The 106,404-nt window shown below is 46.2% G+C and overlaps 6 protein-coding genes across 6 annotated transcripts in view; 1 reads left to right on the forward strand and 5 right to left on the reverse strand.

Moving 5' to 3' along the window:
• Positions 1 to 3,479: 3,479 nt before the first annotated feature.
• apc (APC regulator of WNT signaling pathway) lies at positions 3,480 to 30,600 on the reverse strand. Its single transcript, XM_079756060.1, is given in 18 exon segments — positions 3,480 to 6,086; positions 6,088 to 10,450; positions 10,740 to 10,957; positions 11,606 to 11,722; positions 12,205 to 12,282; positions 12,377 to 12,516; positions 13,062 to 13,157; positions 13,701 to 13,901; positions 14,703 to 14,880; positions 15,415 to 15,501; positions 15,599 to 15,652; positions 17,244 to 17,321; positions 17,943 to 18,056; positions 18,435 to 18,543; positions 18,675 to 18,897; positions 19,208 to 19,292; positions 22,592 to 22,852; positions 30,478 to 30,600. Coding segments are annotated over 17 exon segments (7,884 nt in total). The 5' UTR covers positions 22,814 to 22,852; positions 30,478 to 30,600; the 3' UTR covers positions 3,480 to 4,565.
• A 939-nt stretch (positions 30,601 to 31,539) lies between these two features.
• On the reverse strand, positions 31,540 to 44,829 carry fktn (fukutin). Its single transcript, XM_079755544.1, has 10 exons — positions 44,475 to 44,829; positions 43,847 to 43,885; positions 43,466 to 43,654; positions 42,795 to 42,950; positions 41,591 to 41,721; positions 39,471 to 39,603; positions 34,354 to 34,483; positions 33,849 to 33,982; positions 32,712 to 32,854; positions 31,540 to 32,623 (listed from the first exon to the last, which is right to left on the reverse strand). Exons 1-10 carry the CDS (start codon positions 44,568 to 44,570, stop codon positions 32,407 to 32,409), a joined length of 1,368 nt encoding a protein of 455 aa, XP_079611670.1. The 5' UTR covers positions 44,571 to 44,829; the 3' UTR covers positions 31,540 to 32,406.
• Positions 44,830 to 45,603: 774 nt separating this feature from the next.
• ccdc82 (coiled-coil domain containing 82) lies at positions 45,604 to 47,568 on the forward strand. Its single transcript, XM_079755765.1, has 2 exons — positions 45,604 to 46,485; positions 46,606 to 47,568. The coding sequence occupies exons 1-2, from the start codon at positions 45,916 to 45,918 to the stop codon at positions 46,690 to 46,692; spliced, it is 657 nt and encodes a 218-aa protein (XP_079611891.1). The 5' UTR covers positions 45,604 to 45,915; the 3' UTR covers positions 46,693 to 47,568.
• A 324-nt stretch (positions 47,569 to 47,892) lies between these two features.
• On the reverse strand, positions 47,893 to 59,332 carry wdr91 (WD repeat domain 91). Its single transcript, XM_079755504.1, has 18 exons — positions 59,297 to 59,332; positions 58,544 to 58,748; positions 57,951 to 58,130; positions 57,394 to 57,601; positions 56,951 to 57,033; positions 56,306 to 56,430; positions 55,713 to 55,929; positions 54,215 to 54,391; positions 52,591 to 52,775; positions 52,287 to 52,341; positions 51,634 to 51,729; positions 51,419 to 51,513; positions 51,069 to 51,225; positions 50,569 to 50,671; positions 49,145 to 49,257; positions 48,906 to 49,013; positions 48,523 to 48,612; positions 47,893 to 48,298 (listed from the first exon to the last, which is right to left on the reverse strand). Exons 2-18 carry the CDS (start codon positions 58,664 to 58,666, stop codon positions 48,116 to 48,118), a joined length of 2,298 nt encoding a protein of 765 aa, XP_079611630.1. The 5' UTR covers positions 58,667 to 58,748; positions 59,297 to 59,332; the 3' UTR covers positions 47,893 to 48,115.
• Positions 59,333 to 59,927: 595 nt separating this feature from the next.
• Positions 59,928 to 63,370, reverse strand: cUnh18orf54 (chromosome Un C18orf54 homolog; the record flags this gene model as incomplete). The annotated part of the gene is made up of 8 exons (XM_079755896.1): positions 63,322 to 63,370; positions 62,719 to 62,830; positions 61,909 to 62,086; positions 61,446 to 61,616; positions 61,019 to 61,151; positions 60,842 to 60,911; positions 60,448 to 60,736; positions 59,928 to 60,313 (listed from the first exon to the last, which is right to left on the reverse strand). The coding sequence occupies exons 2-8, from the start codon at positions 62,827 to 62,829 to the stop codon at positions 59,928 to 59,930; spliced, it is 1,338 nt and encodes a 445-aa protein (XP_079612022.1). The 5' UTR covers position 62,830; positions 63,322 to 63,370.
• A 24,084-nt stretch (positions 63,371 to 87,454) lies between these two features.
• Positions 87,455 to 106,404, reverse strand: part of dcc (DCC netrin 1 receptor) — a gene marked incomplete at both ends in the record, with an annotated part of 55,128 nt that continues 36,178 nt past the window's right edge. The window contains 18 exon segments of the mRNA XM_079755476.1: positions 87,455 to 87,544; positions 87,876 to 88,024; positions 88,157 to 88,489; positions 88,689 to 88,811; positions 88,957 to 89,070; positions 89,806 to 90,068; positions 90,662 to 90,827; positions 92,524 to 92,589; positions 92,920 to 92,952; positions 94,871 to 95,065; positions 95,675 to 95,782; positions 96,175 to 96,313; positions 97,603 to 97,865; positions 98,892 to 98,987; positions 103,088 to 103,282; positions 104,887 to 104,997; positions 105,485 to 105,626; positions 106,400 to 106,404. The exon segment at positions 106,400 to 106,404 is cut by the window's right edge and continues 45 nt beyond it. Coding sequence (XP_079611602.1) covers positions 87,455 to 87,544; positions 87,876 to 88,024; positions 88,157 to 88,489; positions 88,689 to 88,811; positions 88,957 to 89,070; positions 89,806 to 90,068; positions 90,662 to 90,827; positions 92,524 to 92,589; positions 92,920 to 92,952; positions 94,871 to 95,065; positions 95,675 to 95,782; positions 96,175 to 96,313; positions 97,603 to 97,865; positions 98,892 to 98,987; positions 103,088 to 103,282; positions 104,887 to 104,997; positions 105,485 to 105,626; positions 106,400 to 106,404 — 2,591 coding nt within the window.

Below are 106,404 nucleotides of genomic sequence, written 5' to 3' on the forward strand. Positions count from 1 at the left end.
CTTTGTTGATTCTGTGGCTGAAGTCTCCCAGAGTTTCCAAGTAGACCAGAGCAGAATGGAGCCAGCCACCATAGTAGAACCTGCCTTTAGCCTAACTAACATCACTGAGTCACAGGTCATCAAAACCATCAGGTCACTCAAACCTTCTAAGGCAAAATATGTGTTTGGGATGGATTTGACTATGCTTAAAGACCTAGGCTCAGTTCTGGCTTATCCTATTACATTTATTATTAATCAGTTAATATCAATTGGACAGTTTCCAAATGCATGGAAATCAGGTATTGTCACTCCAATCTTCAAATTTGGAGATATAAAATCCCTAAGTAATTATAGGCCAGTCAGTATTCTCCCGACAGCATCCAAAATTGCTGAAAAATGGGTAGCTGAGCAGATTATTTTCCATCTTGACAACAGCTCAACCTTTCTCCACCCCATGCAGTTTGGCTTTAGGACAAAACATTCAACAGAGACAGCTACATGTCTTTTGTTAGAGAAATTCTCTCTTGATTTGGGTGCTGTTGTAGGTGCAGTATTTCTTGATCTTAGGAAGGCCTTTGATACGGTCAATCAATAAAGTACTCCTTACCAAGATGTCAAAATTTAATTTCTGTAATGGTGCAATGAAATGGGTGGAAACAGTCTCAAACATTCAGCATGTTTTTTTTGTAAAACGAATATACCCACTAGTGACCATCACATAATTGTAGCGGGAGAAAAATTACAGGTTGTGAGTGAATTTAAATATCTTGGGGTGTTAATTGACACACATGTAAAAAAAAACCCTGCAATACTACTAAATTCAATATCGCAAATTTTCTTTCCATCAGAATTTCTTTGTCTACAGAGGCTGCCAAAATGTTTCTTCACTCTATGATTTTTAGTCATCTAAATTATTGTCTGACAAGCTGGTCGCAGGCCATTTTGAGCACATTAAAGCTACTTGAATCACTATACAAGCAAGCAATAAAAATTCTAGACAAAAAATCCAAACTCTTCCAACCACTGTTCGATTCTAAAAAAGTACCAGCTTTTAAGCTGGGAAGACCTCCAAAAATATTTCAATGTGTGCTTGGTTTTTAAGGTCACTCACAATCGAGCTCCACTACCACTTGCTGCGTACATCAATAGAAGAACAGGTACTGATCGTGTCACAAGGGGATCGTCGAGGGGTGATTGTGTTATTACGTTGCGAAAAAGCACTTTTAGTCCGTCAGCCTGGTCCGTCAAAAGTGCAAAGGAATGGAATTCAATCCCACAACATGTCATGAAACTAAACACATACAAATTGTTTACCAAGCAGTTAAGACAATGGATCATCAATACATATACATGTCAGCACCAAAATCATTTGTTGTGAATGTGGTCAACACACTATGTATTTATTTTTTTCACGGGTGCTTTATATTTTGTGTTGTGTTGTTTAACCTTACGTCAGTTCTGTTGGTTCTGGGATGCCCTGTTTTGTGCTGTGGGGTTCCGTCCTGTTCTTTTTTTTTATGTTGTTTAATTGTATTTCAATTAACATCGATGGCAGGGGACTACAGATGAAAAATAGCCTTTTGGCTAATTCTGGCATTTTTAACCCATGTATGATCATGTGTTTTATTAATTTGCACTGTCCCCTTCTTAAATAAACTGAATTGAATCAATAAGGTCGACACTGCTTGGCACTGGGCTTTGTGTGTTGAAGCAGTTGATGGTTTCCACGGATCCCATTATCCTTAAAGTACCATTCCTCTGACCTGACCTTACGTCTGATGGCATGTGTCCTGTCTCGATGTTGCATGTGCTTAATTAGCTGACACAATGCAATCCTACCAATCAACAGGCCAAGGCACTCCTAATTCAGAGATGATTTGGCCCTCAGGCGTTTCCGGACCCTGGGGTGCCCAGGCAACACTTGAATTGGAAGACGGTCATTTTGAACCGGCATAATTACGGAAATGTAAACACAAACTTCACACACAAAGTGAGTATTGGCTTAGCTTGTGCAAACATGTAAACGTAATATGTTGCATCTTTTACGAGCCCCACCCTGCCATAACTACAGGCTCCCTGAACGCAATGGACCGAGGAGGCCTGGACCGAGGAGGCCCCAAGGGGGGAGACCTGGAGGGAGGAGGCTTGGACCGGGGAGTCTGGACCAAATCCTCCTAAAAGGGCAGTCGAAACAGAAGCGGCGATTGTAGCCAGCAACAGGGCTTTCACTTCGGTTATTTCTTACAAAACGTTAGAGATCCAATATCATGCTTTTTTAGGGTTAATAATTGCATTTTGGGGTACTACTAGAATAGTATAACATGCCATCTAGAAATATCTTACTATTCTCACACTGGTCATTTCTGTAAAACCAATTTCAGCGTCTTTCAAAAAACTATGATTTGTATCATGTCGCTTTAAATTTGTGTCACGTTGTTGGATGTTGTCACTTCTGTTGGTATTTGAAGCGAGATCCCAAACAAACAGAGCCAGCTCGCCCCTCCCTTCCATGTTTCGTGCATCAAGTAAAAAGTATCATGAAGGCAGCGCAAAACCCCACAACACCCACCCTTTGTCGGTGATTGGTTGGAATACTATTTATTTTGGTTTTGAGTGGTTGGTAGTCCCAATTTATTTTAGTGTACGATCCCAGATCATATGCTGCCTACAGAGACGCATTTATTTGAGGGCCAGCTAGCGGATCGTGAGGCAAGATCCGATGAATGTGATAATTTGTTTCGGCCTAGAATCGCTGACACAACCTTTAGGCCTCCCAAATTCATACCCTCGAGAAGTTGTAATCATTAGAGGTAGCCAGGAGGCGCGAGTTCTACACTTCAGCACCGCCCACTGCACAGTCTTACGTCACACTGTTACGGAAGTAACGTTTGAGTTCAAACAAGCTTTTTCACACATTTATTGAGGGGCGTTCTCGGTGGGCGCGAATACTCCCCCTGACTCTGATTTTTCTAGATTAGCAGACGTAAAACCTGCATACATACGTCATATAACTGTCTAAAGCAAAGGGAGTAGTCGAAAAAGCATGATATCACCCCTTTAAGTTGGGAGCATCTGGAGGTTTTCGGACAGGCATGGATCACCTGCTCCCCCGGAGCTAAGAATCTACATCCCGGGATGGCTGAGCTTGTGCGCCCCTGAAGGGCTTCCTTCAGGGGCAATCTCCTTTCCTAAGGAGAATGTTAGACATCTTTTGCAGTGAATGAGGACACACATTTCTAATTTATAACCTTTACTAGATTCACTGGCTGGGTTCTCTTCAACACTATCTACTACACCTACGGCCACTCACAACAGCCTCCCTGAGTAAGAAGAGGTCAACATCCCCCCCCCCTCCCCTGAGCTCCATCCCTTCCCCACCATGAGCTGTGGCATCATGAAGAAGAGGATGAACAGCTGATAGTTGACTTTATTTTTTCTATATCTTACACATTTTCCAACACAGGAAAATACAGAATTAATAATTTAAGTGATTAGTGACATCATTTTGCCAGTCAATTGTATTCTTTATTTTTAAGCAAGGGGTTATTAACTGGGTTCTTCTTACACTTGAAACAATCTCAAAAAACGTGTGTGGGCTTTACATCTTAAACAGGAACATAAAAATATGAACAGCTCTGTCACGGTTAGAATCACTTCTTGACCTGTTGGGGGAAGCAGTCCATTCCCACGTGTTTATATATTAATACAAGTGCAGGGACCACCCTGCCCACACAGCCAACATTCAGAGCACAAGGCCAGAAAACATAGTAATGTACACTTTAAGGAACGCAAAGATATTAGTTGAATCTTTAATATAATTTCTCAGAAATAAATTAACAAAATATAAAAAAAGGGTCCAAAAGACAGTTTTAGAGGGAAAAGAAATAAAACGTAGGTTTTTGCACGATGGTACATACAAGTTAAAGTATTACACTAGTATTTTACTGACGTTTTTCAGGGCAGACGAGGGATTATTTAACGTACTTGAATGTGCAACAAAAATAACATACCTCTCGGTTGCTATTTTCATTGTACAATATATTCAAATTCAACAGTGTTGCCGCGGCAATGGTAGTGTGTGTGTGTGTGTTATAGCATGCTGATGCAGTAAGTTATTTCTACGCGTCTATCTAACGTATAAATATAAGCTTGATGGGGAGTGATGCCCTTATTCAACCTTTCAAGTAATTTTCTTTTTGGAAAAAGTTGAACATGTTTAGCGCATAAAAGTGTTGTGTTGTGTTTGGCCAGAACTTCCTGGTTTCAACCAAGAATGCAATCAGCAGCAAGACTCCGCCCCCCTCTGGATACCATCCCCCCACCCCACACATTAGCACATCAGAAAAACACTCGGCCAATAGGTTCATGCTGTCTGTCTTTGAGTGTTTTTCCCCAGGTTGTCTTTAGTGTTGACATTTCATTTTGAAAGTCTCGTTGTAGAATAGTTTTGTTTTTGTAAATTCAGTTCTCCATTTGAACGGTACTAGAGGAAGGGGCGTGTCCTACAGGGAAAGGGGAGGTCCTAGAGGGAGGGGCGTGTCTTACAGGGAAAGGACATAACTTAGACGGGAGGGGGTGGAAAGGGGTCAAACGGAGGTGACTATATAAGAGCCTCTCTCGGAGCCGTCTCCCTTGGAGGGGGAGGGAGAGGGAGGGGTCTGCTGGGGTCTCTTCTTCCCCCCCCCGGCGGTGCTGACCGCCACGGGGGAAGGGATGAGTGAGGGTCTGGCGCTGGAGGGGGAGGGCGCGTGGCTGGAGGTGGGGGTGCTCGTGTCAGCGCTGCTCTTGCGGGGGCTGGGTACGTAGTTGAAGGGCGAGACCCGGGCGGCCACCGTCCCACCTCCACCACCGCCGCCGCCGCCGCCGCCGCCGCCGCCGCCCACCGGGCCGTTCAAGTAGCCCTTCCCCGGCCCCGCCCTCTCAAAGGGCCCGGCGCGCCCGGGGGGGGCCGCGGGGGGCGGGGCCTCCAGACTGTCGCGGCTTCGGCTGCGGAGGTTCAGGTTGGTGTTGGGGGAGGGGCGGCCGGCGGTCGTCGTGGTGACGCCCGTCTTGGGCGGCGAGGGGGCGCCGATGACGGGCGGCGCGTTGGAGGAGGACGAGGACGAGGACGAGGGCCGGGGGCTGTTGATGGGACAGTCCTCCATGCGGACCCACACCTCCTCCTCCTCCTGCCGCTGCTCCTTGGCCTTGCGCCAGGTGCCCCCCGCCCGCGGCTCCTCCTGGTCGCCCCGGGAGGAGGAGGAGGAGGAGGCGGAGAGCAGGGAGGAGGAGCTGCCCGCCCGCTTCCAGGTGCCGACGCGAGGGAGGGAGGAGCCGTGCTGCCCGCCCTCCCCCTGGCCCCCCCCCCTCCTCCCGCCCCCCTCCCTCTTCCAGGTGCCCGTGCGGCTGAGGCGGGGGGAGGGGGAGGGGCTCTCCGAGTGGCAGCGGTTGGGGTTCTGGTGGTTGTTGTTCAGGGAGGAGGAGGAGGAGGAGGAGGAGGAGACGGTGGAGCGGCTCGAGGGGCCAGGGCGCGTGGAGGAACTGGAAGAGCTCGCGGGGTCAGACGCCGGGGGCGGGGCTTCCTCTGACCTCTTCCTCCCGGGGGCGGAGCTCGGAGCCTCCTTGATGAAGGTGGACTGGCGGACGAGGGCAGGACGCTCCGCGGCCTCGCCGCCGCCCGGCGAGGCCGCACCCCCGCCCACGGCGGCCCGCCCGCCGCTGCTGGACTTCTTGATGGGCGGAGCAGGGGGCGGGGCCTGCTTGGCCGGCCGCCCCGGTGACGGACAGGAGAGGCGGGACGTCGGGGGCGCGGCCCCGGGGGACTTGGTGGACGAGGCGGAGGACGAGGAAGAGGAGGTGAGGGCGACGGGACGCCTGGAGGGGGTGGAGTCTCGAGAGCCGGAGCGGGAGGACGACGCCCCCCGGCCCCGCCCCCCCTCCCCGGGCTCCGCCCTCCTGCCGGGAGGGGTCTTGGTGCTGAGGCGAGGCGGGGGGAGGCCGGCGCCGGGGGCTTTGAGGGCGCGGCCTCTCGGGGAGGGCGTGGCCATGGCCGAGGGGGGCGTGTCTGACGCGGGGCGTGGCCGAGCGGCCGCGTCCGTCTGGGGGCGGGGTCGGGGGGCAGGGGGGGGGCGTGTCTGACTGGGGGCGAGGGCGGGGGGCCGGTGGGGTGGCGTCCGTCGGGGGGCGCGGCCGGCCCGTCAGCAGGCTCCTGTACACCTTCTTCCCGCCTTTCAGAGCCGTGCTGCGCTCCTCCTCCTCCCGCCTCCTCTTCTCCTCCAGGGTGCTGCGCTCCCCCGGCCGCAGCACACGAGCCCCGCCCCTCGGGCAGGCGGCCGCCGGTCCTGTTGGCTCCCGGGGGGCGGGGGGCTCCTCCGGACCCTCCTCCTCCTCCTCCTCCGCTTCTTCCTCCACTGCCTCCTCCTGCTCCTGCTCCTCCTCCTCCTCCTCCAGCTCCTCCTCGCCGGCCCCGCCTCCTCGGCCTTCCACCAGCGGCCCCTCCTCCGGCAGCGGGGCCTTGGCGGCGGGCCGCGGCGTGCGGTGGAAGGGCGACCCCAGGGAGAGGGAGAGGCCGGAGCGCAGCGACAGGACCGAGTCAGAGTCCTCGTCGGACGAGTCCTGGGGCGGCTCCGCCACGGCCGCCTGGTTCAGGCTGCTGACCACCGAGTTGGCCCCCTCCTGGATCGCCTTCCAGTCGAACGCCTCCTCCTCCTCCTCCTCCTCCCTCGCGCCGCCCTCCGCCTCCTCCTCCTCCTGCTGCTGCTGCTCCTGGCGGGGGGGCGGCGTGGAGGGCAGCGGCTGGGCGGGCTGCGGGCCCGCCGGGTGCTTCCTCTTGGGCATGGCGGAGCTGATGCACTCCAGCAGGAGGTCGTCCTCCGAGTCGATGCTGAGCGAGCTGAGCGAGGAGTTGCGGGAGAAGCACACGGGCGTGTCCTCCACGTTGAAGGCCCGGGGGGCGTAGCCCGCCCGGCCCGGCGGCACCGGCTGGCCGCTAGGAGGCGGGGCTTGGGCCTGCCCCCGAGCGGCGGCGGCGACGGCGGGGGCCTGCGGCGGGCCCTGGGGGACGGGCTCCGCCGGGGGCTCTTGGGGCGGCGGCGGCGAGGGCGGGCCGGCGACATTGTTGTTCTCCTGGTCCATGATGTCACCCAGGGAGCTCAGGGAGGAGTTCCGCGAGAAGCAGACGGGCGTGTCCTCCACGGCGAACCGCAGCTGGCGCCCGTCGTCCGGCGCCGGCCCCGACGGCGGCGGCGGGGGCTCCGCCCCTTCCTTGCTGCGGGGCGGCACGGCGGCGGCGGGCGGCGCCGGCTTCTGCCGCGGGGCGGGCTTGAGCTGCCGCGCCTCCGGCACGGACGGGCGCTCGGCCGGCCGCCTCCGGTCCCCCTCGGGCCCCTCCTCCTCCTCGTCAAAGTCCAGCGAGCTGAGGGAGTCGTTGCGGGAGAAGCAGCAGGGCGTGCCCTCGATGGGCGTGTAGTGGTGCGGCGAGTCGTAGGCGAAGCGCCGCCGCTGGCCGCCGCCCCCTTGCAGGGGAGGGGGCGGGGCCGGCCGCTGCACCACCATGGGCTTGACGGGGGAGGTGGGCTTGGGGCGGAGGTCCGAGTCGCGCTGCGCCAGGCTGCAGAGGGCCGTGTTGGTGGCGCTGGGAGCGTCGCCGTCGGTGGGCGGGGCGTGGCGTTGGGGCGGAGGGAGGTTGCGTTGGGGGCGGGGCTTGGGCATGGCAGCACTGATGCACTCGGCCAGGATGTCCTCGCTCTCCTCGTCGTCCGGCACCTCCCTGCCCTGCCTTTTCTCTTCCTGCTCCTCCTCCCTGGTCATGGCGGCGCCCGGGGCGTGGCGCCGCCCCTTGTGGTTTCCGGTCGCAACCTCAGTGGGCGGAGAGTCTATGGTGAGGTCGCTCAGCGAGGTGGCGGTGGAGAAGTTCAGGGGCGTGTCTTCCACGCAGTACACAAGGGGGGTCTCCTCCTCCAGGGGGCGGGGCCTGTGCTGCTGGGGGTGGAGCTTGTACACGGGCAGGAGGCTGGGCTTACGGCTCGCGGCGGCCATGGCAGACACGGGGCCGCCGGCCGTCTGCCCCTCGGCGCCGCGGGGGGCCGGGGGAGGGGCCGGGCCGCCGTCCGTAGCCGCGGCCACGGCCTTCTTCGGTCGGCGTGACGACCGCGTGGGCATGGCCAAGTGGATGCACGCCTCCAGGATGGAGATGTCGTCGTCGTCGTCGTCCCCGACGACCGTGTCCATGTCGTCGCCGCCGGACGCGCCCTGCGGGCCTCGGGCCGGGGCCGAGGTCGCCACGGCGACGGGGGCCGAGTGGCCCTGCCCGAGGCTCGGGGCCTCCGGCTGGCGGGGGATGAAGGGCTCGTCCACGCTGAGCGCGCTCAGGCTGGAGGCGCGCGAGAAGCCGTGCGGCGTGCTCTCGGTGGCGAAGTGCAGCAGGAAGTCCTCCTCCTCCTCCTCCCGGTTGCCGCCGCTCGCCGGGCCGCGGGCGTTGCCGTGGCCCCGCTGGGCCCTCGCCAGGCAGGAGGCGGAGGCCTGCAGGTCGGAGGCGGGGGGCTCCAGGGAGGCGGGCTGTGGAGGGGGGGTCTTGTTGCGGGAGGGGGGCATGGTCTGGCCGGGGCTGTCGGGCAGGTCGCTGGGGCTCACCACGCCGCTGGCCGCGCCGCTGCCGGGCTCGCTGGGGTGCGAGGAGTTGATGGAGGGCGAGCCGAAGCTGTCCAGGGAGCTGAGGGAGGTGCAGCGGGAGAACATCAGGGGGGTCTCCAGCGCCGACGCCAGCGCCGACGACGGCGCCGACGACGGGGCCACTGGGGGAGGGGTCTTGGGCGCCGGCTGGGCCTGCGGCTGCTGCTGCTGCTGGTGGTGGTGGTGGTGGTGGTGGCTACCGTGGGGATGGTGCGTCTGCTGGTTGCCGTGGTGATGCTGTTGGTACCCGGTGGGCGCGCGCCGGGACAGCTGGCGTTGTCCCGGGGCGTCGGGGGACAGGCCGTCCGAGGGGCCGGCGGCCATGCTCATGGCCTGGGGGTCGTCCCGCTCCCCCTTCTGTCCCGCGGGGAGCGTGGGGTAGTGGCCCTGGCCCCGCCCCCCCGCCCGGCGCCGCCCGCTGCGCCCGTCGTCCTCGTCGCCCGACGACAGCGAGGACAGCGAGCTGCCCCGCGAGAAGCAGATGGGCGTGTCCTCGACGCAGTAGGTCAGGGGCATGTCCTGGTTGACCCCGCCCCCGGGGGCCTTGGTGGGGAGGGGCTTCTGGCCGCCGGCGTTGCTTTTACAGGAAGAGGAGGCGGCGGCGGGGGAGGAGGAGGAGGAGGCGCAGCCAGGGGAGGCGTGGCCTCCGTACTTGATGCTGTAGTCGATGGGCTCCTGCTCGTGGCGGCGCTCGCCCTCGCCGAAGTCGTCTCCGTCGCTGCGGCGCGGCGGGCGGGGGTGCTGGCCGTCGGCGCGGCTACCGGCCCGGTAGGCCGCCGAGTACGGCCGCCGGCGGTCCTCCCGCCGCGCCGCCCCCTCCTCCGCCTCCTGCTCCTCCTCCTCGTCCTTCTCCCGCTCCCTGCCGCGTGACTGGCCGGGGGCGGGGGCGGGGCTCTGGCGCCCGGAGTGCAGCTGCTCGTCGGAGTACTTGAGGCTGTAGTTGATGGGCGTGTCCAGCTCGGCGTCGGCGGCGTCCGCCATGCTGTTGGCGCTGTGAATCTTGTGGGCCAGGTCGGCCGGGTAGCGCCGGTACGCCGCGCCCTCCTCCTCCTCCTCCTCCTCCTCCTCCTCCTCCTCTTCCTCCTCCTCCTCCGCCTCCTGGCGGCCGGCCAGGAGGCGCTCCTCCTCCAGGAGCCGCTCCTCCTCCGTGGCGCCGTAGCCATCGGCGCTGCCCACGCTGTGCAGGCTGTCGCTGGAGGCCGCCGGCCACGCCAGGGCCGGGGGGCGGGCCGGGGCGCGGGGCGACGACAGGACAGGCGTGTTGGCGTAGGGCGAGCGCGCCCCGCCGCCCTCCTCCTCGCCCTTGTGGCGCCGGGCCCCCGGCCCGCCGCGGCCCGGCGCCTGCTGCTGCAGGTGGAGGTGCTGCGCGGCCGACGGCGAGGGCTGGCGGTGGCGGCGGTGGTGGTGGGCGGCGCCCAGGTTCTCCAGCCCGTCGAAGGTCTCCGAGAGCTGCTGCCGCTGCGCGTCCAGCTCCTCGATCAGCGCCTTGTGCTTGCGGGCGTGCAGCGAGGGCGTGGCCGTGAGGTCGCCGCCGGGCCCCGCCCCGCCCACGGCGGCGGCGGCCGAGGCGTACTTGGCGGGCCGGTTGGCCAGCAGGTTGCGCAGGGCGGCGGCGCTGCCCATGGCGATCATCTTGTGGCGGGAGTGCACCAGGTTGCGCAGCATGGCCACGGCGCCCATCTCCCACAATGCCTCCTGGTCGCGGGGGTCGCGGGCCGACAGGTTCCAGAGGGTCCCGCAGGCGTTGGACACCACCGTCAGGCTGGGGGAGCGCAGGTGCTGCAGCAGGGTCGCCAGGCAACCGTTGTCACGGAGCACTTGTCTACAGGAGATGGGGCAGGAGTGTTATTATTAGGGCTGTTCAAATTGGCGCGGTGATAACGCGTTAACGCAATCCTATTTTAATTTGATTAAAACAAATGTACCAAATGGTGTTCCGTAGGTTTAACGTTCAACCCACACTGAGTGAGTCCATTAAATTGGAATGGATTTAAAATATCATTTAAAAATGTAATTAATCACGAGTCAACCCACCAAATTATGCGATTAATCGCGATTACAAAATGTAATCGTTTGACAGCCCTAATTATTATGCAGTTATTAGTGCTGACCTGTAGGCCTGGTTGGTGGCCACCAGGCTGGAAACGTTGCGCAGGATACCGCCGGCGCTCTCCACCACGGCTAACGCGGCGCTCGCTGGTCCCCGCTGAGCTAGCGCCCGGGCTAAGAAGCCTAGCGCGCCGCCGACGGCACAGAGCTCGGCCTTGTTGTCGCTGCAGTGAGCGGAGAGGTTCCAGAGCGCGCTCAGTACAGACTTCAGAGTGGACTCCTGGAGGCACACAGAGCCGTGACATCATTACATTATTCATAAACAACATTGTTATTATTTGCATCATCTATCTCTTATGGTTTGCACTAAACTTTTCTAACAACTCCTATATACTTTGTTCTAGAACAACAATTCAAACTTGATATAATAATGCTCCTGTCAACTATCGCTGACTTTATGCACACAAAGAAGTCTGTAGGAAACGAGATAAGGAGTGAGCCTACTCTTCTAGATGAAGACTGTGTTTGGGCTTTTCTGGTTTAGTGAACTCTCATTGATTCTATTCAGGAGACCTCATCCCGGGAAGAGCCTGCCAAATGTTTTGCTGCAGAGAGAGGGCGGGGGGCTTGGTCTATCTGGCTGTCAGTCTGTGTGTGTATGGTATATAGGAGTATTCAGTAGTTGTATATAGTGTACTATGTATGTGGTATATGTGGTATTCAGTAGACCTTATATAGTATCAATCAGTATTGTATAATGATAATATGTGTTATATAGTAGCAATCAGCAGTTATATATAGATTATAGTATGAGGTATATAGTAGTATTCAGTATTGTACATTGATTATCATATGTGTTATGCAGTAGTATTCAGTAGTAGTATATATATATATATGACTACAATATGTATATAGTAGCATTCGGTACCTTCTGTACATGCAGTCCGCAGGACATGAGTGCGGCCACGCTGCCAACCTCACGTAGCGTCTTCTTGCTGCTAGCGTCCGCGCGCCACGACAGGTTGCGCAGTACGCTAGCCACCACCTAGCACCAGGAGGCAATACGCTTCTATGAGCATGCGTACATAATCGCCATACTGCACATGTTGCATTAACTCATCTAAAGATTGGGTTTAAAGAGGAACACAACCATGTCATTTAAGTAATTCCAGGCTTATCGCTTAACATCAAGCTAAGCTACACATTAAGCTAAGCTAAACATCTAGCTAGGCTAATCACCAAGCTAGGCTAAGCATCAATCAAGGCTTACATTAAGGTAGTCAAAGCATCAAGTTCCGCTAAAAGTCAGTGAAATGCTAAGCTTTAGAGAAAGAATACAGCCGAAAACACTTTGATATCATTATAAAAAGTATTTTGGGGATGTATAATGTACCCCATGTTACATTTAGCGTTTCATACCAATGTCAAAGAGTTTTATTCCTTCAAGCTTGGCTCTGCATCAAGCGAGGCTAAATGCTCAGACAAACTGCACATTAGGTTAGGTTAAACATTCAGCTCGGCCCATACCTGCTGCAGGTCTTCGCTGTCAGACTTGAGCTGGGCCACCATCGCTCTCATGCAGCCTTTCATGGAGCACAGCGTGGCCTTATGGGTAAAAAAAACACATCAGAATTATTTGACAAAACCATACACAAACACAAAAACAGCATCCAAAAAAAACGGCCACAAAGTGCTCCACCTTGTTGCCGACGTCCCCGAAGGTGAGGTTGGTGAGTGCCATGCCGGCGTAGCGCCGCAGCGTGATGCTCTGGTGGTCGGCGGTCAGACCGTACAGCTCACAGTCAGCCTGCAGCAGCTCCGCTATGGCCTGCAGACCGCCTGGGGGGGCAGGGAGGAACACAGACAGGACGGTAAGCTCACAGTCTGCCTGCTGCGCCTCTACCACCGCCTGTAGACAACCTGGTGGGGTTTATATACTGACATTTCTTTCAACTTTTATGGGACTTTTATAGGACCCATCACCCACAACAATAGTTTACTTTTACGGGCAGAGGTCCAAAATGGGCCCAAACGAGCAATGCACAAGTTCAAGCCAGCCATGTCGTCTAAAGCCCCTGCCCACTAGGCCCCTATCCGCTGGCAGGAAACACAGCGATAACAAGTCTTCAGACTCAGTCGGGGTGAGGGGGGGCAATACAGTTGAAACAGAAACCTTTGCAGTGACGGCTGCAGTGATAAACTAGATTGGGATGTTTACTTGATTTTCTTTTCATTGACTGTCAATCAACGCCACTCAGATGATTATTAAGCCTCAACAAAAGCACAAACACACACATGAAGTTAGACAGACATCACACAAGAAATCACACAGACAGTCAGTAAGAAAGAGAATAAGACAAATACAGACAGGAAGTCCGTCTCACCCAGTTCGTTCATGGCGTGTCGGTGCTCCTCGTCGAACGAGAGCTTCATGAGAACGCAGACTGCCGGGCAGATCTGGTGGTCCCCTGGCGACGGGACTGGTACCACCGGAAGAGAAATCATCAATATACCGGAGGATACATCCTATTTATATACATGTATTAAGACAAATCCTATCTATCACCACAAGAAGTGACATCAACTATATCCACATTTTACAATTATAGACATGTTATAACTATGATGATGACAATTATTGTTTCTGTTATTATAACGATTCCTTATTATGCCGAGCAGAGCACCAAGCTATCGGACAACAGCTAGCAGTTCAAACTCAGGAATTATCAGATTGCAGTAAGCCTTGAAAAGCTATAAAATAGCAGGCTAGCAACTCAATTGGAGAGAATCTACAGATTCTGTCTGAGCTAGTATAGGTGCTAACCTTTCAGGGAAAAGCTACAGATGCTATCGATAAGCTACCCTACACGGGGTAAGCTACAGATACTATCTGAGCTATCGATAAGCTACAGATGCCATCTGAGCTATCGATAAGCTATCCTACACGGGGTAAGCTACAGATGCTATCTGAGCTATCGATAAGCTATCCTACACGGGGTAAGCTACAGATGCCATCTACGCACCGGGGTTCTTGTCGGGCTGGGTCCCCGCCTGGTTCTCCTCCTGCCAGGCCCAGCAGGCCTCGCAGTAGACCCGGACCTGCTCCAGGAGGTGCAGCACGCGGGCCTCTCTGCGGGCCCGCTTGTCGTCCGGCCGGCTGTGGACGATGTTGTGGAGTGCGGCGCTGGCCCGGGCCCTGGCCTCCTTACTGCCCCGGGAGTTCCCTGCTCACAGGACACACGTCGCACCGTTAGGACCACTCTATGTAGCGGATTTACAGCCAGCGGCGACTTAAGACGACGGAGGGTTATTAGAGAAGCAAGAAATTTCATTAGAAATCTCCAATGACCAGGAGCTGATGGAGAGGGTTCGATGCAGTAGCAGGGACCTATTTTAACTTGTTGTAGGGCTGTACAGTTACAGTCTGTGTCCGACCACGCCGCCGCGCTGCAGCTGGTAATTGCATGTTTTTATGCAAAAGTGCATTTCAAGTCCACCAGTCCACTGCCTGTTGGGCCATTCTTAACTGTTCTTGTTTGCAATGACGTTGGACTGTTAGCATGGTCTTGTGCTGGTTGTACAGCTCTATTGATTTTCGGATCACAACGTCAATCTATTTGCCTTATCTCTTCCTCTGATCCTCCATAATGTCGCCGCAAATGAATAGCGCTTGGCTACAAATTATCAAGAGAGCGGGAGATTGTTAACAGTGCATATTAGCAACACATAGCTAGGCAAAAGCCATGGTGCGCAGGCATTCACATGAACGTGGATCGCAAAGACCTGGTGTTATTAAGTTTATTCAAAAGACTGTTCTTAACAAAAACAGATTTAGCTGTTATGACTAGGCTAAGTAAAGACCAATTTAGGCAACCCACTTCAGCACCTCATGAGAGCGTAACAAAACTTAACTAAGACCTCAAACAGAACTTCAAGGAGTCCTGGTGAGACCCAAAAGGAAATGTGCTTAACCTTTGGATGAACATAAGGAAAGGGCTGTAACCCATGATCACCAGCTCCCTCACCTAGCAGCAGGGAGTCCTTGTCGCTGCCGTGCAGCAGCTGGATGAGGAGGGGCAGGCAGCCCGACTGGCGCATGGCGATGCACGAGTCCTGGGAGCTGGACATGGCCAGCAGGGTGCGGGACATGTCGTCCTTGTCATGCGTTCCTAGCATGGACAGCAGGCTGTACACCATCTCCACCTGTCCGACAGCTAGCAGTTAGCACTGAGCACTACCAGACAACATCTAGACGCTAGCATTGGAAAAGCTGTCGGACAACGGCTAGCAGTTCAAACTGAGAGGCTATCAGACAACAGCTAAAAGTAAGCAGTAGAAAGCTATCAGACAACAGCTGGCTAGCAATTAGAGAGAGGCCACAGATTCTGTCTGAGCTAGTACAGGTACTAACCTTTCAGGGTTAAGCTACAGATGCTATTTGAGCTATCGATGAGCTACCCAACACGGGATAAGCTACAGAGGTTATCTGACCTGGTAGAGAAGCTAGCCTACACAGGGATAAGTTACAGATCCTGTCTGAGTTAGTGGATGGGCTAACTCTACAGAGGATAAGCTACAGGTGATATCTAAGCACTTAGAGAAGCTTAGTTTACATAACCTACTGATACTATAGTACAGACGCTAACCCTATAGTAATGAGCTACAGTTATAAGATACAGACGCTATCTGAGCTGTATTAGAAGCTAACCCTAGGGGATAAGCTACAGAGGAGCTCACCTTGGTCCCCAGGTGACTCGTGAGCCTGCGAGGGATGGAGTATCCTCCAGTGGAGGACGCCTCACTGGTCGAGTCCTGCTCGCACACCTGGCACACACACAGATGGGGTGAGGAGGGTGAGTGGGTGAGTGAGTGCGAGTGAGTGAGGGAACGACTAAGCAAGCGAGTGAGGGTGTGTGTGTACCTGTGTATTATTGGCAGCGTTGCTGCTGTCTGCACACACCTGGACGCCCTCAGCCTGGTGAAGGGACAGAGTGAGAGAGTTAATGAATCTGGTCATTATAGATATATAAAAAACACCTCCCTTTCAGCGAGGAGATATATAGATATAGATATAAAATATCTGTGTTCCCGTTTTATACATTTTGCAGCGGCAGCCAGGCGCAAAGGATGAGCAACTACAGAAGCAACAGGACGTCATTCACTCAACGTCATGACGACCAAATAAACAACAGCATGGGTACAGAACTGTCTCCTCAAGCAGAGGCACCAACGGGGCAGACAGGAATGAGTGGCCGGAGGAAAACAAGAAGGTCGACCTAAGATATGGATGGGTTTGGGTATGCGATAATTTGATGCGACAAGCGTTAAACGGCTGTGGTATTGCGGTGATGCCGTTATCTCCAACTTCATTGTGCCTGCTACACTTTAACTTCGCCATATTGCGGCCAGCGGGTCTTTAACGTCTGATCGCATTATTGCAAGAATCTAATTATTTTACATGTTTAGTTTTCGTTGCAAAAAAAACCCCACAGTGTATGCGGAAACGACTCCATTCAGGCAGTGCAATGTTATTGGAGGAAGTACTGAGTGAGTTGACAAACGAGTCGACCAGCTTTTTCGGTCAGGTTATGGTCAAGTCAGCTTTACTTTAGTATAGGTTTACTATCGTTTTTACTTTTCATGTCCACGCTTATTTAATTCATTCTGTGTTCTTGCTATAGTGACATTGCTCTGCGTTCAGGCACCGCTAGTGATTTTACACACATGCAGCAACGCTCTAGAACATCTAGAACACATTCTTCTCCAAGCAATGTTACTGCGGTCATTCACAACACGCAATACCGGCTGTGACCCGGGGATGCTCCAGAGCGGGTAAATTGCCAGAACATTGATCTCTGTTACCATTCCGTATGACTCCATGCAGGAATTGTTCCAGAATAACGCAGGGGAAGACAGAATGAGTGAAACGGCCGAGCTCAGGCAGTGTTGACTAAATCAAAATAAAAATTATGCAAAACATAGTCCTAATAAATAACTGGTTTGAAACAGCCTTCAAATATTAGGTCTACCCCCCCCATCAAACCATTAGCATCGCCACCAGGCTGGGTGTGGGTTTTCATGCATGTGGAGCTGTCCATAATGTTGCATTGATGCCATCTTCTGGTTGAATTCGTCACTTGGCCCATTTTTTCCCCAAATTCTATTTAATAGGCCTAAACGTATGTACGTGTGTACGTGTGTGTGTGTGTGTGTGTGTGTGTGTGTGTGTGTGTGTGTGTGTGTGTGTGTGTGTGTGTGTGTGTGTGTGTGTGTGTGATGCTGTGTGGATAATGCACACCTTGCCTTCAGAGTGGGGATATTTATAAATCTATAGTGATTATAAATACAATAAAGTGTATATATGTATCTATACATCAGAGGTACGTATGCATGTTGATTTTCTCAGATTCATCTGATGGACTTGGCGCGTGGGTTGCTGAGGACCGAAGGAGGAGCCATGGGGATTATGAAGCAGTTTGATGATGCAAGTAGCCGTACGGCCTGTACCGAATAGGCCCTTTTAAAACCAGCAAGGCACCAGTGTATATAATAGAGATCATGTGTACCTTGTCTTCAGTATGCAGCAGTCTCTGTCCTCCTCTCAGGAGGTCCTTCTCAATGCCCTGGATACGAGATAGCCGGGCCTGCACGCGCGCACACACGCGCGCACACACACACACACACACACACACACACACACACACACACACACACACACACGTGTTACCAGTGCTCGTCGCCCCATGCCTTGGCAGGAGGCCAGCTGCTACTCCATGCTCCATGTGTATATAATAGTGTATATAACATAAATAATAGTGTGTGTATATATATATAGTATACCAGTGCTCGTCGCTCCATGTCCTATGTGTGATTCAGATTGGGAGACGGGTGTGCATTAACCCCTGATATACGGACACCTGCTAAGTAGTTCCAGTCAATTTGTCTGTTCAGCCTTCAAAACGAGAGCTGGTAAATTGTGAAAAATGCATTAAACGTAATCAGAAAACGCGGTTATATGCTATAGACCCTAAAGTATCTGTGGTATAAAGGCTGGGACGAATTTCGAATCATAAATATGTACAATGCATAGCGTTAGCTCTCCGGCTCATAGCTGAGCGGACTAGAATACCTCCCGCTGCCAAGTCGTAGCTACGGTCCGTCCTAATTACTGGAGGAGTGAACAACGTTTCCGTTGCATAAGAACCTTACAGGAGGGTAATGTATATATATGATGGTGTATATAATAGTGTATATATATAGTATACCAGTGCTCGTCGCTCCATGTCCTGGCAGGAGCCCAGCTGCTCCTCCATGGCTCCTCTCAGCTGTCGGGCCTCAAACTCCAGCTGACGTCTCGTCATGTCTGTCTGCAGAGAAAACTACACACACAGGTAGAGAGACAGGCAGGGAGGTTAGAGGCAGACAGGTAGAGAGACAGGCAGGGTGGTTAGAGGCAGACAGGTAGAGAGACAGGCAGGGAGGTTAGAGGCAGACAGGTAGAGAGGCAGACAGGTAGAGAGACAGGCAGGGAGGTTAGAGGCAGACAGGTAGAGAGACAGGCAGGGAGGTTAGAGACAGACAGGTAAAGATTGACAGACATGCAGGTTAGAGATAAACGGGTAGTTAAGACACAGACAGGACAGCTGCTTGAACAGGTTAAGATTGACAGACAGTATTCTCTCAGACTTCGCTCTCCGACGTACCAAAATTAATGTTGTCAGAGAGAGACAGACTGTTGATGAGTTAATCATATTTACGTTGTCTGAGAGAGGGAGGCTGTCAATGCGCTTGGTCAGGTTCTGGAGCTGGCCATAGTACCACTCCTTCTCCTTCTCCTCCTTGTCTAGCTCAGCCAATAGGAGGGACCTAGGGGGGCGACCACGAGATGCAGAGTGGTTAATGATCGGTTAATGCTAATGTTACAACTAAGCAAACCAACCTCGTCGTCTTTAAAGTCAAAGGTTACATTTACATATATCCCGTGTCTGAGTCTGTACCTCTCATGCTTTAGCTGCTCCAGGTAGCCGGCAGGGGTCTGGTTAGCATCGCCGGGAGGGGAGAGCGTGGCGGGGGCCGGGGGCGGAGGGGCCCCTCTCTTGGGGTAGGAGGAGCCGTGGGGCCCCTGGCTGAGCGGGGACTGGGTGGCGGCAGCCGGGGACGCTGCAGGCTTGTTAGCACGTAGCTTCACAGGCGCTAGGCTAGCGGGCTCGATGCTCATCTCTAGGGAGGGGCAGAACAGCAGAGTTATGAACACATGAATAGTGGTGGTGGATACATGAACACATGACTAGAGGTGGAGGAGACATGAACACATGACCAGAGGTGGTGGATACATAAACACATGACTAGAGGTGGTGGATACATGAACACATGACTAGTGGATACATGAAAACATGAATAGAGGTGGTGGATACAAGAACACATGAGTAGAGGTGAAGTATGTGATTATGTTCTTTTCAGGAATACAGTAATATGACTATGATGCGTGTGTCATGCATGCAAACTGCATGCATGTGTCAGCTTGGGTCACCTTTCATTCGTTCCATAAAGTCCAGCTGGGCGGGGATGTCACTGCTCTCTTCTTCTATGGTGCCCTGGAGCTGTTTGAGGACCTCCTATGAGACACACACATTAGAGTTCAATAGGGCCCCAAGACTACCATCCTGTACCTCGGATTTAGCTGACTGATCGGAACCAACAATATGATCCCTGCTGTGGTCCCAGTCATGGGGTCTAGGGATCTCCCCTGTGTTTTTAACATTGTGTCCCAGCGATCCCACCCACTAGTGCAATGCATTCCCACCCACCTCGCGAGGGGCAAATATAGCAATAAGCTACTAATAATAACAAGCAATTAGATAAGACTCCAGGAACAAGGTTGATCTGTTTCCATATTCTGGAGAGACGTCATCCAGAATAGTGCAAGGGTTGTGCTCGGAGCTGGACACAGCTTCACTAGCCCCACGATACAGCCTCACTAGCCCACCATACAGCCTCACTAGCCCACCATACAGCCTCACTAGCCCACCATACAGCCTCAATAGCCTCACTAGCACCACCATACAGCCTCACTAGCCCACCATACAGCCTCACTAGCCCACCATACAGCCTCACTAGCCCACCATACAGCCTCACTAGCCTCACTAGCACCACCATACAGCCTCACTAGCCCACCATACAGCCTCACTAGCCTCACTAGCACCACCATACAGCCTCACTAGCCCACCATACAGCCTCACTAGCCCCACCATACAGCCTCACTAGCCCCACCATACAGCCTCACTAGCACCACCATACAGCCTCACTAGCCCACCATACAGCCGCACTAGCCCCACCATACAGCCTCACTAGCACCACCATACAGCCTCACTAGCACCACCATACAGCCTCACTAGCCCACCATACAGCCTCACTAGCCCACCATACAGCCTCACTAGCCCACCATACAGCCTCACTAGCCCCACCATACAGCCTCACTAGCACCACCATACAGCCTCACTAGCCCACCATACAGCCTCACTAGCCCCACCATACAGCCTCACTAGCCCACCATACAGCCTCACTAGCCTCACTAGCCCACCATACAGCCTCACTAGCCTCACTAGCCCACCATACAGCCTCACTAGCCTCACTAGCCCACCATACAGCCTCACTAGCCCCACCACATAGCCGCACTACCACCGCCACATATCCAGTGAATATGAATGAATGAGGTGGCGTGTTAAGACCCACTGCAAGGTTGCAATACGTTTTTATTACCAGCGTTATAATGCGTTATAATGGGCGATGGTATATGTATAAAACGGCCACACACTGTGGCGTTATACCATGTGTCCGGTAAGCCTAAACCTTATTGAAGGTACAAACCCTTAATGAAGATAGTGTGATGTCAGATTTGGCTGAGAAAACTACTTCAGATGCGTGTACGAGCCACAGAGCTTTAAATGATAGAAGGACACTGGAAGGACTGATGACAATGGATCCAATCCAAAAGCCAAACAGCAGTCCTTTGTGATCTGTGATTCTCCAGCAGTGGTCTGGCTCTGATAAGACAGAAAGATACGCAGGGAACCTTTACAGTTTTTCCCCAAATATTTGTTCGGAAGACCAACTCCTATTCGAAGCTTGAGATATTGGATAAGAGCAAGCTCTTATATATATATGTATGATCTCTCTCTCTCTCTCTCTCTCTCTCTCTCTCTCTCTCTCTCTCTCTCTCTCTCTCTCTCTCTCTCTCTCTCTCTCTCTCTCTCTCTCTCTCTCTCTCTCTCTCTCTCTCTCTCTCTCTCTCTCTCTCTCTCTCTCTCTATATATATTTAAAATCTATATATAATTATGTAAAACAAAACACAAATTGTACACTTGTTTTGATGTATTCAAAGTATCCTTAGCAGGGCAACACACACACACACACGTGATGATTACATTACGAATAATAAAGTGTAAGAATTATCTTAAATGACCAGAGGTGAGCCAACAAACCAAGGTAACTCACCACGATGAAGAAACATCGCCGATACATCCACATGTCTGACACCATTCTCCACACACCAACGCTCAACACAAACTAGCACAACAACGCTCAACTCACACTGTTGTCGTCACTACAGGAAGAGAGGGACGGCCACTTCCTGTTTTTGTCCATTGGTCCATTTCCTCTACTCTAGAGTTTCAAGAATGTTGTGACTACATTTCCCCTCCTATGTTTTATAGAAATTAATGAATAAACGTATACATGTAATGTTTACATGTAAAAAATAAAGGGCTTACCTCAAACATTTCAATGATCGAGGTAACATTCATTAGTTTTGTATTTGATCATAAAAACACTACTCTAACCATTTGGGTTATAGTTCAACAGCATGGCATTTAAGATTGGGGTTAGCTTTAATCAGCAAGGTTTTCACTGGTGACTTCCTCTTCAGGTTCTGTGGTTATTACTTCCATGCTTTGAGCAAGTAACAGCTTGGGCCTTTTTCTTTCAATTCAGGTTTTTTCCCTCCTTGAGAGAAAACATTTTCTCTCGAGGAGTAACTGGTTCAAACCACTTTGAGAACAGGAAAGACCAACAGAGCTGTCAAGATGGGTTATCACTGGGGGTAATTTAAACTAACCGATGACCGGTTGGATCAATCCGATTACGTTACTTCGTAATAATATATTTTATTTAATAATGCTGAGGACACATGCTCACATAGTCTCTGAAATGGCTATGTGATGACTTTAGGTCTTGTTCTGTTTAAAATAATGAGTGGTAATGTGATGACTTTAGGTCTTGTTCTGTTTAATATAATGAGCAGTAATGGCTCTGTGATGACTTTAGGTCTTGTTCTGCGTTTAATATAAGGAGTGGAAATCACTCTGCGATGCACGCCAGGATTTTGAGAAGTTATAGTGCGGCTGTAATGGAGGTGCCGGTGTTGTGCTCCTATTGGAAACACGACCCACGCAGGCTCCAATGAAGACACAATGATTGGTACATTGTTCAAAGTGTCAATTAAATCGCACCACAGAACCAGCACTATTCAAGAGCATTTGAGGAAATGCAGTATTGTAGCGAATGAACGGCCAGATAAGAAGAATAAACGCCAACTGGAGTATATCATCTTAGTTATACCGCCCTGTGTCTACCGGTCTGTTTGTGCGTCTAGCTGTGTATGCGTCCGTCTAACCTTCATGTGTGTGCATCTAGCTGTGTATGTGTCCGTCTAACCATCATGTGTGTGCGTCTACCTGTGTATGTCTGTCTCACCTTCATGTGTGTGCACCTAGCTGTGTATGTGTCCGTCTAACCATCATGTGTGTGCGTCTACCTGTGTATGTCTGTCTCACCTTCATGTGGGAGCGTCTACCCGTGTATGTGTCTGTCTAACCTTCATGTTCGTGCGTCCACCTTTGGGTCTGTCTGTCTCACCTTCATGTTGGAGGCTTCGCTCTCCAGCTTGCAGAGGTGGGAGGAGTTGTGCTGTAGCTCCTGCCTTAGGGTGGAGTTCTCCATCTTCAGCAGCTCCACCTGCCACAGCAGCTGATCGTAGGAGGCGCCTGGGACTGTTGCCGTGGGAACACCGCTACCGCCGGCACTATGGCTGCTGCCGGTTGCCCGGGACGACGAAGAGGAGGAAGAGGATGAAGACATGGAGACGTCTGGCGGCAGCGGCGGGCTGGCAGGGCACACCTGGAGAGTGAGAGAGAGAGTGAGTGAGTGAGTGAGTGAGTGAGTGAGTGAGTGAGTGAGTGAGTGAGTGAGTGAGTGAGACATAAGCCCCTTTCATAGTTCCCAGTAAATTATGGTAAATGGACTGCATTTCGCTTTTCTAACCAGTGGCCACTCAAAGCTTTACAATATTGCCTAACATTCACCCATTCATGCAAACATTCAAACGCCAAAGGCGGAGACAAACAAGCAAGGCAAGGGGCAGCTCTGCAGGAGCAGTAGGGGTGAGGTGTCTTGCTGAAGGACACGAGCCACTCAACCTTCCGGTTACCAGCCGACGGGCTCTACCTCCTGAGCCACACGCCGCCCCAAATAACAAGGTTAACCGCTCAGGCGGCGCTGGTACTTTGACCTATTCACACATGCCCCGTTTTAAAGATTCGCTTCTTATTCCGTTCTACTCCAACATGGAGTAGCAATCCTGGAATAGACGGCCACGGCACAGTCCAGCAGAATACGCTAATGCAACACTTGTGTACTGAGAGGAGCCTGCTCATTACATTTACGGCCATTTTCAGACGCTTTTATCCAAAGCGACTTGCAATAAGTACAGGCTCATTTTGAAACCTTTCCAGAAATGAGTGAAAAAAGGATCTTCTTTGCAGACAAAATTAGCCGCATTGATAATGTTATCAGATCAGCCAAAAGCACTGGTTCATAAAGATGATCCGTTGCGGATTCAAAAACATCCCCAGCGTCTTGTCTTGTGATGGGTATACTCACTCGAAAGAAAAGCTTGTCCTACGTCAGACCTTGGGAGATGTTGCTCATTCAAAACACAGCCATGCAGGCCACAATCCAGAAATGTTGCCCTGTCTGGAGCAGGCAAATTACCCCATGCAGGAAATCTCCGAACATTACAGGGAAAGACGGCATTTGTGAAAGGGGAAATAGAGTGAGGTAGAGAGACAGGAAGAGACGGAGAATGAGAGGTAGAGTGACAGACTGAGGGTTATAGAGCGAAGAGGCATGGAGAGTGAGGTAGAGACAGAGAGAGAGATATTGAAAGGGAGAGACAGAGAGAGGTCGATAGCCATGGAGCGACAGAGAGAGAGACTGAGGTAGAAGAGATCATTTCATTATGCAATACTGAATATTCAGCGTTACGTTACGTATCCAACTGCAGGTTAGTTTGCTGGTTTATCCATTAGCTAGTTTAGCAGGATAACTGATTGGTTGATCAATTACCTAGTAAGTCTGTTTGACAGGCTAACTGCCTGACTGACTGGTTAAACGGTTTTAACAGGCTAACTGATTAACTGGTTTATCAGTTAGCTGTTTAACAGGCTGACCAACTGCATGACTGTTAATCCATGAGCTAGTTCAGCTGGTTTATCAGGCTAATTGACTGACTAGTTTATCGTTAGCTAGTTGAGCAGGATAACTAACTGCTTGGTTTATCAATTAGCTAGTTTAGCTGGTTTAGACAGCCAAACTGATTAACTGGTTCATCAGTTAGCTGTTTAACAGGCTGACTGACTGACTAGTTAATCCGTACACTAGTAGTTCAGCTGGTTTATCAGGCTAACTGACTAGAATGTTTTCCGTTAGCTAGTTTAGCAGGTTTAAAGGCTAAATGACTGTTTTTGTTAAACAGTTGTAAGGCAGACAACCACCATCTATCAGCATGCATCCATCTTAGCAACCACCCATCCATCGACCTATCTATTCATCCATCCAGCCATCATCTTACATCTCTAGCCCAACAACCCAACCTCTGTTACAATACTGATAATCCCTCTATCCCTCCCTCCATTTCTGAAGGACATAATTCCAGGGACACTCCCTCCCTCCCCATAGCTTTCTCCATCCATCTGCCCTTAGGATTTATTTTCCTAAATTCAAGCCACCATTTCAAAAATTTTTAACAAAATGGAGACATAATAACAGACCAAAGCCTACGCCCTTATCCTCCTTCTCCTCCCCTCTCCTCTCCTCTCCTCTCCTCCGTCCCCATCCCCCCCTCCCCCGGCCCTATCTCTCACACACACACACACACACACACACACACACAGCCCTTTTGTCTGCACATCAGCCATCCTGTTATCGTCTCTCCCTCCCTCCCTCTTTCTCTCATCATCTGATGGAGGTAGGAAGTCAACGACGAGATGGATGGAAAGAAAAGGAATATATAGAAATATAGATGTAAAAAAAGATAAGACAGAAGACCGTCAGACTCACCCCATCGTTGAAGTGGCCGCCATTATCACCTCTCTCCCTCTGTCTCTATCTAGCTCTCTCTCTCTCCCACCGTCTCTCCAAGTAGCTCTCTCTCTCTATGCATCTCTCTTGTTCTCCATCTCTCCGTCTCTCTCTCTGCCTGTCTCTCCGTAGGCCACAGTCAGGTGGTTGAGCAACAGCCAATCAGATTACTGCTCCTCATCTCTGCTGCTCACCCCTCCCTCTCTGATCCTCTCCCATCCCCCACAATGCATCACAGGGGGCTGATGCTCTCTCTCTCTCTGGTAGAGTCAGTATCGTTTTTTAAAAAACTGCCTCTCTCTTCCTCTGGTTGTCAGTATAGGTTTGACTAACAGCCTCTCTATGGTAGAGTCAGTATAGGTTTGACTAACAGCCTCTCTATGGTAGAGTCAGTATAGGTTTGACTAACAGCCTCTCTCTCTGGTAGTCAGTATAGATTTGAATAACAGCATCTCTCTGGAAGAGTCAGTATGGGTTTGACTAACAGCCTTTCTCTGGTAGAGTCAGTATAGGTTTGACTAACAGCCTCTCTCAGAGTCAGTATAGGTTTGAATAACAGCCTCTCTCTGGTATAGTCAGTATAGGTTTGAATAACAGCCTCTCTCTGGTATAGTCAGTATAGGTTTGACTAACAGCCTCTCTCTGGTAGAGTCAGTATGGGTTTGAATAACAGCCTCTCTCTGGTAGAGTGAGTATGGGTTTGAATAACAGCCTCTCTGGTAGAGTGAGTATGGGTTTGAATAACAGCCTCTCTCTGGTAGAGTCAGTATTGGTTTCTTTGAATAACAGCTTCATTCTCTACCGTAGTATATTACTGAGTTGTTGGGTCACAAGATGAGCTATTATCGTAGCTTATTATTGACTGCTGGGTCATATGATGAGAAGAATTAGTCGAAAGAACGATTAGTCGATAAATCGATTTCGAATTATTTGAATCAAAGTTTGATAATTGATTAATCGTTTTACTTTAATTCAAGTGAAAATAAACGTTGCTTCTTAACGCTGCAGTCCTCTATGAAGCCCTCTCGTTCTCTCTCCCTGTCTCTCACAGTCAAAAGGGTACCATCAACCCATCAGATCACTGATCCTCGTCTCTGTGCTCACCCCCCCCCATCTCTCAACCCCACAATGCAACACGGGGCTGATTCTCTCTCTCTGGTAGAGTAAGTATAGCTTTAAGCATAAGTTAGCAAGGGCCTACCCATAAATATCATAACTCGGGTATTAGGCTATTTTTTTCAATTTACATTTAGGTGATTTGGCTGATGCTTTTATCCAAAGCGACCTATAACCATTCATTCAGATTCACACACAGACAGCGGAGTCAACCACGCAGGGGGACAGCCAGATGCAGTGACATTTTACATGACAGAAGACATGGCCCCCCTTTAAACAATAGAAAGAGTTAAGATGCTGCCAACGAGGGACCATACATGTTGGTGCTTTTAGTTTATATGAGAAAGGAAAAAATATCGAGGTTATAATAAAAAAAATTGCCCATTCGTTTGAAGGAATAAACATTTACAAAGTATATGGTGGCATTTGGTCATTTTCTATCAGAGGCCTTTCTACAAAGCAACAGTGAATCCAGAAGCAGGTCGACATGGAGAAGGTAGAGGCTATGGGTCATCTGGCTGCAGGATGCCTGGTGTTAAGACTGTGGACCTCGGGAATCTAACCCAGAACCTTTCGTCTGGGAGTGGAACGCCCATAACCACTAGAATGTCGAGCTTCTAGCTAAAGAGCTCCTTTAGCAGTGAGCAGCAGGCTGACCACATGCCCAGCCCAAGGCTCCTGGCCCCTGTAGCAGCGGCACTCAGAGTAATGCACTGCTGTGGATGAACATGTTGTTGGCGCTACGGTCCACCTGATAGATGAACTGGGGCATCCGTCCCCCAGCTGTCATGCTTGGCATCTTGGTTTCCCATTGATGTATTAGACTCTGGGGGACCACCAGTCTAATTTCTACCACACTGACTAAAGACTAAGGACCAAACCTCAACTAAAGACACAAAGCGCATCCATTCTTTTTTAGAAAAAAATACACCGTTGCACAATAGATTAAAGTATACGGTTCAAATACTAACAGAAGAATGCCAATTAGTAATAAGACAAGTAATAAAAATGCAACCAAATAAAAGTAGGTAGGCTGTTGCATGTCCTAATTATTTATCTCAACAAAAAAAAATAATAAAAAGAACTATCTGCTGCAGCAAAAACAAAGAAATAACCCTTTTGGAAAAACACGTTATTGAAGTACATGGTGGCTTGGGATGCGATACTTTGTGAACAAACTGTAATCGAGACCGCAATAGCTCAATCGATATTCACCAACCCAACAGGAAGCCCCCAAGACAACCCTTCTTATTAATAACCCTCGACATCCCCGGCATTTTGGCAACTTGTACGGTAATATATATTTATTACATTTATTTTTATAACTTCTTAAAGTAGATATCAGATGAAAAATGGTTAGAGAACTCTAGTTGCTTAAATAATTTGTTTTTTCCTGGAGGGTTTAGGGACCACCACAGTCCCTCAATATTCAGTGAGAAAAACTCCTTTGACCTTTAGGGGCAGTAAATCCAATATAGCAATGTTAATGGCACTGTATCCCCTTTACACATGTAACGTTCTTTGCATAGGTTAGCATAGAAGGGCATTTTAATAAACTCTTCGAGTAGGCTTTGCGTAGCGTAGCACAAGCACCCCCAGAGTAGCCTCTAGACTGGCAACCCCTACCCGTCACTTCGTGAGGGGGTGAGGGATGTGGCAAGTTGAAAGGTCAGGACAAAAGTTTAACTCGTGTTCACTTTATGCACACGAGCGCCTAGTGCGGCGCGCATCTGGCTGTGTGATTGGACAATCGACATGCACTTATTACCAGCAGAACCGACGGACTCAAGTTGAATCTAATATCTTGGTTTTTAGCGCGTCCATCGACAGCATGGTAAACGCCCTCCAGCAGCGACTACAGAGGATGCGGGTCGATGCCAGTGGGCGACCCCGGCCGTCGGAGAGCAGGGTGCCAATAGGGTTTGGGGATATGACATCATATTCAATATAGTATGTTGACATTAATGTGCGAGACAGCTCGATTGAAAATCACTGGGACAAAAGGTCCTTTTACATTGAATGTGATCGCTCTTTGAAATTTATTCTGTCGTCAATAAAACACGAAACCTTGGAGTTGATTGAGACTGGTCACATACGATGTGATATCCAATTTTGCAGAGAGCTACATTCATTAAATCGCACAACAGTCGACATTTGACGGCTCTAGTCTACGAATAACTCAGTTTAACCAATGACAATCGGGTATCTTTGTCATAGTCATTAGTCACCCTGGTTGTTGTGTACATGTTGTAGGACATGGTGGAGGTATTATCCTATTTACGTTAAATCCAAATTTCTCCAAAAGAGTGGTAGCCTTCTTCTAGTTGTAGAACAGAAACCTGCTTCACACACCGTGGCGTTTCCTATACTGCAAGTATCGAACAGACACAAGGGTAGGCTCCCTGGGTAGCCTTATTGTAACTTTATTTGGCTAACTTTTCAGGGAGTCGCTCCTTCTTCATCTCTCCCACATCTGTGCACACAAAAACACTGATTGATAAAGAACGTCAATGGGCGCCAGATGATGCTGCTGACACAAAGATAGAGAGCCTCTGAATCAAGAGTGGCAGATACACTTCCCAGACATGACTCAACATTGCTGTTCACTTATACCAGCTTTTTGCTACTAGAAATCTTCACTTATACCAGCTTTTTGCTACTAGAAATCTTCATGAGTTGACATGGAGTATTTTCTGTCTGCACCAATACTTTGTATGTCAGAAGATAACCCCAACCCTAAGAAGAAAATTGTCAAATGTTGTCAACACAACAGAACATAGTGGGGTATAATATTTGTCAAACTGGCGAGCCCCTAGGGGGTTATGCTTCCCAGACACTTTGTATTTATAGTAGTAACTGTGAAACGCCACGGTGTGTGAAGCAGTTCATTCACATCACTACGCTCAAATACAGCGAATATATCTATCACACCATCCTATAACTCCAAGCCCAAAATGCATGAATTCATGAAATGAGGAATTAAAGACAACCATTTAGTACGAAAGCAATATTAAAAAACTCATTAACTTTCTGCCAAACAATTGATCCATGTCATCTATTGAAATAAGTGTCCAATCTATTGGAGGCTATAGCTATATGGATTAATGACAATAATATGGCTATTACAATTTAATAAGGATATTACAGGTCTTGTGACCAAGGTTGCATCTCTTTGAAACCATGCGTCACAAGTTGAATAACTACGACAGAAAAAAAACATTCAGTCCAATAGCTGTGGCCATAAAAGAACATCATCTTAAACCTGTACGTAATATTTGTTGTCATAACAATCATTTCAGATGATAGGCTATATTTATTAGGCATGAAAACATGTAAACTGCATTTCCACTAGCTCAACATCATTATTTTGTGTTACTATTATGGGAATGTTAATGTCTCGGTATAACGGGATGTACACACACCACGAGTTACCTTATTACACAGAACACTACACACACACACACTCAACACCACGCCATAACGACACATGATCCAATGCAGAAGACACACTTCGAAACACTTGGCTGTCGGTATTTATTAGTATGAATATATTTATATTACTACTATTACCTCTGGATGGAAAGAGTCTAAAGCTAGCCACCACTAAAGCCTTTCTGTTTCCAGGGTTGATTATTATTTGGAGTTTATAAACAACATACCTGTCATGTGTATTCTGAGTAACACAGGCAGGTTGTATCATGTATGCTGTGATCATTCTTAGCAAAACTCAGAGCTGACCTGTTAAAAAGCTGGTGTCGCTAACCTGATGGCTAGCTGGTGTCGCTAACCTGTTAGCATAGCTGGTGGAGCTAACCTGATGGCTAGCTGGTTAAACAAACCTGTTAACTAACTGGTGTCGCTAAGATGTTAGCCTAGTTGGTGTCGCCAACCTGTTAGGCTAGATGGTGGTGCAAACCGGTTAGCTTGCTGGTGGAGCTAACCTGATGGCTAGCTGGTGGATCTAACTTGTAAGCCTAGCTGGTGGTGCTACTTAGTACAGGCCAAGTGCAACTCGGCTAGGAGGGCACAGGATATCCTTTGCTAACACGCACACACAACACACAACACAACACGAACACATTGTCACACACGTTACACACACATGCACGCGCACACACACAAACACTCGTTCAGAATTAGCCGTAGCTGCGAGCTACGCTAGTTTCTGTGGCCTTGCTAATGCTAACAACAGATCAAATGAAAAAGAGGGAACATAAAAATGCGATAACATGCGGAATAAAACGTATCGGGTATTTTATCGGTCTTACCGTGGCCTTTGTTCCGCTATCTCGCTCTCTTTTCACCCTTCCTTCTTTCTCCCCACTCCCAACTTTCACTCGCTCCTTCTCTCCTCCCCCTGGCCAATCAGCACGCTCATTCCCCCAACGTTTTGGCCAATCAAAACGCTCCTTCGGTTTTGCATACACGTTAATGAATAATCGGTCATTAATATCAACATCTATTCACTTTAAAGTGTAGGACGAGTTAGGTGTAGGGTTGAGAGGGAGCCAGGAGGAGGACGAAGTTGGAGGAAGAGGTGGTAGGTGTAGGAGGATGTGGGTGGAGGCAGTGGTAGTAGTTGGTTGAGGTGGAAGGAAGAGACGCTGGAGGAGGAGGAAGTTAGTATCGTGGGGAGAGTGGGTTTGGGGGGGAGGCGGCAGGAATAGGTGATTGAGGAGGAGGAGGAGGAAGTGGTGGTCGGAAGAGGAGATCATAGAAGGAGGAGGAGGAGGAAGTGGTGGGTGGAGGAAGCGGAGATGGTGGATGAGGAGGAAGAAGTGGTAGGTTAAGGAAGAGGAGGAGGAGGAAGAGGAGGAAGTGGTGGGTGTAGAAAGAGGAGGTGATGGAGGATGTAGGAAGAGGAGGTGATAGACGAGGAGGAAGTGGTGGGTGGAGGAAGAGGAGGAGGAGGGAGAAGTTGTAGGTGGGGAAGAGGAGGATGTGATGGAGGAGGAAGTGGTGGGTGAAGGAAGAGGAGCTGATGGAGGAGGAGGTATTGGGTGTAGGAGGAGGTATTGGGTGTAGGAGGAGGAGGAGGAGCTGTTGGGTGAAGGAGGAGGTGCTGGTGGATATGTTTTACAGAATGTGGGAACAGTTATAATACAGTTGATTATTCCCCAGCTCAGAGATCAGGATGTTCTCACGAGGCTGGAGCAGAGCTGCTGGGACAAACACTTCCCTCAGGATTAACTCTATAAATACTTGAACCTTAATCTGAATATCTATAAACTAGAATCTATAAACACACCCTTTGAACAATCAAACCCTTCCTGTTTGAACAATGTTTTGTCGGAACTTTATTGTTCAATGAAAACTAAAACAGTCGGTTTTGTAAGAACATTTATGCTTGAAGTGACATTAATCGTTAGCATGGGGCAAAACAAATGACTGTTTCTTATGACATTAATAAGATGAAACAAGATGAACACGTCAGAACAGTTCACATTGACAGCAGCATAAAGGCAAAAACAAAAATTAAATTAAAAACAGCTGTGCCCACGCCATTAGCATTGATGGAGGAAATTATCTGTAATAAAGTCCGGCTGACGCGGCCAATACTGTAAAAATGTTTTAGCAAGGTCCTGTCGTCTTTGATGGAACATGTCAGCATGTCTGGCATAGTTGGTTATAATACTGCGTTAGTATGAGTCAGTGTGAGCTAGTATGTCTGAGTCAGTATGTCTGAGTCAGTAAGATTCAGTATGTCTGAGTCAGTGTGAGTCAGTTTATCTGAGTCAGTAAGGCTCAGTATATCAGTCAGTGTGAGTCAGAGTGTCTGAGTCAGTATGAATCAGTATGTCTGAGTCAGTGTGAGTCAGTGTGTCTGAGTCAGTATGAGTCAGTATGTCTGAGTCAGTGTGAGTCAGTGTGTCTGAGTCAGAGTGTCTGAGTCAGTATGAGTCAGTATGTCTGAGTCAGTGTGAGTCAGTGTGTCTGAGTCAGTATGAGTCAGTATGTCTGAGTCAGTGTGAGTCAGTGTGTCTGAGTCAGTATGAGTCAGTATGTCTGAGTCAGTGTGAGTCAGTGTGTCTGAGTCAGTATGAGTCAGTATGTCTGAGTCAGTGTGAGTTAGTGTGTCTGAGTCAGCATGAGTCAGTATGTCTGCGTCACTGAGTCAGTGTATCCGTGTCATTACGAGGCAGTATGTTGCGGTATAACCGATGCAGTGTGATGAACTGTATCTGATGCTGTGTATCTCAGTAGGACTGGATGACCTGGCCCCAGTCCCCCCGGGGCCAGACTCCGTTCTCCATCACGTTTGCGGGCGAGGTCTTCCAGTCCCAGGCGGTCTCCGGGGACGACCACGCCTCGTGCCCGTAGTTGGCGCGCACATAGTCCAGGGTCGTGCACGGAACACGCACACGCACGCCCGCCAGCTCTGCCCAGCAGAGTTTGAAACTAGGAAACACATACCTTGAGACAGAAAGACAGGTAGATAAGACAGGCAGCTAGGTAGGTCCGCCAGACAGTAAGGTAAGACCAACAGACAGGTGTGTCTAACTTGAACTTCCTGCCGCTCTTGGCCTGCGTGCCGCCATTCCAGACTACGCTCACTCCCTCGCGCTCCTCCTGGTAGAAGAAGAAGACGTCCAGCTTCACACCGCCCCCCGGAGACTGGAAAGACAGCTCCAGACTGTCCTCTACCTGGAGAGACAGTCATACATCAGCCCCTCCTCCACCTGGAGAGACCTTCATACATCAGCCCCTCCTCCTGAGACTGTCCTCTACCTGGAGAGACAGTCATACATCAGCCCCTCCTTATAGCTGGAGAGACCTTCATACATCAGCCCCTCCTCCTGAGACTGTCCTCTACCTGGAGAGACAGTCATACATCAGCCCCTCCTATAGCTGGAGAGACCTTCATACATCAGCCCCTCCTCCTGAGACTGTCCTCTACCTGGAGAGACAGTCATACATCAGCCCCTCCTCTAGATGGAGAGACCTTCATACATCAGCCCCTCCTCCTGAGACTGTCCTCTACCTGGAGAGACAGTCATACATCAGCCCCTCCTATAGCTGGAGAGACAGACAAACATTGACCAGGGGCCCGTACGGGCTAGGATCCACGTATAATCATTATGGTCAATGGGGTCCGGGTCGGGTCCCATTCTATTACCAGGGTCTGTTCATCATTATGTGGAACACAGAGGGGATCTGAGAAGAGCCAGGATCAGCACTGATACCAAGAGAGAGTGGAAGAGCTGTGTGGAGGCTGATGAGGCCGACCATCAGGCTCACATTACAGTAGCGGGAATAAGGTGAAATAACACAAGAGCAAAATTAGGAGGGAGAAGTTGTTGAGCGGTGCCAGCATGTGGTGGACTGCTACGGTTCTACCATATGTTGTATCTGACAGAATACATGTTATACTGTATTTATACTGTTCTACTGCTCAAAACTGTTTTTAGCAGTAGAACAGCCCCAACTGAAGTTACTGGGTTTGCCAGGCGATTCAAATACCCTACCATAAAGTAGTAATTCAGTAGTTTACTTGATGACTTGTTACACATTTTGCCTACAGTCTGTGGTGACCTAGCTTCAGCCTATTAGCATAGCAGGTTCACAAACAATAGCACAATGAGCCTGAGCACCGAGCTCTGTCTAATAAGCATGCCAATCTATCGGCCAGCAGGCTCACCCTGCCAAAGCTGTGTTTGAGGGGCAGGCCGGCGCTAGCAAAGGCGGTGGCTAGGTCGGGGCGATAGTGACGGATGGACACGCCCACGTCAACATCACGACTGTATGAGATGAACCCACACTGACGGTACCATCCTGGGGAGAGAGGGGATCGGTTAAAACACACACACACGATCGGTTAATACAGAGAGAGAGGAGAGAGGATGAGAGAGGTGTAGTTAACAGTGGAGAGAAGTAAAGAGAAGTGAAGTCAACAGTAGTGACAGAGGTAGAGAGGGGTGGAGATAACAGAAGAGAGGTGAAGTTTACAGTAGAAAGAGGTGGAGCTAACAGAAGAGAGAGGTGTCGTTAACAGAGAGAGGTGTAGTTAACAGAGAGAGGTGTAGTTAACAGAGAGAGGTGTCGTTAACAGAGAGAGAGGTGTAGTTAACAGAGAGAGGTGTAGTTAACAGAGAGAGGTGCAGCGAACAGAAGAAAGAGGCGTGGTTCACAGCAGAGGGACGGACCGAGGCAGGTCCCGCTGCTGATCCAGAAGGGAACGTTAAGGGAGTCCAGGGTCCGGGCGGCGACCGACAGCACGGAGCGAGCCGCCCTCCGGAACTCTGCTGCCTCCACAGAGCCATCTTCAGGGTAGAGCTAGAGGGTCAGGAGAGAGAGAGAGACACACACACACGTTTTAAAGGGGTGATATCATTATTTTTCGACTTTTCCATTTGCTTTTTGAGTATGCATGTTTAACGTCTGCTAAGCTAGAAAAAATCTAAGTCCGAGCCAGGTGGAGTATTCGCACAGAGCACGCCCCTCAATAAGTGCGTGAAACATATTGTTTGCCCTCAAACCTTACTTCCGTAAGGTTTGAAGGGCAGAAGTCCCGCCTCCCCGACTACCCGTAATGTTTACAACTTCTCGTGGGTGTGAATTTGTCGACACACACGCAAAAGTGTTCGACCAATCACAGCAGACTGGGATACTCTGGAGGCGGGCCTTAAAGCAACATCATACAAAACAGAGCGTTTTTGAAAAGACACTGAAATAGGTTTCGCAGAAATGAACAGTATGAGAATAATAAGGGGTATTATAACATACAGGCATTTAACCCTATTCTAGTCGTACCCCCAAATGCAATTATGAACCCTAAAAAAGCATGATATGGGATCATTGAAGAAGTTGTTCCAGCCATCCCAGCAGGCCAGTACAGGTCCCAAAGATAACCAGGACATGTCCGGCCCCGGCAGAGTGCTCGCCCCCATGCTTTTGCTCACTAGCCCCAACAGGGGCCTCCAGCATCACACACCCAGAGAGCCTGAAGGAAGAGCCCCCTCCCTCCACGGGCCTCTGCTGCTCTGACTAGACCGGCTCCCAGCTCCAGGATCAACAGCCTGTGTAGCAGACTGCTAATGAGCCAACTCATCCACCACAGACTGGGTTGTACAAATACATATCCCGACATAACAAAGAGATTCTACATCACGGGAATTAACATAAACTCAAGCATTTATATTTACTCTGGATGTGGTAGATGTATTCAGATTGAGCAAGCAATGGTTGATCTGAAGACATCTGCAAACATCTTCATTTAACTGTCTGTGTCATTTGCTATGTTTAATAATTATTTATTCATTTGTTTTCTTGTCTCGCTTGGCTTCATGTTCTTGTACAAAAATGTGTTAATTAAAAATGTATTCTTGTAATATCCTGGCTCTCTACTCCTCAGCATTTGGTCTGAACAGTTTTAAACTAATCATAAACATGGTGTAAAGCTGATCACTAACTGGCCACCAGCGAACGGAGAAATGATTGTTCATGGTATATCTGATAAGGATACATGCTCATGTGCTGTCTACATCCCCCCATGTGAATCCCCTTACGTCAGGGACGACATATTCCTTGACTTGAGTCAGATATTTGAACACCAAGGAAAGGATGACGTCATCATAAATAGTGACTTCAATGCCCGGACTGGAACACAACCTGATGTATCAGGTACTAAAGAAACATTTACTCCAAATTAAACGCCTATGGCTTATTTAGGCCCCGTCCACACGTAAACCATACGTCTTGTGCGTTTTGGCCGACCGTCCAGACGGATCCGGTGTTTTCAGTGGCCGAAAAAACACTTTTTTGAAACCAAGTCCCAGGGAGGATAAGATAAAAACGGCACTATGCGTTTTCGTGTTCGGATTCGTGTGGACGCCAGATGCGCAAACGATGACGTAATCAGGAGGGGAACGTTAGAGTTCCGCCTAATTTGTTTTGTTTGATTTGTATTATTTTTGTAGCTTTAAACGCAGCCATTTGGTAAATTAAATTTCCAACTGTACATTAAAAAGTATTTTTGTGCTCAATCTAAAAGGTTAAAAAACTGTTTTCTCCGCCTCGCCTTCTTCTTTTATTGGTGGTTTCTACAGCTAGATGAGTTTTCGCATGAGTCCATCTTTACGGAAATATTCGTGAAACGCAGCAAAGGATAACGGAGGGGAAAAAATTGTTTTCGCCCGTGTGGACGGGGCCTTAATCTGCCTCCTTGAAATAAACATGATACTATCAACAGAAAAGGTAAAGATCATTTACAACTGTGTTGAAGCCTGAGTCTCCTCATTGTGAATGGTCATGTTATAGGGGACTCCATAACATAAAGTTAGTGCTCATCCCTTAGCAACAGCACTGTAGATGACATCTTCACAGACATGGTCCCATACTTTTTCAGCGAGTTCACAGTCAAGCCCCCCCAACCCCCTTATCAGACCCCAGCCAAATCACTCTCTCCATCAACAAACTTCTCACACACTAAGCCCACTATGGTGTTCAGAATACAGAGACCCTACAGATGGACCCAAGAAAGCACTGAACAATACCAAGACGCAATGAATAGCGGAGAGACTAAATCAGGGACAGAGGTGTTTCCTGAATATCAATAGCCACACACTATTGAAGGCATAGCTCAGGCTGTCCAAAACATTAAAAGGGACAGGCCGAGATATTTGTAAATTGTTTCCCGGTTTTACCCGGATTCAGCTGTTTAATTCCAAATTCATCATCGTATAACCAGAAGGGGAGTTCTCTGGCATTGACTCCCAGAGTTACCCTAGCCTAACTCCTGTTCATGGGAGGGGAAAACTTTGTTTTTAATTACTTTCCAATGTGCTCAGAATAGTCCCTTACCCACCCTGCCTGGATGCAACAACATGAATATGAATCTGGTTAAGACAGGCAAACGCCTAGTTAAAGATATATTGGCAAATCCCTTTAATTACAAAGTAAAGCCAACAGCAACATCAGTAGCACTGAAAACATGCCCAAATGAGAAAGTGGTCCATTCTTGGTCCACTGGAACATTCTCTGTAAGAGAGCGTAGAAAACTAGTTGTAAAGACGGAGAGATTGAACACGATCAGATTCTGTTCAGATTAACACCAATAAAGAATTACCTAGAAAAAATAAAAACAAAAAGCAGAGAATATTGAATTGAACATTAAAGATATACAAAAAAAAACATGAGCAGGGCTCTAGACTAACTTTTTTCACTAGGAGCACTGTGGCCCCTAACTGAAAATTTTAGGGGCACAACCAGAAATTTTAGGGGCACACACCGTAAATCAACATGCCAATGTGGTTTGGTCATTTTTTTTCCCACTGTATTACTAATACATATTTTGATAATAAATTCTTCAGTGTCACATTTTATTGTGATTCTCATCTATGTCAACTGTTTCCCATGGGCTGTTTCCACGTGTGCGCACATGCGTTCGACGAGCACGGAAGCGACAGTTTCACGGGAGTGCGCCCGTTTGTCGTGCTGATTGACAGGAAGCTGCGCCTCTTCTCTGCCCGCCTGCCTGTCCATTGAGAATGCAGCAGGCGCGACAAACGCCTCCCGTGTGAAAAGCCCTTCATGGCACATGAAGTCCTGACCGAGTTCGGTGACCCGCACAATTTTGATGAAATGGGTGAAAAATAATGTACTGTGTCGGACACGGGTGCTGGTCGGGTCGGACGCCTGAACAGCGCGGGACGAAAGCGGGTTTTGCGATTGCAAGCGAGACTTCTCCGGTGCTGGATATGTTATTCAGGAGCAGAGGAGTCAACTAAAAGCGTCAACAGTGGATGATGTGCTTCATTTGCACAGCAATCTAAAGCACCAGGCCAAGCACAACATAGTGTAATTCCCCGGCGTTCCATCTAATGTGTCTAATTTTCCTTTGGGTGCGGGTCAGGTTGGGTGCGGAATGTAATTCGCGCTACTGTCGGAACACGGGTCGGATGCGGTTTTAAAGGTCCCACGACATGCCACCAGGGGTGGGTTGATTAGCCGTTACAAGCCGTTTTGGAAACCTGTCCCTTATGACATCACAGGTGGGCGTGTCCACCTAAATGTGTGCTGGATAAGTCAGTCTACCAGCCTACCCAGTGGACTGTAGCAAACGTTGCTCATCTATCCGTCACACATCTAGGTCGACACGCCCACCTGTGATGTCATAAGGGAGAGATTTCAACGGCTAATCAACCCACCCCTGGTGGCATGTCGTGGGACCTTTAAGTATTGCGGGTACGTGCGGGTGCGGGTTTGCAAAATAAGACCCATGCAGGACAGGCACCGGCACACTAGCCGCAGGTCGGAAAAACGAGTCAATAGTTTACTCACAGAGACATTTACGCACGCTCGATATTTAATCTCTAGGACCCTCCCCCTCCACACATTAGCCACTAACAGTGGCCATTCCCTATCCTTCTCAAGGCCTTTTTATGGTCCCACGTTCCTGCAACGCAATGACCATGCAGACGCTTCAACGCAGTTGTGAACGTTTATGGTTCTGCGTCGGGTTTTAGTAAGCGGAGCAATCCCAGCCCTCGACGAAGGTTACGATTTTTGGGAGGCGCACGTCAGGCCCTTGCGGTGGACGCAAGGAGGTCGCAGTCTGGAGCCCTGATGAGTTCCCCATCACCATAGTGGCTGAAAACTCAATTACAGGGACCTTCCAATAAAAATGCCTGAGGCACTGAAAGTATTCGAAATTGAATGGTGAATAATACTATTAGCTACACACCTCCTCCTCCTTAGAACACTTAGAACTACTATAATATGGTTGTGGGTGTGACCTCAGAATGAGTCCTCCCAACACACCACAGAGTTCTACTATAAGTGTCCTTGGGGGTAAAACCTCTCTTGGACGCAGTCCTCAAAATCAACCGTGGCCAGACGAGCGGACACACACCGTGGTGAAATATAAGATTCTTAGAAACCCAACCCTTATTAGTTTATTCAATAAAAGTAGTAGATCTATGAATGTCATTCACCACTATGAATGAATAAGAGGGCTGTGTGTGGTAAAAAGGTTTAAGGCTGTTACCTCCACCATGTCCTACAACGTACAGTGACCATGGTCACTGTGACAAAGATTACCCCATGTGACTGGTTAAAGTGATTTAGATAAAGTGAACTAGAGCCGTCAAAAATCATCCTTGGTGCCATATGAAAATACCTACCTTCACATAAAACAATACAGGCCAGGACAGGCCACGGTAGTTGTTTGAGAGGGAGGTGTGATGGGGGGGGGGAAACATAGTAAAAACATAGCCTCAAACGACAGATTCTCACACAGACACAGACACACACACACACACACCTGGTAGAAGGCACGGGCCTCTTTGTGGCGGCACTCTATGAAGTCTGCTTCGCTTCGCAGGGTCAGGAAGTGGGAGGAGTTTCGTGGAACCTGTACATCCAGTCCATCCAGCACCGTTAGCACCAGATCTGGCCTATATACACAGAGACGTTTAGACAAACACACACACACACACACACACACAGTGCGAGTGGAATTAATACGTGTCGTTTTCTACTTTCCATATTCCATACTACAACTCACAACTTAAACATCTTGACTGACTGTAACTAACGTAGTTAGTAGACCTATTAAAGGTAATAGAGTTAATCATAGAATAACGCATGTCTAGACGGACAAGGAACAATTTAGGAAAATGAGCCCGATAAAAGAGGCGACAGACACAATTGCCAGTTTATGCATAGCAATTGCAATCTTCAGATCCATGGTATTTGATCAGAGCTATGAAATCTCCTAGGGAGACAAACTCATGATGCTGTCGTGTGTTATAGAGGTTTTTCCATGACCACAACATAGGAGAATACCGCGATAACAAGTTCAAACCCATCCTGGCTACCCGGTATAGGGGCCGGCCAGCAGAGTGGAAATCATAACAGCTGTCGTCACATGACATCTGTGTAACTTCCTATCCATGAAATAACACCAGATATGAATAGGGTTTGCCCAGTATGGCTTTGTAAACATTGCTGCTGTCGCCTGAGGCTTAATGAAGGCCGGGGAACCAGATAATAAAGTCAAATGATGTAAGTGAGTTTAGTGAGTGTACAAGTTTCTTGATTGTCTAGAACAGTGGTTCTCAACTGATCTGGCCTTGGGACCCACATTTTTCATGGTCATTATGTCGCGACCCATTTTTATTAAAAACTAGCAAATTTATTTCTCTAAAACAATCACACATACACAATTGTAATCACAAATATAATCTTCAAGTTGGCTTAGTAAACGGATTGTTTTTACTCAACAAGTGTTCAGTGAAGCTTTTCAGATAGTTGGGGATGTGCTTTTTTCCTGTCTCCTGTGCTTTGTTTCAAAGTCTGGGGTGATGGTTGACAGAGCTACTCTCAGATCATGTTCAGCGTCCAACCTGTTCCTCTGCTTGGACTTGAGCTGGACCAAAGTTGAGAAGCCACTTTCGCAGAGATAGGTAGTGCTGAACTTAGTAATTAAAGTGATATGTAGGCCGACACATAGGAATCATAAGTCAAAACGGGCTACATTTGGCTGAATTATAAAAGGTATAAGTGGTCATTTGAAGAGCCGTTTGGGAGCCGAAAGAGCCGGCTCTTGTTGGTGAGCTGATCCAAATTATCCGGCTCACTAAAAATAACCTAAAATCTCATCTCTAATCAGATGGCCTAATCACTGGTAATATTTTTAGCTATTTTATTTTTTCTTCTACACTCCGCGACCCATTCAAAATGAGTCCGCGACCCACTTTTGGGTCGCGACCCACCAGTTGAGAAACGCTGGTCTAGAACACTTAAGAATTCAGCCTGAACAAGTGTTTTCCTCACTGCTAAATTAAAAAGAGATTTCGTCCAACTAAATACCCAAGGATTCATGGGATGACTCTTACAATTGAGGTATGAAAGCTGACAATAACTACGCTCTGGGAGCAGGCTCTGGAAAATAACATACATTTGGTTTTCCAACTTTGAGTTATACAATTAGGCCTGCAAATGTTTAAAGGCAGTCTGGAGCTCATCAACAGCCTGTCTCAGCGAAGAGGCAAAGCAACAATTGTATCATCTGCATAAAGATGCACCTTAGCTGTACGCATGTTCTTCCCGATGTTTCTTATTCTGTTCCGTTCTTATTCTTAAGAGCTGAGAACTCTGTAATCGGTGTGATTTTTTTAGTCTGCATCCATAAATCTAACAAATATAAGTGCATCGAATCAATCTGACTCACTTTGGACTAACCCTGACACTTATTCCATCTTTTTGTATTGTTCTTCTATGATTTTATTGCGCTGCGCGAATATTGTAATTAATGTTGCTTGAGGGAAACGTTTGAAAGTATATCTTGCCGCAGATTTGGGAACCAAGAAAGCACAACATTACAGGTTGTGTTATATCGATGCACATTATAGCGAAGGTGTAGGAAACAATGTGTGTCACCTGCGATAGGCCCCGGCGTGGCGTCCGTAGGGCAGGGCGTTGGGTGGGGCCAGGCTGCGGTCTGCACTGGGTGCTAACCGCAGGGGGGCGTGCCACAGATAGCCCCCACTCCTCTGGTAGAGCAACACCACCTGGAGGTGGACACACTCTCTTCTTATTAGAAATACCCACATCCATCCATCCATCCATCTATCTATAGAAGAGAGAGAGAGAGAGAGAGAGAGAGAGAGAGAGAGAGAGAGAGAGAGAGAGAGAGAGAGAGAGAGAGAGAGAGAGAGAGAGAGAGACTATAGAGAAAGGCTTTCTCACAGGGCACAGCAAATATAAACTATTTTAGAAAATTGGAACTGCCATCCTCTGTTTTGGCAATATATGTATTTCTTAAATGCACAAATTTCCAGCGCTTCACTTTTGTTTTCCTTAGGCTTCATTAGTATTCTTCCTATATTATTCTTTACAAACGTGCAATGCTACTTTTCCTAAAAATATTAAGTTATTATCTTACTAATAATACTTCTATCATACCAATACTACTATGTATCCTACTAATACTGTAATATACCAATGCTACTTATCATACCACTACTGTATCATACTAATACTACTTATCCCACCTTTTCAACGTTTCTACACATCTTAAAAATATGTAGTTATATAAACATATGTTTAATCATACTTACACTACAGCACTTAATGCATTTTCTGCAGGAAACGCATCTTCTAGTTTATCTTCTAGATGTCTGTCTGCTAAAATGAACCCACCTTAACATATAATTGGTAATATATCTTCATAGAAGGCCTTTATTATATTCTGCTTTGGACTTGCCCTCAAATGTATGTAGAATACAAACTCAACTGAGAATGTTCATAACAACAAGGGATTTCTGCCTCCCTTTATGTCCTGTCCTGCCCCCTAAAGGCTTAGAAAATAAATGGCTACAAGGCCAACTTACCTACCACTGCCATAACGTAAGGGACAACAATTCTTTATTCATTGTTGTTTTCCAGTTTTTGGTTGTTTTGTGTTTCTTTCTCTACATATTTATTTTTGTGTTTTTTTCATGTACATTTTCCTGTTATTTATTTGTATGCAATGGATTATTTTTTGCATATAACTTTCATGTCAGTAAACCAAAAAATTAGAAACACTCACTTTTCATAGAGACAAAGAGAGTGAGCGAGGTGGGAAAGAGAGAAAGAATACCTGGACGATGTGACCATGGGTTGAGCGGAACAGGAAGTGCAGAGGGATCTGGGCTGCCGACAGCTCCGCCCCTTCCTCCAGCAGCCGGGGGTCACGACCGCGCACCTGCTCCACCTCCAGGCCCTTCTGACTGGCTGCCGTGGCAACAGCCTGCCGCTGGGCCACCAATGGTTATGGAATGGTTATGATACGTTACCATAAAGTTATGACAAAATTACAATAAAGGTTACCATAAAGTTAACGTAGAGTTACTGTTAAGTTATGGTAATTAATTCTACAGTTACAGTAGAGTTACGGTTTAGTTATTTTGAAATAATGATAAAGTTATCGTAAAGTTATGGTCAAGTTACGGTTCAGTTATGATAGAGTAGTCGTTTGTATAGGTGTACATCTTTTGTAAAATCCTTGCAAGTATTAGCTTTAAGTTCTCTACACATGTTCTGCTGAATTAACAATACATTACCATATCTGCAGAGTGAGCTAACATAACTCTTTATCACCGCAGTCGTTTGAGGACTGCCAGTGGTTGTATTATTAAAGTGCTAACAGCTAATATCAAGCATTTACTTGGCATTAAGATACCATTTCACAACAGTATAATAATAATAATAATAATAATAATAATAATACTGGGTATGATTGTTAACTAAGTTTAAACTGAGCCCACTCACATCGTACTTCCAGTGGTCGGCGATGGCGGCGAAGGCAGTGACTGGCCTCCCGGTGCACAGGATGCTACAGCCACGCCCAACGCCCGCCGATCCACCTGTCTGGCCAATCAGAGACAGCGCTGTTGGGTCGGCCAGGAAGATGGGCAGGGCCAGCTTGCGGGCCACAGCCATCACACGCCTCAGCGCTTCCTGTTGGGAGAGGGGGTGTACGTCACATTACGACACATTTTATGAAAGACCAACAGCCAGACAGGCAAACAGATATCTAAACAGACAGACAGAAAGACAGGTAGATAGACAACGAGACAGACATGTAGACAAAGACAGACAGAGAGTCCGACAAACAGAGAGACAAGACACACAGGTAGATAGATGACTCACCCATTGATTGTCTTTCTGCCGTGAAGTGTTTCCTCCATTCTATTTTAAATACATTAAAAAAGAAAATAGCATAACTTGGTACATACACATACATGACAAATCACCAACCATGACACTATAACGTCCACCATGACATCATAACGTCCACAATGACACTATAACGTCCACCATGACTCTATAACGTCCACCATGACTCTATAACGTCCACCATGACATCATAACGTCCACAATGACACTATAACGTCCACCATGACATCATAACGTCCACAATGACACTATAACGTCCACCATGACTCTATAACGTCCACCATGACATCATGACGTCCACCACCATGACACTATAACGTCCACCATTACTCTATAACGTCCACCGTGACATCATATCATCCACCATGACATCATAACGTCCACAATGACACTATAACGTCCACCATGACTCTATAACGTCCACCATGACTCTATAACGTCCACCATGACGTCCACCACCATGACACTATAACGTCCACCATGACTCTATAACGTCCACCGTGACATCATATCATCCACCATGAAATCATAACGTCCACTATGACACTATAAAGTCCACCATGAGATCATGACCACGGGGGTTCACGTGCTCAGTGCTCACCGATGACTGGCGGTAGTAGTAGAGCTGGAAGAGCAGGAAGGCGGAGCTCGCCGCTACCAGGACCGCAAGGAGGCCGGTCTTGTTCAGCCGTGGCATCCCCGTTAACCGGGAGAATCGGTTCTCCCGCTACCCCGATTGAACCCAGTAACCGTGGCGACACAACAGGACCACACGAGTCGCTGTGATCGATACGGTGCTAAGGCTTCGTCTACTGTTTTTTTTATTATTTGATTGTTCATTTATTTACTTGTTTGTTTCGCCTACCAAGAACGCAAGAGCGCGTCGCTGGTATTCAAGGCATGTTGTGTGGAGATCTGATTACGCTCTTTAACAGCTTATAATACATCCATGTCTGACGGCAAATATTATAACTGCGCATGCGCATGATGGGTATGTTGATGATCGTCCGCGCGCTTCCGTGTCCTGCGCGTCGTATTGAAACCGCTTTCAAGATAAAAGTCCCAGTGTATCGTGTGTGATTTCTCATCGATACCAATGTGTTGCAATGATGACTAGTTCATAAATATGTATATGTATATCCAGGGGCGTAGGAGTGAGTTTAACATTGGGGGGGGACACATATCGGAAACCTGACAGATCCGGTATAATTTTTAGGTGGGACAAATGCGCCTGTCTCCGATATTGGAGGGGACACGTCCCCTCCATCCCCACCGGTTCATACGCCCTTGTGTACATGTGTATATATATATATATATATATATATACATATATATATATATATATATATATATATAATTTTATACTATAAATAGCTTGCATGTAATATATTCATTAGTATAAATAGTTCTAATTGTACCATGTTGAACTAATAAACGAACTAAAGAATACTTTTGTATAGCTGTCAGAAGCTCTCAGAAGCTGTCAAAATACTTTTCTTACATAGAAGAAAGTATTCTGACAGCTTCTGACAGCGTGACAGCTATGAGCCATATGAGGTATCGGTTTTGGAACAAACGACAGGGTTCTGTATCGTTGTTCTTGCTGTCTGATTTATTCCTATTTGTTGTTGTCTTCGATCTGGGCGATGTCAACGGTCAAGTGGGCAGAGGGGACTTTTATTTTTTTAATCAGGGTGCACCGGAAGAGACTCTTCCCATTGACGGCGGAAGTGACACCAGAAGTGAAAGGTAGCACCTTCTCGCGAGCCAGAAGATCAACACACAACAACAACAACATCGACCGACCCCAACCCGCCGCTAACCCACCGCCCTGCGGCGGAATGCACGACCGCAGCGCTACGCCCCAGGTCAAAAACATAACTCAATACGATATAAATACGCGTCCTCATTCTCCTTTCCGCTCCTTCTCGTTCCACCACATGCGTTTTTAATCTCCGCGTCTATGATCACCGTCTGCGCCCCCCGTTCGCGCTCTTGAATGAAGGATTAAGGCCTTGTCTGTAAGAGCCACACAAACAAAGATGGAGAGTTTGTACAAGCGCAAGGTCTTCGCTTCGATGCGCAAGACCAAGGCGGCGGAGTCCAAGCGGAAACGGCAGATCGGTCTTCCCGCCTCCATCCTGGACGACAGCGACGAGGGCTCGTTCGGCAGCACGAGCAGCAGCAGTGGCAGCGGCGACAGCGGCAGCGACAGCGTCAGCAGCGGCTCCGAGTATCGCGGCAGCAGCGCGGCGGCAGAGAGCGGCGAGACGGGGGGGTCTTCGAGTGACGATAGTCGCGCAGTCTCGCGTAAGCGTAAGCGCTCCTTTATCGCCGATAAAGACGACAGCTCTTCCAGCAGCGACACGGACGACCCAAAGGCCGATGGCGAACGCGACGTCAAGCGCAAAGTGCAGCCCAAGAAGCGCATCCGCCTGCGCAGGCCCGAGTCCGACTCGGACGTGGACGCGGTAGCGGAGCGGGAACAGAGGCGGAAGCGTGCGGCGGAGAAGAAGGAGACGGCGGCCAAGCGCAAAGAGCGGCACGGAAAACTGCTCGCGCTCTCCAGACGCATGAAGTCACGCACGCGAGATGCCCGTCGCCGAGGCAAGGTGGGAAAAAGAGGCTGATAATAGTCTAAAATTATCATTGATAAGTCTACCAATGGTGATCAGTGTTTTTTTTATGTATATATTACATATGTCATATATTTGTATATTTGACAAATCCAGGAGGGGGAGGATGGATCAAGTGACGAAGATGAGGATGAGGATGAGGAGACAACAAAGGTGGTCGCTACCGGCAACGGCAGTGCATAGTTACACCGACCCCAGCAGAGGAAGATGAAGAGGCTTTTACTTTTGTTTTCAGAGTTTCTGACTTCCTGTTGGACGGACATTAGATTAGACTTAACCAGATCAGACTGGACTTAATAACACCAGACAGTTTCAGAGAGAACAGGAAAAGAAAGCAAAAAAATGAAAGGACTTAGGTTGTTTTCATTATTACTGTTACAACCAGAAGACTACATTACAGTATGACGTTGTGATTTTGTGACATCATACAATGACGTCAAAGCTTGGTTATATTTCTCAATGTTTATTTGATCGTCAGTCCATCCATCGCTTTGCTTTCTAACTTGTTGTCATGAAAACATACATTTTAAAAAGAAAACTAAAATAATGAAGAATCTTTTAATTGGAGGTGAAAAGCGTGGTTGAGTGATGCGGGGCTGTTGGTTTCCGTGGTTGCAGTGAGGTCTTTTTTGAGGCCATGCGTTTTCCTATTGGCTATTGACCCTTGTACGTCTGAAACAAGCTCACACCTGGACAATGACATCAGAGTTTTGACTCCTCCTGACCCGCTGGCCCCGCGCCCTTTTTAACACCATTTTGACAGTTTGTTTCCTGAAGGGAATCTTGTACATGTGGCCATTTTGGACAGCTGTAAATAAATAAGAACAATCAATATATATTGTATTGCACACGTCTTTTGGTTTTGCTATTGTTAATCCGCTTTAAACTTTGTTTATATACATCCCCACCTGTACAAGACAAACTTGTACAGGTGGCAGAGTTTCAGTAACTGTTTTTGGCGCTCTCTTTGTTCATTTTAACGCTAGTCATTTTGTGCTGCATTATAACTGAATACAAGCGACCACCCCTTTGGACAATTGTACAACAATAAAACTAAATTGAAACATCCCCATTTGCATTTCTTTTGGGCTTGTTAGTGGTGATAAAATACATCTGTACTTACCATAGTTCAGTTAAGTATATCTGTGGAAACTAAAAAAGGTAGTGGTCAGGCCAAAAAACACCTTAAAGAGAAGAAAGCAGCTAAACTTTGTTTTTTTTCTAAATCTTTATGACCATATAGGGAGGGAGGGGCGGAGCTCATTTTTAGTTTGTCTCCTGTTAGTTGGAGTCAAAACTAAAAATGACCATATATGGACAACCAAAACAAAACACTTCCACTGCTGACTTCAGATTTATTTATTCATATTTTTCAGACTTTAGGGCAACAATGATGCCACTGTCCATGACACCAGGGGCTGTCTAGGGTACACATTCTTGATAATGCTAGTTAAGACAGGTGGCAAGAGCTTGGCAGGGCTTGTAGAACATGCTAACTAGGCTAATGCTTAGCATTCTAATGCCGAGTCAGCCAATCTTGAGGGCTAAGGAGTGTGCTGCGCATGATAAGGCATACCATGCTAATGCTAATGCTAACCATGCCAAGTCAGTCAGACTTGTGGGCCAGGAGTGTGCTCACTCGGATGCGGCCGTCCATGGAGGCTGTGAGGCAGGTGCCACAGTCCAGCGCTGAGCTCCAGTCCAGCGTTACCACGGGCGACCGGTGTCCGCCTAGCGACAGGGATGCCTGCTCCTCCAGGGCCCCTCCCCCAGCCTCGCCATTGGTTAGCTTCACGGGAGAAAGACATAGAAGGGAGAGTTTAGCAGCTGGGCTGTCCGTTTTCTGTCCAAGACAGGATTGAGCTTCTCGGAAAAGGTTGTAGTATAACTCAGTATATGGCTAATTTCCTACACAACATTGCTTGTTATAGTGCTTATAAACAAGGACATTACTCCAAAATTATCACAAAGCTGGCATGGGTCGGAACAACCCTTTCTAGAGGGTCAGTCTACCTTGTAGATCAGCCCCCCATGAGCCGAACACGTCAACACGTGGCGCCCCTCCGAGTCGAAGGCGAAGAGACGACCCCTCGGGACCTGGACCTGCCCAACATGGAGGACACGGTTATAACAACTGGACCTGCCCAACATGGAGGACACGGTTATAACAACTGGACCTGCCCAACATGAAGCACACGTTTATAATACACAACTGGACCTGCCCAACATGGAGGACACGGTTATAATGCACAACTGGACCTGCCCAACATGGAGGACACGGTTATAACAACTGGACCTGCCCAACATGGAGGTGCCCAAAATGATGGACATGTGGGGCACCGTATAATATATTTGAATATATATATGTAACATATATATCTATATCTATAACGTACCTGCTTGTATCCACTATAGCCCGACAGAACAAAAGGCCCTGTTGCATCCTGGGAAAGCTGCTGCTCCGACTGCTTCACGCCACAGCGGTGGATGTTCCACTGGACAAACTACACGGACACACACAAGCACACACACACAAACTGTTGCTTGAATATACCCGCACTTGTGGGAGTGTGTCTTATTGAATGGGTATGAGTGTGTGCCAGAGAGAGTGTGTGTGACTGAGTGTGGGGCCCACCTTGCGGTCCTCTCCTACACTGTAGACGGTGTTCTCATCGTAGCTGAACTCCACGCTGTACACCTCTCCATCGTGAGCTTTCCAGCTCATAGCACTCTCACACCGCTGCATGTCTGATACAAAGCATGTTGGAGCATGTTAGCCACATATAGCATGTTATAACATGTTAGGCCGATGTATTGTGTTATAGCACGTTAGACACATAGGGTATTAGACACAGGCTGTGTCTCAATTCAGGGGACGCATCCTTCGAAGGACGCGGTCTATGAAGGTGTGGCCTTCGTAGACCGTGAAGGCCGGACCGAAGGCCGAACAAACGTTTTTAAATGAGACGGTCTGGCCTACGGAGCATTTCAAGTTTGCGTAACAAGCCGTTAACACCCGTTACCTCACGTGACGACACGCCGCTCCTGTCACCTAGCAACCCTGACAGCTGCGGTTCAAACCGGACGGCGGAGGAGAAATACGGAGCCGTTATATAATAATTATATAAAATATAACGTTAATTGGTTTAACGTTACATGGCTCATGTTAATGCCATTGAACTTTGACAATAAAGTTACAAATTGAAAATAGAAAAAGAAAAAAAATTACATCGTTTTGTCATCAAATATGTAATTTGCTGCAACTGCAGCTTCCGCCCTCTCCGACGCCATTCCTGAAAAAATCCAATGCGCAGTGAATCTTGGGATACGTTGGGCCGTGAAGGACCCAGCCGACCCAGCCGAAAAGAAGGCTGCATTTGTCAGCCGCATTTGAAGGAGCCTTGGAAATGTGACAGCCTTGACGCGTAGCAGCGACGCAATCGGCCTTCGAATGCAGCCTTCGAAGGATGCGTCCCCTGAATTGAGACACAGCTACATATGGCAAGTTTCTAGCATCTCTACCTACACTGAATGGTGGGTAGTGTAGTCTCTACCAACACTGCATGGTGGGTAGTGTAGTCTACCTACAGTGCATGGTGGGTAGTGTAGTCTCTACCAACACTGCATGGTGGGTAGTGTAGTCTCTACCAACACTGCATGGTGGGTAGTGTAGTCTCTGCCTGCACTGCATGGTGGGTAGCGTTGCCTCTGCCTGCAGTGCATGGTGGGAAGTGTAGTCTACCTACACTGCATGGTGGGTAGTGTAGTTTCTACCTACACTGCATGGTGGGTATTGTAGTCTACCTACAGTGCATGGTGGGTAGTGTAGTCTACCTACACTGCATGGTGGGTAGTGTAGTCTACCTACACTGCATGGTGGGTAGTGTAGTTTCTAGATGCAGTGCAGGGTGTGTTGTGTAGACACTATCTACAGTGCAAGGTGGTCTCTACCTACAGTGTAGTGTAGTAATATGCCTGATGATAGCCAGATGTAGCATGTGTCCCAGATACAGCATGTTAGCGAGAAGTGGCATGTGACACAATCTCCTCACGTCTTACCAAACAGTCGTATGACACCGTCGGCTCCTCCACTCACAAGCAGGTTTCCGTTGTGGTTGAACGATGAGCAGTTGATGGCTGCAGTCTCGGAATCTAATGACAACTAAACACAATAGTAAGCTCTATTAGGGATACACAGTAAGCGCTATGAGGGATACGTAGTAAGCTCTATTAGTGTTGGCTAGCTATAGTGTAATATATTAGTGTTTAATAGTTTGTTCTATTAGGGATAGCAAATTAACTCTCCTAGGGATGAAGTTTGTCCTTATTAATTCATCAATCCAAGTTAAATTGCCATGAGACTAGTAGCTAGCCGTTTGCTAACAGTTATTCGATTATTTTTCATACAAAATACTTAGTATACATTTTAATGAAATGCGACGGTTAAATACTGGAGTATAGTTTGTCTCCAATCCCCAGTGTGGGGTATTAGTTTATTCATAAGTATTATTCATATTTGGACTGCTTCCTGTGTGTGAAAACTTCCTGTGACTGTGTACCTGCTGTTTGACAGTCTTGGTATCCCAGAGCAACAGGCGGCCGCTCGCCGTGGATACAGAGGGACGGGGCCCAGTGGCAGGAACGCTAGCGGATGCTGCTGTCGCAGCGGAACAGACGAACGACGAGCCACTCGGGCTGCAGGCGAGTGACAGGATACTAGAGAGGAAGAGACACTGGATTAAAATATATAGAAACATAAATTTAGAGAGAGATAGAGCGATAGAGAGAGAGACTAGGGCTACCAACAATATGAGAGCGAGGGAGTGACTAGGGCAATCGTCAGGATGAGACAAAGAGAAAGAGCTAGAGAGAAACAGAGATATTGAGAGAGACAGACAGACAGACATACCGAGGGTGTGTGTCATCAATGGTCATCTCATAAAGATTCTTCTTTGCTTCCGTGTCGTAAAGTCTAACGGTTCCAACAGCGCTGCCTAATAGCAGCTACACAAACACACACACACACACACACACGATTGTTTCCATGTTTGGATAGAAGGCTAATACAACCAAATGTAATGATAAGGCTAATAATATTAATAACATATAGAGAGAGAAACCTACCAGTCGGTCAGGCTTGCTCGCCCATTCTAGAGACAGCAAGGGAAACTTGGACATGATGGTCGCTTTGGTCTGCATGATGGGGTTAAACGACCACACCTAAAAAGACATGGTTAACTTCACAATTTGATAAATTTTACTATTTTATTGTTATCATCTTCAGCCCTTAAAAAGGTACTATTAGTAGGAGTCAGAATGTCCTTCTCATTACTGGCCCCTCTGGCGGGACAGTGAACTGCAGCCGGCTCAAGCTTAGGCATTCAGAGCACCAGAGTGCGAGCTCCGTGGGTTGAGAAAATAACAGTCATCAACTAATGATAGTTATAATAGTTAATATATGTGAACGTTCAAATAAAAAGTTATAAAAGAACAGACATTTCTTAGATGTAACTAAAATAGAATAAATAACCAGAGGCTGTTTTACACAATGGAGAGAATCGGGGAAGGGCATAAAGTTAAATTATATACATTCATATATAATATATATATATTATATATATTCTGCCCTGTTTAAAGCGACATATGCATGAAAAAAATCATAGTCCAAAAAAAAAATCAAATCACAGTACCTTTAATGAAAATGATATTTTAATGATATTGAAAATAACTATTGTGATTATAAAAAAATATCATATTTATTATGAATATGGTGTTACCTTGACAACACCGTCAACGTCCAAGCTAGCCACCCGACGACCTGAAACATCAACCCTGGAGAAAGAGAGTAAGAGCCGTGTAGTCTCTACCTGCAGTGCATGATGGGCAGTGTAGTCTCTACCTTGAGCATAATTGGTTGTGTAGTCTTTACCTGTAGTGCATGATGGGCAGTGTAGTCTCTACCTAGTGCATGATGGGTAGTGTAGTCTCTACATATGGTGCATGATGGGCACTGTTGTCTCTATCTAGTGCATGATGGGTAGTGTAGTCTACCTAGTGCATGATAGCTAGTGTAGTTTTTACCTGCAGTGCATGATGGAGGAGTGGTGTTCGCTGTACTCTTCTTGGCTCAACTTGATGAAGGGCGGCTCAGAGGAAGCCCCGCCCCCTTCCGTCTCAAGCCCTGCCCCTCTGGTGGTTGAGGAGGAGTCAGGAGGTGTGTCATCGCAGGGGGCGGAGTCCACAGCATCGGCCTCACCTGCGTCGGCCTACTTGTTATAAATCCAAAAAAAAGAAAGAACAGAACTTTGATTAAACCTACATTTAAAGACAATCGATTATTTTGTGTAAGTGAATCCCCTGTTACTGGTCAAATTCAACAAAAAAATTTGCATTTTGGGCTAAGAATCTAGGAGTGGGTGGGGGGAGTGTGTTATCCCCATGGCTACGACCCGTACCAACCTCGTTATACTTTTGTTTTCCCATCGTTGTGTATTGGCGCAATAATGAGCATTTCAATTCAAAATCAAATCATGGCTTTACGCCATCTAAATAAAGCGCTGCCTGGACTGAGCTCCACACATTCAGACACACCGCAGCCTAAAACGATGTGTCCTTGAAGCTTAACTCTTTCCTGGTTGCTGCACAAACGCAGGCCCACACATCCAGACCTCGCCGCCGGTGTGGTGAGGAGGCTGAACACAAGGCTGTGGTGGACAACTTTGTCACATGGTGTGAGCAGAACCACCTGCAGCTCAACACAACTAAAACCAAAGAGCTGGTGGTGGATCTGAGGAAACCCAAGAAGACACCCATGACCCCAGTCTCCATCCTGGGTCAGAACGTGGACATCGTTGGACACTACAAATATCTGGGGGTGTTCATCGATAACAAACTGGACTGAACTAAGAACACTGAAGTCCTTTACAAGAAGGGACAGAGCCGCCTCTAGTTTGTCTATGCTGAGGATGTTTTATGAGTCTGTGGTGGCTAGTGCTGTTCTGTTTGCTGTTGTGTGCTGGGGCAGCAGACTGAGAGTAGCCGATGCCAACAGGCTCAACAAGCTGATCAGGAAGGCCAGTGACGTTGTGGGGGTGGAGCTGGACACTTTGACAGCAGTGTCTGACAGGAGGATGCTGTCGAAGTTGCGGGCGATCCTTCAGCACGGCTCTCACCCTCTCCACAACGCTCTGGTCAAACAGAGGAGCTCCTTCAGTGAGAGACTCATTGCTCCTAAATGCACCACTGAGCGCCACAGGAAGTCATTCCTGCCTGTGGAAATTAAAATCTATCACTCCTCCCTCTGATAATCTGACAAATGACTATTTAAAATAAACAAACTATAATTTATTCATTCACTCTTCATTTTCATTTCTATTTGCACATAAAACATAATGTCAATATTGTATTGTAAATTTGTGAATATAACCCACTAAGAGATGTCCACTTTCACTAAGAGATGTCCACTTCTTACTTTATTCCACTTCTTACTTTATTCCACTTCTTACTTTATTCTTACTTTTATTTTAGTTATAATTTTCTATTTATGATGTTATCTTCTATGCTTGTAATTTCTATTTGTACGGAGCACCTGGAACGAAACAATTTCCCCCCGGGGATCAATCATTTAGCCATTTATTTAAGAAGCATTTGTTGTCCTATTAGCTGTATCCTAGTAAGTGAGCTTGACTGAGACAGGAAGTGGTACCGTCAGTGGGGGTGGTTTGGAGAAGAGCTCCTTGCGTTCCTTCTCGTGGTCCTGATGGCGTCTCTGTCTGGGGTAGGACTGGCCCGCCTGGTCGCTGGGCAGCGGAGCTGGTTGTTGATTGGCCGACGAGGTGGACTTGGAGTCCTTGACTGATGCTGGATCCTTGGACTTTGTTCCCTAAAACAATCCCACAAACATAATATTTAGAATGGATCCTAATATATTGTAGCATATCTTTTATATCCCGATATATTGCATATATCATTTATGATGATCTATATATTCTATAATATCTAAAATACATCCTAATATATGCTTTCATGATAGATAATATATACTAATAGATTTTCTATAATATATAGTGTGTCCTTAAAATATCTATGATATATCCTAAAATATTCTCTCCTGATAAAATATATTGTAACTAATATATAATACATCCTAATATAGACTGATATACCCTCAAATATACTCTCATAATACATATTATTTTATATGTTAATATATCATCTCATAATAGGTTATAAATCTGAATATAATATCTAAAATAGATCTCAACTATAATATATCATTATATATCCTATCATATCTATAATATTAAATAGTCATAAAGTCAATCATATTTTCTTTAATATGGCCTAATATATTCTATATATCTCTACACATATTAACTCATTTTTATATATATGTGAAAAAATGCATATTTATATAATAATGTTACCATCCTGTATACTCCCATGAGATGCCACGTTGGAGTCGGCTAGCTTGTCGCTAAAGGTCAAAGAATGCACGCCCACTTAGTGCTTTTTGCATTGTTGAATCGCCACGGAATTGATCTAAAATGACCTTAAAGAGCCAGTGAACCCAAAACCACTTTATTTTTGTTTAAAACGCAGTAATTTGTCTTATAGTATTGTCAACACAGTAATCTATGCCATTTTATCACTGCTACTGAAATAATTCCCCAATTCAGAGAAAATAGGGGTAAAAATCCTATCCTACCCTCCCCAAAACACTACGTGAACGTTCCACTATTCTGCGAAAGCAGGTGGCTTTCTTTTTGTGACATCAGACACACTTTTCAGAGGAATTCCGATGCCACGACCAACTGTGTGTTTGTGTGAGCTCTGCCTGGGCAGCAGTTGACTGCGATGTCCACGAGATAGGCTTTTTCGGCAACTTAATGTGTAACGCAACAAGGTGTGTGTGGATGGTGAAGCTCAGTCTGAGCAGTGATTTGTTTAATGTCTGCATTAGAGTGTAATGCTTCCTGGACACCTATAGTATGCATTACGGTGTGTGGCAGATTTCCTATACAACATGGCTTATTATAACACTCTTAACAGTAACACAACGATGGAACTAAAAAGTATCATGAAGTTTGTGTGGGTCGTAACCATGGGTATAACTGGCCCTCATCTTTTCTAAAACTCTCAGACCAAAACACATTTTTTAAATCACATAGTGTTTGAATCCCAGCTGGCTCTTTAGGTTTCACCTGAATGGCTGTGCAGGGCTCCTTCCGGCCCAGGCTGCTCTGATTGGGTGAGGAGGAAGAGGAGGCGGGGCCATGCTGGGAGTTCTTGGCCGGGATGCTGCTGCGCTTAGCCTGCGGTAGGAAGGTAGAGAAGAAGTTCCGGGAGGAGGGGCTAGCTGCCGCTACAGAGCTAACACCGCTAGCTAGCGATGCGGCTCGCTGGCTCGAAATTAAATCTCTGAGAGAGTGAGAGAGAGAGAGAGCGAGAGAGAGAGAGAGCGAGAGAGAGATAGAGATTTAGTATTGGCGACAGGTAATATTAACAAATTATATATATATATATATATATATATATAGTATTGACTATGGCAATATTAACTAATTCATATGTATTTAGTACATACTATTATATGAATATGTATTCAGTATTGACTATAGGTAATACTCACAAATTATTATATATTTACTATTGACTATAGGTAATATTAACATATACTTGGAGTTGAATTTAGGTTATATTAATATGTATTGAGCATTCTCCATGGGTCATATTAATAAATGAATGGTATTGACAACAGCTTCTATTAACATTTGAAGATGTGCACTAGTCTCACAGCTCGCTGTCCCCGAGGCGGTCCATGTGCTGGACGTAGGGCGGCAGCTTGTGTTGGACCCGGCTCTCCATCGCCCCCTGGGGATCCTGGACGGCCGCGCGGCCCGAGCTCTGCTGCGCAAACAACTGAGCCCAACATTAAGGGTTAATGTTAATCCATTAATAATGAACCCCGGCATTATGTTTAGAAATTAACCTCGACATTGAGGTTTAAAACTAACCCCAACATTAAGGTCAAAAACTAAAACCGACATTAAGCTTAAAAAGTAACCCCAACATTAAGGTTAAAAATTAACCCCAACATTAAAGGTGCAATACACATTTTAAACATTCAGCGTCTATGCTACATATTGTACCTTTAATAGCCATCTGGAAACATTTGAAACAATCAAACAATGTAATGCAATGTAGAAACACTCACAATGTTTAGTGCAGCCTATTCTAGTTTATCTTAGTCTTTTAGTGCTGCTTTTGTGTCATGAAGGAGTTATACTAATAATTAACACCTTCCGACATACGGTTCATGCAGGGTGAAAAACTTTCGACCGCCATCTTCCATAACCCACATGACATCAACACCATTACTTTAGCTAGCTAGCAGTTGAAGCTAGTGGTTCAGTGTTGCTATGCTTCATGATAGTCTCACCATCTGTCGTAGCTGCTGATTTTCCTCTGCTAGCATGGTGGTGTGCTGTAGCTCGGCGTCAAAGCTCAGCAGCGCTGGCTGGGGTGAGGGAGGAGTCAAGGAGAAGAACTGGGAATGCTGGGAATCAGAATATTGGTGGCTACAATAGAGATGGCGAATAGAGATGAGGACGAGAGGAAGAGAGCAAGAAAGAGAGAGAGAGAAACAACACCTTTTTAAAGTATTTTATATTTATAGTTTACTAGGCCAACCCTATTATTTATGTTTTATTTTAACTGCTTGTGCAATGTACATTTTCTATGGCAGAAACCTTTTTTGAATTGTGAGACAGACGGTTATTTCCAATGATATGCTAACTTATTAGCACCAAGGATATGCAAACTAATATGCTTGATAGCAACTAGGATATGGTAACTGTGCAAACTTGTTAGCACCAAGGATATGCATGCACTGGAATAGTGCGGACAGGAAGTTGTGCAGGGACACAAGGAAGGTGTCAGTCCACTGGCGGGAAAAGTACAGCGCGAAGGTGGGGTTCTGCTCAGGGGTGAAAATGAAGGGGAGAGCGAACCAATCACGCCACTCCGGGGCCCCCTGAAGCTCCGCCCCCATTCGCTGAAAAAACTCCTGGGTCTTGTCCTGGTTCCCTTTCTGGAAAATACACAACATTGATCATGTTAACAATATTAACATTAACATAATATTGACTATAATAATATAGTTCTGGAGGGTTGGGAACATTAATAGAGGGGTGATGTTTTGCATTCTCCATTTTCTTCATAACTGCATGTTTTCACGCTGCCTAAATTTTCATCAATGAACACTAGCGGTCGTTTATGTCGTTTGAAAAATATTCTTTTCTAAGTTGGATACAAATTGGATTTTGAAAATACATTTTCAATCTGTATCACAGTGACGTGACACAGGAACTAAAGACCGCCTTGATAGGCCTGCATATACGTGACTCATATACGTATATTTGGTTGTATAACAGGTTGACCTGTATGGCGTTGACGACATAGTAGCGGTACAGGCTAGTGGTTAGCTTAGCGATGGCAGGCGCGTAGCCCTCCTGCAGGCGGGAGAACAGGCGGCGCTCCAGGTGACCCCAGTAGTCACGCAGAGCTGACAGGTCAAAGGTCAAGACCAGCTGGAGCAGTTGGTCCACGATACGATCCACCTGGAGCGAGAGAGAATAGGAAGGACGGTTTGGAGAGTGAATAGAGGAACAGGAATAGGGGGGTTAGAGGGGAGCTGTCCCAAAAATAACTACCACAAAACTGGAGAACTGAAGTCCTTGGTCCAACTTTTTCTAATTCTTTCACAACACAGGTATAAGGCAGTCCCCTCTTGTGTGTGATAATACACAACACTCATAAGACAGTCCCCTCTTGTGTGAGATAATACACAACACTCATAAGACAATCATCAGAAAGTACACAACACACAACACGTACGAAGCAACACAACACACGTACGAGCAACACAACACACATAGGAAGCAGGACCCCCTTGTGTCAGAAGACAGCAGAGTGTCACAGTTCCCCTTTTGGTGTTTCAGAGTGAGAGAGTCAGACAGGAAGTGCCGCCTACCCTGAGGCCTCGCTCGCGGTCCGCTTTGATCTCCGTGTCAAGGTGTCTCAGGGCGGAGCTGAAGCCGCGGTACGTCAGGTACTCCCTGACCAGCTCATCCGTCCTCTCGACAGCAGACGACATGACCTCTGACCTCTGAGCCTAACACTGCCTGGACCACCGCGTTGACCTCGTTACTCGATGGATGGATGAGGTTTAAAATAACCTTTTTAGATAACACACACAAATAACGTGCACACACACACACACACACACACACACACACACACACACAAACAGACACACATCCACTTATTCGATTACAAGATAGTAATGAATGTGAAATCATCTTACAGGGCGCGCACACACAAAAACCAACCAGAGGGCCAGGAACAACACCTGTGTTGTTGTGGTCCGTTTGATGTTATAAACAAGACATCAGATCACTACCACCAATTACATTAATAATATCTTATAACAACACGGTTCTTTTGAATCTACATTAACACACGTCATTCAACACATTTAGCTTTGCAATTATGTTATAGCTGATGTTTTGTGCTTGTTCGTTGGTGTTCCATGTCACACATGCATTTCAAAGGTTTCCACATGAAGTTAAATATCGTCTCTCGGGTGAATACCAGACTTGGGGGAACGGGTGAATAACGGTCTAGGTTCGACTCTAGGTCCACCCGGGAAACGTTCACGTACACGACTGTTAGAAAGCCTGGATGAGTGAGATTTAAGGGGCTATAAAGTGAACATTTCACCTACCGACTTGCGTGTTTTGTTGGGTCTCGCCTCTTCTTTGTCACATGATCTGACACGTGACGACACTGTGGCGCTATCAGATGGTTTGGTCACATGATCTTTTGCATTTTTGCATTTTAAAATACCATTCTACGATTTTATGTTTTATATATATATATATATATATATATATATATACATACATATATACACACATAAATATAATCATATGGTTTGGACGTGAATATGTCTGAATGAGTGAATGCATGATTCATCAGCCGTGAAATATGTAAAAAGGTTATTTCCCGTTAACATTTAAAGTAAATTATCTGGGAATTATTTGAGGATAAAAAAAACGAATAATCTGCACGACCACTCTGTTCAATTTAACTGGAAAAATGTTCACACTAATGATATTGGATAAATTGTTGCGTCACCGTCTCAAATCGGTTCCCAAATCATAATAAACATTCAATAAATGATAACTACTAGCATTACATATTCTGCAGACACGAAATATATAAACATATATTTATTTATTATTAACAACATGTATATTATATAAACAATGTATACAAGTTACAGTGTAACAAAATACCAGATCAACGAGAAAATGCCTTTTACTTTAGTCCAAGGCACACGACAAATCACCAATTTACATCCTAGGGGCGTGTCCGGTGTGGGCGTGTTCTGTGTGGGCGTGTCCTATGGGGGCGTGTTCTGTGTGGGCGTATCCTATGGGGGCATGTCCTGTATGGCGGTGTCCTGTGTGGGTGTATCCTATGGGGGCGTGTCCCGTGTTGGTGTATCCTATGGGGGCGTTTCCTTTGGGGTCGTGTCCTGTGCTGGCCAATAGGAGGCGGCGCTCGTCGACTGCCCTTGGACAGACAGCTGGCGTATGGTCTGTTAGGAGAGACACAGAGAGCAGCCCCTCCTCCTCCTCCTCCTCCTCCTCCTCCTGCTGCTCCTCCTCCTCCTCCTCCTGCCCGTCCCCCCCGGGGAGTTGGTCCAACCAGGCGGGGACACGGGGGGTTATGGAACCTAAAGACCGGTCACAAGCACTTCAATAATCAGTCACCCTATATACATACACTATAAACTCTGTGATCATTTAATTTCCATGACGAACTTGTCATTACTAGTTTTGATTGTTAGTTTTGAAAAAGATCTTTAACCTGCTTTTTCCCAGAATCCCGATGGGCTCGCAGCCAGCTGGCCATTCATTGGCTGTTGTGGGTTGGCGTGGCCATACAGGGCGTGGCAATACTGAGCATGGCCAATCTTGTTTAGGGGGTGGTGTGATCTCAAAATGGGAGATTGGCTTTGGAGGCGGGAAAAATTTACAGAGCGGGCATGTCCAGGGGGCTGGTAACTGCGACGATAGTAGGCGGTGCCTAGGTCTCGGAAAGAGTCTGATAAGTGGGAGGAGCTAAGGCAGTCTGCCCCAATCACTGGTCCTGCAGACTGGAGAAGAAAAGGTAATTTGTCAATTCATAACAACACTGTCTAATAATGAAGATTGAAGTCATATATGATTATTTTTCACAAAAAGTTTTGCATTGTTTTCACCTGTGAATTCTGGAGTCGGATCACTTCCTGTCTGCTGAGACACTTCCTGTCCATGTCTTCTTCCCTCCACCTGAAGGACAGAGACACATGTTACAGGGAACAGAACCCCTAACCCTGCAGTGTTAGTGCCTAGCTCTACCCACTGAGCTACACAGGGAATACAATCCGCAACCCTACTTGGTTGTTGTTGTTGGGGAGGGGGCGTGGCTTCGGTCCCTGGCCCCGCCCAGTGGTCCACTTGAGTGGCAGGAGCCCCCCGGCTGAGGGCTGAAGCTGTTGCCCGGGCGACAGAGGGAGCGGTGGCGGAGGTCTGTAGAGGGCATGACAGTATTTTCTTCTTCTTTTTTTAATTATATTACATTTATATTGATTGCATTACAGATTACATTCATATTTAAAGTGATGTAGAAGTGATTTAAAGTGACTTTTCCTTATATTCCTTAAAGCATATTGTGTTGCCAAGACCACAGTGGATAAATCCCTCTATTAAACATTATGGTTATTTAACGTTTTGAGATCCCTTTAAATAATACATATATGATATTGCATTTTGTAACAAAATAAGGGTATGAGGTAAGAAGTGGGAGGAGAGTTAAAGCCCCACCAGTGAGGTAGGCGGTCGTCTTGGTAACCGGCAGTGAGCCATCACTAGGGATGGCCAGAAGTTCCTCCGTTGTCAAATCCACCTCGTCTTCGTCGGCAGGGCAACGCAGGGAGGTGGTTGCCGGGAGCGACAGGAAACACAACTCTGAATCTGTCAGCAGCTCGGTGAGGACTGTGGGAGAAAGAAACAATGACAACACATGTACCACAGTTTGAAACATGTGTGATGGTACAAAATCAAACACCATTATAAGGCACATTTAATCTTCATTTAGTCCCATTATTAGCAAATGATTTTAGTTTGGTCATGATTGAGCAACGATTTCTTAATTGAAAATAAGAGAAAATCTGAAGCTCTGCATTCACCAGGATCTTTATATCAATAATATATGGACATTTAATTCTCCTCCTTCATGACACCATATGTTACATTACAATCACACCCAGCATGACGCCGGTCTCACCGTCTCTGTTGCGCAGAGTCCCAGGTGGTCGGGGGCGCCCAGGCTGGGGGAAGGGGTTGCTGTTCGGCAGCAGGTCTAACCGGGGCCCCGTGGAGCGCGACAGGGCCCCGGGGGCCAGGCGCCACCGCTCAAAATCAGCGATGTAGGCATCCAGCGCCGCAGACGCTGAGGCAAACTCCTGCAGACAAGATAAGCCAGACAGGCGATAAACCAGTCGACTTATCAACCAGGCTTTCAAACAACCAGTCTGGGCAAGGTTAGGGCATGTGTGCTGCAAGGTCAGGGTAGGGTAAAGCTAAGGGTTACATGGGTTACTGTTCAGTTTGTTTTGGGGTAGGGTTTGGTAGGCCAAATCAAAGGTGTGCATCCTGCACATATGCAGAGATTAATGTCTAAGTCATTTAACGTATTTTCAATGGAGCAGACTGTTTTAGAAACCCGGCTTTGCTCACGGATTCGTGTACATTTGTGATTGTAAACGCTATACTGCCCCCTTGTGTTCACGTTTACTGACGTGAGGGATAATGCAGGCAGCTCAGCAATGATCCACTTTGTGTGTCCGAGTCCCGACGTCGTGGATCCACACACTCGGGCTACACTAAAGTGTAAACCTGCCTACGTAGGTCAGGGCTCCACGTCCGGTCATCACACCAAATGTTTGGGGTTAATGAGGGTCAGGGTAAGGTTACCCAACTTAACCCAAAACCTAACCCTCCCCTGGCCCTGAGTCAGTGCTGTTCACACGTGGGTGGGCCAGGTGAGGGTTAGGGTTGAGTTAGGTCAAGGGTAGGGTACGGTGAGGCTGTTCACCTGGTCTCCACAGCGGATGGTCTGGTGGGCGGGGGGCAGGTGTCCGCTGCAGGACATCAGTGTGGTGACGGTGGAACCGGGGGACACAGGACGCTCTCCGTCCCAATCCATCCTGGACACCACAGAGCTCAGAGTTCAGCTGCTGCTCTCACACGCTCGTTACCTGTATTTTCCACCTTTCTCAACTAAGAAATACTCCATTTTGGCTCGTACATATTCGATGTTTTCTTTTTGAAACAATGTTTAATAGTCGCTGTGTGGATAGATGTATAAATATAACAGTATGTAGTTACAATGTACGTCCCTAACCACTACGTCACGTCAAAACTACATGACAGGATATATGGGTAAATATATATTATTTAGATTGATATCATGTAAGATAGTGCAGTGAGGTGCAGTGAGATGAACAACATTACAGGATGTAGAGTGTTAAATTAAAAAAAGGCTTCCCCACGCTACCGGCAAACGGTTTAGACAGAATTAAACATCTAAACAAGAACAAGAAGAGGATTTGATGTAATAGTTTATAAGAAGGCAGTCAAAAACATTATATTCACCCTGGCTGTGGTCATAAGAAAGTAAACAAACTTATAAACAAACCTCAACGGCAGAGAGGGCGCCTAGAAACATGGAGCCAATTCAAGCCCACCACACTGGTGACGCAGCTGGGTAAACGGCGCCCTTATTGGTGCGCTGCCGTCGTGATGCGTTCAGAACAACTAGGAAGGCTAAAGAACCAATCAGCTGTTCCCGAAATTGTCGCTTTTATGTCCGTTGTTTAACACCCGCAAGCTTTTATCCAAAGGCAATCCAACAATAATCATACTCCGCATTAGGCCGTGTTCACATCTAACGTTTTTTGTGTTTTTGTGTTTTTTTGTGTTTTTTTTGTGATTGTTTTTCAACATTATCATTACTTTATCAATAAGTAACAAAAAAAAACAATTTAACTGGGAAACATCAATATAGCCACATATCATAAAATAAATAATATAAATAATACAAATCTCATACAGAAACATACTACTGTATACGGGAACAAAAAAAGTTACATTCTCTTTTTTGTTTAAATATAGAGGCAATGTAAACACCACCAGGTCCATTGCTGCTACACATATGTTTGGAGGTCAGTACGAATAAATAGGTCAAAAATCTAAATAAATATATAGGGGAAAATAATAATATATAGGAAAATAAATCACACCTCTGATGCATCAGCAGGACCAAACAGCCTTCTTATACCTCTTATATTTACTACTGCAGTGCAGTAGTAGGCTACATGTGGAACCATTTTAAGCATTCAACACTCAGCTTTGGCCCATTTTGATGCTTACCTACAAGCCAAAGCCCTGCTCTGCAACCAGAAGGCCCAACATCCTTATGGCTGACTATCCACCCCTCTTGGCGGCATGACCCTCCGCCTAACGGGCTGTTGAATTGCCTACGAATGCCTTCCCGTAACCCCAGCCTCCCAGACCCCTGGCCAGGCACGCTACCTCCCCTCCCCAGGCCTACACTTTGTCTCTGTTGACCAAAAGAACAGAGACCCTGACCTGCTCTCACTCCAAACACTCCTCTGCCGCCCAATCTGAACCTCATCAACCCCACACCCGCACAAGAAACCCACCTGACGTCATGCTCTCCATAGTTGATATTGTTCATATAAATTAGATATGTTTATACTCATATCAATATACTTATGTTCTTCTACATGAACAGAGAAATATGGAAGAATCTCAAACAATGATTTCAATAAAAAGTTTTAATTAAGACAGTTTTTATCAACAGAAAGTAATTTCTTAACACTCTGCTGACTTGAAAAATGAACCCTTGAATAATTCTTTCTAGTTTTCAAAGTTTTTGTCCGAAGGGAATCCAACAATAATTATACTTCGCATTATTCAACATTATCATTAATATCTCAATAAGTAACTTAAAAAAAAACAGTCTAACTGGGAAACATCATTATAACACATATCATAAAATAATTAATATAAATAATACAAATCAAATACAGGAACATACTACTGTATACGGGAACACAAAAGTGCAATATACTTTCATGTTATATGAATGTGAGGTATTTATAGATTATACATATATATATGAAGACAGTCACATTAAGAGTTTTTCCACTGTTTTGTCTCCTCTACTTCCTCCTCTTTCTCAGCATCTAACCCAAGCCCTTCCTTCGCAACCTCCAACTCTTCCATCGCATCCTCAAACACTTCTTCCTCCTCCGCCTCCACCTCCTGCATCCCTCCTGAGTTTCTCCATCTCCTCATCCCGTCCGTGGTCTCATCTACCTCCCCTTCCTCTGCTTTATCCTCCTCCTTCACCTCCTCCGACCCTTTCCTCTTCTCTAACTTCTCTTTCTCCTCTTCCTCCTCATCTGTCTCCTCCTCTTCATCCTCCTCCTCCTCCTCCTCCTTCTCCTTCACCTCCTCTACCTTTGGTGTGTATCTCCATCTCCTCCACCACTGCATCACCATCTCATATTTCTCCTTCTCCTTCACCTTCTCCTCTTCTACCTCCTCCTTCACCTCTTCCTCCTCATCTGTCTCCTCCTCTTCATCATCCTCCTCCTCTACCTCCTCCTGCTCCACCTTCACCTCTTCCTCCTCATCTGTTTCCTCCTCTTCATCACCCTCCTCCCCCACCTCCTCCTGCTCCACCTTCAACTCACCTACCTCGTCCTCCCCTACCTTCTCCTTCACCTCTCCCTCCTCATCTGTCTCCTCCTCTTCATCATCCTCCTCCTTCACCATCTCCCCTTCCTTCATTTTCTCCTCATCCTGATCCACCTTGACCTCATCTACCTCCTCCTTCAACTCTTCCTCCTCATCTGTCTCCACCTCTTCATCATGCTCACCCTCCACCTCCTCCTGCTCAACCTTCACCTCCTCCCTCACCTCTTCCTCCTCATCTGTCTCCCCATCTTCATTATCCTCCTCCTCTACCTCCTCCTTCACCTCTTCCTCCTCTTTATTATCCTCCTCCTCCTGCTCCACCTCCTCCTCCTCTACCTCCTCCTTCACCTCTCCCTCCTCATCTGTCTCCTCCTCATCATCATTATCCTTCTCCCGCTCCACCTTAACCTTCACCTCCTCCTCCTTCACCTCTTTGTCCTCATCTGTCTCCTCCTCTTCATCTTCCTCCTCCTTCACCATCTCCTCCTCCTTCGCCTGCTCCTTCACCTCTCCCTCCTCATCTGTCTCCTCATCAGCATCCTCCACCCTCCCCTCCTCCTGCTCAACCCTCACCCCTTCTAGCTTCTCCTTCACCTCTCCCTCCTCATCTGCCTCCTCCTCCTCCTTCTCCTCCTCTTCAGTGTTTCTCCAGCTCTTTCTCCACTCATTCACCTCCTCTGCATTCTCCTTTTCAACCTTCACCTCCTTCCCCATTCCTGCGAGTCTCCAGCTCCTCCACCACTGCCTCATCTCACCCTCTGTAACCTCCTGCTTCACCTCCTCCTGCTCAACCTTCACCTCCTCCCTCATCTCTTCTTCCTCATCTGTCTCCCCATCTTCATTATCCTCCTCCTTCACCTCCTCCCCCTCCTCTACCTTCTCCTTCACCTCCTCCTCTACCTCCTCCTTCACCTCTTCCTCCTCATCTGTCTCCTCCTCTTCATCTTCCTCCTCCTTCACCATCTCCTCCTCCTTCGCCTGCTCCTTAACCTCTCCCTCCTCATCTGTCTCCTCATCAGCATCCTCCACCCTCCCCTCCTCCTGCTCAACCCTCACCTCTTCTAGCTCCTCCTTCACCTCTCCCTCCTCATCTGCCTCCTCATCATCCTTCTCCTCCTCCTTCTCCTCCTCTTCAGTGTTTCTCCAGCTCTTTCTCCACTCATTCACCTCCTCTGCATTCTCCTTTTCAACCTTCACCTCCTTCCTCATTCCTGCGAGTCTCCAGCTCCTCCACCACTGCCTCATCTCACCCTCTGTAACCTCCTCATTCACCTCCTCCTGCTCAACCTTCACCTCCTCTCCCTGCACCGGTGCCTTATCTGCTGTGTTTCTCCAGCTCCTCCTCGACTCCTTCATATCCTCCTCTTCCCTATCCTCTCCTTCCTCCTCCTCCTTTTCCTTCACCCCATTCTCTCCTGTGTATCTCGAGCTCCTCCACCACGGCACCACCTCTTCTGTTTTATTGTCCTCCTCCTCCACCTCTTCCTCCTCCTCCTGCTCTGTCTCTTCATCCTCCTCCTCCTTCTCCTCCTTCTCTGCCTCCTCTACCTCCTCCTCTCCTGGGGATCTCCAGCTCCTCCTCCAATCCTTCATCTTCTTCTCTAATTGATCCTCCCCCTTCCCCTTCTCCTCTGTTGCTCCCTCTTCATCATTTTGCTCCTCCTTCTTCCCCTCCTCTTCAATCTCTTCCTCCTTCACTTCTTTCTCTGCCTCCTCCTCCTTTTCCTTCACCTCCTCCTTCTCTCCTGCGTACCTCGAGCTCCACCACCACGGCACCACCTCTTCTGGTTTATTTCCCTCCTCCCCCTCTCTCTCCTCCTGCTCATCCTTCTCTGTCTCCTCCTCAGCCTCCTCCTCCTTCTCCTCCTCTTCAATCCTTACCTCCTCCAACTCTTTCTCTTCCTCTTCCCCTTCCTCCTCCTCCTGCTCTGTCTCCTCCTCCTCCTCCTCCTCTTTCCCCTCCTCCATCTTCTCCTCTTCCCCATCCTCCTCCCCTTCTTTCTCATCCTCCTCTTCTTTCTCCTCCTCCTTTTCCTTTACCCTCTCCTTCTCTCTTGCATATCTCGAGCTCCTCCACCACGGCACCTCCTCTTCTTCTTTATTTTCCTCCTCCTCCACCTCTTCCTCGTCCTCCTCATCCTGTTGGGTCTCCTCCTCCTCTGTCTCCTCTACCTCCTCCTCTCCTGGGGATCTCCAGCTCCTCCTCCAATCTTTCATCTCCTCCTCTAATTGATCCTCCCCCTTCCCCTTCTCCTCTGTTGCTCCCTCTTCATCATTTTCCTCCCTCTCCTTCACCTCCTCTTCCCCATCCTCCCCTTCTTTCTCCTCCTCCTCTTCCGCCTCCTCCTCTTCTTTCTCCTCCTCCTTTTCCTTTACCTCCTCCTTCTCTCTTTGGTATCTTGAGCTCCTCCACCACGGCACCACTTCTTCTAGTTTGTCTTCCTCCTCCTCCACCTCTTTATCTTCCTCTTCCTCCTCATCCTGCTCTGTCTCCTCCTCCTGCTCCTGCTCCTCAATCTCCTCATCCTTCTCGCCTGCCTTTCTCCAATTCCTCCCACAATCTTTCACCTCCTCCACCTTCTCCTTTTCCCCATCCTCCTCCACCTCTACCTCCTCGTCCTCGTCCTCTTTCTCTGTCTCCTCCTCCTGTTTTTCTCCTGCATTTCTCAAGCTCCTCCACCATGGCTTCACTTCTTCTATTTTATTTGCCTCCTCCTCCTCTTCCACCTTTTCCTCCTCCTCCTGGTCTGTCTCCTCATCCTTCTCCTCTTCCTCCTTCTCCTCCTCCTCTGTCTCCTCCTCCTTCTCCTCCTCCTCTGTCTCCTCCTCCTTCTCCTCCTCCTCAGTCTCCTCATCCTTCTCTCTTGCCTGTCTCCAGTCCCTCCTCCACTCTTTCACTTCCTCCACCTTTACCTCCTTGTCCTCTTCTTCTTTCTCCTCCTCCTTTTCCTTCAACTGCTCCTTCTCTCCTGCATATCTAGAGCTCCTCCACCATGGCTTCACTTCTTCTATTTTATTTTCCTCCTCCTCCACCTTCTCGTCTTCCTCCTCCTCCTCCTCTGTTTCTTCCTCCTCCTCCTCTTCCTCCTCCTGTACCTGCTTTTCTTCTGTGTATCTCGAGCTCCTCCACCATGGCTTCACTTCTTCTATTTTATTTTCCTCCTCCTCCTCGTCCTCTTCCTCCTCCTCTTCCTCCTCCTCCTCCTCCTCCTCCTCCTCCTCCTCCTCCTTTGCTGCGTATCTCCAGCTCTTCTTCCACTCCTTGAGGTCTGGAAGGCTATCATCGGCCCAGAGGCCCCGCCCCCTGAGGAGCAGCACCTCCTCCTGTACAGTGTTAGACTGCACCTCCCTGTAGAGCTTCCAGGCGCTCCTCCAGCCGAAGACCGCCTCCTTCTCCTCCGGGCGGTGGAACGCCCGCCAGGAACTGCTCCCCCACGCCGCACCAAACTCACGGAACCGCAGACGGAGAACCTTCATGGAGCCCTCCTGCCTCTCCTCCTCCTCCTCCTCTTCAGTCTCCTCCTCCTCTTCCTCCTCCTCCTCCTCTTCTGTGTCCTCCTCCTCTTCAGTCTCCTCCTCTTCTGTCTCCTCTTCTTCTGTCTCCTCCTCTTCCATCTCCTCTTCCTCGTCCTCCCCCTCTGTCTGTTCACAAAATATAAATGTTTATTACATTAAAACAACATGAATATCTGTTGGAATATTAGTAGGATATATTCGTGGTATATATTTGTGGTATATATACGTACTATAAACAAGTAGTATACAATAGTGGTACATATTAGTACTATGAATAAGTACTTTATCTATAACATCGTCACGTACTTTCGGGGAAATTGCTATACAAATATTTGTGGTCTTCTGTCTGCAGTTTGCTGTTTTCTGTTTTGTATTTTTTTAATGTTTTTTTGCTCTCATTAAATGTCCTCAGTGTTTGTTTGATAACCCCTTTGTCTAACGGCAGTGGCTCCGTCTAATCGTTTTCTTTTGGAAGTAGAGAACATTTTTGACCATAGTCTAGAAGGATACACAATGCTTTTTCCACAATATTCAAATTTATTGAAATGCACCTGTGTATTAGTACTGTATATGAGTAGCATATATTAGTAGTATGTATCAGTACTGTATATGAGTAGTACATATTAGTTGTATATATAAATACTGTACCTTGAGGGACTGAGTCAGAAGGAGGCTGGTAGCCAATCGGCTCTTCTCTAAAGCGTTGGCATGGTGATGCTGGGAAGTTAATGATGGCATACACCATCTAGAAATACAGACCGAAAAATAGACAGACAGACAGACAGACAGACAGACAGACAGGCAGGTAGACAGACAGACAGTCAGAAAGAGGGATTGATAGATAGGGTGATCGATGGATAGAATGATCGATAGATAGGTAGATAGATAGATAGTTAGATAGATAGATGGATGGAGAGATTATAGATAGATGATAGCTAGATAGTTAGATAGAAGGATGGATGGATGGATGGATGGATGGATGGATGGAAGGATGGATGGATGGATGGATGGATGGATGGATGGATGGATGGATGGCTGGATGGATGATGGATGGATGGATGGATGGATGGATGGATGGATGGATGGATGGATAGATAGATAGATAGATAGATAGATAGATAGATAGATAGATAGATAGATAGATAGATAGAATGATATCGTTATAGATAGATACATAAATAGATAATGGTAATACCTGCTCTGTGGGCGGAGCTTCCAGGACAGGTCGTTCCAGTTCCTTGGCTCTGCACCCTCGTCTGAAGTAGGGTGAGCTCCTGCCAGTCGCCAGGCAGAGTTCCAACCCGGGAGAAAGACGTCGGCCATCTTGGTTGCCCCAGCGGGGGGTTCTGTGTTGGCCGGCGTAGCAGTTACAGACATTCTCCAGGCCTGCTGCCAGTCGGGACGTTCACACTAAAGAACCAGAATGTGATTGATATTTATATTAGTCTATAACGATTCAAATATGGTTCATTATTGATATGAAATTACAATTATTAAAATAATGACGTTAATCTCACATAAAATAAAAATCATATTATTTATATTATTCATAATACTCATAATAATAAAAAAATCCTTAGCTCTTCTCTCTGCTGGCCTCTGGAGGGCAGAGTGCCTTTGGCAACCGCTATATGCATACATCCCCACCCCTGCTTTAACATGAGGCTGCTGCTATTCTGTCAGCCCTGAACACAACGCCCCTCTCCAGATCCACCATACTGTCTAAAGCAGTCTTTCTAAATCTCCCCGGGAATTAATAAAGTTGATCTTATTTTATCTTATGTGGTAAGCGAATTGATTGTTCACTGTTTGAATTGATTGATTGATTGACTGTTTGATAACCATAGCTGCACTTAAATATAAGCCGACCTGTTTGGCATGATCATTTAAAAAAACGTTCAACAAGAAGCATGTTTTTGATAGTGCTAAATGTTCGTCTTGTTCTGATAATTTTATTTATAATATTGAATCTGGTATGAAAGGCTTGCGTACATGCGTTTGTTTTACTGATGAGAGGAAATTAAAATAATAAGATCGCCTGCTAAATGCATTTATTTGGTCTCATTTATGAAGTATTTAACAAGTATTGTGATTTATCTCTTCGAAATGGATGGTTAAAGATCATATACAAGGTGATGCAGAAATGGCAGTAAAAATGGTCAGGAATGTTCATTTATGCACAAATCCGTTCTTCTCATAATTTATAGATAAGGCCAATTGGGTCTTGGTTTGTAATTTGAAAAGGTCGGTCCCTAGAAAAAAAGTTTGGGAAACCCTGGTCTAAAGCATCGGTTCTCAAACGGTGGTACTGTAGGGTGCGCTATTTCGTGGTATGCAGAGGAATTTTCCGTTATATTTTATAACATCGCTCATAATGGTGGTACGCGGTATAAAAAGTTTGAGAACCACTGGTCTAAAGTAATGAAAACGCTGTGTGTAGAGCGGAGTCGACCTGTGTCTCCAAGGCCAGCAGCTGGGGGGCCTTGTCCTGTGGTTCAGGGTGGGGGCAGCTGGGCCACTCCCTGTCCCACCATGGCTTCTGCTGCCTGAACACAAAGATCATGGTCTTCCAGGTTGTGGCCCACACGGGGAGGGAGTAGCCCCCCACCCGCGGCTGATACCTGCCCAGGTACCGGCTCTCCGTCACCACCTCCCACGCCTGACCCTCCCCCACACCGGTGTGGCCGGGAGGCGCTGGGCTGGGCTTCACCTTAGAAGAGATAAGACGAGATATGGTAATAGGTATTTTATTAATCATAGATGGGAAACATATGTGTAACCGGAAAAAAAGGGACCGTAGTGTAGAAAATAACCAGCGCCTTTTCATGCTAGTGCATCGCTGCGGATGCTAATAAAGCTAAGCATAGTGTACCATGTTAAGACTTAATAGAGATTAAACCCCCAAATGAGCATGAAAAATGCCACAAGCAGTTGACCAGCTAAACGTCATATACAATCCCTGAATGAAGCTAATGACAATAAAAGGCACATTTCCCTTTAAAAGATTAGTCACATTTTTCGAGCCACTGTTGTTGAACTAGTACGTTTTACGCGGTGGACCACGTAGTTATAATACATTCTGGTGTGACACTGGGTTAAAGGGAAGTTGTTTCAGTTTTTGAGGAGGTCTGCTGCAAAAATCAGAAAAAACAGATTGTTGTTATGACGTAACAGATGTTATGACGCAACACTTCAATGTAGATGGGAGGCACCTCCCATCTACATTGAAGTGCATAGGTTTAAAAGTCGTTCTGCGTAGCACGAAAAAGTCGGAGTAACCTTTTCCCGATGCATGGGCTTACATTTCATTGTCGGACAATCGTACTCTGGGACACGATTCAATAGATACATTTGCGTGAGCAAGAGCACGAAAGCGCTTGATACCGGGTGAGCTAGATCACTCGCTGTAGATGCTAACCAGTTTCCAGGAGTCTGTCCATCCCGCGCTGGTCTCCTCCTCCCTGCTCCTGGCGGCTCCTGCTTGGGACCTCCTGCCGGGGCTGATGGTGCTCCTCAGCGAGGAGGTTTGGTGACAGCGCCTCCTCTTGTTCGGCTTGAGGGTCTTCCATGACTCCCCCCAGCAGAGCTTCAGCAGGTCCACCTCCACCTTCCTCTTCACCAGCCGGGGAGGGGGGGGGGACGCCTTGCGTCGAGGTGCAGCAGGAGGCGGGGGTGGAGGTCTGTCGGGCCGTTTCAGGAACTTCCTGAAGTCTATGACCCTGCCCGTGTTCCCCTTCCCCTGGGATACACGGTCCTGCATTTCCTTAAAGAGGCTACGTATGACGCACACACACACACCGACACAGCTGGTCAATACCACTAGTGATACTACTGATGGTTCACCTAGACTCTGCACATCCACCCCTTCCCAACCCTCCTACTTATTGTATGTTGTACGTGCTGGTACTTAATGTACGTGCCGATGTATGTGGTTTTTAGTTATAGTACTTAGTAATAGTACTTAGTTATAGTACTTAGTTGTGTAGCATCTAATCCTAGTGAGCTCTGTTGTATACGGGGAATGGGTTAGCCTAGCGATTGTTAGTGCTTTGCTTGGTTCTGTGGACATCCTGACTGTTCCACAGCGATATATTCTTTCACCTTCTTCTGATAAATGTACTGACTGTAAATCGCTTTGGATTAAAGTTTTGGAGTAAACTTAAATTCCCTAAATGTAAAAGTAAATGTACACAAAATCGGAAAAAACGTTAAAAGTTGAATTTCCTAACAAGGATGTCTATTTAACTTTTTTCCTTATATTTCATATGAGCAATCAGTTCCTCATTCTGAATATTTGTATGGATAATATGTGTATGAAGGGTAAATATTGCATGAGTAGATGCAATTGATGCACTTTTCTCACACACACATAAGCAATTAACTTTCCATTGAATTGTCTAAAAATCGATGTACACTATTGCTTATTAAAGTCATAATACTAGTCCATAATACTACTTATCCTATATCTTTTTTCATGGTTAGGCTTGTGTAGCAGATAGTTAGCAAAGTGACAAATCTGCCAGATATAGAATAAGGGGGTTAAGTAGGAAATGCAACAGGTATTTCTCTCCTTCCAAGTAATTGCGATATTTGAATATCTTAGATTAGTGAGCTCACTCATTGATGGCCGACTTGGTGTTCTTGATGCTCTGTGGTTGGCTGTCGATGCTCAGAGTTTTCTTTTCCGATTGGTCCCTTGGCTGGACTCTTTTCTCCGGTTGGCTCTTGGTGATGCCTGTGGCTCTCTCCTCCCCAGCCCTCATGACCTCAACTGCACAAAACAAAACACATCAGAACTCATAGACCTACTTCAAATACTTTAGGGTTGCTGTTACCATTGTTGTGCACACACATACAGACAGATCGTTATATTCCACCTCGGTCAGAGAAGAGGGGAACGTTCAGACACGGGTTGGCAGGGAGTGGCAAACACATAGGATTGTACTCCTGTTTCCTCTAAATTTCTTATTTTAGTAACAGGGACAAAGTGGCATGGCATATGGCAGATGTTCTTAACATTGTTGTATATGCAGACACAAAAAATAATTCAACACACATCGCAAAAATTCCAAAACATAATATAAAATAAAGCATGTGAGTTCAAAGAAAACTTGAATATGTGAAATCTTATTTTTAAACTATCAAGTGTTTTTGATCAGAATCATTATCTCTCTTTTAACGATGTTTTTGAACCGTTAGTTTTTGACGAATGAAGTAGAAGAATGCATAGCAGGAAAAACGAATCCCACAAAGAGGAAGTCTTAAATCCCACCATGGAAAACCGATTGATTATCAGTGAGGATCATATTATATCAAGGTATTGATCCATAAGAGAGCTTAAAGGTCCTTTAGGGTCATCGTTGAGCGTGTGGATGTTTGAAAGGACTGCTTGGACATGGGACGTCCACTAAAGACCTTTCTTTCAGCCCAGGCGTGTCTTAACTTTGGCAGCCTAACTCAGAGCAGTGTGGGCTCGCTGGCTCAGGCTCTGAAAGGACAGCATCCTTATTAAAGTCGAAAAATACAATGAGAGTTTGTGGCAACATGAATAGATTGCTGTCACCTGACTGACGCATGGTGCTAACCTGGATATCTTCTCTCACAACCGTAAGAGCCTGGCCCATGAGTGGAAGCTCATGATAAGAGACCACCACAAACTTCCCATGCAGATCTAGACCAGCTTGCGCTCTTAAAGGCTCTGGAGTGCTTGAGGGATTCTCAGTGTTGTACATGGAGTCTCTCATGTCTACTGGCTTGTCACAAAGGCAAGTCTTACTTTCTGTATCTTACAAAATGATGACACATCTATGCTCGATTTTTGCAGGTTGTGAAGACATAAGCTGGCGAATCTTAATAGGGTCATATTATGCTTTTTTCCTTTGCTTTAGTGTGGAATATATCGTACCCTAACCCTCACCAAAAACACCCCTCATCAGTGTCGGAAACACCTAATTTCCAGTCAGCATTTACTGCAATCTGACCTCAGACTGTGAAGTGGGAAGTGTGGAAGTGCAGAAGCCCTGCCTCCCGGCTGCTTAGACACGCCCTCAAACAAAGCTGTATGAAATAATTAAAAGCACATCCTTTCCATCATTTCGTTTGCATGGACTTCCTAAAGAGGACAATGTGAAGAATGTGCTGATAAAATTAATTTTGACGCCCTTCCGCCGCAGATCAGCCCCACCCGTGCATTGCGTTCAGCTGTAACGTTATACCTCAGCTAACTTTCAACCGAAAGTTATTGTGTTAAATTCATGATTTTGCGAGCAGTAATGTTACTGTAATGTTATTAGGCCTTATACATTGTAACGGCACATATTCAATATGAGAGAATTATTAACTTTTCTATGCTATTAAATGGATCATTGACTCTTGACCTTTAATTGCAATAGTCTACAATGAAAACGTGAGCCAAAAGCTAAAACATCTGCAGGACAAACTGTCTTCAAGAGGGGTTTCCTAAGTCCAGGAAGATGAAATGCACCTAAAAGCCAATCAAAACACAACCACATACAGGAAGTTGTCAAAAACTGTTTTGATCTTTATTACCAACAGAAAACTTGATATAATATAATTGATACATTTACTACCACAAGTTATATATGTACATGGAAGGACTCCATGTACACATGGAAGAAAGGTACAAAAACACAAAGTGACTAATAGAATGCAATTTTATACAGACTATGTGGATGCCTGGTCTTTGATGTGGTGTTTTAGGACCCATCACCCTTTGTTGAAGACGATCCCCATCCCCGCCGACTTGTCATCCAAGTATGAGGAACCCAAAGGAGGAGGTTGTTGCCAACCATGTCTCCTGATTCAGTCAAGGGGCCAACATTAAAGCTGAATCAGGGAACTCCTGGCAGGTCCGGAGCACAACACATTCTGCTACTTGGGACATTCTGTCCCAAGTAGTCCCATTCTGTCCCAAGTAGCACCAGATGACAAATCTGTGTTGGAGGGATCCCTGTAAGGCCTGTTTGGAGGATCTATCAACAATCCTGTCATAAACAGTCTTTGCTGTGTAAATACAAGGATGCTTATGTAAAGTCTTTGTACTTTTGCAAGAAATCGCCTTAGGGGAAAACTAATAATGGTATAATGAAACCTTACTGTTACGATTTTATTTTAGATTGTTGTGTCTCATTACACATAATACAAATGTACTTTTCTTCTATCCTACACCTCAAAGGTTCATAGTTTCCTCTAATGAAGTTGTTTATGTTCTGCAGGGCTCATGAATGATGAGCCAAAGGTGTTTCTTAAATGGTGTTTAAGAAACGCTGCTGGATTGATTTGGATGGCCCTTTGGATTCACCTCCTCATTCAGAGGTCTGGGGTCTATCACATCTTCTTTACCTGCAGTCTTTGGTTGCTCTTTTGCTCTATCTACCGTGACAGAGGAATGGCTTCCATAGATGGTGGTCCTCCCACTTGTTCATGTTTTAAGTTTGTTATCTCCAGCCTCTGAACCCTGAGTCGTAGATTGGAGCTCTGGATTACGTGTGCTGGTAACAGCAGCGTTAAAACTATTCCTTTAAGCACGTGAATCGAAACAGATTCGCCACGTAAAGGAAAAATATTTATCCCAGTGTCTTCATTGATGACCAAAATAATCTCCCCATGTTTTTCCACAAAACTCATCAGACTCTTACCGACTCCTGCTGTATGCTTCAGCTCATCAGACTCTTTACCGACTCCTGCTGTATGCTTCAGCTCATCAGACTCTTTACCGACTCCTGCTGTATGCTTCAGCTCATCAGACACTTTACCGACTCCTGCTGTATGCTTCAGCTCATCAGACTCTTCACCGACTCCTGCTGTATCCTTCAGTCTTTTCCCATTCCGCTTCCTGCCTTCTCTCTCTTTACGCACAACATCGCCCTGCGTTCACAAGATGTAATGTCCCTCTCTTAAAGCTCCCATATCATGCTTTTTTAGGGTTAATAATTGCATTTGGGGGTACTACTAGAATAGTTAGAATACTTATTATTCACACCAAGAAGTTGTGAACATTGCGGGTAGTCGGGAGACGCGACTTCTGCACTTCAGCACCGCCCACTGCCCTTATTGAGGGCCGTTCTCGGTGGGCGCGAATACTCCCCCTGGCTCTGACTTTTTATTTTTCTAGCTTAGCAGATGTAAAACATGCATACATATGTCATATAACCTATATATATATATATATATATATAGCAAAGGGGAAAGTCGAAAAAGCATATCACCCCTGTAAAGGTACATTGGACGTTTGTAATACTACCCCCCCTCTGTATGGTGGCTAACAATTAAACAATCCTCCAGCGCACAAACAATACACATCATCATAAAGAAGCTTAAAGCGAGATGCCCATTATAAAAAAATGAATTGCCTCGTGACTTGTTATTCCTCATTACCCTCAAACTGCGTGGCATTTTGCACTATTCTAACGAGAAATCACAGCCTGCTTGAAAACACTTCAGGCAACACTACTGCTCTTCATCGGAGGCTTCGTCTTCAAAACACAACCTGCCAGGTGGTGAGTACCAGACCACTGCACCATCACCACTAGAGACAGACTGGCCATCCGGTCAGTACCAGACCACTGCACCATCACCACTAGAGACAGACTGGCCGTCCGGTCAGTACCAGACCACTGCACCATCACCACTAGAGACAGACCGGCCGTCCGGTCAGTACCAGACCACTGCACCATCACCACTAGAGACAGACCGGCCGTCCGGTCAGTACCAGACCACTGCACCATCACCACTAGAGACAGACCGGCCGTCCGGTCAGTACCAGACCACTGCACCATCACCACTAGAGACAGACCGGCCATCCGGTCAGTACCAGACCACTGCACCATCACCCAGTACGGACGTGAAGAAGGCTTTGTGGTCAGACCTGAAGGCACGCTGAACCACTGATGGGTTCTGTGGGACCCAGGCCGCTTAGACCCGGGTCAGAAGGTTCCAGACCAGGTGGTGAGTGACGATCCTTCACCACCAGGTCAATGATCCCTCTCGTGGGCCAGAGGGATCATGTTGGTCATTCTTTATGGTTGGGGTCTGGATTAGTATTTGAAACTCGGCTATAAAAACGTGGCTATAAATTGTCACGTTCCTCTACTTGATGAACAGGAAGGAATAAATCAACGTGTCCAACGTGCAGTGTTCGTACCCTGACACGGCCCTAGGAAGATTTGAAGCAGAAAATGACTTCCCTCAAACCTAACTCCAAGGTATTCAGAAACCATGGCAGCCCAGTAGAGAGAATTACTGGGCTCTGCTGCTGCTGGCATACACACAGAAACCTATGACAGACACACAGACACCTCTGAGCAGGTGTTGGGGCGTCCCGGGTCAACATGCCAGGGCCCATTGTTCGTTCCAGCGCAGCCCTGCCGGAGGTCATGCGGGGTTGATGCACCGCAAGAAATATCCACGAGGGGGCGGTGTCGTTGTTAATATGCGTATCAGTTTGGTTTTGTTGACATATTTAAAGATGAGTTAACGGAGTCAGTGTTCAGATGACCAATCCGGTCACATTAGGTACCATTAGTATGTCCAAATATGTCCTAATTCCCAGACACGGTTAAACCACAAAATAACATTACACTTCATCAATAAATAATAGCCCAGGTCACTTTGTTTATATAGTTTTTATCAGCTGTATATTTTGTTTTTGTCAATATTCCCCTTGACCCAAGACCGAATATGAAACCTGTTGACATGTTAGTCTGTAGGCGCTGCCGGTTGGGTTTCAAAGCTCACTCCCATTAACATCCATCATATGACCACATATAGTTCACAGTTGAGAAATACGACCTGATGACGTGATGTTATGAAAGTATCTACAACTGGATGTTCCATGTCTTTTAATTACAACATAGTCCCCAAACACACATACACGCACGCACGCACACGCACGCGCGCGCGCACACACACACACACACACACGCACACACACAAAAAAAACAACACACACACACCAACACATTTTACATTCAAACCCAAACATTTGTTGTAAAACCTGTTGCCCAAAGGGAAGCCTGTATTAGTTTTTATTTACTAGGCCTATCTACAACGATGTTGACGTTTACGACCCAATGAAATCAATCCCCCATGGTATTAAATAATCACAACAGTGCTCTGGGAACAGCTTACTGCTAATTGGTTAATGGTTTCGTCTACTGCTGCGGACCCAGAGTTCAAGTTGCTCTGGTGGTCAACGCGCTGGAGCGGCTCGAAGTCACCGGGTCACTTTGACAGATGAACACATGAATGCGTGAAAACATGAACACATGAAGACAACACGTACCCCGGTGTGTGAGTTCTGATAGGGAAGTGTAGTAGTTAAAGTCTGCGTTAATATCCAGTCGAACCAGTGTATTCCGGTCTCGTCTCGCAGCGTGTGTGACTGGTCGACTATTCCCGGACGCGACACCAGAGCCGCACGCCGCGTTGCGTTTTGCTCCATTTTTTTTGCGGCTAAATTTAGCGCCAGTAATGACAAGAAGCTTAACAGTATCTGCACTTTGAACGGAGCCTGATGAGCCCCATTTATTAAAATGATCCCCAAGAAAACCATTGGCCAGTCTAGACACACACACACATGCACGCACGCACGCACACACACACACACACACACACACACACACACACGCACACACACACACACACACACACACACACACACACACACATACGTGCGCGCGCACACGCACGCACGCACACATACACACACACACACACACACACACACACACACACACACACACACAGACTTCTCCTTGAGCGAGACTGGGGGGAGGGGGAGGGGGGCTTGGGACCACATGAGGTATCAGGGATACCTAATACCTGAGGTAAATTTTACATACCACTACCCCAAGGTTTGGTTCTCAAAAAGACAAACGATAGCAAATTAGTACTCATTCAGTGTTGATGTACTTGTGTACTGTTTCCCCTTTCTGAATAATGCCAAAAAAAAGGTTTGCAGATTTTGAGATTTTTCCAAGGATATCAACGAAATCCATAATATTTAAGGTAATTTACTCTTCAAGACTCGATGACTCAATCTCTAAGCCAAGGTAGATAGAAGATGAGTTTTGACAAATCTCAGAGTTGAAAAGCTGTGTCCACATAACGCTGTTACCGTTATTGCACCTGCAATTTTGTACAGTTTGAAAAGCTCCAAGGAGTGTCTTTGTATGGTTCAATGAACAACGGTGGCTCTAGTGCATACGAGGGCCTCTGAAATCCATTCTTTCCTTCCTTACCTTCAAGAATGATTTTGTACTGTTTTTGAACTTCAAGTCCCAAGTCCTCAATGTGACACGGAATATGACATTGTTGAGAAATAATCAATAGCTCATTCGAGAGGTCGTCCAAACCTGACTCATTCCTTTATGAGTCAGGTTTCAAGGCGGCCAGCTGCCTTTGAGAGTCACAGAGGGAGACTGAAGCATGTCAGCAAGAAGTCCAGACAGGGACTAGTTTTGCAACAAATTCTTCATCTATTTGAGCAAGTGGGCCTCTTGCAACAGGCCCATTGTAACATTATCTCTGTATCACTTAGATGTTATTTTTCTTATGTCTTCTGTTTCATCTGCCATTATTCTGAATAGCTCCTGTATACCTCTGTACCTCTGTTTACTTTATTTAATTTTTAACTGTTGTTTGAACCATGTCTTCCAGAAAACTAAGAACTCCAATCTGAACCACTTTGCTTTGGTATTCGGCATTCTGACTAGACATCACCCAATGTTTTGTGTTGCAGTTAGGTCTCCCCCAATGGTCTTAATATAGTCACAGTCTGTGTTCTTTATTTAAGGTCTCTAGTTGTGTACCGACCTGTGACCTGGCATGGATGGCCAACCCCCTTCTTGATTGGTTGCCTTCTTCTAACTCCTAAATCCATGGGATGGATCAAAGACACACTCTCCGCTCTGTGGACGGCTGAATGGCCTACAAGAGTAACGACCTGCAGCCTCTTTGGCGTTTGAACATTCAAGCCACTAGTGGATGTTGGACTACACCGACTGGAAGCTCCGCCTCCTGCCCCCCCCATGACCAGGATAGGGCTCCGGTCATGGCTGCAGTGGTCTCTCTGCATTTGGAAATATCTGGGCAACACACCCATGTCATCATTCATCACCCCCCCCCCCCATAAAAGGTCATCTTATCCTCTCATCTCGTCTTCAACCGCTTATCCGGGGTCGGGTCGCGGGGGCAGCAACAGGCAGCCCCCCAGACTTCCCTTTCCCGGGCCACATTGACCAGCTCTGACGGGGGGATCACGAGGCGTTCCCGGGCCATGGTTGAGATACAATTTGTCCACCTAGTCTTGGGTCTTCCCCGAGGTCCCCTCCCCGCTCGACGCACCTGGAACACCTCCCTAGGGAGGCACCCAGGGGGCATCCTCACCAGATGAACCACCTCAACTGACTCCTTTAGAAGCAGAGGAGCAGCGGCTCTACTCTGAGTTCCTCACGGAGGGCTGAACTTATCGTCTAAGGGAGAAACCAGCCACCCTCCTGAGAAAAAACATTTTGGCCGCCTGTACCCACAATCTCGTTCTTTCGGTCATCCCCCATCCTTCATGACCATAGGTGAGGGTAAGATCGAGTAGATCGGGAGATTTGCGGTCCGGCTCGGCTCTCTTTTCGTCACAACAGTGCCGTAAAGCGAATGCAATACCGTCCCTGCTGCTCCGATTCTCCGGCCAATATCACCCTCCATCGTCCCCTCACTCGTGAGCAAGATCCTGAGGTACTTGATCTTCTTCTCTTGGGGTAAGAACTCATTTCCTTTCCGAAGTAGGCAATCTACCGGTTTCCTGCTGAGAGTCATGGCCTCCGATTTAGCGGTGATGATCCTCATCCCAGGCACTTCACACTGGAGGTCACAGGCTGATGATGCCATCAGGACCAAATCATCTGCCAAAAGCAGGGATGAGATCCCCAGCCCACTGATCTGCTACCCCTCCCCAATATAACTACGCCTCGATATCCTGTCCATGAATCTCACAAACAGGTTGGTGACAACAGCCGAATCTGACTTGCTGCCAAGAACACAGACGCAGCTCTCGCTTTGGGAGTACAGAGATTGGGTGGCCCTGAGGAGTGACCCCTCACCCCGTACTCCTGCAGCACCTCTCACAATATCTCCCGGGGGACCTGGTCATGCGTCTTCTCCCTATCCATAAAACACATGTAGACCGGATGGGCATACTCCCAGGCCCCCTCCAGGATCCTTGCAAGAGTGAAGAGCTGGTCCGTGGTTCTGTAAAAGATTGTGTTCTTTAATATGTCAGTTGTAGAAGATGAAGGGGAACAATGACAAAAGCCAATTTTATCTTTAACACACTTGGAACAGACTTCATTTGAGGGTTATTAATAGATGAACATTGTATCAAATGCAATGCAGATTTATTCAACAGTAGGCTCACATGTTTGTATCTAAATCTGGTGTAACTCTGTCATTTGTTCTCCCTCCTCCATTCTCTCTGCCTCTTTCTCCGGGCTGGTTTTCTCATCTTGATGTAACCCTTCATGTCCTCTCTCTCCAGGTCTTGTTCTGATGGCTCCCCAGGTCTTCCTCTCTTCCCAAACATGTATGTACTAAGTGAAAGGAATGTTTCAAAATTCAGATGAGAATGCTTTTCTACAATTTCTTTGATTCATGGTAGTTTCAGGAACCCCATGTAACCTAGGACCTAAATCGTCTTAATGAGGTAATGCCTTATGTCATCTTTATGACTAACAAATAGGACAGAAGGAGAACAAGAGGTGACTATCTATAATGATTTCCAACTGACAGCAGAATTTGGCAATGCACTAGCAAATCTTAAGTACGAACATCATTTCTATTTGAATGCGGATGACTCCTAGATCTATTCCTGTTGGACTCCAACAACACAGCTGGTTAAAATCCAACACTGACTTACAGATGTTAAAACAGTTTCTCTCAAAGCGTTCCTCAGCTAAATTGGACCCCGCCAGGCTGATCACTGCGGGCTAACAACATTGCGTTTTTTTAAATTTCCTTGGTGCGCAAATGAGCGACCCCTCCCAAATGGCACAGCCCAGGTGTGCCTCGAATTGCAACTGTGAGAAAGCTAACGATGTAACAGCTATGACAACGTTGAACTCTCGTGAAGGCTCGTAGAGAGTGTACAGGTTATCCTGCCAATGGTACACACATTGTTTTGAAAGTGATTGACAGCAAAAATAGAAAGGAGATACTTTGGTGCCGAGAAGGCAAGAATTTAAAAGCATGTTAAGTGTCATGACTATGTGACATTTTAACCAATGAATGGAGGTAGGCAATGAAGAAGTTGAAAATGGACAGATTTTAGAAAAAGTAGCTAGTTAACCATCAGTATGATTTATCTGTACAAATGTTGTATGGTGGTGCATGTATGTAGCCACAAATTGTTTAGATTTTTTTTGCAGCCACATAACTGAGTCAGCCCAGTGATGCTGATTAGACAGGGGTAGGAGGCAGAGAAAAAGGCTACAGGTTTGCACACTGCACAATGTAATGAGCCATAAAGGATAGGATGTAGTTTCTAGGACCATGTTGTAATATTGCAGGAAATTACAGGGTAAATGTTTTGATTGCATCATATGGAGAAATATAGGAAAACATATGCTATAATATGTAGGCCTCAGATTCAGTGATTTTAAGTTATTTGTCAGTAACTACAATGGGTTCTTTCGTTGATTTTTCAATTGTGTGGCAATTAGTTTTGGTTGGAGCTGTATCATATACAGGGTTTCATTTTTCAGTGGTTCGTTCATAGTAAAAGCACCCACACCCACTCTCTCCAATTGTGCTGGGCCTGTCGGCATCATGCAACTCCAGGGCTGAAAGTGAGTCCCACTTCGGCCCTGTATAAATATATATATCTGTATAAATACATAATGTGTGTGAGGATGTGTCTATTTTCGTACCTCAACGTTTGTTTTGCGATGTTATTACAAATAGTTACAACCGAGGGCAGTTAAAATTCTGCATATTCCTTTGTTTATTTCTGCAAATCACTATTGCTGGCCTGTCTTAACGAGTATTATCATAGTACTATTGTAGAACCAGAGTTGTGAAGGAGCATACCACTGTAGAGAGTACCAAACTCTGAAGGTTTCAAACTCTGAAGGTACGATAAAACGTACGATCAAATACGATGAATAATAAAATAAGCATGTTAACAATGAGTTTAATAAGGTTGAAAAATGCTTTAAAATGATATTCAACTAAACCAAGACAAACTACAATTAAAACAGAATTTGCTCTAGAAGTTTTAACGTGTTCTAGGTATTTAACATCAACGAGTTAAAGATGTTTAACGTGTTCTCGATGTTTAAAGCTAGGGGAGGCGATTTGGAGAAACCATGATTACTACTGGCCTGCTTCTGCCTCAGATACCATATTTATGTATTATTTTCTCAAAGCATTTGATTTATTGATTGCTGTGTCGGGATGTAAAGAGAATTGAAACTAACATTACAAAAAATGCTTGAAAAATAAATTGCCTACCGTAGCTTAAACATTAAGGTTTTCTAGATGGTTTACATTGATGTGTTCAAGATGTTTAACATTGACATGTAGTATTTTAAATGTTAATGCATTCTAGGTGTTTAATGTTAACATTTTCGAGATGTTTATAATTTTCTAGATGTTTAATGTTTGTGTTTCACGTGTTCGAAATGTTTTGTGTGTCCTAGGTGTTTAATGTTAAGGGGTCATCCCTATGTTCCCCAGGTCCTATGTTCCCCGGGTGCGAAGGGTTAGGGTCAGGTTTAGTGTTATGGTTAGGGTTAGGGTGAGGGTTAACCCTAAACCTAACCCTTAACATAACCAATAGGAGGAGAGCCATTCTAACCAATCACAGGCGAATCAGAGGCGAAAAAGGCGGTACTAGCCCCTACCATTCTACGAAATAAAGATTCGCTCTCCGGGTCCTATGTTCCCCGGTCACATACAAAGCGGGGAACATAGGACCCGGGAAACATAGGTACGCTCCCAATGTTAACATGTTCATCATGTTAAACTTGTTCTATATATTTAACTTTAACATATTCTACAAATTTAGCTTTAACATGTTTTAAATGCTTGACGTTAACATGTGGTAGAGGTTTAAGACCTGGACTCTTGTAGAAGTTTGTGCTGTTCTAGATGTTTAACGTGTTCCAGCTGTTTAACGTGTTCTTGAGGTTTCCTTTTAATATTCCAAACGCGCAAAAATATCCAGTATTAAAGTATTTTGGGTAATAAATAACATAAATATTGAATACAATTAATCAAACTGATAGGAATATTTGTTTTTTTCACTTTTCTTCTCAAAGTCTTGCTATTCGGACATTTGTCGCTATAAACCAGAAACTGTACATTTTATTACTTCCAGAATCTTCCTCATCACCATCATCATCATCATCATCATCATCATCATCATCACATGGTTTAAAGGAACATTTCGTCAACATCTCAAATCTGGGATATTAAGCACAGTGACCGAGCTAAAATTAAATAAATATAAAATAAATTAATAAATTAAACAAAAAATCAGGTAAATAAAAGCAACACTAAAATAAGAAAAAGCAAGCACACATTAGGCAATAGGTACATTAATCAAAACCATACAAAAGGTACAGCATTTAAATATAGATATATAAAATAATTTAATTTAAAAATAAAAACAATATTTGTTGAATGTGGTAACAAATCCTGATGAGAATCACATCTGTTCCTGCAAACAAGGCCAGGAAAACTATGCGATATATTATCCATACTTGAAACATCTGTTCCTTTGGGCATAATAATAATAATATAATTATATTAATTATAATAACAATAATAATAATAACAGTCATAGTAATAATAATAATAATAATAATAATAATAATAATAATAATAATAATCATACTTGTTATCATAATAATAATAGTGGTAATAGTGATTATAGTATAATAATAATTATAATAGCAATAATATCGTCACAATGCAGGTCTCTGAGCATGAGTCTCATTCTAGATGTGCAGAAAATAATAATTAAAAAAGCATAAAATGCTGTTTAGCATCACCACGTCGATATCAGCCAATAGGAACACACCACTGTCAACCAATAGGAACACACTGATATCAGCCAATAGAATAGCAGTATCAGTCAAATGGAACACACCGATGGTGAGTCTTGACCTATAGGAATAGAGATAATCAGCCAATGGGGACACACCAATATCGACCAATGGGCAAACTGATATTGGCCAAAGAGAGACAAACTACAATTCTGTCCCTTTAAGTAGTATTTAAGTCAGGGTTTCAAACCATAACCTTTATTCTCTTCAAAACTACCAGACATGGACTGTAAATGTAAGAATATAAATGTCCACATTTCTTCCACCATTCTAGAAACACTAAAACACACAAAACAGCGATGTGTTAACTAACTCAAACTCAACTAACTAGTTCATAGATCTTGAAAGTGTTTATTCTACAGTGATATCATATTGACACCCTATTTATTTAACAAACTGATGTCTATTATCGGTATTGGTGTGTCCTTGAAAATGGGAATTCCGTTTTCCAAGATATTTCTACATAGTAACAATCCGTCTTCATCTCAATTTTCAACTTCTTCTTGATCATCGTCGGCATCATCATCCTCTTCGGGGTCTGACTTATATAAATATCACTATTCATCCAAACAATCTATCGACCAATAGAAAACAGATTTAAATGGAGGTTTGTAATATTTACAACTGTCTGCTCCTCATCCTCACACCATGAGTCAGGGAGATTATTACAAAAACAAACAGACAAACAGTTTCAGTTCATTTTCTGGAAGAGAAACAAGAGGAGAAGAGTTTGGCATCTTTTGTTTGTTTGGATTCACAGTTTGGGTTCTCGCAGTTTGTTGTCTGCCAGTTTCAGGAGGTGTTTCAAAGACTTTCTATGAAAATGATCCATGTTGGACGGGATTGGTCAAGAGGTTCAGGTCCAATCCAATCTGTGGGTTAAGGTTTTTGTCTGACTTCCTGTGAGGCCCACAACGCACAGGAAGTAGAGCTAGACCAGCTCCAGAGGTTTTTGTTGGTTATTATGGGCTGGTCCTGGTCTCCTTGGCGTCCACAAGCCTGGCCACGGGGTCGTTAGGGGGTGGGGGATTGGGTGGGGGCGGGTTCACTCTGCAGCCGTCTTTAATTAAGAACGACGCGGGGGGCCTTCCTGATGAATATTGTAATGTGTCCTATGTGTTTAGTAATGATATTGTTTTAAACGTTGATAAGCAAGGCAATAGTTGGCCTAGCTCTCAGTTGACTCTCTGCCAAGGGCTAAGGGTAAGGAACGTTTACTCCTAATAGTTTCTTGTTCTGACGTGCATTCAGGCAGACAGCGCAGTCAGCAAAGCAAACGCCAGTTCAGGAATCGCCCGGTGTCGTTTGGAACTGAAGATGGCCGCCGAGTGAATAAGGCTAATGGGTTGGGGAGGGGAAAGAGTTCTAAAAGGGGTCTAGAAGGGTTCTGATGGGTTCAAGAGGGTTCTAGAATGCGGACCCTGTGATAGCGTTGAGCTGTTTCATGAGACCCTCCAGGCTTGCCATCTGCTCCGAGAGATCATCCTGCTCATAGACCTGCAGAGCACAGCATAGCATTGATTACCAAATCGGGATTCAGCAAAGCGTAGTATAGCAATGCGTTGTTTAGCATAGCCTAGTTTAGCATAGTATATCATACCATAGTTTAGCATAGTTTACCATAGCAAAATGTGATTTAGTGTTGGGTGGTTTAAATATAGCAGATAAAGCATAATGTAGTTTGCTGTGCCATGTAGTGAGCATAAGATTAGTGCAGTGTTGTGAAGCTTAAAGAGCCTTAATGAGGCTGAGATTTAATCTTTACATTTTAATGAATAATAATGAATGTTTAATTAACTAAGAGTAAATATATTTAATCTTTACTAACATTAGCCGCGTCTTCTGCGCCCACTTGCTTGCCCCCCCCCGCTTCCTCCAGGAAGTCTGGTGCTGTTGGCACGGAAACCGGAAGAAGCGGCGAGCGAGCCTTCCCCGCCTGGCCGAGAGACGCCGTCTTGGCGGACACGGCGGCGGGCCCTGGCGAGAACAGGCATGAGAAGAATAAGGACACAAAGAACGAAGAGGGAAGGTGACAGACACGCCCCCCAACAACATGACGACGGTACAAAGTTGTCCACGTCACCGCGGCAACTGGGTCTGACGACCTACCGGGCGGCCCCGTCATGGTCGTGTACACCTTGGGCTCCAACATGGCCGCCATGGGCGGGGGCAGAAGGGGCGGGGCCTGCTTGCCTCCCCCGCAGCAGCTGCTGCCGGGCGCCGCGGCGACGCTAGGGCTAGCGGCGCTAGTGTTGACGAAGCTCCGCAGGGGGTGGCTCGGTCGCACGCAAGCTGTCGGGATCGCTCGGGTGGTCCCCGCGGCAACAGTGACAGGGTGGTTGCCCTGGGCTTCCTCGACGACCAAGGGTTGGGCGGGGCCAGGGGCGTGGGCGGTGATATGTGGGGGCGGAGCCTGTTGTTGCAGGAGAGAGTGGGCGGGGTCTGACGCCAGAGGGAGACAACGTTCATTTAGAATGCAAGGTGTATTGTGTTATATTATAGAACATATTTGACATATTATGAGCATTATATGGTGGATAGCATGAACAACATATTTACACATTATATTCTATGATATTATGATCAATAGTATGCTATATGAATAACACCATCAATATGACATGATGAATCAGTATTGTACCTGCACCGTAGCCTCGGTCCAGGGTGAGGCTGGGCAGGGGCATGGATCTCAGGGTGTACTGCCCGTGGGAGAAGCCCGGGTACTGACCCTCCAGAGAGGGGACTGGGATGGCACTCACCACCGCTAGAGAAGACAACACAACATTAAACCCTGAGGCACTCAACCCAGCTAGGGTACATAAAGGGGAGGTAAGTAACGGTGGTCCTTCCTGAGTAGACTAGTCTTTAGGGATTTAACCATGGTGCGTGCTGGGTAGTGTAGTACTCACAGGTGTTGGCCGGCTGGGAGTCCATGGGGATCATCTTCCCTCTGGTGGGCCTCCGGGCCCCCATGGGGCGGTCTAGAGTAGAGATACTGCTGGAGCCATCGTCCCCCTCGGCTCCTGGGAACACACACTCTCACTCAGTATGTTGACACTCAGAGGGAAGCCCGGCTACAGCCTTAAACAGGGATTAAAATGACCTCCTTATTACATCATGTACGTGGTGACTAGGGGAACCTGGTAATGGTCAGTTGAGGAGGTGAGGGACATGCTAAATCCAACCATAACATCTGCTTCATTTATAAAAGTTCCTTGCAGCGCCGTCCGGCAGCCTGAGCTGTGGCCCGCAACCTCTCACTCACTGAACAGCCGCAACACTCACAAACTGTCAACGTCGCAACCAAGTCGATTTTGTCTAGAGGGGAGTAATTGAGCGGCCCCTCCCTAAGTTGTACAGCCCAGGTGGGCCTTGAACTGCGATTGGTCAGAAAGACGTAACAGCTAATGGCAACATTGAACTCTCGTGCAGGCTCAAACAGAGTGACACACAAACACACACACACTTTTAAGGAGTTTTTCACCCGCTCCTTATCCTTGCTTGCCCCAACAAGTTTGTGCGGCGTGCTTGTTGCTATGTTTCCGGTGTAGCTAGATCCGGTATGATGTTGTAGTTTTTCTGACGTGACTAGTTGTTGCTAGACAGCAGGTGAAAAAACTACAACGTTTGCCAAGCCAAAAGAGTGTTATTCGCGCGATAAAAACATGAACGCCGTTAAAATTGGTTTGCGTTAACGCCGTTAATAACGAGTTCAACTGAAAGCACTAATATATACACAGTATATATGATGTATTTACCAGAGTGGCTGCTCTTGCTGCCAATCTGGCTCTCTGATTGGCTGTGGGCTACGTGTGGGAGGTCCTGGATGTGCTGGAGGGGCGTGTCACACCCAGAGGCCCCGCCCTCCCCTCCGCCCAGGGAGCCTGGCCCCGCCCCCGCATTGCCCTTCTCCAGGGCCTTCATCTCCAGCTCCTCGTGGTGGATCCACAGGTCTGGGGGCCGCAGCTCCTTCTGGCTGCCCTTCCTCTTACCCCCGGCACTGTGGTGGGTGGCTCGCTTCCTAGCACACACACACACACACACGGTTACTGCAGCCAATGTTCTGCTACACACTGACAGATTGTTACTGCACCCAATTTACTGCTACACACACTCACATACACTGGTAGATTGATAGAGTGACAGTGACAGAGTGATAGATTAACAGAGTGATAGAGTGATAGTGATATAGCAATAGATCGAGTGTCAGAGTAACAGAATGAGTGATAGAGTGATAGTGACAGAGTGACAGAATGATAGTGATACACTGACTGAGTGACAGATTGATTGACGGACTGATAGAGTGATAGTGATAGAGTGATATGGGGACAGAGTGACAGAGTGATGGAGTGACAGAGTGACAGTGTGATAGATTGATAGTGACAGAGGGACAGAGTGATAGAGTGAAATAGTGACAGAGTGATAGTGATACACTGACAGAGTGACAGTGATCGATTGACAGATTGATTGACGGACTGATAGAGTGATAGTGATATGGGGACAGAGTGACAGAGTGATAGAGTGACAGAGTGACAGAGTGATAGAGTGACGGAGTTACAGAGTGACAGAGTGATAGATTGACAGATTGAAAGAGTGACAGAGAGATTTCCTTACTTCCGCTGCTGGTGGGAGGAGCGGCGGGTGCATATTAGTGCGACCACCACCACCATCACCATGGCAACCGCTCCCACAGAAACCACGACGACCACCAGCATGTTGGCGTTGTGTTGGGGCGTGGCACTGCCTCCATGGGGCGGACGCATCTGGCCAATGGGAGGGCCTAAAACACACAGGGGAGGGACTCAGCGACTCTCTTTGTTTTTTTTCCTGTCGGGAAGTCATTTACATTGTTTTAGATTTGTTAATTTAGTCGTCATTTAGGGCGTATTCACACCTGCCTTGTTTGGTTCGAACCAAACCAGAAAAATCGCTGGTGTGGACCTTTTGGGCTGGTGTGAGTACAAACCATCGAACTCTGGAGCGGACCAAACAGCCGGTCCGAGACCCCGCCGGAGAGGTGGTCTCGGTCCGCTTCCAAACGAACCCTGGTGCGGTTCGCTTGAGATGTGAAAGCGACCGCGCTTGGTCCGACCCATTTCTAAAAATAATATGCCTTTTTGGACGCAACAGGCTCCCATTGCTGCTTGTTTATGTATATTGTTCGATTAGCGCGGTAAATTTAAAAATCAACGTCACGTTAATAGACCGGCATCACGTTATCAGACCCGTTAAAAATGAGTCGTGGCTCAAAATGGAGCGAAGAGGAGACGAAATGTCTTTGGATATTTGGGCAAAAGCCATCATAAAAAGTATGTCGGAGAACACATTCAGTACAAGGATGGGGGAGAAGGCGTTTGAGCGGTTCGCGGATAGCATAACATCATAAAATCGACGTTGGGCCAAACGCCTCTGATGCTCCAAAAGTACTGCAAATGTTTGTAACTGTATGAAACCAATCAGTATAAGCACAGCGAGGGCAGCACGCTGAATCTCCATAATCTCCAGTTTGTTTACTTTGTTTTCTTTGTTTACTTTTTTTTATGCGTTACCCCGCGTTACCCCACCGCCGACCGTCTTGTCCGATGATTGAACGATCTATGCACACACGTGCGTCGTTGACAAATTCTCGGACTGTTGCGGAAAATTGCAATGTGAAAAGGAACCGCACCAAACCAAAAAATAATCAATGCATTTTGGTCCGGATCAAAGAGATCGAAGCCTCACAAATCAGACTCAAGATATGAATCTAAATTCAGATTTGTAGAGTTAAAGTCTGGTGGTAGCTCAGATCTGGGTTTCACTTTCTTTTGATCATATTTATTTCATTGTTCATGTTGTTGGAGACGGGGACCTGCAAGCGCGTAATTGGCCAACACAAAGTCTGCCAGCATTAGTAAACTGTAAAAAGTGTCTTCAACTCAGCACTGTCTAGACTGGGCCCTCTAGATATATACTCAGTGAATTAGAGAATTTGTTATCTTGGCTAGAACGTATCCGCGACTAAACGGGAACAAGGCGTAGCTCTGTCTCTTGCAGTTCCTTCTCTTCCAGCCAGAGTCTGGTCTGACCACATCATGCCTGCTGCATTATACCAGGACTGCTGGATCAGCCATGACTACCAGTCATAAAGTACATCTACTAGTCGTTAGTTAGTAGGCCAGTCATTCAGTTAGTTTGCCAGTAACTCTTTTAGTTGGCCAGTCATTCAGTTAGTTGGCCAGTCATTCAGTAAGGTGACCAGTCATTCAAATAGTTTACCAGTTATTCAGTAAGGTGACCGGTCATTCAGTTAGTTTACCAGTCATTCAGTAAGGTGACCAGTCATTCAGATAGTTTACCAGTCATTCAGTAAGTTGGCCAGTCATTCAGATAGTTTACCAGTCATTCAGTAAGGTGACCAGTCATTTAGTTAGGTGACCAGTCATTGAGTTGGTAACTCAGTATGTGGGTGGGTCTTGAGGAGCGGCTGGTCTTACCATTAATGGTGCTGTGGTCAATCAGGTTTCCATCGGGGGGCCAGTAGGCGTGGTCTCCCCCTCGGCCTGAAACAACAACAGGAAAACACAGATCCTTAATATAAAACATTGTATAAATTATAGATCATAATAAAATACATCATAAATATCTATTCATGATATTAATAATATTAATAAGAATAACAATATTATTATATAATAACAACTATTATTATATCTATCTACCATAATAATGTCTTAGTAATCGAATCTCTTATTGTGTAGTAAAGTGTAGTTATCAATTATTGAAATATAATATGTATATATATATATATATATATATATATATATATATATATATATATATAACTGTATTATTGTTATGATCATGTATAGATTTCTAATTCATCAACCAACCTTGATCATTGGCCATCTTATCTGGGTGCTCCACTGTGAAAGACAGACAGACAGAGAGACAGACACGCAGACAGACAGGCAAACAGGCCGTCAGACAGACAGATAGACCGACAGGCAGAGAGACCATCAGACAGTCAGACAGACAGAAATAAAATGAGACAGACAGACTCGACAGAATATTCATCAAGAACATAAATATGAATACACTGTGTGCACAATAATTAGGCAAGTGAGTATTTTGGCCATGTCATAATTTTTATGCATGTTTTCCAACATCAAGCTGTATAAACTTGAGCGCTTATTGTATTTAAGCATACCAGGTGATGTGTATTTGCGTAATGAATGAGGGTGTGGCCTAAGGAGATCAACACTCTATATCAAGGTGTGCATAATTATTAGGCAGCTTCTCTTCCTCAGGCAAAATGGGCCAAAAAAGAGATTTAACAGACTCTGAAAAGTCAAAAATTTTAGAAAGTCTTTCAGAGGGATGCAGCACTCTTGAAATTGCTAAGATATTGGGGCGTGACCACAGAACCATCAAACGTTTTGTTGCAAATAGCCAACAGGGTCGCAAGAAACGTATTGAGAAGAAAAGACGCAAATTAACTGCCAAAGATTTGAGAAGAATCAAACTTGAAGCTACCAGGAACCCATTATCCTCAAGTGCTGCCATATTCCAGAACTGCAACCTACCCGGAGTGCCCAGAATTACAAGGTGTTCAGTGCTTAGAGACATGGCCAAGGTAAGGAAGGCTGAAACCTGACCACCACTGAACAAAACATACAAGTTGAAACGTCAAGACTGGGCCAAAACATTTCTGAAGACAGATTTTTCAAAGGTTTTATGGACTGATGAGATGAGAGTGACTCTTGATGGACCAGATGGATGGGCCCGTGGCTGGATCAGTAACGGACACAGCGCTCCACTTCGACTCAAACGCCAGCAAGGTGGAGGTGGGGTACTGGTATGGGCTGGCATTATTAAAGATGAGCTAGTTGGACCTTTTCGGGTTGAAGATGGCCTCAAAATCAACTCCCAAACCTACTGCCAGTTTTTAAAAGACACTTTCTTCAAGCAGTGGTACAGGAAAAAGTCTGCATCTTTCAAGAAGACCATGATTTTTATGCATGACAATGCTCCATCGCATGCATCGAAGTACTCCTCTGCATGGCTAGCCTGTAAAGGCCTTAAGGATGAAAGAATAATGACATGGCCCCCTTCCTCACCTGACCTAAACCCTATTGAGAAGCTGTGGGCCCTGCTTAAACTGGAGATTTACAGTGAAGGAAAACAGTACCCCTCTCTGAACAGTGTCTGGGAGGCTGTGGTTGCTGCTGCACAAAAAGTTGATCGTCAACAGATCAAGAAACTGACAGACTCCATGAATGGAAGGCTTGTGACAGTTATTGAAAAGAAGGGTGGCTATATTGGTCACTAATTTCTTTTTTTTTGATATGTCAGAAAGGTTTATTTGTAAATTTCGAGTTATTTTATTATTCTCACTTTAACAGATGAAAATAAACAAGTGAGAAGGGAAAATGTTAGTTTTTTCACTTAGTTGCATAATAATTCTGCACACTAATAGTTGCCTACTAATTGTGCACATTCTCTTAAGAAAGACAAATCCTCACTTTTTCTTTCTTAAACGTTCAGGTAGCATATATTTTATTAAGACACACCTAGTGTGTCTTATATATTTATATAAATGTGTATATATATATACATAGATTTAAAGCCCCCTACCCTTGGCAGTCCTGAGGTGTACATTTATATATATACGTATACACCAAGGATACATATACATATATATATATATATATATATATATATATATATATATATATATATATATATATATAAATAAATATATACACCAAGGACTACCCTTGGTGGTCATGAAGTGTATATTAAGACATTAATAAATATGTATATTAATTGATGGCCCCCTACCCTTGGCGGTCCTGAAGTGCACAGGCTCTGAGAGGGGCCCCAAGCCCTTGGTGTTCTTGGCCTGGACCCTGAAGTAGTAGCTGGAGTCCAGGCTGAGCTCCAGCACCTGGTGGGTGAGCCGGTCTCCACCCAGGGTCTCCATCACCCACTCATCGATGGGCGTGTTCTTGTCCAGGGTGTAGTACAGGGTGTAGCCTGCAGAGGGCAGCAGTGTCACCATTTTCTCATTTGAGTCCACATCAAAGCTACAATATGGACGCTCACCCCTCCCCGTTCCTACGCTCTCTAAACTCCAGCTCTCAAAAAGGGAGGCTTTCTAAAAACTTTCCATGAGATTCCTCTACGCTGTTGAGTCTGAGTATTTTTATTTCTTATTTTGCGTTGTACCTCGTGGCAACTTTAAAGTCATTGTGTTTCACTTATTAAAAATATGGTAGAACACATGATCCTTCATGTTAATTGAAGGTCATTTAGGTTAAATCTGGACAAGGACATTCTTGCAACAAGGTGAGGGTAGATATTGTCATTCATATATAGCTATAAATATAACTATAAAATATGAAATAAAATACAATGAAAAGACAGTATCAACATAAAATATGAAGAATACAATCGAGTGACTAGAACTACAAGAGTAATTCTAGTACCTATCAAAGCACACCATCTATACAAATGTAGCTCAGGAATAGAACTACAAACGTGTACCTGAGCTACATTTACATACGTTTGTGTGTGTGTGTGTGTGTGTGTGTGTGTGTGTGTGTGTGTGTGTGTGTGTGTGTGCGTGTGTGTGTGTGTGCGTACCTGTAATCCTCCCGTTTGCCTCCAGGGGAGGCTGCCAGCTGATGAGCACGGCCCGCGGTCTCCCCTCGCGGCTGATCACCGTCAGGTCCTTAGGGGCGGAGCTAGGAGCTACACATCACCACAATAAAAGTCTGAGGGGCGGAGTTAGAAGCTACACATCACCACAATAAAAGTCTGAGGGGCGGAGTTAGAAGCTACACATCACCACAATAAAGTCTTGGAGGGTAGGTAGAAGCTACACAGCAGAACAATATAAATCTTACAGGCGGAGCTATGACCTACCCATCAACACAATAAAAGTCTGAGGGGCGGAGTTAGTAGATACACAGCACTAAAATATAATCTTTAGGGGTAGTGCTAGGAGCAGCATGTCATCAAAATAAAAGGCCACAGTAAGCTTTTTTATTTCATGCAACAAACCCAATAATCATTATTTTGTAGTAGTGCTGATGTGATTAGTGTGTGAGCCTGTACATGTGTGTGCGTGTATGTGTCTGTACCGGCTTCGTAGGTGGTGGCATGTGCCGTCATACTCCAGGTACTTGACTTTCGACCCTTGGTTACCATGACTGCAAAGTCGTACATGGTGTTGGGCTTTAGGCCTGTTACAGTGTGGGTCAACGCGGTGGTGTCAGCAGACTGCCAGAAAACACAAACAGAAGAGTCCCCACTTTACTTACATCCTCACTTTACAAATGCACAAAAGGTCCCAACCAGTTTTCATTTGACAGTCACCGGTCCCCACTTAATACTATACACTCTACACATTGGTCCTCACTTTAGACTTTACAAAGCAGCCCTCATTTTACAGTTTAATTTTGAATTTAATAGATTTGATTTCCTGTATTCTGGTGCATTTTGGGGATGGCCACTACCTATTACCTATCACCTACTATTCATTCAGATTCATAGCCTACATCCTGACTTGCAGCGCCTGGACAAGCTTACACTGCATACAGACCTTCTTCATGGCCATTTCACCAGCCATTGCTATTTGACCCATTGTTGTTATTCTGATATTGAGACAAATCATGATCACTGTCCTATAGCGTCCCTTTTTTGTGAGTCTCAATGTCTACTTCCAATGCAGTTAGAAATATGGGTCAGTTGCTTAATTTTGTTTATATGCTACAGGCCGAAAGACTAAATTAATATGTAACTTACTTGCTCCTTTTAAATATAACATTGCTTGGGGAGTCCAATTCCGCTACTGAAATGGGTGGAAATTGCTTACAACTCTCTGCTAGTTAGCAATCTATCTCTTCTCTACATGTAGTTGTGTTGAGCGAATGCTGCTGAGGGAGGTAGTCTATTTGATTGAGGGTGAATTGTCCAATCATGTGGTGATAACAAAAAAGAAAAGCGATACCATTGGCCTTGGGCGCACACTGTGCGACCCGAGGGCGAATTTTCTTGCGCCAATGAAAAGCTGTCTCTGCTTGGTAGACAGCAAAAAGTTAGCAAGCTCACATTGACTCCAACGTGGCCGGCGCCCCTGACTTGGAGGAGGGCTTTATTTCGAATGACCAATAACTAGCCTAGCCCAAATCATTGACGTTCAGACGCATTTAAATGGTTGCTGGCAGTGACAAGCATATCACACAATTAAGCGAGGTATTTTTGTTGATTTATTTCGTATTGATAATAGTTGATTAATAGATGGCAGATATATTCAAGTGAATATTTCACAGAGGGGCGGCGCCCTAGCGCCCTCTATTGACCCACCGCCACTGCTACACACTGTTACTCACTATACAATTTACAAAACAGTCCTCACTTTATAATTTTATACTTCACAAACTGGTCCTCATTATACACATTACAAAGCAGTCTTCACTTAATACTTATCATACGCATTAGCTAGCTAGCAGACCGACACATAATATTTTTTAGCTGCTATCTAGCTAGCTAGACAAGACGGACCATACCTTGTACTTTCCACTGGAAGAGTAGCTGGTCTTCCACTTGACGGAGTAGAAGCGCACCTCGACCGTCTTGGCGTTACGACTGAGGGCGTTGTCGGCCCAGGACACGCGGACGGCGTCCGGAGACACCGCCGCAGCCTGGACCCCCACCGGCGGGATCATGGAGTTGGGCGAGGAGGAGGATTCTGTGACAGGGTTCGGGTATTTGTCAAAGGGGTGGAAGAGGTCGTCGTCGACACCGACCACATCCAGGGGGTCTAGGGGGTCTGGGGGGAGGGGACGGTGGAGGAGGTATGTGTGCGGGATGTGAGGGAAGTGTAGTGAGACATGGTTATGTGTGTGTTTATGAGGACATTCAGGGTGTGTTTGGTGTTTATGGGGACGTAACCAACATTTTGTTTGTGTGTGTTGACGAGATCCATGATTCGGTACATGGGTAAATATATATAAATTAAATGAAAAATTATATATATATATGTATTTGTATATATATATACATGTCACATGATTGAAAATAATATGGGTGTTCACATACAAAAACACGCACGCACACATCATGGGAGTTGCATCATGGTGATAATCAGATGAACAGATGAAAGGAGAAGTACAACAGAAATGGAGAGGAAAGAGAAAAGACAAAAGGTCAGACAACTGGAGAAGAGCTTGCCCTAGTTCCACATGCTATAATTCTACAGTTATATAATATATTCATATATATAATGAATTATATTTGGTCATGTTTGTAATCCTTCTTTGGATTAAGTTTTAGTAGAGCCCATGAGCATCATTACTTGCCATTAGTGATTCTGTTGCCGGGAGCAACATTTATAATTGGTTGTGATGACCAGTATTTAGATAGCTATGAATAGAGAGCCGTCTTGTTTGTTAGACAGGTGATGCCAGCATGTGAAGCAAAAGGAGTTCAGGTATCAGACACAGAAACAAACCACAGCCTCTGATAGCACAGAGTATTAGCAGGTTGGGCTAAACCCTAACCCTATATTATACGATATAATGATGAAACCAATACACATGCCCAGACTCAAAGACGATTTAAGGCAGGCGTTGGATTTTAGGGTTAAGGGTAAAGGTTAGGGTCTAAGGGATAGGGTCTACGGTAAGGGTTAGGGGGAAAGGTTAGGGTCTAAGGTAAGGGTTAGGGTCAAGGGTAAGGGTAGTGCTAAGATTAGGGTCTAGGAGCCTAGAGTCAGGGTCTAGTGCTTAGAGTCTAGAGATAAGAGGTGAGGACCAAGGGTCAGGGGTCAGAGGGTCAGGGGTCAGGATGGACCTACCAGAGAGAGACCTGGTGACAGCGCTCTCGTACAGGGGAACTCCTTGGCCGGCGTTGTTGAAGGCCTTCAGAGAGATGACGTAGTGGGAGCTGGGCTCTGCAACACAACACATATTATAGGTTATATACGTTTGGTTATATAAAACTTAACTGGTACTAGTAACCACGGTAACCACTCATAGCATTAAAGCTGTCAGCAGAAACCTTGTATAGCTACTCATGGTTAACAAGGTTATCCTTTAATGTAATACTATGTAAATATATACATATGAATCTATAAATATTCCATGTACAATATTCCTTGTAAAGTCTGTATACATTCCATGTATACAGACTGTACAAGTATTCCATGTCTCCCCATGCTCTAGATGATGTAGTAGCTAAGTGATGAGTTCTCTGGTCTCACCCAGGTTCTCGATGGTGTAGTAGCTAAGTGATGAGTTCTCTGGTCTCACCCAGGTTCTCGATGGTGTACTTGCTAAGTTATGAGTTCTGGTCTCACCCAGGTTCTCGACGGTGTAGTAGCTAAGTTATGAGTTCTGGTCTCACCCAGGTTCTCGACGGTGTAGTTGCTAAGTTATGAGTTCTGGTCTCACCCAGGTTCTCGACGGTGTAGTAGCTAAGTTATGAGTTCTGGTCTCACCCAGGTTCTCGATGGTGTAGTAGCTACGTTATGAGTTCTGGTCTCACCCAGGTTCTCGACGGTGTAGTATCTAAGGCAGACCTGGGCATTGTACGGCCCCCAGGCCACATACGGCCCTTTGGTTGACTTTGGTTGACTTTGCCCGTGTAAGGTTAATTGGAAATGACAAAATAAACGTATTCTCTCATTTTACCTCATGCATTTTATCATACACCAACATGTGTTGTGAAAGTCAGTGCTAAAAATTAGCTATGTTATTGATGTTGTTGCTAAAACAGTAAACTTCATCAGGGCACGGGCAGTGAATCACGGACAATTTGTCACACTTTTAGAGGAGCATAAGACTGAGCATAGTGACATCGGCTACCACACAGCTGTCAGATGGCTCAGCCTTGGCAAAGTGCTAAAAAGAGTTTGGGACCTGAAAGCAGAGATTCAAGAGTTTTGTGAGAAGAAAGGCAAAGACATCCCAGAGTTCTCAGATGAGGACTGGATGGCAGATTTTTTTAATTTGCTATTTATGTGACTGCACTGATGAATGAACTGAACACCAAACTGCAAGGCAAGGGCCTTTTTGTTCATGAAATGCACAGCCTGGTGAAGGCTTTCATGAGAAAGATGCAGTTTCTTTCAAGCCAACTGGAGAGCAACACTCTAACTAACATGCCAACCCTGAAAGAAGTCACACCATCAGCTGATCACCTCCGCAGGTACTCATCCATGTTAGGAGTAGGGCTGGGCGATATATCGATATTTAAAATATATCGATATTTTTTCAAATGCGATATGGAACGAGACCATATCGTCAACATCGATATAATTTAATTTGCGTTGAAATTACAGCACATTTGTTCCAAATTACAGCAGTTTCAAACCGCGCCTGCCGCCTACTATTTCGTAACTCTGTCTCTACCGCTCTGCCTCCGGCTCACACACACAGTCTCTGCCCACCCCCCCCCCTCCACTCACATCACTTTTTGAAATCGCGAAACATGGAGTCCGCCGGCAGAAGCGGCTCCGAGGAGCTTGTTTGTAAGCGAAAGACCAACGTCTCCATAGTATGGAAATGGTTTGGATATAAGGTGTCTGATGAATAACAAAACGGTAGAGGGACGCAGTCCTCCCACGCAGTCGTTACGATTCATAATATTTCGGAGGCGCACACAGCTTTTGGCCTTGATATTATATATTATAATGTTCTCAAATACGAGGCGGAGGCAGTGTCTAGTCCACGGTTTATTCAACCATCAAACTGTATTCAATTCCGAACGGGAGGAATACTAATGGTAAATTACTATTCCCCCCGCCCCCCGTCGACAAATATCGATATTTATCTTATATCGATATTCTGCTTGAAGATTTCGAGATATGACTTTTGGTCCATATTGCCCAGCCCTAGTTAGGAGCATTGCATGGTGTGTTTTCAAGGCGATTTGGAGTTCTCAGAACAATCAACCTTTTCATTGGTTGATTATAACATATAGCCTAATCTTACTAGCTTGACTAAACAATGCTATTTACTGATTTTTATAAAGAAGTGCAATTAATATTATGAAGAATTGAGTTCGGCCTTTTTGCCCGGCCCTCCACAATATTTTCGGTTTCTCATGTGGCCCCATGGAAAAAATAATTGCCGACCCCTAATCTAACGTATGAGTTCTCTGGTTTCACCCAGGTTCTCGACGGTGTAGTATCTAGGGTATGAGTTCTATGGTATCACCCAGGTTCTCGATGGTGTAGTATCTAGGTTATAGATGAGTTCTGGTGTCACCCAGGTTCTCGACGGTGTAGTATCTAGGTTAAAGATGAGTTCTGGTCTCACCCAGGTTCTCGACGGTGTAGTATCTAGGTTATAGATGAGTTCTGGTCTCACCCAGGTTCTCGACGGTGTAGTATCTAGGTTATAGATGAGTTCTTGTCTCACCCAGGTTCTCGACGGTGTAGTATCTAGGTTATAGATGAGCTCTGGTCTCACCCAGGTTCTCGACGGTGTAGTATCTAGGTTATAGATGAGTTCTGGTCTCACCCAGGTTCTCGACGGTGTAGTATCTAGGTTATAGATGAGTTCTGGTGTCACCCAGGTTCTCGACGGTGTAGTATCTAGGTTATAGATGAGTTCTGGTCTCACCCAGGTTCTCGACGGTGAAGTATCTAGGTTATAGATGAGTTCTGGTCTCACCCAGGTTCTCGACGGTGTAGTATCTAGGTTATAGATGAGTTCTGGTCTCACCCAGGTTCTCGACGGTGTAGTACCTAGGTTATAGATGAGTTCTGGTGTCACCCAGGTTCTCGACGGTGTAGTATCTAGGTTATAGATGAGTTCTGGTGTCACCCAGGTTCTCGACGGTGTAGTATCTAGGTTATAGATGAGTTCTTGTCTCACCCAGGTTCTCGACGGTGTAGTATCTAGGTTATAGATGAGTTCTGGTCTCACCCAGGTTCTCGACGGTGTAGTATCTAGGTTATAGATGAGTTCTGGTCTCACCCAGGTTCTCGACGGTGTGGTATCTAGGTTATAGATGAGTTCTGGTCTCACCCAGGTTCTCGACGGTGTGGTATCTAGGTTATAGATGAGTTCTTGTCTCACCCAGGTTCTCGACGGTGTGGTATCTAGGTTATAGATGAGTTCTGGTCTCACCCAGGTTCTCGACGGTGTGGTATCTAGGTTATAGATGAGTTCTGGTCTCACCCAGGTTCTCGACGGTGTGGTATCTAGGTTATAGATGAGTTCTGGTCTCACCCAGGTTCTCGACGGTGTAGTATCTAGGTTATAGATGAGTTCTGGTCTCACCCAGGTTCTCGACGGTGTAGTATCTAGGGTATGAGTTCTATGGTATCACCCAGGTTCTCGATGGTGTAGTATCTAGGTTATAGATGAGTTCTGGTCTCACCCAGGTTCTCGACGGTGTAGTATCTAGGTTATAGATGAGTTCTGGTCTCACCCAGGTTCTCGACGGTGTAGTATCTAGGTTATAGATGAGTTCTGGTCTCACCCAGGTTCTCGACGGTGTAGTATCTAGGTTATAGATGAGTTCTGGTCTCACCCAGGTTCCCGACGGTGTAGTATCTAGGTTATAGATGAATTCTGGTCTCACCCAGGTTCTCGACGGTGTACTATCTAGGTTATAGATGAGTTCTGGTCTCACCCAGGTTCTCGACGGTGTAGTATCTAGGTTATAGATGAGTTCTGGTCTCACCGATGTTCTCGACGGTGTAGTATCTAGGTTATAGATGAGTTCTGGTCTCACCCAGGTTCTCGACGGTGTAGTATCTAGGTTATAGATGAGTTCTGGTCTCACCCAGGTTCTCGACGGTGTAGTATCTAGGTTATAGATGAGTTCTGGTCTCACCCAGGTTCTCGACGGTGTATTATCTAGGTTATAGATGAGTTCTGGTCTCACCCAGGTTCTCGACGGTGTAGTATCTAGGTTATAGATGAGTTATGGTCTCACCCAGGTTCTCGACGGTGTAGTATCTAGGTTATAGATGAGTTCTGGTCTCACCCAGGTTCTCGACGGTGTAGTATCTAGGTTATAGATGAGTTCTGGTCTCACCCAGGTTCTCGATGGTGTAGAATCTCTGCTTGCTGTCCACGCGGACCGTCTCGGCGTAGGGACTGCCCACGCCGTAGCCGATGATGTAACCCCGCACCAGGATGGAGGGGCTGAGGGGGGACGTCCAGGACATGATGATGCTGCTGGGGAGGGGCCGCACATGGAGAGAGCTGGGCTGGTTGGGCACCTGGCTCTCTGTTTACAAACAAACAACAATGCGTTATAACCTGACTCTGTTTACAAACAAACATGTATTATCACCTGGCTCTCTGTTTACAAACAAACAACAATGCGTTATAACCTGACTCTGTTTACAAACAAACATGTATTATCACCTGGCTCTCTGTTTACAAACAAACAACAATGCGGTATAACCTGACTCTGTTTACAAACAAATACATCACCTGGCTCTCTGTTTACAAACAAACAACAATGCGTTATAACCGGACTCTGTTTACAAACAAACATGTATTATCACCTGGCTCTCTGTTTACAAACAAACAACAATGCGGTATAACCTGACTCTGTTTACAAACAAATACATCACCTGGCTCTCTGTTTACAAACAAACAACAATGCGTTATAACCTGACTCTGTTTACAAACAAATACATCACCTGGCTCTCTGTTTACAAACAATCAACAATGCGTTATAACCGGACTCTGTTTACAAACAAATACACATGTATTATCACCGGGCTCTCTGTTTACAAACAAACAACAATGCGTTATAACCTGACTCTGTTTACAAACAAACATGTATTAACACCTGGCGCTCTGTTTACAAACAAACAACAATGCGTTATAACCTGACTCTGTTTACAAACAAACATGTATTAACACCTGGCTCTCTGTTTACAAACAAACAACAATGCGTTATAACCTGACTCTGTTTACAAACAAACATGTATTAACACCTGGCTCTCTGTTTACAAACAAACAATAATGCGTTATAACCTGACTCTGTTTACAAACAAACATGTATTAACACCTGGGTCTCTGTTCACAAACAAACAACAATGCATTATAATCTGACTCTGTTTACAAACAAACATGTATTATCACCGGGCTCTCTGTTTACAAACAAACAAACGTATTTTCACCGGGCTCTCTGTTTACAAACAAACAACATGAAGGTCACTTGTGTCTCTGTTTAAAAACAAACCGATAAGGTCACACAAACACACACACATGCATACACACACACACACACACTCACACATGCATACATACAAACACACACACACACACTCACACACAAACACACACACACACACACACTCATACACACATAGACAAACACAAATGCATACACACAAAAACATGCAAACACACGCACACACACAAACACAGCCCAAACACACTTATTGACTGCTACTGTTGCTTAGCTTTAGTGGTTACCCTTAAATCTGGCTTGGTCAATACATGCCAAAATCTGTTAGGAAGGCGGTGCTAACTGGTATGATAAGTGTGTTAGCAGTGGCTATGCAGAACACAACTAGCTGATTCTAACCTAATTTTCTATTCTTTTAGTCTGCATCTGTAGTCTTGAATTCTAAGCAGCTGATTGGTTAGGATAAGTGCCCTTCCCGCTGAAACAGTATAATGACGCGACTCAATTTTCCCTGAACCTTGTTGCCACGAGTTACCTTTAACTTGTTACTGTGAGTGACATTACTACCTCTCCCTCTCTCTTCTCCCTGCTCTCTCTCTCTCATTCCCATGTCTCTCTCTCCCCTCCCCCTTCCCTCTTCTTTCTCTTCCTTTCTTCCCCCCTCCCTCCAACCCTCCCCTGCTTACCGTCCAGGTCGGTCTCTGGGGTCTCTGCAGAAATCCACTCGCTGGCTGGTCCAGTCCCGTTAACCGTCATGGCCGCCACCTGGAAGCTATACTGAGTCCCTTTCTCCAGACCTGACAGAGAGAGAGAGAGAGAGAGAGAGAGAGAGAGAGAGAGAGAGAGAGATTTGTAATGTAATAGAAATTTAAAGGGGTAAATAATACAGCAATATGTAATGTATTACACTATTATAAAATAGTGTTTACAGTATAATACAGTATTGTTTACAGTAGAATACATTAATATGTACTATAATACAGTATAATGCAGTATTGTTTATAGTACAATACAGTATTGATTACAGTATAATACAGGATTGCGTACTGTCTTACAGTTTAATACATTCATGTGTACTGTATTACAGTATAATACGGTACTACTTTATGATACTACTTTTTTACGATAAAATACTACTTTGAGTGTTGTTTATAGTATAATACAATATTGATTATAGTATAATACTGTATTGTTTAAAGTATAATACAGTATTGTGTACTGTAATATAGTTATATATAATTATACTGTAATACAAAATAGAAGAGTACAGGTGGGCTCTCTCACCTGTGAACAGGTACCAATAGTTGTTGGGCTCCAGGGCCTCCTGGTCACCACGGCGACCGTTCCTATGGTAACGGATCTTATAGGCCGTGATGAGACCATTCAGTGAAGATGGGGGAGGGGGCTGCCAGCACACCTTGATACTCTATACACACACACACACACACACACACACACACACACACAGTATTTCAAATGGGAAATAACATTAGCAAAATACTAAAAGTGGTTACTTTAAGTGATGAGTTGTAGTGATGAGTAGAAGTAATTCATAGTGATTAGTAGTGATTAGTATTATTCATAAGTACTAGTGAAAAGTAATAGTTATTATTATCAGTGATGAGTACTACTGATGAGTGGCAGTGATAAGTAGTAGTGATTAGTACTAATGATTAGTACTAGTGATGAGCTGTATTGATTGGTGTTAGGAGGTAAAGAGAGAGGTGGAGTCGGCGGTAAGGTGAGCTTTTGTTTTAATATAATGTTGAGGGAGCGTATTGACCTGCTGGTGTCAGAAATATGATTCCTTTTCATCTCTGAGACTGTGTGTGTGCGTGTTTGTGCATGGGTTTGTGTGTGTGTGTGTGCATTTTTTTGTTTGGTGTGTGTGTGTGTGTGTGCATTTGTTTGTTTGGTTTGCGAGTGTGTTTGTGTGTGCGTGTGTTTGTAGCCGACCTTAGAAAAGTCACACTCATTAGGAAGAGCTGCATGCGTCGATAATACTGTTGTGCACTAACACAGCACGACGCACACACACAACCATGCACACTCCCACACACACACAAACAAACACAAACAAACAAACACACACACGGTCTCACCTAACAAGAACAAATGCTTTTACATTATTTTCCATGACAACCATCTCCCTGTCCCTGTGTGTGTGTGCGAGTGTGTTTGTATGTCTCTGTGTTTTACCCTGG

The sequence above is a fragment of the Pollachius pollachius genome (assembly GCF_949987615.1).
Source record: "Pollachius pollachius genome assembly, chromosome: 18".
Classification (NCBI taxonomy): Eukaryota; Metazoa; Chordata; class Actinopteri; order Gadiformes; family Gadidae; genus Pollachius; species Pollachius pollachius.

Bases quoted from the DNA above. Each gene is read 5' to 3' on its own strand.
- fktn (XM_079755544.1), bottom strand. From the start codon at position 44,570: ATGCCACGGCTGAACAAGACCGGCCTCCTTGCGGTCCTGGTAGCGGCG. The intron at 34,484-39,470 runs GTGTGTGTGTGT...CTGACCCTCTAG, and splicing joins AGGCCCGTGCCTTCTACCAG to CTCTACCCTGAAGATGGCTC. The intron at 33,983-34,353 runs GTCCGTCCCTCT...CTCTCTCCCCAG, and splicing joins CAGCAGCGGGACCTGCCTCG to GATGGTACCGTCAGTGTGGG.
- ccdc82 (XM_079755765.1), top strand. From the start codon at position 45,916: ATGGAGAGTTTGTACAAGCGCAAGGTCTTCGCTTCGATGCGCAAGACC. The intron at 46,486-46,605 runs GTGGGAAAAAGA...TGACAAATCCAG, and splicing joins ATGCCCGTCGCCGAGGCAAG to GAGGGGGAGGATGGATCAAG.
- wdr91 (XM_079755504.1), bottom strand. From the start codon at position 58,666: ATGTCGTCTGCTGTCGAGAGGACGGATGAGCTGGTCAGGGAGTACCTG. The intron at 57,034-57,393 runs ATATCCTTGGTG...CTCCTCCCTCAC, and splicing joins CGCACTATTCCAGTGCATGC to CCCAGCCAGCGCTGCTGAGC. The intron at 48,299-48,522 runs GTAGACTGACCC...TCTCCCGTGAAG, and splicing joins ATGGGGGGCTGATCTACAAG to CTAACCAATGGCGAGGCTGG.